Here is a 105,293-nt window from a genome sequence, read left to right on the forward strand (position 1 = left end):
GCAGGGGAGCCACCTTCTGCACGAGAAAAAGAAGAGATTCAGCTCTTCGGTAGATGCAGTTGAGACATGTTTACACTGACAGACGTTTGTATCTTGGTACAGAACATGCACGCACACACACACACACACACACACACACACACACACACACACACACACACACACACACACACACACACACACACACACACACACACACACACACACACACACACACACGCACATACAAACCCAGAGATTGAAGTGGTAATTAAGTAGTTTGAAAAAGTGTTGGGGTCATTACTCAGGAAAACAAATGTATTACTCTAATCTACGCTTTTTTTGTCGTAGTAGTAATGCCTTACTTAACATAATTACTCCCTGTAGGAAGTAATTTGTTACACTACTCATGACATTTCTTTTGCGTTACTCCGCCAAAGATGCTTTTTCAGGTTATTGCCACACAGTTAACGATGTGGCTTTCTGTTTCCCAGCATGCATTGTTTTCAGGCTTTGAGAGCTATGTTATGTCTTTTATTACTAAGTTTAAATTTTAAATTTCCAAGGCAATTGTAATGCATGAAGTGTTGTTAAATTGTAAGTAATCGTTTCTGTTTACATGTACAGTAAGTGTTTTGGGAAACTAAGTACTGAAACCCTGATAGACGTTTTGTTGTTCAAAGATTGAAAGAAGAAGAACAATCTTTATTTGTCACACAGCACACCATACCACACTACAACACATGCTTGTGCGCGCACACACACATGCTTTGGATGGTGGCTGGTGAAATGGATTCTCTGCTTTTAACCCATCCTGGCTTGTCCTTCCTCCGGGGGCACAGCCAGGAGCAGTGGGCAGCATACGTGGACGCGCCCGGGGACCAGGTGATGAGTGTCCATCGCTGGTCAGACGATGATGTGTGCATGTTTTTGGTGGGGGTCCTTACTGACGTGAGGTGGAGGAAACCCCATGTGAGCACGGGGAGAACATGCAAACTCCACACAGAAAGGCTCCCATTTGGGAGACAACCCGCCCGGAGCACGGTGCCAACAGCAACCCAGGCGGGAATCGAACCCAGTACCTTCTTGCTGTGAGGCAGCCACCGTGCCGAGCAAACCCTGTTTCACTTTACTAACTGCTTTAAAACACAGGTGTCCATCCATGCATGCATGAAAATGCAGATCATCTAACTGTAGTGTGATACTGAATTTAGATGCAGTACTGTGTTACATTACTTGCTATGCACAAATGTAATGTGATTACAGTAATGTTTGTAGATGAGGGTAAAATCTATACGCCAGCGTGCAAAGCTTGTTAACACTAATTATTAGCTCTGTGTGTGTGTGTGTGTGTGTGTGTGTGTGTGTGTGTGTGTGTGTGTGTGTGTGTGTGTGTGTGTGTGTGTGTGTGTGTGTGTGACTGAAAGAATGCCAGTGATTTTTGGCCCATCTGTCTGGCACCAGCCAACACTGCGATGACCTGCTGAAAAGAGTGCTGTGTGTATGTGTGTTTGATCGCATGTGTGTTTGAGTAAGTGTGGATGCAAACACATGAGTGTGTGTGTGTGTGTGTGTGTGTGTGTGTGTGTGTGTGTGTGTGTGTGTGTGTGTGTGTGTGTGTGTGTGTGTGTGTGTGTGTGTGTGTGTGTGTGTGTGTGTGTGTGTGTGTGTGTGTGTGTGTGTGTGTGTGTGTCGGGGGGGGGTGGCTGATGGAGGTGGTTATAGAGAGAGGCGAGGAGAGAGAAAGAGAAAGTGTTGACTGAGGAAAATCTGACAGCGGGAGCAAAACTCGGGATTAGAAAAAGAATGTTGTCTCCCTGTAAATCTGGCACATTGATAAAGAAAAAATGTTATTAAATGTAAAATTCATATTGTTTTTCTTTTTTTTCCTTCGGTGGAATGATAAGCCTTCTATTGGTAAAAACGCTGCTCCTCTCTCTAATATTGTATATCCACTCCAACATGTCAAAAGCTTCACAAAGTGAAAAGTGTCATTCCAAAATAGCATAAATCCCTTTGAGTTCAGACAGAATCCCTCCAGGAGGTTCGTCAACTCAAATTTGTATGACAGCCTGTAGTGTCTTGGGTGTTTAAGTGTAATGGCATATAATTATGGCATAAGAGGATTAGGGTCACATCATGAAAAAAATGGTTGGATTATGAGATTAATCTGAAAGGATTGAGATTCCTCTCAGGATTCCTCTCATATTCCTGAGATTAAAGTCAGAATTCTCCGATTAAAGTCAGAGCCATTGCAACTAAAATATATATATATATATATATATATATATATATATTACATTGCAATACTTTTTTATGTGGCCCTAATGCTCTTACCTCTACATAATTAGCTAAGTTTTTTCGAAATTCATCAAGTTTCTCAAATTCACTGATGCTGATTTCTTACACATGCTGTCGTCTGACTCTTTCTATGTTTATTTTACTCACCCCTGGGGATTCTTCCCCTCTTGGAGAATTGATGATGATTGGTTTTTCAGCTGATCAAAACATGGTAAGATCATTCTCCAAACAGGGATCGGTGCGGTCTTGTCTTCCCGCAGGTTGTCCAGAGGACAGCATTATACTGTAAGTGGTTCTTGATGATGAATATAAATTGGCTTTGCATGGTGGGAATTGATACTCCCATTGCAGATGAACTCTGTCTTGGATGCAATGGCATACCCGTTGTTGCATTCACAGCCTGCTGACAGCATAGGTTAAAAAAATAAAATAAAATAAAAGTGCCTGCTAAAAATGATCAAATATGGGATTTCTTACAAAACAATACAAAACAAAATAATAAGTAAATAATTTTACGGATTACCACTTTAAATGACCTTGCAGGAAATACATCAGTGTAAATCAATTTTCATATTAAGCGTGGGAAGCAGGGAACTTCTAATTTGTATTTGCTTTACTGTCACTTTTTGATGTATTCATAATTTTTACAAATTTTCCACAATTGCACATGTGACAAATAATCTCTTGAACTTGAACTTGAACTAAAATATAGGTACACCGATCAGCCACAACATTAAAACCACCACTATTAACCACTAATATGGTGTAGCTCCCCCTCGTGCCACCAAAGCAGCTCGGACCCGTTGAGACATGGACTCCACAAGACCTCTGAAGGTGTCCTGTGGTATCTGGCACCAAGACATTAGCAGCAGATCCTTTAAGTCTTGTAAGTTGTGAGGTGGGTCCCCCGTGGATCAGGCTTGTTGTTCCAGCACATCCCACAGATGCTCCATCGGATCAGACCCTCACAGGCCAGGCCACCTTCTTCCATCGCTCCATGATCCAGTTCTGACTCTCACGTGCCCATTGTAGGCGCTTATGACAGTGGACAGTGGTCAGCATGGGCACTGTGACTGGTCTGCGGCTAAGCAGCTCCATACGCAGCAAACTGTGATGCACTGTGTGTTGTGACACCTTTCTATCATAGCAGCATTAACCTTTTCAGCAATTTGTGCTGCAGTAGCTCATCTGTGGGATCGGACCAGACGGGCTAGCCTTTGCTCCCCACGCACATCAATGAACCTTGGGCGCCCATGACCCTGTCGCCAGACCAATCTTGGTAGCTACTAACCACTGCATTCCTGGAACACCCCACAAAACCTGTCCTTTTTGGAGATGCTCTGACCCAGTTGTCTAGCCATCACAATTTGGCCCTTGTCAAAGTAGCTCAGATCCTTGTGCTTGCCAATTTTTCCTGCTTCCAACACATCAACTTCAAGAACTGACTGTTCACTTGCTGCCTAATATATCCCACCCCTTGACAGGTGTCACTGAAACGAGATGAGCAATGTTATTCCCTTCACCTGTCAGTGGTTTTAGGGTTGTGGCTGATCGATGTAAGTAGCTATGTGTGGTTCCCAAAGGTACATTAAGGATTGGGCAACAGTTTACGGTTGAGATTCTACTTTGGAGCTTGAAAAAGCACAAACCAAGCCAGAAATTTTGGGGTAGTCGTGGACTTGGGCCTAAATTTCAACAGCCACAATAAAACAATGACAAAGTCAGCCTACTATCACCTTAAGAATATATCAAGTATTAAAGGGCTTATGTCTCAGCAGAATTTGGAAAAACCTGTCCATGCATTCATCTTCAGTAGACTTGACTACTATAACAGCGTCTTGACATGTCTCCCTAAAAGAAGGATCAGGCAGCTGCAGTTGATCAAAACGCTGCTGCTTGAGTCCTCACTAAGACCAAGAAAGTGGATCATATCACTCCAGTTCTCAGATCTTTACACTGGCTTCCTGTCCGCCATCATTGGTTTATGAAGCACAGAATGGTTTAGGGCCAAAAGACATTTCTGATCTTCTGCTACGTTATGAACCTTCCAGACCTCTCCGGTCGCCGGGAGGTCTGGGAGGTCAGGTCTGCTCTCTGTCCCCAGAGTCAAAACTAAACATGGAGAAGTAGCGTTCAGTTTATATGCACCACCTATCTGGAACAAACTCCCAGAAAACTGCATCTTTTAAATCAAGGCTGAAGACTTTTCTGTTTGCCGCCGCCTTTTACTCAACCAAATATGCTTTTGATTCATTTCTTGCACTGCACTGTCACTTTTATGAGTTGATTTTATGCATTCTATGAATTCTATTGTTTAACTTTAGAACATGTTCTTTCCTTTTATAATGTGTTTCTTTCACACTTTGTCTTCATGCTTCTGATGTTTTATGTAAAGCACTTTGAATTGCCTGGTTGTTGAAATGTGGCTATACAAATAAACTTGTCTTGCCTTGCCTTGCCTTGAAGTCACATGCTATCAGTTCTATCATCAAAAATGATAAATTACTGACTGAATAAAATGTCTCACTGCTTCATACAAATGCTTGGGCAGAAAAGCATCAGCAGAATACAACATATAGTTAATAGTAACATAGCAGTTATATGCTTTAAATTTGAAAAGCTCTCGTGAAAAATTTGGCTTATTAATAAAATGTATAACATGAATAATACGTCTCAAAAAGCGTCTTGTAACTTGCAGAGAAAGTCTCATGTTTGTGGGTGCGGTCGGATTCTGGCAGCGGCTCCATTTCTACAGACAGATTATTGTAATTGGCTAATCTGTATTCACAAGCGGTAACATACCTAAGGAGGTAAATGTTTGGGGTGGATGGTGGAGGCTGGAGGACGGAGAAGGTGGGAAAAAAACAGAAAGAGCGAGAGAGAAGAGAAGGGGAGAGTACGAGCGGAGGTAGAAAAAGAGCCATAGAAGAAAGACAGACGTTACCATTCGTATTGAGGAGAACCTGACGATGTGAGGCAGACTGAGAAAGGGAAAGAGACACTGGTACAGCAGAGGTGCAGAGAGAGAGAGCGAGAGGAGGGAGAGAGGTAGAGAGACTGCTAGAGCAGAGACGTAGCAAGAGAAAGATTGAGACGGGGAGTGATAGACAAGGGAAGACAGAAAGTGGAGGTGCAGAGAGGAAGTGAGTGAGAGAGTGAGAGGGGATAGAGGGAGGAGGAGATGGAGAAGTGGTAAGTTGCATTCCTGACTACACACACACACACACACACACACACAACCACCCGCACTCACACACACACACACACACACACACACACACACACACACACACACACACACACACACACACACACAAAGAGAGAGAGGGAATAAGAGAGGGGTGGGACTGCAAATACATGTGGGGGGGGGGCGAAAGAGGGAGAGCGAGGGAAGGAGAGAGAGAGAGAGAGAGAGAGAGAGAAAGGAGGTTGATTTGAAATCCAGATGCTTTGAGGAACGACAGACGGTCAAGCTAATGCACACACCTCTCTCTCTCTCTCTCTCACACACACCCACACACTCACACACACACACACACACACACACACACAGACAGAGCGGGACCTCATTGGCTTCACTAGTCAGCGAAACACATCAACTGGCCCTAAACATTCCAAACGGGATACGGGAAAACTTTTTTTTACTCCTTGTCAAACTTTCACCTTCGAATCTGACAGGACTTACCGTGGGGCTTCTGCTGTAAATACTGTAGGCATTTTTTATTATTATTATTATTATTATTATTATTATTATTATTATTATTATTATTATTATTGTTGTGGTTGTTGTTGTTGCTGTTGTTGTTGTTGTTATTATTTTATCATGTTTGTTCCATTCTGGAGGAATATTCCAGGTGAGTCTCTGGTGGTTTCTACACAATAAGGACTTTGTTAAATGCTCCCAGATGTCAAAGTAGCTTTTTATTTCTTTTTCTTAGAGAGTTTTTGCTGATTTTAAGAGGTGTTTAAAAGGTCATTATTTTTTACTGTACACCATTAGGTTAGCTGTGTTGGGGTGTTTTGTTGTCAAAGAGCTCCCAGAGTGGCAGTTTGGAGCGACGTTCGTCTCCTCGGTGTGAAAATCAAAATTTCATACTGAATGTCACGCAATTTGGTGCCACTTCAATCTGTCAGCTTTTCTCCACACTCCACAAAGGAGCTGTTTGGCCATGACTGTAAGCAAATGATGTTTGGGCCATTATTGATGAACCTTTAATATATATATATATATATATATATATTTATTTATTTATTTTATTTTTTTTTCAACTCTTGCAATATTTCTAACTGTTGCTAATGCTGGAAAACAATGTTAACTGCTAAAACATTTTGTGAAATTTCTGTCAATACAGGGGAATTTTTTTGTAAGGTTAATATTAACCCTATGAAATGCTGTGCAATTTAAAATATTTATATGATATATAGATATTACAGAAGGAAAACAAATTACCCTGTTTTTTAATTAACGGGATAAGTTTTCAATGAAAAATAAAAATAAAAATAAAAATAAAAGTAATACAAATATGGTTTATATATAATGTTTTAAAACAAACCCACATACGACACACATACAGTACATCATTTATGTAAATTTTTGTTTTTTTCTCCCATTACCTGTAGAGGGAAAGATCAGCTGAAAAAAGATCTTAGAGGTGGTACAATATAAAAAACAAGTTTGAGAACCACTGATATAGATGGTATTGTTATTAGTTTGGAGACTTTTACAGTTTTGTACACAATCCCTGTCATTTCGGGGCTGATTTCTTCATTTCTGTGGCATCGCTTGGACCCAGTTCGTCTCGGGGCTCGTCCTTCAGCTCCATAGCTCCCTAGCTCCAAAGTAGCAATGGGCGGGCAGCGCGCAGCAGCCTGGGGGACGCTGCACCAAATCCAGGCTCAGAGCAGTGGCTCATGTACTGGTGGTGGATGGACGCATGGAAGAAAGGATGCAAGGATGTAAGGAAGGATGGATGCAAGGATGTATGGAAGGTTGGAAGCAAGGATGTGTGGCCGCAATGATCACAATCCTGCTCTGTTTGGTGGTTTTACTTCATTTCCAACTCGAGTTCTTACTATGCCTTAAGCTGACTTTTGCCTCACGATGGCCAAGCGTGCAGCGCGAGATGCAGGGTGTGTGATGGGGTTTTTGGTGGTGACGCAACACCACCTATGGCTGAACCTGTCTCAGATATCTGAGAAGGAGAAAAACAGGCTCCTGGACGCTCCGGTGAAGGTGTCAGGCCTATTTGGGTTCATTGTGAACACCATGACCCACAAGTTTGAGCGACAGCAAAAGGAGTCATTGGCGTCACTGAGTAATTTCATGCCTCGACGGACCCGATCCCTGAATTGCTAGTCCTGGCCGAACACCGCCTCATCGTGGGAATGGTCGGGATCCAGACGGCCCCCAAGAACGTTGTGGGCCCAGAGTGGACCAGCTGCAGACCAGGGTACATCCCAGCCCCCCCACACTGACAGGATGAGGAGCTGGAACAGGAATCCTTTCCGCTGTCCCCAGGAGCTGCAGGCTTCGGTGGTGAGGGTCAGGAAGTGGCGGAGGACCTGAGGGGATTGGTGCTGCTGGACCATCTGTTCATCCTCGAGTTTGAGCATGAAAAAGATATTTTCCTGGACCAAGTCCCGTGCCAGCGACAAGCCGTGCAGCTAATGTACACAAATTACACACACAGGGGCGATTGGATCGATTGCGGCTGCTATTGGCACCATGGCGCCATCTGTGCTGTCTTAGCATCCAATTCACAAAAGACATTGTGCTAAAGATATGCCATTGCAAACACGGCCAAAAAGTTTTGCTGTTGAGCGAATTTGCCCTTGTTTTGCTGTGTTTTGCGGTGTCTCTGGCACTAGGGGCGTTCCCGTGTTTCTAACTGCAAAATCCCTGTTGCGCGTTACTCATACCCCGTTGGGGCTCTCCCCATGCGTAACTTAATGCGTAACCCCCCCCCATTTTCAAATCTCAATGCTTAACTTGACAGGTATGTATCCTCTGATTGTGCAGGGAGCGGATCGGCACTGCTGCCTTTATTTTTGTCCGTAAATTATCACCAGGTCTCTACAGACAGAAATAGCGTCACTCTAACTGCATGTGGCTAGTATTAGCGCCGGCGTTTGTCATTTGGACGCTATTTGTAACAAGTCTCATTGGCATAGAAAGGGCCCAATTTTGCACCAAATTAATATATATTACCTAATTTAAATATGTGCAAATAGACAAAGACGCTATTTGCGCAGCAGCGCAGTTAGCGGTGCATTTCACCATTTGCAGATGCTTTGTGAATCAGACGCTTGCTTTTTCTGTTATTTGAGACAGTTTAGCGGCCGCAAAAGCCGCGCATTTCTTTTGTGAATTCGCTGTACAGTCTTTATTTCCCCTCCCTTCGTCCAGGTGTTTTCCCAGTGTGTTTATTGAGGTCCCCTGTCCACTCTGAGACATGAGCGTCAGGGCCCAAAACCAAAATATGAGCCCAAAACCTCAGGTGAGGCCAGGACATGTCACCAAACACATAAACACAGGTGTGAGCCTCCCTGCCCAGAGAATGTGGCCAGAGGCTCAATTTGTGGGTGAATGTACGGTGCCATTGCTACCAGAAACCAGAGCATGCCTCTCCGCTTATGTGAGTGTATGGAGACCCACATGCGCAGTTTCTGTCTGGGTAAAGAGGCAATTGGCTCACTCCCACACACAGGGGCTGCTCGACCATGTCCGCAGCTTGGGTTTTCTGGTGAATCCAGCCCAGTGCACTGTGTACTTGGATTTCAATCTGGACTCAAGGTCGATGCCTGTATTGACTCTGACGAGGAGGTTGGTTGTAGTCACTGCAGCTCACATGCTGTCCATGTGCAAAGTTGCCAGGGCACGTCGGGGTATGGTCCTGCTGGGCTTGATGGCGGCTACCTTAGCCGCCGTCTCACTAGGACTGTTCAAGATGAGAGCCCTGCAATGATGGTTTATAAACAGCGGGTGTGTTCATCCAGGGACCTCTACCAGGTACTGACCATTACGCAGGAGTGTGACGGCCTGAGCTTTTTGGCTGACCCCCAGCAACCTCACAAAAGGGGTTTGGCTGGGTCTGGTGATGCTACGTGTGGTGATAAAGAACAATGTGTCCCTGTATGGCTGGAGCGATGTTTGTGAGAGCCAGAAGGTCAGCGTGCATTGGAGGGGGCCCACAAGAACCGGCACATCAATGTGTTGGAGTTGGAGACAGTCCAGTGTGCCCTGTTACACTTTGCTCTGTGGGTGAGGGGATACCATGTCCTGATACATTCCAACAACACCACGACGATTGTTAATATCAATCGTCAGGGTGGCGCCCGCTCCCTAGCCATGCATCAGGTTTTGTCAAGGATTTTGTTGTGGGCCCATTCCCACCTCGTTTGGAGATAACTTATTATCGAGGGGAAGGCCACAATCATCGGATTGGCACATTTATCCGGTCATGGACATGATCTGGCGTTGATCTGGCCGGGCAGAGGTAGATCTCTTCACTTCACGAGACACGGCACATTGTCCTCTATAGTACTCCATAGCCACGATTCCCTGGCTAACTGCTGGTCTCAGGCTTGTCTCTATGCATTCCCTGCCCTCGCACAGCAGGTACTGGACAAGGTGAGGGAATACAAGGTGAATTTGGTTCTGGTGGCCGACAGACTAGGTTCGCAGACCTGAGGTCCCTCATTGTGGGTATGCTGTGGATGCTCCCGTTTCGGTCGGATGTCCTGATGCAGGCAGTGAGGGAAATCTTCCATCCCGCTTCTCCACAAGTGAAAATTGGTCGGCTGGCCCCTGACCTGCTATTAATTAACGGACCCCCATTCAAACCTCTCCAGGAGGTGGGAGTTAAATTTTTGCCGTTGAAGTCAGCACTGCTTCTAGCACTTGTCTCGGCGAAACGTGTGGGAAATCTGGCTGCACTGTCTGTCCGCCAGTCCTGCTTGGTGTTCTCCACGGTTACAATGGACCCCAATGTGGCCTTTCAGCCCAAGATCATAAAAATGGGATTCAAATTGACCATGATTGATCTCTCTTCATATTCTCCTCCTCCCTTTGGGTCACAAGAGGATGAGAGGCTGCATACTCTATGCTCTGTCAAAGTGCTATTGGTTGATGTAGAGCGCAAGCAAGCCGTACACCAGTCTGACCAGCGTTTACTGTATATATGTTGTCATGCATGTTGTAAGCTGTTATGGATCTCAGACAATTGGGAAACCCCTCTCTGAAGATATTCTCTCCCTGGATAGTGGAAGCTATCTTATTGGTCTACTCCTCGGTGGGTCAGGAACCTCCAGAGGGTCTGAAAGCGCATTTACTAGGGGTGCGGCTACCTCATGGGCGTTGTCACGAGGGGTTTCGTTTGAGGAGGTGTTTGGTGCTGCATCCTGGGCTACCCCCACACACGTTCACCCGATTGTACTGCCTCGACACAGCGGCGTCAGCACTAGCGCAGGCTGTTTTGACAGCTGCCAGATGTTGGCCTGCGTACAGAGTTACGCTATGTATGAGAGTGGTTATGGTCAGGTGATAGAAGCTCAGCTGTATGTGGAATCCCCACCATTGAGCATTGTAGTGGGTCTAGAGGATGGTAATAGAATTGAATGAATGGGTTCTTATATGCTGGGATTCATATTTGAGACAGCTTGAGGCATAATAAGAATTTTCGTTCTTCATTGTAAAACCAGGGTTGTAGCACAACCCAAACGTTCTGCCCTGATTTTCCGAATTAACATGATAGGTATCTTGTTAATTCAATCTTGTGAATAAAAAAAAACGGGTATTTATTTTTTCATGAAAACTTACCTTGTTAATTAGGAAAGCAAGGCATTTTTTTCTCATTTCAATGCATTATGTTTCCGTAAAATAGCAATCTTATGGCAGAAAATAAACTGAGCTCTGGTGTAAGCTGAAAAGAACATGCGCTATTAATACCAATTTACTGCTATGTGCATGTAGCAGTATTGGCCTTGAAGTATTTCGCAATGCTTCACATTACTGTACACATTACTTGTGATTCATTTCATTCGCAGGAATATGCTTAATTGCAGCTTAGTGACAAAAGAAACAAAGTGGAAGATTTGCTACCCTGAAGATGTCAGTATCCCCAAATACCAATCCAATTTTCATTACAGTGTAATTCTTAAAAATGTATATAATTAAAAGATTATTTAATTGTGATTTGATACATTTTATTTTTATTTCTAGTTTTTTAATTTTATTTTATTTTATATGAAAATATTCAATGCACGTCATGACATCAAATGGATCATTACATCCAAATAGCAGAGAAGAAATTGAAATAAGAAATGTAATGAAATGAAAACAAACAAAATAAAGTAAAGGAAAAATTGAACTTCAAAGCTTTTTACGAATGTCGCCGAATGTGTGACTGCTGAGAGAAGAGAGGTTTTCATCATACGCTCGACAACACATCAAGTCTGGAAGATTTCTGAGGATATATGGACGACGGTTGATATTAAAGGCACGCACGCACACAGAACATGTGGGAATCATCATTGTAGTAGACTCCCCTGACATGTGTTATCTTGAACAGTGCAGCTGTGACTTGGCCGCCAGTGAGCCTCAGTCATTTTTTCTACCTCACTCTTGATGCTCTAAAGACGCACTATCTCTCTCTCCCTTCTCTCTCTATTTCTATCCTATTTATTTCCTCTCTGCGTTCATCCTCAACAGAGGTCAGAAAGTAAGGGAAGACAACACGGGGGGGGGGGGGGGGGTTGACCAATGCACATCGTCAGTGTGGAGAACGCATGGTGTGTGCAAGCCAACATATGGTGTTGATAAGTGGGGGTGGGCGTACAGTACTGAGGGGGACAGCTGATTTGTTGGGATACAAGCAACTATTTTTCAGATTTGTACTTTTGTACTTCAGAGTAATCTTCAGAGTGTGAAGTATTCATAGTGTGAGGTAATTGATTCAACTACCTACTTTGAAAATAAACAACCGCTAGAGTAGTATAATGTTCTCCAAATTGTATTTCACACCTGCCAATTAGGCTGTTGGGCTCTACTCTTCTAATCTCCAGTGGAGGGATTCAAGCTCATCACTCCTACAGTATATTTCTCGCTCATTAAGCATGCTTATGTTTTCTGTAGAGCCCGGGCGCCAAACCCAAACGACGCAAAATAAATATAGAGCATTTTAAAGTAAATCTAGGAGCTGTCTGTCAGACGCCCTATTTTCTAAAATTGGGATAAAGCATTTTACATAGAGTTGAGGATTATATTTGTTTAATCAGAAAATAATACTCTGCATGGTTTTGAAGAATAGGACCTTTGACTCAATACCTACTACTGGTATCAGCTATGATTAGTGGCAGAGTTTGACAAGTAATGATACATATTTTTGTGTCCTTTTCTTTCCTAATCTTCTCCATTTCTCATCTCATGGCATCACCTGCTCTTTCTCTCTCTTCTTTGTCACCTTCCCCAGCGTCTACTCTTTCCGCTCTTTTCCTCTTCTTCCTTCCGGCCTCCTCCCCTCCAGCCCCTCTTTCTTCTCTGAAACTCTGCTCCATCTGCGTACTGACACAGAAAGATGTTAAACCCATATGTTAGGCAGCGCAGGAGCTGATAGTATTTATACCTGTTGTTGCTCTGGGTTTCTGGGGGGCGAGTGACCCTGTTCCTGTACTCAGTTGGACAGTTGATGGTCGGCTCCTCCAAGGAAAAGATCAGCCGAAGATCTGCCAAATTGTTCCATGTCCTTTTAACACAAAGTACAACAGAGGTCAAAGTCTCTACATTCAGACCAAATATGTAGAATTTTGGCCATTGCCAAAAAAACACAACTAAATTGTAGTTTAGGGATTCATGTGTTACATCAAGGTACTCGTTAATATGTTTCAAAAGCAACCAAGCCTAACCGACCAACCCAAAATGGCACCGCAGATGTGCTTTAATTTCAGTATGAAGTTACAGTATTGTAAATCATTCATGAGAAATACATAAAATCTCAAATTTCTCATCGTTTCCACAACATATTGATGGAAAGAAAACACCAGATAGCAAACTCAGTTATTGGGAAACCTTAAATCACAACAAAGTATAGGCACTTCACCGTGCTTTTGTGTCTGTGTTGACATGTTATTAATGCATCTGTCGCTGCCATCATAACACCACATCAAGATCCAGGTCAAATTGTAAGGTAGTTTTCCTGCTCTTCGGTAGATGCAGTCGAGACACTGACAGACGTTTGTATCTTGGTACAGAACACGCACGCACGCACGCACGCACGCACGCACGCACGCACGCACGCACACACACACACACACACACACACACACACACACACACACACACACACACACACACACACACACACACACACACAGCTGCTAGGTTAATTAGCCTCCCATTGAGGACAGAACACAGAGACAGACATGGAAACCAAACCCCAAACTGGCCTCTAATGGCTTCCAAGGGGGTTGGATGTGTGCATGTTTCTTTCCCCCCTCTTTCCCTATCACATTTTTTTCTCATTCCCGCTCGGAGTGCATTGTCTGCTCCTGTGTGTTCGGCACTCGTAACATACACATACTGCGTGCAGGGACCCGTGTTTGTGTGAGTTTTCCTATGTGTAGTTGGGTGTGATTGTTATTTGAGGTGAATATTTACCCAGATGGCCAACATGCAGTAGTAGTTGCCAAACCAACCTGGGACCTAGCCAGGATGGCAAAGATTGTTACGATAATTTTCCTCGTTGGGCTTTCATTTTCAACAGCACCCTTGGATGAAAAAATACCACCACAACTTCAAGTGACCAAGAAACAACAACTACAAATCAATCAATCCATGAGAAGGTCATGCTTTTGAGAAAAATAATTTGACTGCCTTAGAGTGAAGACAAGGTTAAGCCTGGATGTTGGAAAAAATTTAAAAAACATGTTCAAATGTAATATGACATTTCCAGGAGTGTAATCCACCCAATGCAAACACAACATTTCACAGATTGCCACTTGCTGATGGAATCAAAACTGAAAGGCACTACAGTCTCTTATACTATGTGTATAAGTGCTGTTATTTTTGGTGAATGTTCATCCATATTGACTGTTTACTCAGCACAACTACACGCTGCCTTTTCAAATTTCGCCGCGGCTGCCTTCATTTTAGCACTTGCCTTCCTTGCAAACCCCGCCACCAACAATGGGAGCACATACATAACACAATTACATTCAATGGCTGTTTCTTTAAAAGTGCCAGCTAAATAAAAGTATCAAATATGGGATTTTTAAACAAAATAACCTACAGACTTTAAGCGAACTGCGAACATTTAAAATACACCGCTAATTTGCTGCCTCAACTCTGATTAAATCGTCCAAGTTTATGCACCAAAACCGCCAATGCAGATAAAGAGCCATGTGTCTCCTGATATTAATGAGTTCATAATTGATTAGCTTGTAACGATTGGGATTTGAGCTCTGTGGATTTGTGGAGAAAAGTGGAGGGATTAGGAAGTGTTCAAACATGGCTATTTGGTGTGTTTTACTGCCAAGGCCTTCAGGGCAAATAATTGGGTGGTGGCGCTTTTCTCTCCCTGTAAATATAAAGTCAATGTTTGCTTCCTTCAGGGAGTTTTGTCCTCACCTGCACTCCCTTCCTCCCTCCCTCAAGTGTCAGTACCTCTCTCCCGTCTCTAACTGAGCATGTGCAGGCTTTCCAGCTCCAGCTTGTGATGTTGTCTCTTGTGTGTTCTGTCTTTATTCCTTATGTTTCTCATCCATCTCCCTCGTGTCTTGCAGTTTGTCTCTGTCCCTGTGGATGTCTCCCTCTCTCCCTAGTTCCTGTCTCATCCAGCTGTCGTGAATTTGTAATCACCCCAATGTGTTTTCATTCCCTTCCCTCAGTGTTTCTTGTTTCTAGTTTGTCTCTTACCCCCATGTTTGATGATACCTGGCTCTTCAATTAAAGACTGTTCTCAGTTTACCCCAACCTTGTCTGTTTTGTCTGCATCTGTGTTCCACTACCGTACCTCAAGTTGGCGCTTGACAGTACGAACTAGTCACGCAGCAGACACAGACCATTTTCATAGCACCATTGGTGCCCAGGGGGCCACCATTGGCAGGCACAGCTACGAGCTGCAGCAGCATCCGGACTCCTGGAGAGTGTTCCTGGCTCAGTGCTCCCTGATTTTCGAGTTCTAGCCCTTTTCCTTCCCAATGGACCGCTTCTGTATTGCTTAAGTCATCAATCTGCTGGTGGGTAAAGCATGCACCTGTCATCCCTGTGTGGGAGTGGCAGTCGTCCATCAGCTCTGACTACTCCCGGTTCATTTTGGAGTTCCAAAGAGTGTTTTATCACCCTGTGGGGGCAGAGAAGCAGTGCCCCAGCTGCGAGGTCCGCTCAGCTGTTGTGGAGAGCAGGTGGAACAAGGAAAGCCTGACGTCGCCTTTCCAAGTCTCTCAAGGAGCTTGGGGCCGTGATCCACCTGACAAACTGGAAGCCCTGATTTCGCTCTCAATACAGGTGGATAACCGCCTCCAAGAACAGGAATGAGAGAGAGCCTCCCAGTTCTCTGCCCCACGTCCTTGTTCAGCTCTGACGCCAGTGGCATCTCCACCTCCAAACGGGCAGTCCAGTCCACTCCAGGCGTTCCCTTTGCTCTCTCTCCGCTCCCGGAGGTGCAAGTGACCAGTTAGTCCTCCAACCCGGAGCCTATGCAGATCACCAGGCTAAGATTGACATTACTGTTAAGAAGCTACCCACTTCTTGTCCTAACCTCCATGTTAGAGCTTCTTCAAGGAGCCAGGATGTTTACTAAGCTGGACTTGCAGAACGCCTATCATCTGGTGCGCATCCAGGAGGGGGATGAGTGGAAGACTTTGTTTAACACCCCAAATGGACAATATGAGTATATGGTGATGCAGTTCGGTTCACCAAATGCTCCTTCTGTATTCCAGGGGCTGGTGAATTACATTCTTTGTGACATGCTTAACCGTTTTGTTTTTGGTTATCTTGATGACATTTAGATTTTTCCAAGCTCTATTCAAGAGCACACCCGTCATGTCCACCAGGTTTTCCAAAGGATGCTGGAGAAGCTCTCAGCTGTTTGCGAAAGCAGACACCATCTGTTCCTTGGTTCTCCAATGGGCCAACACTTCCAAGCTCTTCTGGCACCCAGGGGTGAGATGAATCCTCATCATGTAATGACAATGTTTCTGGTGGCCCACTATGGAGACTGACATTGGTTCTTTCATCGCAGCCTGCTCCATCTGTGCCCAGTGCAAGACATCTCATCAACCCACGGCAGGTCTCTTGCATTCATTTCCTGTGCCCCATCACCCCTTGTTCCACATTGCCCTGGACTTTGTTACCGATCTACCGCCCTCTGACGGGAACACGGTGGTCCTTACGGTGGTAGATGGGTTCTCTAAGTCAGCCCACTTAATTCCGCTGCCCAAGCTACCATCTGCTAAGGAGGCAGCTCCAGCACCTAGTCTCCTTATGGTAAGTGAAACTAGCCCTCTCACTTCCTGGGGGCATCAGTAAGCTTGTCCTTTAGTTTCTACCCACAGACCAACGGTCAACCCGAGCGGGCCAACCAGGACCTAGAGAGAGACTGTGCTGCACTGCCTCGTTGCCTCCAACAAATCCACTTGGAGCAGGTGTCTGGTGTGGGTGGAGTATGCCCACAACAGTCTGCCCTCATCAGCCACTGTACTCTGCCTGTTTGAATACGCCGTTGGGTACCAACCAACTGTTTTGAGAGCACGAGGTGGAAGTGGCAGTCCCCTCCACTCAGGAGTTCGTCCGGTGTTGTCGCCAAACCTGGAGGAAAGCTCTGACCACACGGGCCAGTGAACACCACACACCCCCGACCAAAGCCATGGCCAGACGGTGGCCTGCACCAGGGATTCTTCCTTCCGTGTGGAATCCCTGAAAACTCGCTCCCCATCACCAATGTATATCAACCCTGTGTTTGTGAGCCTCCAGCTCCCCCAGTCTCTCCACATCAACCACACATTCCATGTCTCCCGGGTCAAGCCCGTCAAGTCAAGCCCCCTGGTACCTGTCCCTGCTGCTTCACAGCCTCCTCGTCTCTTAGATGGCCACCCTACCTACACTATGCGACGGCTGCTGAGTGCACACCGCCGGGTTTGCGGTGCCCAGTACCTGGTGGACTGGGTGGGTTACAGGTCTGAGAAGAGGATTTGGGTTCATGCCAGAGACATCCTGGACACAGCTCTCATTGTGGATTTCCGCCGGCGCCATCCTGGCAGCGGTCTAAGTCCCTTGTGTGTTCTCTCTTTATTCATTGTGTTTCTTATCCTTCTCCTTCTTGTCTTGCGGTTCATCTCTGTTACTATGGATGACTCCCTCCTGTCACCGTGGTTCCTTTCTCGTCCAGCTGCCATCTATTTGTAATCACCCCAATGTGTATTTATTCCCTCCCCTTGGTTTGTCTTACTAACCATATTTGACATTACCTGGCTCTTCAATTAAAGACTGTTCTCAGTTTACCCCAACCTTGTCTGTCTTGTCTGCATCTGGGTTCCACTATTGTATCTCAAGTCAGAACTTGACAGTCAGATAGATGTGAAAGGGCAAGAGTTGATTGATTGGGAATTTTCATATGTAAAATTTAAAATGGTGAAGATATATTTTAGATTGACAACCTGTGTGGACTTTGACATTGACATAAGAAACGTTAACTTGTATTTTCTAAAAGATATATATGCTATTTATTTGATTGAAATTGTGACTGTTAACCATTTGAACTCTTTGTTCTGGTTGTCTCTACTGTATGTGTAGGTGAATTGATGGCGTGAGCTGCTGGCAGGTCAGCCATCCAGTCATGGCGCTGTGGTGGTTTAAAAGCCTCTTCTGCAGGCCGGCTGCAGTGTGGTCTCCTCTGCTCCTGCTTATCCTGCTTCAGCAAACGGTACTCGCATTTTCCTCCAAATGGAAATTATTATTATTGTTAGAGGTCCAGCCCGTAGAACAATTGTTCTTGTTTTGGGAAAATTCTTGGAGTTTTAAAATCTAAAACTATCTGAAACCCAACATCGGCAGAACATACGAACACGGTTTACGTCTTTTTTAAACTAGTATGTCACAAACACCTCATGGTTCATTAAAATCGATCTAAATACAGAGCACAAATTAGCGTAAAACCGACCAGATTTGATCGATATTACAGACATGGTACAATGCATTTCACGCTGAAATATGTCCAACGGGGTTAAAAGTATCTGGAACACAATAATGACAGAATCTACGAACACAGTTGAAGTGTTGTCTAAACCGGTATGTCACAAGGATCTCGTTGTTTAAATTTCATCCAAATCGATCCACAGCTTTGATATCAAATACTCAGCTGGTCATGCTTAACTGACACATCACTATTCGTAAACAAAATGAACTAGATGAGATGTACAGTAAGACGCTTCATGACGACATCATACTATTGACTATAAATGTACAGATTCTGATTCAGAATGTCCATTGCCACCGGTGTGCGGTGTAGACTCCATCACTGTGTAGTGGTTCGACGTTACCAACAGTCGATTCACGAGTGTATTTATGTACCTTCTTACCTGATAGATGTCAGTAGATCTATTCAATTGATATATTATCTGCATAGTCCCCGTTACTTTGTCAGATTAATGAAAAACATGAAAAAAAGTAGTCCACAAAGATTTGTGACCACGTCGAATCGAATCCACTGAAATGTGTGACTGAGTGATGCGTTCAAGGTCCAGTAACGTGTCAGAAAAATAGAAACCGTGCAACGGTAATTACTCACAAAAGTACCACAACGTTTATGATATTTAATGGAAATGTCAGTTATTGAAAATGTAGTCCAAGGAAAAAAGTCAACAATTAAATAACGTAAATTCGACTGCTATCATAAATTGACGTGAATACGTCATAGTTGACATATACAAGATATAACGTCACCTATCATCACTGAGACTCCAGATGAACTTACATACAAAAAGGTAAGTTATAACAATGAATATATTTAGGTTAAAGTAAAACATAAACAGCTGTCTTTTAATAAACAGCATGCTTAAACATTTTCTGACACCTTAACTTAACAAACTTTAATGAAAAGGGAGAAAGTGTTTGTAGTATAGATAAATTCTTCCATAATAATTCTAATGACAAATTAATGTTAAAGTTCCATAAATCTTGTCTGCATTACAATATAGACAAGTAATCTATTAAACTGTATTTTCCAATTGTAGATTAACAGAAAAATTACAATATAGTAGTAATTACAACTCACATGTATTTATAAATTTATAAAATGAAATGAATGAATTACAAAAGCTGTTTTTGTTATTGTTACAGATGCTGATTGAACAATAACACGTAACACAAATAAACTGGAACCATGTATTGTTAAATGTATTATTATTATTATTATTAGTAGTAGTAGTAGTAGTAGTAGTAGTGGTAGTGGTAGTAGTGATGGTAGTAGTAGTTGTATTAGTAGTATTAGTAGTAGCAGTACTAATTTCTTATACAAATTCTCTACTCCTGTTCTCTGCCATTCTTCTCTCCTCCCCTCTCTTCTCCTCCCCTGACTTCTCCGTTCTTCTTTTCCCATCCTCAATTCTTCTCTGTTCTCCCCCTCCCCTCCCATAATTTCTCCTCCTCCTCTTCACTCCTCCCTCTTCTTCTCCCGTTTTTTTCTCCTCCTCTCCACTGTCCTCCGCTCCTCACCCTCTCTGCTCACCTAATCTCCTCTCCTCCTTATCCTTTCCTCTTTTACCCTCCTCTAATCTTCCGTGCCCCCCTCCTCCTCATCCTTGCTACCTCCACAGATCTCCCCTCTCTCCCTCCTCGTCCATGGCGTCCCTTCCTGCCCGCGGAGCTGTAGCTGTCCTGGCGCTAAAGAGGTCCACTGTACCTTCAGACACCTGGCCGCCATACCAAAGAACCTGCCCAAGGACACAGAGAGGGTGAACTTAGGGTAAGGCGGAAATACACTGCATATGCTACACATACCGTATACCGTTTTCATACCAAAATAAGCGGTCTACCCGCTACTTCAAATTGAAATGTGTTGATTATTCTTTGTTTTATTACTTGAAGACAACATGTGTGAAATAATTGAAAAAAAAACAAAAAACATTCCACGCACCGGTCCTTCGGTGAAGAGGAGCGGCTACCGGCGGGGAGCGTGGTCCCCACACCCACAACATTTCACGGTCCCCCACGCGGAAGAAAAGTCATTAACTTCTGATTTTGGATTCTAAATGGGATATGATATGATAGAATGATACACGGATGTTCCTGTCTATTTATGATGGCCCAGTGTCCGGAACTTCAACGGAGCCAAAACTAACGAGTCGACTCAGGTGTCATGTTTACATCAGCGTCCATTGGAGGTGGAGCCGATTAAAACCCGGGTTTTTCCTTTCCCACTGGCGACTGAAATGCTGGATGTTAGCGGGTGTTGCCGCGTTTTTGGTGCAGTGGGAAAGGGGCAATAGACAAACACAATGAGAAAGGAAAGACACTGAATGGAATAGAAAAAGTACAAGAAAATGAATAAAAGAACAAGTCAGACATTTTTACCAATGTAACATATGTGACGCACCACGTTTGACTTGTTTTTCCCGCATCATTTAAAAGAGGAGAATCAGAGCTTCAAAACAAGGTGTCACATGTGCAAATCAGGCAAAACTTTTTAAAGCTAATGACAAGGGTGTGGCAAACTGTGTTTCTGAGATAATCACCTTGAAAGTTTCGCCCAGACTTGGCTTCATTCAGCCAGCTCCCAGAATGCAAATGGGATGGCCAAAGACACATGGCTTCTTAACATACTGCGGAATGGGCCAATCACTGCTTTGTTCTTGTGTTTTGAGGGAACGTTGAACGTATTTTTGTTTTGAAAAAAGCTTTTATTTAATATTCTGTTTCATAATCACATTAGGGTTGAAATCCAATGTTTGATATGTTCTCCAAGTCCGGAGAAATATTAGATTCAGCGTCGCTGTCGGAGAATTGACTATCATCACGGAAAATGAAGTCCAGTGCGCGCTGCTTAAACTGACATGGATCTATCGCACTGGTCAGACTAAGGTCCGCGCAATGATTTAGATCTTCCTCCATCCGCTTCTCCTAATCAACCAGAGTTTTCACAGACAAATGAAACCGGAGCCTCGTCTTGTTTACGGAAGTGACCGTGACGTCAGTGACATGCCCCCTCCACAACGTTGTCTCCGTGTGTGTATAAAACACATAATATTTAAAGGCTGAACTCTTATCAAAACAGTTTCACATTGTGACTTCACATCACATGGAGTATGGAGGAATTATCTTCACCTGGACTCTCGCTTTAAAGGAAACGATCGATCTGTGTCATTCAGCGTTGTTTACCGTCTCGGTAAGTAAACTGCGTTTCCCCATGTAATCTAACAGGAATATTTAACTCCACGGTTTAACATTTTTCTACTATTTATAAATCCATCTAGGTTTTGAAAATACGTTGAGAGATTAAAAAAACCCACAAAGGAACACGAATCCTTCAACAAAGGCTTTTTCAATTTATTTGGCTGCTCCTGGAGATTTTAGAAATGCGCGAGATGCCGGCTTTTGCTGTGGTGGGTCACATATTCAAAAGTCACAAAAATCACTTTTCAGATAAAGAGTAATCCCATTGTCTTTCTCTAGCCTGGCTAGAAAATGAAAACACATTCTTGCCATAATATGTGAAGAAACCTCAGTGCTTTATGGTTTCAATTAAGAGTGTTTTTAAGCACTCATCCGTCAATCAATGCTCTCATTTGCATTCCTGGATTCCAATATAAGAGATTTAGTCCTGCTGTGATGCCAAGATGCTGAAAATAATTTGCTACAATAGTCTCTTGGGGTGGGGGCAAAGCACTTTTTAAGGGGTGAATGTTCACAGAGGATAGCTTATAGCTTAGTATGTGAGGCCAAAGAGTGTAATTCTCATCATAACAACAAGGAACAGCGCTCCTTGCATTCTCAGTCTTTTTCCTAGAACTCACAGCAGAAACACTGTTAAGTGAAGTGTTTAGCAACACTCAGAGGCAAATCTACAAAGCGATTGCGTGGCTCACTAAACGGGCGCAAATAACAGAAAAAGCAAGCGTGTAATTCAGGGAGCACCTACAAATGGTCAAATGCCCCCCTAACTGTATTTAAATTATGTATTGTGCAAACATTTGGTGCAAAATTGGCCCCTTTCTATGCAAATAAGCCTCGTTGCAAATAACGTCCAATTCACAAACCCCGGTGCTTATAGCCACACTTAGAGTAAAATTATTAGTGTCTGGAGAGAGCTGCTGGTAACTGCACGAGACAAAAAAAAAGAGGCAAATAAAGGCAGTGTTGTAGGATTGTCTTCAGAGAACTGCTGCAATTGAAGCGCATTTAAAAGGGGTGTCATGCCCAGACTTTCCAGTGATCTGTAAATAATTGTATAATTAATATTATTATTTCATATTATAAATATTAATATAAAAATTACTTTATAATTATAATTATTATTTCTGTCACAGCATCCTATAGCCATTCCTTGACAGCAGTGGATATAAAAGGCATTATAAACAGGCACAAAAATGGTTCTGTAATTCCTTTTAAACTCAAAAGATATCGAAAAAACTGTTTTAGGTAATAGAGTGAATAAAGTGGTCAAAACTGGCATTGAACCACAGATGGCATCGAAAAAAGCAGGACCATGGACAACTCCACAGGCCGCGGCCTTCCAGGTGCAGCTCTACCACTCTGTGGTAGAGCAAAATATATTAAATCAACTCATCAGTCAGCCATTATTTCTATATTGTGATATTAAGATTCAGTGAGAACTAGAATTTCTTAAGTAATAATCTAAATATATACATATTTATTCACATTTATCAAAATTTATTAATGCAAAAAATTAACTGTGAGGGAAGAGTATGTTTTATTACAGATTTACTATTTAAATGTTTTATAGTCACTGCTCATAAACCTAAAAATACTATGTAAAACCTGGGGGCCCCCGCCCCCATTGTTATGTGGAGACCCATTGTGCATCACCCCCAATTATTTTCAAATCCCACCATCAGGATTTGGCGTCTGCACCAGCACAGCCCCTCCAAGGATTCCCTTACAATTTTACATTTACACACTTGAAATCAAAATAACTACTGTCCAACAATAATTTTGAGTTTTATATTTATTTAAGACTGATAGTTTGATAGACAGGCAAGTAGAGCAGTGGCGTAATTGCGTAATGATACTCCAATGATGTAATGACAATTAATATTAAACAATACTACCCCCTTGAGGATGACTGGGATAAGGTAATGGATGCTGACGGACCCAAAGATGATAGTGATGACACAAAAAAAACATCCGACACAAAATAGAGCAAAACAGTGAAGCAAATTGTAGCTTCACGTACAATAGATGAAAAAACACTAAAGCATGAAAACAACCAACCAAAGTTCTATTTAAAAGGATATAACATACCATCACTTGTAACTGACTGTCTCCTTGTGTCTGGCTTTCATCTGACAAAACCTCCAACAAGCGTTCACAATTTATCGTGGCTCCCTCTTGATGGCAACATCAGTTTGCCAGTGACAAAATTAAATTTCATCACAGAGAACTGTACAATTGACAATGTGTGATATATATTATACCTTTATCTGGATTATGTACTTTTCTTTGTATTCCCTTCAACTTGGAGGAACAGTTTTTTTCTCTAATAGAGGCTGGTCTATCAAGGATGTCTGCGAGGACAGCTAGCACCCATAGAGGAAATGTGTTCTAGCCCAAAGTCCTCAGACACAGTGATAATTTGTCACACAGATGATTGCGCACCCGCTAGCTAGTGGTACTCAAGCCACCATGTCACATCAGCCACTGCAGACTAAACGTAAAGTACCAGAGAGCTCCAAGACGGCCCCCAGCGTGTTGTTGGAGTACCTTGGAATAGATGACATATGTTGCCCTTTGACTTAATATCAAAGTCCATCAAAGTGACACCAGTTCTACATGGTGAACAGTATGTATCAGTGCCCACAGTATGCATGTGTGCTCTTTTTAAACTTTGCCCAACCGAGTCTACGAAATTGTATCGCGTAAGCTCTGAATTTATGTTTTATCCATGTCCAGAAAATCCCACATGTGGTCAATTTATTTGGGATGTGTTCATCCTGGGATGTTCTGTGCTTTTACGGCCCTTCCTGGATGAGCTCGCTATGGGAAATGCACATGCTGGTGTGCTGGGCCGGTTCATATTGTTGTGCGGCTTGGCTAGCTCTCGCAGGACAATCTGTCATGTCATGTCAGCAGCCCCCCCAACAACACCACACAAAGGACCATGCTCCACTCTGCCCGCCTGGAACTTACTTGCAGAAACATGTATTTGGCCAGGGTCGACACTGTACTTGGCAATCAGTTTGACTGTTGAAAGCCTATTCATGTTTTCAGTGAATGATTGCTTAAGCTTTCTTGTAAGCGAGGGATGAAGACAGGTGTTTGAGAAAGTTTCGATATGAATAGGCATGACCTCATACTTGTGAAATGATTCTACTACATGGGGGTGACACCAGGGCTTACCCACACATACCTTTTTTAGACCACCTTTAGTGATGTTGTTCAACATCTGCTGTTGTCCTGTTTTTCTCTGTGTTTATCTACTTTTGGAGGTAAGGTTAATTGTTCCCCTTAGCGAATTGCTTTAAGGGGAACAGGACTGTATGATTTAAACTGCATTTTTCATTGCTAGGTGTCGGCAAAATGCTAGCTTTCTAGAGTGACTACTGTATCAGAGATGCCTCTTATCAAAGAGACGCAACGGAATCAGAAATTTGTGTGATCTGGGTGTGTGTGTGTGTGTCTGTCTGTCTGTCTATTCATGCATTTGTTTCACAAAATGTGAAGTGCAGAGATTGATGGAATGGGGGAAGTTAAAAGGTCGACTGAGGTCACACCCATCTGTCCATCTCTACTTCCATCTTTTCATCCGTCAGTCCTTCAATCGTGCTTTTTTACCTTTGACTGAAAGGCCGCTTTGTCAATCCCTGTTGCCCTAAGAGTAAGCCTCACACACACACACACACACACACACACACACACACACACACACACACACACAAACACACACACACACACACACACACACACACACACACACACACACACACACACACACACACACGCCCACTCTTACTGACATATTTATTGTGTGATCAAGGCCAATTATCTTCATTAGGAGATAATAAGGTGCAAAGATAATTACCTCAAAGACAAGCTCTGTCAAATAGATGCTGAGGTCAAAGATTGAATAACTCCACTTTCTGTTACTCTTGATATTGGTCTGGCTGGCACAAGGGATAGGTTCTCTAATTTGAAAATGTTGGTGGTTCCCATAATTTATAACTGTTCATAGCACAACCTTATTACTGAGAAACTTACAACTCTATTGCAGCTTCTCACTTGGCTTAAATGCCCAACGAGTAACGTTACTTCAGCAGTAATGGTAAAGTAAAGCAACTCAGGTTCCTGTTTCTAGTCTCTTACCTTAGTGTGGAAAAGCCAATGTACTGATTTGTGGAAGTACAAAACCTTGAAAAACCTTTTTTTGTGCAGTTAAAAATATAAAGACTGTTTATCTACATTGTGAAATTCACAATGTAGATAAAATGTTTTTCTACAACTTAAACATTTGCCCCGTTGGACTGTATTTAAGCACAGGAGAAGCTGCAGCAGAGTGTTTAGTTTCTCAACTGTAAAACCTCCAGCGAGGTTGAGCTAAGAACAGTTATGAATGATGGGAAGCAACATTTTAATAAGGCCTGAGTTGAAAAACGGCAAACCTATCCTTTAACCCTTTTGATCAGCGCTGTTAGACACACGCAACAGTGACCACATTGCACTAAAATGTTGTTCCCCAAAGAGCAACCCATTAAGATAATCTGTTTACGTTCTTTCTCACTTTCTACAACAGTTATAACAGCCTGACAGAGGTAGACGGGGCAGAATTCAGGTCATTACGGCAACTGGAGATGCTAATGTTGCATGGCAATGACATCAGTACAGTTCAACCCGGGGCCTTCTCCAGCTTGAGATCATTACAGGTAAAAATAAACGTGTGTGTGTGAGTTAATGAAGCATATACACCGCTCAGCCACAACATTAAAACCACCTGCCTAATATTGTGTAGGTCCCCCCCGTGCTACCAAAACAGCTCTGATGTTCGGATTATCGTTTGCTGCAGATCCTTTAAGTCCTGTAAGTTGCCAGGTAGGGCATCCATGTATCGGGCTTGTTGTTCCTGCACATCCCACAGACGCTTGACCGGATTGAGATCTGGGGAATTTGGAGGCTAAGTCAACACCGTGGTGGTTGTCCTTCCTTGGACTGCTCCTGGTAGGTACTAACCACTGCATATCGGAAAACACCCAACAAGACCTGCCGTTTTGGAGATGCTCTGACCGAGTCCTCTAGCCATCACAATTTGTCCCCTGTCAAAGTCACTCAGATCATTATGCTTGCCAATTTCTCCTGCTTCCAACACATCAAGAACATTTCGAGAACTGACTGTTCACTTGCTGCTTAATATGATGATCAGTGTTATTCACTTCACATGTCAGTGGTTATAAATGTTGTGGCTGATCGGTGTATTTACACGCTGTTTTGCATAGATAGATCTCCTTGATGTTAAAATATCCATTTGTTAATACATCTATGAAAAAAAATCCTGTTGTCCTGAATTTATGAAATACTGTTTGTGTTTTGCCTTGCATATTTTAGTGAATACCTTGAGATCATATGATCACAAGGTATTCACTTATTTTTATTAAACTTTTTTATAAAACTTTAAATCGTTTGAAAGGTTCCAAGAAGACTCTGAAGCTTACTGTTGTTGTCCATAGTATATACAGTAATATTTGGGCAACTATTTGCTTAATTGCCTGATGCATTTCCCTTCCATTAAATCTTCTTTCACACTATATTTACTCTAAAATACACAAATCTCATCCCTTCCTTATATTCCAGATCTTGAAGCTGAGCTACAACAAGCTAACCATGGTGAGCCCGGGCCTGTTCCAGGGTCTTGTCAGTCTCCTACGCCTGCACCTGGACCACAACTTGATCCAATTCATCGAACCCTACTCCTTCTCGGGTCTCACCTCCCTGAAGCTTCTCCAGCTGGAAGGGAACGTTCTCAAGGACATTCATCCTCACACCTTTGTGACCCTGTCATTGCTGGGAACCTTCTGGTCATCTGGACTCAGGTGAGGAGTCCGGATTAAGTTTTTATATCCCCCCACAAAAGTACATAGTAAAAACTTTAACAAAGCCGTTCAAAATAGTTACTAATACTTAGTAGTCATAGTTAGATTTTGCTTCACTGATGGAGAACAAAATCTGAGAAAGTCAAATCGCGGGGTGAAAGGTCCAATCTTAAAGAGATCTTTTGGAAGACGTGGGTGAACTTCAAGAGCATCTCGGGTTCATGCTATGTTTTAGTAGCAGAATCATCATAGATTAACAATTTTATCTCATGAAGAATAACATAGTGAAGTATTATTGTCAACATTTTCCCAGACACCTGCACCTATCAGACAACTTACTGGAGCAGCTCCCTGCTGCAGTGCTGCAGACCACTCCCAGGTTAGAGCTCCTCTCTCTCTATGGAAACCCCTGGATATGTGACTGTCAACTCCACTGGCTGCTTGAGTGGAACTCCAGGAACGAGGGTAAGAGATAAGACAATACGCTAAAAACAAAGGAAATCCTGATTTTCTTCAAATTTTTTGTCTTTAACAAGAACATTTTAATAATCCCATATGGACAATTGAGTGATTGAAAAAAATACATTACCTGTAATAAAGAAATCTGATTTTTGAACTAACCAGACATTTTCTTATATTATTAATGTTTTTTAATGTTATCTCTCAATGTGCAGAACCTGAGAACTCAGAACATCGTTCCAAGCATAAACAAACTCTTTCTCATCCTGTATATCCCGTTATACAGTTTTTCTAAAACTAAAGGCCTTTATTAGTGCCTAGCTAAGTTTTTGTGTAGCTGCTATAACTAGTTCCATATGTTAGCTTTTTGAATCAGCAGAATTTTTGATTATACATCATTCTGTTTCCTTTGAATACAGAAGGGAAAGGCAAACACATGTGAGTGGGTATATGAACTTCTGATGACCTTAATCTCCAAAGAATAAATAATTTGTTTTTTATTTTTTACAGACTCTCATTCATTTAGTTCCCTGCGTGTTTAAACTGTTTCATCTTTAGATATCGGAACTGTTTGATTACATTTCACTAGATTGTAACTATTTTATTAACTGACCTCAAATGTTATGTTTTTTGTGTTTTTCTCCTTGTTCTTCCATTCCTTCTAACCATGCAAGTTCTTTCCCTCACAAATGATATCCCTCTATCGCTTCCGTTCTTCCTTCTTCTTCCCTTTCTTCCACACTTACCTCTTGTTTTTCTCTCGTCGCCGACCCTTCTCCTCCCACCCAATTCCCATCTGTTTCTCTGCTCCTGTCTTCACTCTCAGGGGTAATAAAGTGCAAGAAGGAGCGTGACTCAGGTTCCGGTGAGACATGCCCCCGGTGCTCCTCCCCTCAGCCCCTTAACGGTAGCCTCCTCTTGGGACTGACCCCCGACAACATCCCCTGCCAGCGCCCGCTCCTCAAGTCCCCCCTAAAAAGGTGGGACAACCCCATGTGGGCTGAGTCGGAGGCCGAGCCCGATCTTCCGTACACTCGCGACCTTGAGAGACCCTTCGGCCACTTGACCTTTGTCCTTTCCGACAGCCACGGAAACAATGCACACGTGGCCTGTAATGTACAGCAGCCCAGTGAGAATTCGCCAATAATGTGGTCAGAGAATCCACGAACGCCAGGGGAGTTGTCGATCAATGTGTCTCTGGTGACCGTCCTTGAGTGCGAGATTGACAGGGAAGCACTGCAAAATCTATGGAGGCTGGTTGCATATTACTATGAAAGTCCTGCCATTTTACAAAGGGCACTTCAAAGGGGGAACACAACCAGAACCACCTATCAGTATGTTCAAGCTGTCAATGAAAATTCCCCGTACTTCACTGACCTGAAGGGTTATTTAGTGGCAGAGCCTGCTTGGCTGCTTCAACCCAAAGTCACTTTGCAGCTCAACAGACGCCAGACAACAAATAAGAAACTTGTAATGGATTTTACTACTATGATCTCCAAGCAGATTAATTATCACAGAAGGCAGGATGAAGACCACAATGACATTTCTTCATCTTGGGCATTGATTCGACGAGGAGCAGCAGGGCGGGTACAGACTGTTCTAGAGGGTTCAAAGGTCCACCTGGAATGTGACATTATTACCTCAGGGTCAGTTGTAAAAGTGGAGTGGATGCTGCCAGATATTTCCATGTTTGAGGGAGTTGGTGACAATATGGAAATTTCTGAGAGAGGGGAACTAGTGATTCTGAATAGCACGCTGTCAGACGCTGGTCTCTATCACTGTATGGTCAGAACTAAAGCCGGGGTTGACCTGGTGCCTGTACGGCTCACTGTCAAAGAACGCTTACTCGGCCCTACTGCTTTCAACGGTGAAAAAATGATAGTTCAGAAGGGACGCCAACTGTTTTTGCCTTGTGAAGTGACCTCAGTGCATCCCAGCCAAACAATATGGTACTTGCCAAAGAATCTGAATCTTCTCCCCACACAAAAGACAAGGCGGGCAGAAGTGTTAGAGAATGGGACTCTGGTGGTAAAGAAGGTGACCCAAGATGATGCAGGGGAGTACAGCTGCATTGCCTCAAATATATACGGAGTTGATATGGTGTCACACCTGGTGGAGGTCAACGAAGACAAGCCCAAAGCCAAAGAACAGACAGTGAGAGGGACAACAATCTTATTAGACAGTGATGAGGAGGGAGAAGGATCAGCGGAAGTTTACCAGGAAATCAAACGCCCTTCAACTACCAGGTCCCCTAAAAGGGTTGTAACACAGCAGAGAAATCCTGGTGGTTTTGTGAAAAGGAAAATTATTAAAGATTCAAAGAGAAAGCCAAATAAATCTGTGAAGGAAATAGATCCAAGTCGCTGGGCAGAAATATTGGCTAAAGCCAATGCTAAAGCAGCTACTGCTTTTACCACTGTGCAATCACTACCATATGCAACTATCAAAATGGTAACTACTGGGCTGACCAAAACTAGTACCTCCAAACCAACCACTAGTGCCATACCTCCTACAACTACTACAGCTACAACTACAATTACTGCCACTAGTCCCACCAATTCTGATGTTATGACTGAAATGCCTAATTCATTTATAGACCTGAGAGCTAAAACTGAATCTCATTCATCCAACAAACGAGTGAACATGTATGCAGAGTCTGACAGAGCAGAAAAGCAGCGAGAGTTTATACAACCTTCCGTTAGACAACCAGTTTTTCAGGCCACCAGAAACAAGGAACCGTCTGTGCACACTCGTGGAAGAATCACAGACATTACAGACTACATCACCATTGCTTCTGTCACTCAAACGTCACTGCCAGACAAACAGTCTGAGACTAAGCTTGATGGAAAGGGGATAAGGACCTCCCAACACTCACCGAGGTGGCCCAACAGAAGGAGGCCACCTTTTAGACATGGAAAACCACCAATAAGAAGAGTTCATCCTTCTGTGAACACCTCCCACCGCTCAACAAAAAAGCCCCAAACCACCACCACAACAACCACACCACCAACAACAACAACCACAACAACCACAACAACAACAACAACAACAACAACAACAACAACAACAACAACAACAACTCCAACAACTTCAAATTCTGACTACCAAACAGAAGACAAAATTGATTACGAAGTTGATTTGGACTATGGTTTCAAGGATAGTAGTGAATTGGATGAAAAGGGAATTAAGTTAACAAGCAAGATCCCTCTGACCAAAGCACCAGAGGCAGACAGTACACCTTATCCCACTGAGATGGCTGTCGAGGAGAGGGGTAAAGTCTCCAGTGAAGGTAGGGATGGGACAGAGGACAAAGGAGGCAAAATAGACCAATTGGAAGCAATGGAAGAGAAAGAAAAAGAAAACAGGGAGAAAGAAAGGGAAAAACATAGAGGCTGGCAAACAATACAAAATAGAGAGCCATCTCGCACTACACCTTCAAGAATTGATACAACACAAATGAGAACTACTCTTTCAAGGGTTATTCCTTCACAGGAAAATATACCAAAACCCTCAAACACAGACCGAGGTGTGATGAGAGAAGAAATCAGACAGGAAAAACAGGAGGGAGACACAGAAAAATCACAAACAAAACCAGAAAGCCCGGCATTCCCAAGAGTGGACCCCTGGCTTCAGGAGCACAACCAGAGAGTTGGACAAACTACAGCTTCCAGGCCCTCTCCAACATATTACGACCAAAATGGAATGCGGAGAAGAGGAGAAGTGAGGGAGGAAGCCAAAATGGTGGCAAAAGTGGGGGAAGAGAAGAATGAAAAGGTTTCTCAGTCTCCCCTAAACCCACCAACCCCTTACTGGCCTTCTTACCATCCCCATCTCCTTGATCCTTCCGGGCCAGGTCAAAGGTCTTCTCATCGTCCAAGGAAAGGTGAGGAAAACCTTTATGTGTAATGTGTGAAATGTTGTTGTGAAAAGACAACATCTGACAACATTCACAGATCACAGTGCACAGGCCATCGTCAGATCTTTTTATTCAACTGGTAAGCCATAATGCTGAAATCCCTTCAAAATACTTGAGGAAGGTTTTAACATTTCTGGCCATGCTTGTCCTCCATTCTTAGGTCCTAGGTTGTTCCCTTTCCCCACCTATCGACCATGGCCTGTGGTCACCAACCGTCCAGAGATCACAGCAGAGACAGTAAAGCCCACAACTCATGCCTCAGGTAACACCAGACTGAAGACAACTGCTTCCCCCTTATCATATCATCAACATCATCATCATCATCATGCCAGTGGTGGGAGTGGGACCCAATCCAGGGATTACTTGCTTTTTTCCAAGCTCAGGAATAGATACAGACAGGTATGTTTGTTAAGAATTTATCTCAAAGTAAAGTATGTATAATGATTTTCAAAAGGCAGTAAAACAGGAGTGCTTAAATATCTGAAAAAAGCTGTTCGGCGGTCTGTCAGGGCTAACCGTCTAAACTGAGGCACGCAGGTCAGCTTTTTTTTCACCCCTTTCCCAGGCTCAGCTCGATCGCATCGCTCAGCTGGGGAGAAGGGTGACACTCCCGTTCACCCCCAAGCCCCAGATAAGGATCCAGCATCCTCCTCCATCCTCCAACACTCCCAAACCCTTCATTCTACCACTACTGAAACCCTACTTTCCCGAACCACCAGTGGCTACAGCTGCAAACACACACAACCTTAAACCTGTGAAATCGGCCATACCTTCCCTCTCCTTTACTACTGGGGTCTTCCCTACCTCCCTACCATGCCCACACCCAACCCCTGGATTCTCGCATGGAAGTTTATGGCCCTTTGGAGGTCGGTCATCAACACAGAAACTGTGTGTTTTGTTTTTTAGTCAAACATTCGTATTCCTCACTTGTAAGTCCTGTAAATTGGTACCATTTTCTAACAGGACGAATGAGTTCACACCATCCCACTGCCTTACCTCCTTTACGGGGAAGGATGGACATGGCCGGTGGCGGAACAAAACCTCGGATCACTACAATAACCACGGCCAGCGTGTCAGTGTTGGCGGAGAGCCATGTGTACCTCCCGTGTGAAGCTTCAGGAAATCCGGCCCCTGGCCTTGCCTGGACCAAAGTCTCCACTGGTAAGGCAGGGAGAGACAATGATTGAGAGAGAGGGAATCGAAACTTAACAAAAAAAGAAAGGAAAGGGTCGGGTTGGAATGTATGTGGAAGAGAGAGAGAGAGAGAGAGAGAGAGAGAGAGAGAGAGAGAGAGAGAGAGAGAGAGAGACAGACCATGTTAGAAATTGTGCTGCGTGAATGTGTGTTTGTGTGTGCCTGTGTTATCTGACATCTGGCTGTCATTTCATGGTAGACAGGGACCAGTAAAACAGGCGTTAATAGAGAACTCCACACACAAAGTTTTATAAGTAAAACTAATCAGGACTCATGGCTTTATTTCCCTCCCCTCGGTGACCAATGATCATTTTTCTATGCGGGTGGCTGTGTGTGTGTGTGTGTGTGGTGCTTGATTATTTGTATGGAATAGTGATCCAGAGAGTTGGTAGGCTGAAAGGTTTACAATGTGACTTCATAGAGCAATTGTAATTGGAAGATCTTTTCATTTTACTGTTTTTAAAAGTGATCTCCTCTCCCTTCCTTTCTTCTTTGCAATCTGCTCCCATCTGTCTTCTACCCTGCCATTCTTTGGCTAGGCGCCACCATCCCTGCCAACACAAAGCATGGACAGCGTTTTGAAGTGTTCAAGAACGGAACCTTTGTCATTAAAAATGTTCAGCTTCAGGATCGAGGACAGTACCTGTGCACCGTGCACAACAGCTTCGGGTCAGACCGCATGGTGATCACTTTGGCGGTCCAGACTCAGGCACCTAAGATCCTCTCCCCCAAAAACGCAGAGGTAGCGGTCTATCTGGGCAAAAGCGTCAGTTTCCATTGCCTTTCTTCTGGGAAGCCCCCCGCCCAGATTTCCTGGATTCTTCCCGACAGGACTTTTATCCGTGACATTGAAGCGGCCCGGACAGTGCTCTCTCAGGTGTCTCTGCTTCCAAATGGGACTCTCCAAATCCAGTCTGCCAATTTCTCCAGCAAAGGAGACTATAAATGCATCGCGAGCAACGCAGCAGGAGCTGACACAGTCACCTATCATCTCCATGTGGCGGCTCTGCCACCGAGTATCAATGAGGATGCATCAGATAGTGTGAGCATTCAACCAGGTATGTTGTAGAGATGTCAGTATCGCACATCAAAACTACACTGAAGAAGATGATAGATTTAAAGTCACAATTTACCCATTCTGTGGCCAAGGGAGAATGTAAAAATGCATAATCTTTTTTTTCCAACCAGGGAGGAGTGTGTATATCCACTGCTCTGCCAAAGGTGAACCGGAACCCTTTCTAAAATGGACCCTTCCAGCAGGGGTCCAGGTTAAGCCATCACAGTTCCTGGGCCGCAGGTTATTTGTATTTCCCAATGGGACCCTGTATGTCAGGAAAGTTTCACCAACTGATGCTGGAAGGTACGTATACGGAAACAAACTGTTTGAAATAAAATAAGATGTTTGGTAGTTTGGTGGAATAAAAATATGGTCATAGTCAGCAAGGCTGAGTCTACATAGTGTCTTTAATCAATGTCACACAGAAAAAAAACTGATAAACATCAAATAATGGTAATTTTTGCATGATATTTCAGCTTTATATCAATTCATTAAATTCATAAATTCCCAATTGAGTACATTGATTCTCATTGAGTACTGAGAGATAGACAAGAAAGAGTAGACACCCTTGTCCCTCTGTTCTGGAGGAATAATGGATATCACTTCCATTTAGGGCAAATCTGTTTTTTTCCAGGACATGGATTCATGTTCATTTGTTCCTTACTATGTATTCCCTCATCATTCCCTTGGTAACCGTCATTATGCCGTTATACAGGTACTCCTCACTCAACGACCTACCTCTTTAACGACCATTCGGACTTAAGACCAGTTCTCCCACCAGTCAGTACTGTTGTTATCGCTGCGTAACGTACCACGTGTGCGTGCGCAGCGTCTCAACATCAAGCATATCATCACGCATCACCGTTCTCAGTCTCAGTCTCATTCCCGCGGTCTGTCAGTATTCACTACACTAGCCTTCACAATCGCCACGCCCCCTTAATGTGAAATAACACCTCCCTCATCGACCAATACATTTAACGACCTGGTCCAAGGAATGGAACTCGGTCATTAAGTGAGGAGTACCTATAATATAATCCATTCAGAAATCTGAAATAATCCATGAGACAAAATGCTAGCAAATAACATTATTTGCTGATGCATCATATTTAGATGACAACCTCACAAGACTGGACTGATTAATCAAATAAAATATTGAAGTGAATATTGGAAAGAAAATATGTAAATTTGAAATTTAACTGCAGTTGAACCTGCAGTTGAACCTGTTGCAATGCTATTAAGGAATTAAAATGACTTGATAGTCTCAAACACAAGCTCGACAAATAGCATGTGATTGTATCTATTATTTATTGATTTCTCAGGTATGAGTGTTCAGCAAACAATGCAGTGGGTGTCGCCAAAAGAACTGTCCATCTTGTAGTCAGAGTCGACCCCCCTGCCTTCCCTCAGCAGCTACCTCCTAAACCGGTGCCCATCCCCCCTTACAACCACCATGAGATTCCGAGGCCATCCCAACAGCACCTGGTCTCTGCTATGTATGGTTCCACTGTCTACCTTCACTGTCCTGAGTCTATTGGGTCAACAAGGGGGACCGTCTGGCAGCTACCCTCCAAGACCATAATAGAGCATCGATACAGGTAAATGGAAACCATATTTTTTACCTCTAATGTTTACTTTCTATATAACTATATACACTGATTAGCATAACATTAAAACCACTTACAGGTGAAGTGAATAACATTGATCATCTCGTTACAATGGCACCTGTCAAGGGTTGGGATATATTAGGCAGCAAATGAACAGTTAGTTCTTGGAGTTGATGTGTGGGGACCAGGAAAAATGGGCAAGTGTAAGGATCTGAGCGATTTTTGACAAGGGCCAAATTAGACTAGACGACTGGTTCAGAGCATCTCCAAAATGTTGTGGGGTGTTCCCGGAATGCAGTGGTTAGTTGAACCAGCGACAGGGCTTATTGATGCTTGTGGGGAGCCCGTCTGGTCTGATCCCACAGAGGAGCTGCTGTTGCACAAATTGCTGAAAAAGTTCATGCTGGCTACAATATAAATGTTTCAGAACACACAGTGATCGCAGCTGGCTGCATGGCTGCCTAGCAGCAAACGGATCAGAATGCCCATGCTGACCCCTGTCCACTGCCGAAAACTCCGATAATGGGCACTTGAGCGTCAGAACTGTACCATGGAGCAATGGAAGATGGTGGCCTGGTCTGATGAATCCCATTTTCTTTTACATCATGTGGATGGCCGGGTGCATGTTTAACTGGGAAAGAGATGGCACCAGGTTGCACTATGGGAAGAAGGCAAGCTGGTGGAGGCAATGTGATGCTCTGGGCAATGTTCTGCTGGGAAACCTTGAATCCTGGCATTCATGTGGATGTTACTTTGACACGTACCTCCTACCTAAACATTGTTGCAGACCAATACACCTCTTCGTGGAAATGGTATTCCCTGATGGTAGTGTCCCCCTTTCAGCAGGATAATGCACCCTGCCTCACTGCAAAGATTGTTCAGGAGTGGTTTGAGGAACATGACAAACAATTCAAGGTGTTGGCTTGGCCTCCAAATTCCCCAGATCTCAATCCGATAGAGCATCTGTGGGATGTGCTAGAACAACAAGCTCGATCCATGGGGGCCCCACCTCGCAACTTATACCTCTTTCCTACTGCACAAAAAAAACAGCAACACCCGCTAATATAGGTCATACGACCTGCAATAGACAGAGGTGTTAATCGACTCCACCTCCAATCGGCTCTGATGTGAACAGGACACCCGAGTCGACCCGCTAATTTGGCCCCTTTACAGGTGCGATGCGATTCGCGTTGAAGTTCCATATGTTGCCGCATAAATCATATTTCATATCCCATTGAGAATCCAAAATTAAAATTAGAAGTTATTGACTTTTTTCTGCATGGGGGACCATGAAATGTTGTGTGGGGATCGCACCGTAGGGAGCACAGGGGAGAACCCCCACGCTCCCGCTGGGCACAGGTGCACGCATGGAGCACCGGCAGCGTGGAGTATCCTCCTTCTACTGTAATGTTGGGTTATTAATGAACAATCCAGTTCTTTTGAACGGCTCAAAATACCTTTTTATTAAGTTTTCCAGTTTTATGCTTTTGTTTGTTTAAGTTGCTGTCTCCTCTACAATTTTGTTCCCAATCAGGCTGGTACCATGGCACGCCCCTTTTCCAACATGTTTGTGACGTCGGACGTGACAGGCAATTGGAAAGGTGTCAATCGGCCATTATCTTTTTTACTAATTTTGTTGTGAAAACGTTATTAGAGTACTTAAAGGATATTCTGCTAACGTCTTGGGGCAGAAACCACAGACCTCGAGACCTCTGAAGGTGTGTGTGTGTGTGAGTGTGTGTGTGTGTGTGTGTGTGTATTTATATTGAATTTATATATATATATATATATATATATATATATATATATACACTGTATATATATATACACACACACACACACACACACACACACACACACACACACACACACACACACACACACAGGACACCTTCAGAGGTCTTATGGAGTCCATGCCTGGACTCAGAGCTGTTTTGGCGGCACGAGGGGGACTTCACAATATTAGGCAGGTGGTTTTAATGTTGTGGCTGATCGGTATGTATATATATATATATATATATATGTGTGTGTGTGTGTGTATACAGAAATTCACCATTAAAATAAGTAAAAATGTACTTTGAGATTAAAAAGCACAAATGCTTCGTCTCTGCTGATTCCCGTTTCTCCAGTCCAGAGAGACCTTTTACAGTGTTTCCTAATGGGACTCTGAGGATCCTACAGCTTACGGAACTAGACGGTGGAAACTATCTGTGTCTCTTCCAGCGCCTTAATGGGGATGACATGGAGCTTTTCCAGGTGAGATTAGTTCAATGGTGGAACATGAGGATTTTGGACAGGTTTGTTTGATTGCAATCAGTGTGTTTACCTGGCTTAAGACTTCTTATAGATAGGAAATCCCTTTCAATTAGCATCATATTGTAAATACATAATTTCAATGCCTTTTCATAAACTACTAAACTTAGTAAACTGAGTTGAGCCAAGCAAAGGGATCAGCAACAATTTGCTTGATCCAGCTGTTACTAACCAAGCTTATGGAATCAAATAATTGCCCTGTAAACACAGAAGCAGTTATATTTTACAAAGTAATTGCAACAATTATTGCAATTGGTAGTAGTGACCAGTGATCCACGTATTGTAAATCTAGTGCAGAGGTGGAATTTGGAATTACATTTTCAGATTGCAGTCCATGGTAGTATGTTTTATTTTATCTTTGTACAGCCTTTGGAACCTCAGGGAACATTTTTATTATTATTAATTATTATTATTATTATTATTATTATTATTATTATTATTATTTAAATTATTTTCTTTGTACTGGAAGCTTTAAAGGGGACCCCACATTATCAGAATTAATATGGGCAAAATAATACCCTCCAAGTTGTTATGTGGTCCATGGAACCAAATCCTACACTTCTCTGTATCCAAGAACAGGGCAGTTAGGTTATTTTAGATGCTGGTCTGTGATGTACCACCAATGCATTCTTTGGCACACCCCCTAGAGAGCCTCTTTGAGATGAATGGATCATCTCAATTTCTTATGAAACAGCGCAATTTGAAGATGAAATGTATGCTTGTTTGATCTTTTCCAGGCACTAATGCTATGTCTTTTATCTCAGAAAATATATGCATATGCAACCATAAACCACCTAGATTTACTGTTGTGGTACTTTTTTCTCATTACTGCACTCTTCGTCCACTGATGAAGTGGGTGGAGGGGGGTGGGGGCTCACCACAGTTTTGACATATATCTTCTGGGGGGGGTTAATACTTTCGGCCAAGTTTATTTTGGCTTTTGTTTATGCGCCTTCATTTTTGTTGTATCAGATTGAGGTGTTGATGACCCCTCCCAGGATTGAGCGTCTAAAAACCGCCCAGACCCAAGTCACCTATGGACAGAACTTCCAGGTATCTGTATGGAGCTATTGCAAAATCCATCAACATTAAGATAAGTATGGTACACTCAGCTGCAAGCAGCAGCCAGTATACTAATTTTGGTATGCTCAAGTTTAAAATCAAGTTAGAAATCATCCTATTGCGACTCATATTAGTCCCACCACTTTCTGTTGTTTGTTGTTGAGGACAACATTTTCAGTAATCGTATTTGGCTGACTCAAGATAGAATTAATTTCAAAAGAATGATACAACCTGTGCTTGAAATAACTTATTTTTCCCTCTGTCTCTGACTTGTATGTTGTGGTGTAGGGGTGGTTTCATTTAAGCAGCTACACCTGCCTTGGGTCTAGTTCATTTGGCCCAGGATCAGGGGTGGCTGTATATCTGTTGTTCATCAGAGCAATTGATGAACACAGGTTAAAATCACCCATCCAGACACACAGGGAGAGCCTTCATCATGACAACATTCAATCTGCTCCTGGCTTTTTACCTCTTGCCACTCTCCAATAAACGTTTATGTCGGCGAGCCCCTAGAAGAGCCACTCAGGTGGCGTGTGGCAGTCGGAACTGCAACATATGTCTTTAGAAAGTGCAAATGAAATAATGACACAATTCAAATCAATATCACATTATTGTATACATTTAAGAACTAATTTAAAACCTTCTCACTCCGTTCTTCATCCCCTTAGGTTGACTGCGTGGCAACAGGCCTCCCAGATCCAGAAGTTTCCTGGAGCCTTCCTGATGGAACCATAATTAATAACGCCCTTCAATCAGATGACAGTGGTGTTCGCAACCGTCGCTACGTCATCTTTGGAAATGGAACCTTAGTCCTGCAGCAGATGGGCAAAAAGGACGAAGGTGACTACACCTGCTATGCCAAGAACAAACTGGGCAAAGATGAGAAAAAAGTGAGCGTCAAAGTAGGACCAGATGCTCCGAGGATTATATCGAAATCACAATTGTTGGTGACAGCAAAGTTGGGGGAATCAGCTAAGTTGAGCTGTCAGGCAACAGGTGAACCCATGCCAAGAATACTATGGATTTCACCTGGTAATGACGTTATATTTGCATCATCAGAAAGATACCAGGTTTTGGAGTTTGGGATGCTACTGGTAAAGAGTGTGACACTAGCCGATCAAGGGAAATATGTGTGCGTGGCCCGAAACCCAGCCGGCGAGGATGTTAAAAATTTCCAACTCGAGGTAGAATCCCAGGAGCCTCATATCAATGGTGTGAAAGGGAAGAGTACAGCAAGGGTTTTGACAGTCTCATACCAAACAACTCAGTTGGATTGCCATTCAGTGGGAAACCCTGAGCCCAGGGTCTCATGGGTCACACCTTATGGCCACACTCTCCCTACACCCTACCTGGGTGGTCGTTTCCAGGTTCACCACAATGGAAGCTTGGAGTTGAGAGGGGTAAGGAAAACCGATGAAGGGAGGTATACATGTCTGGCCAAAAACACCTTAGGTGAAGCCTCGTTTTGGGTTCAACTTGACGTGGCATCACTAGCTGAGAAGCCAAGCTTTGCCGTGCCCAATATTGAAATCTTATCAATCAAACAAGACAGTGGAGAAATAACACTTGAGTGCCCTGCCCGCGGTAAGCCGCACCCTGAGTTTGCTTGGATCTTACCCAATGGAACAGTGTTATCCCCTGGTGTCAGACTCCAACGTTTTGTACATCACCTGGTAAATGGGACTCTCCAGATCTCCCAACCAGCTGCAACTGATAAGGGAGTGTACCGATGTGTAGTGAAAAACGTTGCGGGACAAGTGGAGAAACGCTATGCCCTGGAGACGGGGAGAAAGCCAGTGATCAGAGGATCTACAGGTACAGTAATTTATCACTGACAGTCTTAATGAGAAAATGTTATGCAGCATTGAGACCAAGGTTGACCCTTAGATAATGAATAATGATGTGATATTGAATATGTGATGTGGAAAATATAACACACAACCATTGCTTTTTTCAACCCCTCCAGGTGGTATAAAGATTACATACGGCCACAGCCTGAACCTGCCATGCTCTGTGGATAGCTGGCAGCAGGTGTCAATTCAATGGACTCTACCCAATGGCCTCATTTTGGACAAACCCCAAAGCACTGGTCGGTTATCTCTTTTTGCCAATGGGACACTACAGTTAAAAGAGGTTGCCACATTTGACAAGGGAACGTACATCTGTAAAGCCTCCAACACGTTTGGCTCGTCGACATTGTCTTATCCGGTCACGGTTATGGTCTACCCGCCACATATCACTAATGCACCAGCCTCCATCACGAGAGTCAACAGAGGATCCCCAGTGACAATCAATTGCATTGCAGCCGGTATTCCTAAACCCGAAATTTCATGGACTTTGCCCGGACGTACCACGTTGGTGCCCCACAACCGGTTCACAGTCCAGGGTGGGACCCACATGACGGAGGAGGGGAGTCTGGTTATACAAAACCCAATGCTAACAAACTCTGGCATTTACAAGTGCAACGCAAAGAATGCCCTTGGGACTGATTTTAAATCCACATACTTACAGGTGATCTGAAAAGTAAAATTTCACAGTTTAGGGAATGGCTAGATGAAAATGTTTAATCTGTAAGGATTTCAATACCAAGATTAAAATCGCCAAATTTACAAGTGGTTTAATGGCATGTTGCTGAACAATTTTGATTTTAACGGCACAATTTCCAAACAAGTAAGCAGATTTTGCAGCAAATTATCTGCAAACTTTACTTTACTGTGTATTTTTGCCTTCACAGTGTGGAATGTGTCTCTAATTTGCAGGTCACTTTCGTGATATCGTTGACTATATAATGTATTTACATTTGAAAATACTGCCTCAGCATAACTTTTTTTCCCTTCATATATAATTTAACATTCCTCTTTTAAGTGTCTTCCTACTATGACGCATATGGCCAGTTGTTGTGAAGGTCCTACAATATGCACCAACAAATAACATATAGAATTCATGGCATTTCAAGTTATTAAAGTAAATTTTCCCAGGACAAATACCACCGAATGCCAAATACCAGTTATTTTGATTGTCTTGGGCTTTATAATAAAATGCGTCTTTCTAATTTCATTGGATACATTTCTATCTCTTCATGGTGCTTTTCATTCTCTTCTCTATTAGTTGTCATTAGCTTTTGTAGTAAATTTGACTGCTGCTATGGTCAAAGAAACACTTGATCAAAATTTGCTTGATAACTTCAAAAAGTAAATCGCAAAATATTTTTTTTACCTCGTCATTATCATTTAAAGATAGTGAAAGCGCATTGCTAGGGTCATTATAATGATACTCACTTATGTAGCTACAAGGCAGTATAAAGGGGTTCAATCCATCGGGCTATTTACCAAAATAATTTCCAGAGGAGAGGATGAGAGGCAATGCAAAAGGCTTGTACAAACAGGTAACAGTCCACAGTGAAGAAAAATCTGTTCACGATCATTGATTGTTGAGTCAATATATTTCAAAATAGGGTTAAATAAACTCATATTTTCACTGCTGTTAAGCAGTATTGATATGCTAGGAAAGTGCTATTTGGAGACAGGATGCAGGCTGACATAAGTTATTATTTCTCAAAAAATATTAAATGCTCTTATGAAACCTACAGTAGCTAAGCTGATATATGAATTTGTTACCAGTCATGGTTTATTTTTTCATTTTTAAATTGACTTGAATGAAACCAAACAGAACTTTTAATTCATGTTTCTTGGAAATGCCACATGCCCCTATGTACGATTGCGTTAAGGTCTTGAGTTGTATGCATGTTATTGACCTGACCCATGTTTGCTTGATTCAAAAAAGGGGCTTGTGGTCAGTGGGCAGCTGGTCATTTAGTCACACCCATGCCTGATGAAATCTCTCCATTGATGTATCTGTAAGTGTTTCAGTTGGTGCTGGATAGAGAGACGTTGGCAGAGAGCCACAAAAGACACATTTTAATCACAAGACTGGAGGAGGAAAAGTCCATTTGTGAAGTTGGGTTAGAGGACAGGTTCACCATCTTTCACCACAGGCTGTTTGTTCCCATAAACTGTTCATATCACAAACTCGCTGAGCACTATTGAAGAAATGTACAGATCTCACTGTGCTGAAACACAGTCCAACAGGACTGTTTAAGCCTTGAAAAAAAAATAATGATCATTTGCTTTTTTGTCAGATTTTTTAATCAGGTTTTTTAGGCTTTTATTGACCGTTTTGCGCTTCTGCAAATCATCTTGTTTTGGAATCTTTACAAACGTAAAAGACTAGAAACAGGAAGTTACACCGCTTTAGTGTATTTGTATTGTATTGTAGCTCCTCCCAACATTCCCTATCTTATTCTGATACTCCACGTACAGTATTTGTGTGTGATTTGTGTTATTCTCTGGATTATGAATGCCCCACTGAGGCTTCCTCTCAGACAGATGGGCCTTTGACGGAGGAAGGAGAAGGAGGCTTTGTCAGACACAAATGCTGGAATTGTTCAATCCACAGTGAGTGTATGGATGTTTATGTGTGTCTCTGTGGTGTGGATTTGTGTGACAAATAGAGAAAGAGAGACTGTGTGTGGTGTGTGATAATGTTGTGCATATGCCTCAGAAATAGATGCTGCGCTTGTGTGTGTGTGTGTGTGTGTGTGTGCGTCTTTGGAAAATAGTATTTGTGTGTGTGTGTGTGTGTGTGTGCGTGTGTGTGTGTGTGTGTGTGTGTGATGAGCTGATTAGCATAATACATCACAGCAAGTGTGCGACAGTCTGCAATTGTCTGTGTGTGTGTGTGTGTGTGTGCGTGTGTGTGTGTGCACTTGCGTGTGTGCGTGTAACAGTATGTGTGAGAGGGACCCTATCAGAGAGGAATGCATGTTTTTTGTGCATGTGTGCAGAAGTGTGTGTGTGTGTGTGTGTGTGTGTGTGTGTGTGTGTGTGTGTGTGTGTGTGTGTGTGTGTGTGTGTGTGTGTGTGTGTGTTGATGTATCAGGGTTAGGATTGTCCCGCAGAAAGCTATAATCAAAATGACTATTTTAGGGAAGTGTCCTGTTCTTTGACCCACATCTTGTTCTGTCAACCTGCTGAATCTATTTCAAGAACAGGCTGTAGACTTTGATCTTCTGTCTATATTGTTATGATTAATGTCACTTTTGTCCAGAGCAAGGCTACATGAGGCTACATCAAGCATTTCCAAACTAGGGATGGCTGATATTGACAAAATCAAACATTGTTTGTTGTTCATCACTTATCTTTACAAACACCTTGATATCAATAATTCAAGGATGTTTTGGGTCGACTATCAGTACTTTCATATCATATTGACATACAACAAATATTTTTGAGAAACGATCATTGGTAACGTGGATATTATAACCGTCAGACAACATTTAACCACATCGCTTTTACAATGATCAAAATCCACAAGATATCGCGGTATCGATATTATGTCGACATATCGTCAAGCCCCAATACAAACGTCAATGTTCGGCATGATCAGGCAGAGTAAAAATGTTGTTACCTTTCTCTCATTACTTTTCTTCTTTTTACCTTTTCCACCCCAAGAGTGCAACGTTATCATCGCTCCACCTCTAGTCTCCTCCCTCCTCCTTGCCCACCCTTCCATCCACACATAGATGCATCCTTCAATGGATCCATCCTCCCATCCACCCATCCTCCCATCCTCCCATCCACCCATCCACCCATCCTCCCATCCACCCATCCTCCCATCCTCCCATCCTCCCATCCTCCAGACCCGCCCCCCTCCCTCCCTTCTGACACACAGGGAGAGGGAGAGAGACGAGCCCGGACTTGCGCATCATTCCTCCGGCATAATGACCAACGAGGAGACCCGGGCGGGAGTGGGGCCCAAAAACACGGCGGATCGGCCCAACGACAATGTCACGATCCTCACGTCCTCCGTGGATCTAGCGAGAAGCGCGAGGGGCCGCTCGAGCAGCGGCGACACCGCGTCGCACCTCACGTCCTCGATGGACCTGAGCACGTCGCTCGAGCTCAGCATCCAGACGCGGATCTTCAAGATCATCGTCATCGGAGACTCGAACGTGGGGAAGACCTGCCTGACGTTCCGCTTCACGGGGGGCAGCTTCCCGGACAAAACCGAGGCGACGATCGGCGTGGATTTCAGGGAGAAGGCGGTGGAGCTCGAGGGGGAGACGATCAAGGTAACGGATGGGAGGACCCGTGACAAAGAGCCCTCCGTCGGCTGCCTTTTCTGGGATGTCGGAGGTTTTATTTGCTGGTCTAATAATCCAGTCTCTCGCGGACTGTGATCGATGTGACCCTCCAATGAATTCATTGTTGTTAGTCTTTGTGAATGAATAAGCATTCTCCATCATCAAATTCTTTACAGCCCAGTGCAGGCCCAGTCGGTCTAGACCAGTGGTTCTCAACGTGGGGTCCGGCGACCCCTCAGGGGTCCTTCAAGAGGTTACAGGGGATTGCATGAAAAATGATTAATGGTTCAACCTGCACCTCTATTTCATGTACAGGCGTTTAGAGAAAGTGCGATCAAAACAGCCATTGTTGTACATTATCTAATGGTCCTATTATATTTATGTCTATAGTAAACTTATAGGTATGGAATTTTAGACTAAATCAAACTATTCTCAGTTGGGGGTCCCAGAGACAACATCTTATCGAATGGGGTCCACGGCATATTGCGTATGAAATTGAGGGTCCTTGAAATAAAAAGGTTTTGAATCACAGGTCTAGACGATAGCCAATAGCAGTCTATAGCAATACCTTAGTGACGGTGGAATTGGATGAAAACATTGTTGCTGCAATCTTAATAGAACCAAAATGAAAAAAAAAAAAGATTGATCACAAAGGTTAGACATTGTGTATTCCAAAACCCTACAAACAAGACCGGTTTGTAAGGCTTTCTAATATGCTAAGCTTTCTAATATACAAAATTGCAATGCAAATTGCGACCTAATATTTTTCTTTTTTATATTAGTCTTTTCTTTCTTTTCAAAACCATTACCTCACCCTCTCCAATTTCAGTAAGACAGTCTGTCTGCAACCTCTAACTGCCCCCTAACACAAACACACACACACACACACACACACACACACACACACACACACGCACAAACACACACACACACACACACACACGCGCGCACACACACACACACACTATTTGTAAATTTAGTCAGTCAATTATTTATTGTGAGTCAGTTGCACTTATCACACATGGCTTCACCTAAAAACTAATTTCTGTTACATTGTTGAATTCCCGATATTGTTCCTGCACGAACAGCAATGTCAACTGAGAGCTGCGACTTGTCACCTGGAACAGTAGCATTAACACGGACATAAATAAAGACAACAACACAATGTAGTGTTTTTATTTAAGCTTCAATAGCACAACTACTTCTACTGCAACCAAAATGTATCAGATTTTGTATAGTCTCCAGGGAACACGTTTTTATATCGCTCCTTCTGAGAATCCTTCGTGCAATCACACCGGATTTTTGTTCCATGTCTTCATGGTTTTAAAAAACAATGCAACGGAACTGAAAATAACATTGTTCTACAGAATCGTCGAGATGGACTACACTGTTCATGCCACATCTAACACAATGAAATGCTTTGGGTGTGGAAAAGAGGGTCAGTGGCAATAACCACATCTCATCATTTCAAATGGGATTGGGGTGTGATGTTATGGTCCTTAGCACAAGGGGCTGAGTTAAGGGCTATGGTGATGGGACATGACACGTTTACACAGCAAGTAAGAGAATACATATTGGTATGGTACAGTATGGTAAGGTGAACATTTCACATGTCATACATCATTAAGTGGAAAGGCAAAATATTGCCAAATTTTGACATTAAAGGGATAGGCAGAGAGAAAAAGAGTAAGAGTGAGAGGAGGGGACAAACATCAAATCTATTTAAAATGTTGACAGACTGGATCGAATGCTAAGCTTTTGTGATTTTCTTAATCTTTATGACCCTGGTGAAAATATACACGAGTGGCAGAGTAGACCTACTTCAGTACTATAGAGAGTATGTAGCGAGTTTCCCTTTGGGCTTCAGAGACTGAAGCTCTGTAGACAAACACCTTCCCTAAGCTTCAAATACTTGTTCTTTGAATTCAGAGCGTACAAGAAGGTGTGCCTTCAGCCCGCCGGACAGAAGTACCGCAGTAATAATAGATTAGCTCTGCCTGACAACATGTAAGCCTAATATCTCCACTCACCTTCCTTCGCCTGCCAGCGGCTGGAATATCAACTTTACACCACAGAACACAGATTGCTTCACTTGCAGTTTTTCCTGATAAATGGTATTAACTAACTATGGTATACTATTTTGTGCAATTTTGTTTTCTATATCTGGTAGGTAATACCATGCCCACACGTCCAGATGAAGCCGCAAAACAACAATAATGCGTTCGGCAAAACAATGTTAAATATTATAAACTGTTCTGTATCTCTCTTCTGTCTATGGAACACCCTTTGAGTCAATATTAAATAAATAAATAAATATGTCTATGAAATAAATCCTGAAATAAATAAATAGATAAGGCAATAAATATATAAATACATGTAAATATATAAATTCGTAAATACAGCTTAATAGATAAATATATATATTTTTTATTTTTAAAAGGATGTTTTTTCACAAGACTATTTTTATCAATTTCAGGGGACTTTATTTCATAATTCCACTTTTATTTATTTCATGGCACCTTTATTTCATAATGCCACATTTCTATAAATGCCAATTAATGAGGTGTGGTTATCTCACAGATTCAGAGCCGGGGAACACTGGCGGTCTGGCGCTTCCGTTGCCGCTGTCTACGCAACAGTGGTTGTTGCTCAGAGCTGGTCCTCAGCTCCCGATACCTCCTCAGTTTCCTCCTCGGTTACCTCCTCGGTTTTACCTTTATTTATTTATTTAATATTAAATCAAAGGACGTTCCATAGCTGCCCGCCTGTATTCAAATTCAAGCTGTGGTGGGTACATACGTGAGTGTACTGTATATGTACAATAAGTATGTATATTCACTTTATGAGACACTGGGCAGTGACTGCAACCATGGTCAAAGAGAAAACCCAACACCGACCAAGGATCAACGATCTGTGTCTACCTCTCCAGGTTCAGGTTTGGGATACCGCAGGACAGGAGCGATTCCGTAAATCCATGGTGGAGCACTACTATCGCAATGTCCACGCTGTAGTCTTTGTTTACGACGTCACCAAGATGGCCTCTTTCCGCAACCTACAAACCTGGATTCAGGTGAGCCGTGACCGGCTAGACATGCTGTCAGAACACATTTTAGACCAGTGGGGCGGTTTCCCCTGTCACACGCCATCCGAGTATTGTCGGGGCGCTCCGACACAGAGACACAGGCGATGGAGTTGAAGAGTACCAGTTTTATTGTAACGAGTTTGCAAGGTGAATCAAGCCCGGAGCAGATGGAAAACATGTTATGACAAGGGCTCCTCTCCTGTGTGTGTGTGTGTGTGTGTGTGAGGATGGGGGTTTTACCTGTTGCTCATTGATTACTCTAACGAGCAACAGGCTACAGCCACCCTGATCCTGGGCCCAATTGCTTAGACCCAAAACAGTTGGGCTGCTCAAACCACACCGTCTCCACACCACAAATAGGGCGTACCTAGATGTACAACTTAGAATCAGTAGCAAAGGAAAATTATCGACAAATATCTCCCCCTAATGGAAGGCATAGATACTACATCAACATTGCCAAACGTAATGGTCCTCCTCCACGAGGCTTCTTAAGGCCGGTTTATAGTTGCCGCAAGTCAGTAATGCCACTCATGGCGCACACGCTACCAGAGAGCACAAGCATTTACAGTTGCTATATACTGTAAACACAACCTTCCTTCGCGCCGCGTTCCAGAAAGTGGGGGGGTGCGCGCCCTCACACCAAATCTCCGTGCAACACTGTCGCGAGCACCACAATGATGTCATTCATGGCGCGTGCACTAAACGACACTATGGCTGCAGTGACCATAAAGCAGGCTTTAGGCTTCATAGCAGAGGGGTCTTGCAACGCCAGCTTTTTGGCGCACTTCAGGGTATAGCAATTGTGCAGAGATAGACAGGTCTATATGCAAAAAAGACATCCAACAGAGTATTCAATTTGATTTAATTTGGTCTCGTGGAGAACTTGCTCTAAAAATTTGCTTCCACTATTTTGTGGATTCTAAAGGCATTTGGTGTGAGTGCTGGCACGTCAGACAAACAATGTGAACGGGTTATTGTATCCGTATTTATTTGTTTATCTTATTGGATGAATGATGAAGTATTATTATTATGTGTTAAAATGACTTGAAGACTCTGATCTTTTTTTTTTGGTTTCTTTTTCCTCAGGAGTGTAACGGACATCGAGTCAGTGCATCCGTGCCCCGTGTGCTGGTGGGAAACAAGTGTGACCTTGTAGACCAGATACAGGTGAGGGTGTTCAAATCAAGAACGTCTAGAACAAAGCAAAACAGAACAGAATAGAACTGAATGTCATAAAGGTTTTTACACTTTTTTTTTTTACGCAATCTAAATGTCACCCCACTCGCAGGTCCCTTCCAACATGGCGTTGAAATTCGCCGACTCCCACAACATGCTGCTGTTTGAGACGTCGGCCAAGGACCCACGCGAGAGTCAGAACGTCGACTCCATCTTCATGTCGCTGGCCTGCCGCCTCAAGGCCCAGAAGTCCCTCCTCTACAGGGACGTGGAGCGGGAGGACGGGCGAGTGAGACTTACCCAAGGGACAGAAACAAAGAGCAACTGTCCCTGTTGAAGTCAAATAAAAACAGAATTGGAAGCAGGGGTTAGGAGGCAGACGTGGAGGGGAGTGCCTCGTGCCAGTGCATGTCGCAAAGGAAGGGGCGGAGCATGAAGGGAAGGGGGGAGAAAACTGAGGCTAATACAAGTGAGACTTTTACCGAGTTTGGCTTAGAGATCAGGAACTTGGGAGGGTGAGACTCGAGACACTCGAGAGAGAGATGTTTGTTACAGGAGAAAGGTAATGGCATAATGTCAGTAACAATGTACGGGCTATTTAAAGAGTGAAGAGAAGGGACAGTTTGCTCCCGTTTGAGAAGGAGCAGATGGAGCGAGGACAGTAAGCCGCTCAATAGATTTGACAGTGGAAGTATACATACAGCATATTAACACTTTACTGTTGTGCTCTCTCTCTCTCTCTCTCTCTCTCTCTTTCTCTTTCTCACTGTCTCTCTCCCTCTCTCTCTCCCTTAATACCTTTGTAGATACTCTTGTGATTCGTGAACCTAACAAGCCTATCGAATATTTATTAGGCTGCTGTTCATGAACCAGTTTTGGGATCTTTCAGGAGCCATGATCACAGGCCATGACGCTTTTATGTAATGTTTTGTCTTCACAATTATTTGGACAATTTTACGTACAGTGTTGTTATAGTTTTTTAATAACCACCTTGGCACTTGTCTAATATACATTGGTTCACCTTGCAAACTCCACTTCTACAGAGATGTTGGCAATGGTATTGTCACCCCATTCAATTCTGTCAAGGTGAGAGAGGCAAAATATACAACCTCATCAGATATTTTTAGTTAATTTAGGCAGACTCTGTCCTTGATCTATAGGACCAATAAGGCCCTATTTTAATTTGTCTTACTTTTTGAATACCATACGTCATCAGAATAATAATCTGGAAGCCTGTTACTGTGATGTAAGCCTATAGCCATTGCCTTGGAGCAACGTTGTAACAATATTTAAAGTTTTGATGTTACATGGGCAACTTCCTAAACTTATCTAAATAGGCAGTATTGCTTAAATGAACCTAGAACAGTATGGAACTGTAATGCAGTGATATCGAAGAAGCCCTATGGGAACAATGAGAGGAATAGTCTTCCCCCAAATACACAAGATCCATAGTCAGGCTCTTACAGCGCAATGCAGGATATTGATCTTTGGAAGTGATCTCTCTCTTACCATTATGCACAGCACGGTTCTTCTGTAGGGAGTACCATCATGGCAAGTCTTATTCTGTAAAGTTCACCCCCACAGTCTTCACAGTTTTATTGATCTTAACACCTCCAGGTCATCTTACCCTTGTTTTGTCTTAAATAGTTATTAAAACATCATTATTTCTGGCTATGACTCTATTCTCCATGGGGGCCAGGGAGAATACATAAAAACAACTGTGATAACATCCTTGTACAGATTCTTATATTTTATCAGCATATTTACAGCGAGGGGACTATTATGAAGGTGTGTGTGTAGATTAATTCATCTGTGACAATGAGAATCTTTGGATGATTGGGGCCTCACAAAAATCTGCATGAACATGTATCAATTATTGACTAGAGATATATTTTGCAATTACATATTAAAATCACTGTATTTTAGATAGAGGATCGTGCTGTAGCCAATAGCACCTTCTCGAGATCAGAGCCCTTGAAGCCTTTTGCTCAACTAGGCCTTAATCTAATAATCTGACTGTGATATTCTCCTGCTGCAGTGTGTCTAATTTTTCCCTTTCTTAAAGTTAAAGGGTGATACTGGAGCAGCCTCTCTAGGGCCAAAAGTAGATTGTGGTCCACGCTCACCTGCATTGTTGTCATGGAAGAGTTTTGTAATGGTTGCTGTGGTAACTTTCCCACAGAACCTGAATGTACTGAATGAGTATCATGTATGCATGATCGTTTTTGTTGTTAGGGAGCGTGACTTGAATATCAAATGCTTACAAGGTTTTGTCAGGTAATTTTTTTGGAACCTTTTTTGTATTTCTTTTGTATTACTTCACCATTCCCACCTACAATATTACTCCACATTTTCAGCATTGTTCCCTCTCATGGCCACACAGGCAACATTCTACAGCAATTGTTGGGTCCTTGTGTATCATTTTATTCTATTTGACTTCAAAAAGAGATTTAAATTCACACTTAGTCAAAAGTTAGAGCCACAGGTCAACCCAAGTTGTGGTAATAAAAAAAGGTTTGGTGATACTCAACTGTCTAAATCAAATGGATACATTTCTTGTACTTCTTTTGTGGCTAATTCATCCCCATAATGGGCTGCAATGTGATAGCCTATAATGTGATGTAAGAATACATTTTGGTAAAGAAATGTCTGGATTTCCTCACAATAACAATCAGAAGTGAATAAACATACATTTTAAATTATTTCAAATTATTGTATATGCGTTGACTTCAATTTATGTAAAACTATGCACCTAAAGTTATTTATCATAACGGTTCTCCAATCGCATCTTACATTAACAGTTGATAAAAGGGTCAAATATAAACCATTATAAGGGATGGCTGTAAGGCATAAACCAACTTGTGTGAAGGTCGCTGTCTTGCCTTTCTTTAAAACATGGAAAATAATTAAAAAAACAAAAACCGTGAGGGACCCTTAGGGGCCGCGGACCCCAGATTGTGAACCCTTGGACAGAAATAAAGTCTGTGTCACATGAAGCCTTTCATATTCAAACGTTTGTCACGATTTGATCGTTGTTAAAAAAAAAAAAGTGCTGTTGTTAAAGAGTGTTTACACTTGAAAAAAAAAGTTGTATTACTTTGTAGACGGTCCCTCAATACGCCACACCGCCCCACGGGGAAGCAGCAGCCGCTTGTGCGTTGCGGACGTACATCAGAATATCGGTTGAGTTTCTTTTTAATTAGACAGTCAGACATTGCAAAACGAGAGCACGTCCGTAGATGCTCTAAAACGGTACAGTCTAAAGGTAGAGTCGCGGGAGGCCGCAACTGCTTTCTCTGTCATTACAAAACTGAAAACGAAAGTAAGACGGTGCGTTTGGGTCAAACTCGGAAAATGCGTTAACGTTGCGTTAAAAAAATGTATTGCGTATGTGCTATGGGGCCCCTGGCTGCTTGGGGCCCCAGGCGGTTGTTTACCTTGCCTAAATGGGAACGTCCGCCCTGATAGCAGCTGTTTATGTACCTTAACGTACCTTCGAGGGCAATCTTAAAAAAAAAAAAAGTCTGGCCAAATGTTCTATTTTTGTTGTCCACAAATATTCACAGAGCCATACTGTTGCTTTGGTCGGCACGATTCATCGTTATGCTGAGCTAAGGATTTGGTGGATCCATTCTTCCATATGTCACTCAAATCTATACGATCACACAAATCATTCCAATCAAATCAGGGGGAAACAACACGGCAATGCCCATGGTCAACATAATGATGACCCATGCTGACTAAAGCAGCAACACTATAGTATTAGTACTGTTGTTACTATAGCGACTAATAGTAACATTTGTTTCATTGGGTGAAACGTCATCTTCATCCCATCAACAAAAGCTTCACGTGTTTTTGTTTTTTCCATTTTAGTATGATTATCATACAGTATGATAATTGTAGTATTATTATTAGAATTATGAATGAGAGGAGATTCATTGTTATTGTTTTGCCTTTGTGTTGTATTCTGCTATTTGTTTTCTAAGCCTTGACCCGACGACCATTTGAGAGCAAATAAAAAAAGTGAAGGGGTTCAGGTTTGTATTATTCATTTGACAGCAGGCCTGGCGGTGTAAACCAAGCCTCAGGAGTCGACTCTCTCGGTTTCTCTGCTTCGTTCTATTTCCAGTTCTGTTTTTCTTTTCCTCACATATTGCATTTCTATTTGTTTTCTCTGTGTGTCTGCGTCCGGGGTCCTCCGTTCACTCTGCACATTCTCATAACGCCTTCGTCCTCACTCCCTCTTCCTTTACGACTCCTTTCCATTCGTCCTTTTTGTCTCTTCCTTTTAATCTCTCTATATTTTTCTCTTTTGCGAGTTCTTCTTTTCGTTGGCAGCTCTGATAAATCAATCAAGTACAGGCGCAAGGTATACACCCCAATCCAAGAACGCAGATAAAAACAATAAACATTTAAATATTATAATAATAATAATCAAATGGCCTCCGTACTCTTTATGTGCCACACCCATATTTAATTCAGGAGAGAAAGTAAATATCTCAACAATCTCACGAAGAAACATTTCAAAGGCGTTACTTGAATCATTTTGGAAGGTGGGTGGACACACACACGCACGCACACGCACACACACACACACACACACACACACACACGAATGCATTTCTTTATTGAACTTTAACAAACAGTGGTCAGGCTGATATTGTATATACTGTGGAATCGTGTATGTCAGAATAATATATGTATATAATAAATAGATAGTAGTATATCCCCAGCCTCCCGTGCTGGACGCCTGGTCCCTCCGCGCATCCTCAGCCTCTGGGGTTTGACGGAGGAAGAGAAGCGCCAGACGTCACATGGAGAGCAGGGGAGATGCTGCGCTAGCGCCTCAGCGTCAACACAACCGCTACTTAGCGGCTCATTTAGCAGCTTTTCGAACTGGTCGCTAATCCGGAAGTGCGAGAACGCTCCCCAACCAGACGCTAACGCCTGTGCGGGGTGCAACGCGGTTGAGAAGCATCTCAAAGCCGTCAGTTGTCGTGGCCTATTCCCTCGCATCTTTAGCTGGCACGGCTACACTGGCTAGCTGGTGAACGCACCGTTAGCCCACCGAGCTATTCGCCTTGGCTGGCTAGCTAGCTAGCTACCTTGCTAAAGGCTAACGGTAGTGTAGCTAGCTAGCGAGCCGTGTTCGTCGGCGTCATGGACGAATTAGTCGTGGAGGTGCGAGGAACCAGCGGGGCTTTCTACAAGGTGAGTGGGGAACTATTTGAAGGAGCTCCGCCAACCCGGTGAGCGGAGGGTCGGATTCTCCTGCCTGGCTCGGGGAGCTATCGGAGTGAATAGCAAACATTTAGCACATTGGCCTTGTCGTATATGCAACGATCTCGAACGCAAACCCGAGTCAATTGTTGCGTTTGTCCGCCGTATGCGTTGAATTCGCGATTCAACCCGGGTCATTTAGAATGGCGGGCACGGTTAATGCGTATGCGGTCACAAAAGCGGGATTGGTGACTACGTGATGGTGGACGTAGCGTGAATGGCATGGAGGGTTGATCACCCAACGGGCAGTGGTTGAGTTGACGTCTTCGTGGTATTTCGGCTTTTGAATCCCCGGAGAACGACACCGGGACGGGTCGTGTCGGTCGCGAGTCCGCGGTACAATCGCTTTGGTTTTATTGTCCGGTTCGTCAGACAGGAGCCGAGTCAGGAAGTCAGGCTGGAATCTACTTTGTGGTCAAATTCAGCCGAAATCACCCCCCAAAAATACGGTTTTATATATCACACACACACACACACACACACACACACCATATGGGGGTTGGGCGGGAAATCGTTGACAATGTTTTAGTCTTTCTTTCGTTTTCCCCTAAACCTCCGTTCCACTGATCCAGTATCAGGTCGAGCCGGCGGTCTTGGCACTTACCGCGTCGCGGAGGAAGTCGTTGGTATCGGTCGGCTTCGTCCTATTTCATCACATTTATTAATGATGATAATAATAAATGGAGATTGAAATTCTCCCTCTTTTGAAATAAAAGTACCGTTGGCCATCATAGAGGAATTCCTCTCAAAATGGACAATTTTTATTGTTTTTTTTATCTTCAACAAATTGTTCGACAAGATTAAAAGTTTAATCGATCAACTCTGAGCAAAACTTGACATTTTCTTCACCTTTGGTGTCTGCGCAGGCGTTCATAAAGGATGTTCATGACGGATCTGTAATGGTAGCGTTTGAAAACAAGTAAGTCTCACACACACACACACACACACATACACACGTCTATTAGCTCTCTTAAATTTGGGTTTTAATGTGTATTTATTTCTGTGTGTGCATTTGACTCATCATCCTCGGTCTGTTCCTCCAGCTGGCAGCCCGAGCGTCAGATCCCCTTTCAGGACGTCCGTTTTCCACCTCCAACGGGCTTCTTCAAAGAGATCAACGAGAACGACGAGGTCGAGGTACGATTGTTGTTTTTGCCTTTTTTGCATTTATTATATACATTTTTTCAAGCTTTAACGCCTTGTCCCATGCGGGACGAGCACTTCTTTATTATAGGTGATTTATGAAATGCGGACATCCTGAGTACCCTCGCAGCCCCTTTGCGAGGCGTACGTGTTCTTCACTGACCCAGGGATATTATAGTAAAATGCCATCGTTATTTGACGAATTTGAGGAAATGGCAAGATTATTAGCTGGTTATGTCGTTATGATATCTTTGTCCTTTTAGAAAGTTTGTTTCTGCTTTTATTTATTATAATAGACTAGGGATGCAACGGTACAGTAGGCCCGCGGTTTGGTTTGTATCACTGTTTTTGGGCCACGGTAACGATACGGTTTTGGTATCTTTATATTTAGAGCAGCACTATGTAACTTTTTTACCTTAACATAACAGCCTTAAAGTCATTTTGATGGAACACTGGCTTGACTCGAACGCCTGTTCTTGCACTATGTAACTTTGGTGTTCTGGTACAAAACCGTTGGAAAAAGTAGGTTATTCTTTACGGCATTACGTCTCTTCCTTGATGCTTGGCTCCGGTATTTACCATTTTTTTCTCTGGCAAAATTTATTCAAAATACAAAACGATGAATTACAAACTTGCTGGTGAAAATGTCCGGTAATAATGCTCATACAAAACGTAGCCGCTCCACCTCCCTGACCGCACGGATGAGCCGAGCCAGTGGTGCACCCCCACCTCGGCCAGCGCGTGCAGGCACCCCCTTTACTGAACCACGGCGTTTGTTTGACCCTCTGACTTGCACGTGCGAGCTGATCTGCCAGGCCAAGCACATCTGGTACCTACCGGTAGCAAGGGGCCGATCCCCACGTCCTCTCTCCCCACAGCTCCCCCGGAGCCGCTGGGAGAGTGGCTCCAGAGGGAGCCACAGACTGAGTGCTCGCTGAAGTGCGAAGGTCTGTGCAAGAGGTGCCGTAACCGAGCTGTACATTATATATGCGTTTGAAACATAGACTGTTATTGAAACGTGACCGATTAGGTTCGTCGGTTTGTCCGGTTAAAATAAATGATTTGACACTGGACCGAGTTCTATGACGTTGGTGTGAAAGTGCAATTGCACTCAGAAACTGTAGGGGCGCCGAATACCAAAAGTGACATAGTGCTGCTTTAAGAAAAAATAAAGTAAAAAGGTGTAATAAATGTTTTTAAAGTAGTCTACCATAGATAACTAGTGTAACACTGTGTGTGTCTGTGGGGAAAAGGGAGACGGAGGGTTGTTATAACTTGCATAGGATAGTGGGTAACTGGCCCAGGTGTCTAGGGGGCGGGTCCCCGGGGAGTGTGGAGGAAGCACAAAAGACAGGTCACAATTGTTTTATTGAATTATTGAACAGTTGTCCAATACATCTGGACAAAACAATTAAACTAAAGATCACACCACATGTAATAATTGTGTATTAGCTAAAATGGCAATCTTCAGTAATTTAAAAAAAAATAGGGGAAAAAAAAACCAATTTATAACTTAGGTGAAGTTGTCAAATAAATCAGTGTTTATAAATATTGTGTCATATGTAGCTTAAAACAAGAAGACAAATGTTCTGGAAGCTAATTTCTATAAAGACAGCTTGACATTTGTTATTTATCTATTTATTACTAGTTTTCCCAAAGGTAAATAAAGAAATGATTCACCTTCATGCTCTGTTTTCACCAGTTTTTCAACTTTCCTGATATCAGTCACCATATTGTTGTTGGTGTAGGTGACACGGCAGGGCTCAAGACTGCGGCTATTTTAGTGCTACTACATTTTGAGAGACGAAAGGTTAAAAGCGTAAAACGTATCTGTATTTTTTGTAGACAGTGTAGGGTTCTTTATATTTAGTTGTGAGTATGTGCAAATTGTCAGTGTAAACATTACGAAGAAGTCCCAAGGTATTAAATTAGTCTGAATCTTTGCACAGAGACGGCGCTATCAGCTTCCATGAATTCAACGCCATCTGGTTATTTTTGTGGTCGCATTGATGGATAGTGCAGATTGTACCTGTGGAACTCTTCGCACAACCTTCCTTCGGACGCGTCCATCTTGAATTACCTCAAGCACACGGCGCCGAGTTCCTAAAATTGGGAGGTCCGTGCCCTCAAGCCACGCGCCACTGTCGCAAATGCGCAATTACGTCATTTATGGCGTGCATACTAACCGACACTACGGCTATGAACCAGGCTTAATTCAGTTAAAATGGAAAAATTATGAATGTGTTGTGTTGCATGTCCATTTCAGTGGTGCTCCTAAATTTTGTGCTGGTGCCCCTAAAATTTTCAGTAGGAAAAAGTTAGTCCGGCGCCCCAACCATCGTAAGTCAGAAAGACGCCCGGCGAAAGGCCATAACATACCGTGTAACATTACAATCCCTACTATAGATGAGAACAATTAACTTTAGATTGGACCGGTTTAAACTGTAAAAAAAAAAAGTTTGCCAGAGTATTTAGGCATAATTTGATCCTTTTTCTATATTTTAAAGGAATATTTGTGCATACGTGTGTGTGTTATTAGGTCTACTCCAGGGCCAACGACAAGGAACCGTGTGGGTGGTGGCTGGCCAAGGTTCGCATGGTCAAAGGAGAGGTAAGGTCTGCGGTACAAGACTGTCACAAAGTTTGCCATCGTGCTTGTACATGAAATTATCAATTTTGAAGAGAGTACTTGAACATCATTCTTTGGTGTCATTTCCCGTCGTCCTGGGTGAGAAGTGTACGTGCGCAGAGGCACCGCAGCTTCTTCATTAAAATATAAATTCAAATGACATAGACCCCTGGAAGTTGATCCCAGGTCTTGCCGTGCTGACGGTGCCCCAGAAATTAACCTTTAAAGCAACTCCGATTTTATTGGATTTAATTTTGGACCAACTCTGAGACACATTGGCACCATTTCAATCTGTTGCTCCCTTGCTCTCTTCCCTGCGGTCTTTATTTCTCTCGTGTCCTGCTTCCCTGCTCTGTTCTTCCATAGACCCCATATCCCCCCTTTTGTCCTTGCACAAGACTATGTATTATTTTTAATCGTTCTGAGTCAGAAGTTGACAATGCGCTCCAACTCTTGTCCCCTCTCTCTAGTGTTTAGTGCTGGGTACAATATGCTACACCTAACTAAATGGAAACTTTAAAACATTTTAGATCGGGAAGCAAAACTTGCAATTTACAAAAGCAGGAAAACTACAATACAGAATGATGTAAAGAGTGTGGGCGTTTCTACCCACAGGTACAGGTTTAGGGAGGGAGACAAAGTCTCTCTGGCAGTTGGGTGTCAACATGACGTGAGTTGTGTTAATACTTCAAACAGGCTCGCTAGTCAAAACGGGAACATATGGGCTATCAGGGTTATGCACCACGCAATTCCCACTACAAGACAAAAGAACACTTAGGAAAACTCCCAGCTGGGTCTGACCAATCAGCACTAATGGGGCTGATTAGTCGGACCTGGTACAGCTGCACTGCAGCGGGAAGAACCCAGCGCCATCACCTGCAGCTCGCGGCTTAACCACCTACCCGATGCCCCAGGTCGTCAAGCTACTTGGAAGTGCTACTGGCAGATTCCTTTGTCTCCAGACTCCGAGGAAACATCGGCTTTCTCCACGCCACAGGGGTTGCAAAGTTTGTCACACTTCCTGCAGTTGCAGTTATTAGGGGCCCCAGTCACCATTCAGAGACTCATGGACCACACCGTCACCTGCGGCCCGTGGCTTAACCATGCCCCCTCGTCTGCCACAAAGAGGTTACCCTGTTGTTTGGTGCTCTGATAAGAGCCAGGGTGTGGGCTGATTTTAGGTTTCACTAACTGATTGAGGTGCAGGATTCAAACAACAGTGGTGCTACAAGGACATAATTTGCCCTGTTTAAGAGGGAAATGTGACCTTTTGATTCCTTGGTGTGGTGATCAGTCGATCACAACCGTTCAGCCACAACATTAAAACCACCTGCCTAATAGTGTTTAGTTTTCCCCTTGTGCCACCAAAACAGCCCTGACCCACCTAAACAATGTTTAGGTAGGTTGTGCGTGTCAAAGTAACATCGACATGATTGCCAGGACCCAAGGTTTCCCAGCAGAACATTCCCTGAGCATCACACTACCTCTGCCAGCTTGTTTTCTTTCCATAGTGCATCCTGGTGTGCTCTTCCTCATGTAAACAACGCACATGCATCCACATGTCATATAGCAGTTTACTCCTGGTAATCTGGCATTTCCTGATGCGCTCCTCTGTGCACCCCCTGTTCCTCCAAATAAAAAAAAAATATATATATATATTTATAATGCTATTTTACTCCGTTCCTTATTGAACAAAGCAAAAGAAGCACTGTGCATAATGGTCCATGCGTAAAGGACACTCTTACCCACCCCAATCCTGCACTGACAATATTTGCCACATTACGTTCTCTGGCCGTGACAAGCCCCCCCCCACCCCCCCCCTCCCAGTAAAATTGGCAATTGCTGCCCCCCAGCGATGGCAGATTGGAATTTTGCACGATCACACAAGCCTAATTATGATAACATATCATTTTTATAAATTATTTATTTATTGCTTTTTTCATTGAATTGTCGTCCACTTTGTTTGTGCCACTGGAATCAGTAGCTTCTCTTTCTCTCTCTCTCTCTCTATCCAGTTTTACGTCATAGAATACGCCGCGTGTGATGCCACGCTAAACGAGATTGTGACGCTGGAGCGGCTACGGCCGGTTAACCCGAACAAACCCGCCACCAAAAGCACCTTCCTCAAGATCAGACTGGATGTGCCGGAGGACCTACGGCAGATGTAAGTTCCACACAGGCCGGTGCATGACGATCAATGACGACAGAAGACTGTTGGTTTTTTTTTTTGGTTTTTTTTTGACCAAGGGTTGCTGTTCACAGAAATAAAAAGAGCCTCGCAATTGATGAACTTGTGCATTGTTGGCAGGTGCTCCAAGGAGTCGACACACAAAGACTTTAAGAAGGCCGTGGGAGCGTTCAGCATCACCTACGACTCTGACAAGAAGCAACTGGTCATTCTGGTTGGTCCTATGCTCATTTTCTTTTGTTTTGGTTTTAAGTGGTGGCGGTGGTGTGGGCCCACTTTACTACTGCTTTGTTACTACCCAACCTTAAAATGCCAGTGAGAAGAACAGACTTTTAATTGTTCTTACCTTAGGAAGACATATCCTAACTAAAGAGCAGATTTAAAGGTGAAGTTGTTTGGCTGCAAATGAAGTGAGAATTCTTGACCATTGCTTGTTCTATGGAAGCCCAAGGGTTCCAGATATCACCAATAGGCTGTCTAATGAATCTGAAGTATAGTTGATATAATTTAATACAATAAGTTAAATAATTGGAATGAATTGTTGCGTGTATGTTCAATAATTTAGCTATTGCCAATCTTCCTTGTCACTTGTATGGTAATAAAGGTGCATCTTGAACACCTGCACGGTGTCTGCTGCAACAAGGACTCTATTCAGATTGGCGCCCCCCCATCCAGTCCTTTTGCAGAGATTGTATAAAGCCTGCCGTGATAATACGTGTTGACTTAAAGGGTTGATCTGGTTTGGCAGTCGGTGAATGACATTTCGATGAAGCGGGCCAACATGATGAGCGACATGCACTTCAGGAGCCTTCGCACCAAACTGTCTCTCATGCTAAGGAACGAAGAGGCCAGCAGGCAACTGGAGGTACACACACACACACACACACACACACACACACACACACACACACACACACACACACACACTACTGCAGTGGCTCCTTGTGGATTCATGATAAACTCCCACTGTGCTCCTATGTTTGGCCACATGATTGGTCACAGAGATTGCATGTGGAGTTAAGCACTATTTTACATTTTGTTTTGATTTAGTTGCATGGAACACATGGAAAGAACTAATAAAGTCAAAGAACCGCTCAACTCCAAAAGCAAATAAAAGGATGATGTCATGTCATGATGCAATAGTTATTTATCTGTCCTTTAATGCAGCTGCACAATGAGCCTGAGCTGTTCATCGCTGTGGCAACTTTGTTTTGATTAAGCCCACAATTTAGATGGTAAATGTTTTTTATTTACCAGTGGGCATTAGACATGATATTGCAAAAGGAGGACAAGAACTCTGTGTCTTATCCCCTCATAATATTTGGTCGGTGTAAAATGCTTCCTTGGATGTGAATTCTAGTCTTGGTGTTATATATAGAGTGCCCCCACCTAGTCTGTTACTTGGTTTGTGTGTGTATACTTGTTTCTGTCTTTTTTATTTCCCCATTTGTCTCACACCCTCAACCTCTGTCCTTTGCCCAGAGCTCCAGACAGATGGCGTCCAGGTTCCATGAGCAGTTTGCGGTTCGGGATGACCTCATGGGTCTGGCCATTGGGACGCACGGGGCCAACATCCAACAGGCCCGCAAGGTCCCCGGGGTCACCACCATTGACCTGGACGAGGAGACATGCACCTTCCACATATATGGAGAGGTACAGACGTGGACAAATTTGTTGGTACCCTTACAGCTCATTGAAACAATGCTTCATTCCTCCTGAAAAGTGATGGAATAAAAAGCAACTTTCTCATGTATATCTGCATGCCTTTGGTATGTCATGGAGTAAAGCAAAGAAACTGTGAAAATAGATAAATTATTGCTAAAGAGATAGAGAAATTATATTCTAAAATGGCCTGGACAAGTTTGTTGGTACCCTTAACCTAATATTTTGTTGCACAACCTTTAGAGGCAATCACTGCGATCAAGCGATTTCTGTAACTCTCAATGAGACTTTTGCACCTGTCAACAGGTTGTTTGGCCCACTCTTCCTGAGCAAACTGCTCCAGCTGTCTCAGGTTTGAAGGGTGGCTTCTCCAGACCGCATCTTTCAGCTCTTTCCATAGATGTTCGATAGGATTCAGATCAGGGCTCGTAGAAGGCCAGTTCAGAATAGTCCAATGTTTTGTTCTTATCCATTCTTGGGTGCTTTTAGCTGTGTGTTTTGTGTCATTATCCTGTTGGAGGACGCATGACCTGTGACCGAGACAGAGCTCTCTGACACAGGGCAGTACGTTTTGCTCCAGAATGCCTTGATAGTCTTGAGATATCAATGTGCCCTGCACAGTTTCAAGGCACCCCGTGCCGGACACTGCAAAGCAGCTCCAAAACATTACCAAGCCTTCGTGTTTCACGGTAGGTATCGTGTTCTTTCCTTTGAAAGCTTAATTTTTTCGTCTGTGAAACTGATGTGACTTGCCAAAAAGCTTCAGTTTTGACTCATCTGTCCAAAGGACATTCTCCCAGAACCATTGTGGCTGGTCAACATGCATTTTAGCCAATTCCAGTCTGGCTTTTTTAATGTTTTTCTTTCAAAAGTGGAGTCCTCCTGGGTCTTCTTCCACGGAGCTCACTGTCACTCAAAAAGCGACAGATGGTGCGATCAGACACTGATGTACCTTGACTTTGGAGTTCAGCTTGTACGTCTTTGGAAGTTGTCCTTGGCTCTTATTCTTCCATTCGCACTATCCGTCTGTTCAATCTGGGGATTTTCCTCCTGCAGCCGCGTCCAGGGAGGTTGGCTACAGTCCGATGGACCTGAAACTTCTTGATTACATTTGCAATTGTAGTCCCAGGAACATCAAGCTGCTTCGAGATGGTCTTATAGCCTTTACCTTTAACATGCTTGTCTATCATTTTCTTTCTGATCTCCTCAGACAAACTCGCTCCTTTGCTTTCTCTGGTCCATGTTCAGTGTGGTGCACACGATGATACCAAGCAGCAGAGTGACTATTCTCGATTTATATAGGCTGGATAACTGATTATAAGATTGAAGACGTGTGATACCGATTAAAGAAAACAGTTTGTTTGAAATATCACTATAATCCAATTTTTTATAATCTTTTCTAAGGGGTACCAACAAATCTGTCCAGGCCATTTTAGAATATAATTGATCTCTTTCATTCAATTTTAATATCTGTGTCGGTTGTGGCCCTGTTAATTGTGATGCCGCAATGTCAAAAGTTCTGTCTCTCTCGCTCTCTCTTTATATCTTATAATTTATAAATTTTTGTCCCAGGACCAGGAAGCTGTCCGTAAAGCGAGGAGTTTCTTGGAGTTTTCTGAAGATGTCATCAAAGTTCCCCGGAACTTAGTAGGTAAGGATGGCAATTTCCATAAGGTGTAATGAGCAGGGTTCTTACTGGGTCCTTGAGGTGTTTGAATTGCTTGAATTTTGTCCTCAGAAATGTAAGTACTGGAATACCATGAAAATGGCTCCTTTTTCTGCTGAAGAGCTTGAAACGTGAAAAAAAAAAAAAAGAAAAAAAAAAAAAAAAAAAACCTGTGATATTACCCCCCGGTTTTGTTTTTCAAATCCAACCATTCCAAACCATTCCAGAATCACTTTTTTGACAGATTATGCCAGGGAAATGTAAATTTAATCCAGCAAGGTTGGAAGTAGACACTCATAACAGTAGATGACAATAAGATTAATAATAGGTATGCCACTATAAATAAGACAATGAGACTAAAATATACTTTATATTTTAATCACTTTTAAAATCAAATTACATTTGTTTTGTGTGAAGTCCTTGCAATTGAAAACAAATTTTTATTTTTATTTTTTTAAGTACTTGAAAGTCCTTGAATATGTAAAGTCCTTGAGTATGATAAATGTCCTCGAGTATGATAAATGTAATAATGAAAATAAATGCATCTCGTCTTAAAATAATTTATTTTTCCTCCTGTTCCGCAGGGAAGGTAATTGGCAAGAATGGCAAACTCATCCAGGAGGTGGTTGACAAATCTGGCGTGGTACGGGTTCGTATCGAGCCTGAGAACGACAAAAAGCCAGCAGCGCCGGCTGATGAGGTCAGTACGACAAATGCTGCTCATGTGAACCCTAACCCTATTCAAACCACATAATAAGTAATTGTTAGTTACACTGCCAAATGACAAGTAGCAAGCTTCTTATGATTGAGCTTGAATGCAGTTGTGATTGCAGTACTTGTTTATATCTCAAGCTGTTACTTGGGTTTAAAAACGACTTATCAATTGTGAATCCAAAGTCTGACCTCCATTACAGGGAATGGTGCCATTCGTGTTTGTGGGGACCAAGGAAAGCATCTCTAACGCTAAAGTGCTGCTGGACTACCACCTCAACTACCTTAAGGTCAGTGTGTCCATCGGCCTCATGCCATTTCCGACACAGCGTACCAAATGTCTCCAAATTGAATTGTCGAATCAATTAATAATTAAACGACTGATGTCATTTTGACATATTCTCTACATATTCCACATTCAAATTATTATAATGAATATTTCATGATAACCTTTTTCCACAATGGTACTGCTTTATCTAACGGCTGTGGAATAAATTAATAGTTATGGTATTAATTAGGGCTGTCAATTTACTGCGTTAATTGAGTTAATAAAGCAACGCAATTAATACATTTTGCCCCCTGACCTTGTAAGTCACTGTACTTTGGACTATTTGAACTGCAAAAATCGAGGCGTCATTGCCTGCCTGGTTGATGTGTTTCCAAAGGCAGTCGCAAGTGAGAGATGTAATTACATGATTTAACTATGTTGTCTCCCCACAGGAAGTGGATCAGCTGCGGCTGGAGCGCCTGCAGATTGACGAGCAGCTCCGACAGATAGGAGGTGGAGGCAGTGGCAGCGGAGGGGGGACGGGGCCCCGGAACCCCAAAGACAAAGCCTATGTCTTCGACAACGGAATGGGGCTGGGCAGAGGTGGCGGTGGCGGTGGCAAGCCCTACATGGGCGGGGGAGGGAGAGGCGGCAGGGGGCGACGAGGAGGCGGAGGCGGCGGTGGCGCCCCTTTCACTTCAGGTACCGTTTGCTGCCAGTGGACCTATGACTGAAGTTAACCATGCCGATAACCATCAGTCACATCCACTGGGTCTTATTGAACCCTCTGAAGAAGTGATTTGTATATAATTTGTGTCTTTCAGAAATCGCATACTATTTGGTATTATGTTATCTACTTTAGCTGCATATTTGTAGTTCATATCTCTATCCACACTTTGGTTTTCCCATCTGTCTCCAAGAGATGCTCATAGTTTGATTTTGAGGTGCCATGGTATTCAGGTCAATGAGTCTAATCATCAGTCGGAAACCCGTCGGTTGACTACGATTCTCAAGTCGAGCAGTTGTTTTTTTGTCAGTCAGTGTGGATTACAATAACAGTATAAAACAGATATACGCTTCTAAAAATGCATAGGGATAACATTTCAATGAAGAATTATAAATAAGGGGAATCATAAATATATTTTTAGGTGTGAATCGTCCGCGGATACGGCTCTCCATGCGCCCACTCGTGCATGGGGCACGAGTGGGTATCGTTGTGATTTTAACGGTGCCAATACTGCTTATTGATCCGGTACTTTAATGGGGGGGAGAGGAGAGAGAGCGAGAGAGCGAGCGAGCCCATATATCCTGAAATTCCAATTTGCCAGTCAGTTTGTCAAACTCCACCCTGAGGCGGGCTGAGAGGAGACCAATCGTCATCTGGGCCGGATCTACTGACCCCTGACAGTGTTCTTTCTGCTTTTCCAAATGGCCAGTTTTGCCACTCCTGAAACTGTGTTCACCAGGACATGGACAGATTTGTTTGACAAAGTGTGAACAGGACCAAAGATAAAAAAGTTAAATGAGAAGCTCTCCCCCAGACCCTGAGCCCACCGCTCCAGTAGCCCGAACAGCCCCTGCAGCCTAGGACACAAAACAAACAGGTGCTGCAGCGTCTCCCTCTCAGAGCAGAAGATGCATCCCACCCTGGAGCTGGGATCCAGGTGTGCCAGATACCTGTTTGTGGCCACCGCCCCATACAAAATACTTCCCTGGAGGTTCCCCACCAGAAAAGAGAACGCCAGCAGCCAGTAGGGGATGCTCCTGGGCCAAAGAATTGAATCCACCCCGACAGCTGCACCCCTGCCAGAGAGCATAGGTGTGCCACCTTGATGCAGGTGTAGTAGGCTGCTTACTTGCCACTGCCTCAAACCCCCCCCTGCTTGGGAGTAGCAAAGGTCAGGAGGCTGTCCTGCTCCTCCTCCCCCTGCACATCTGGAGAGACCGTTAGCGAAGGACACACATACTCGTACTCACCGCCCCATTGGTCAGACAGAGTACGGTTCTCCATAAAAGCCCTATACAACACTGGCAGGGAAGCACGGACTTCATCCACCAACCTGTGCAACAGTCTAGAGGATCTAATGCCTGTTATCTCCATGAGCTGCTCCGCAGACACCTTCAGCAGATGACCCAGCTTGACGCACCCAGCCCTGTGCAAGCTGAAGCGTAGGCTGGAGGAGGAAAGGAGGCCGGAGTCCAGCAGTGGGTTCCCAAACAAAGGAACAGCCACATCCCAGGGGCAGTTGTCGTGTCACGGTGGACCTTAACAACCTGTCATGACTGCAGCATTGACTGATAAAAGGTAGTCAGCCCTGTTATGTCCATCCCCTCGGTCTGCAGCAGGAACAGCTGCTTGTCATAAGAGAGGCGCCCCGCCTGCCTCAGCAGCACCTTCACAGCACCAACAGCCTCTGCACCGTTTGGAGGTAGAATGCCGCGACCTTGGATTTAATGTCAATGAGGCCTTGACCCCCCTCCTGGACTGGCAGATAGAGGGATGCTGCTCTAATCCAGTGCTGACTGAACCAAAAGAAGTTGACGCTGGCCCTCTGGATCTCCTCTAGCAGGCTTCTGGGTGGATGCAGAACGGTCAGTCGGTGCCATATGGTCGAAGCGACCAAGTTATTAGCAACCAGTACCCTCCCCCTGTAGGATAACTGGGGAAGTAGCCATTTCCACCTGGACAGTCTGGCACACACCTTCTCCACCACACCATCCCAGTTCTGCATCTGGTACTGCTCCGAGCCTAAAAACACCCCCAAAACCTTCATTCCTCTCTTTTCCCACCTCAGGCCTCCTGGTAACTCAGGAGGCGTTTTCCCCTCCCACCTCTTCACCTGCAAGGCCTTGCTTTTTTCCCCAGTTTACCTCAGCAGACGAGGACGTCTGATTCATTCCTAAGCAAGCCACTAACCCTCGGACGTCATCCTGGTCGGTAACGAAAACATTGACATCGTCTGCTTAAGCAGCCACGACCAGCGACGGCCCCTGTGGTAGCCCTGGTAGTGAGAGCCCGCTCAGCCTGTTTCTTAAAATGTGCAGAAGAGTTTCTATAGCAAGGGAGTAGAGTTGCCCAGAGATGGGACAGCCCTGCCTTATACCTCTCTCTACAGGGAGTGGACGGCTCAACCCCCACACCCACCTTGATCATGCAGGATGCTCCCTTGTAAAGGAGCTGAACATAGTTAATTAACCCTTCCCAGAATCCAAATGCCTTCAAGTTTGAAAATAAAAATCCGTGGTCCACACGATCTAAAGCTTTCTCCTGATCAAGGGATAAGATACCAACATCGATGTTATTGAAATTACACAGGTCAAACAAATCCCTCATTAAAAATAAATTGTCCTTAATAGATCTGCCTGGCACGCAGTAAGACTGGTCCTTTGAAATCAACAGCCCTAAAACCCCTTTCAGCCTATTGGCCAGGACTTTCGAGAAGAGTTTGTAGTCTGCAAAGCAGCGCAATGGGTCTCCCCTAGTTTTTGAGCAAGGCCAAGTCTCCTTTCCTGGGTATGAGAGAACAAGCTCGGCAGCACACCCTCGATCACAGTCCCCGCCCTGAATAGGGGGGTGTAGAAGGCAACCGCATACCCCTCTCATCTCCGCCGGGCTGGTGGTCACCCTGCCAGCCTGGAGACGGAGACAGGCCATCTGTCTGGACTACTAAACAGTCTTCTCCAGGTTGAAGAAATAGGAGCTGGGGGTGTCCATATCCCTGATGCCGAGGTAGCGAGCTCTCACCGTGGCACCCTGTACTCTAGAGAGAGAATTCTGAGAGAATTATTAGGGGTTGATGAACACGCTTGAAGTCTAGTTTGCACCGGAATGTCAAACATCTCGTGGTTCAACTTTAATTAAAACCGATCCACATATGGAGCAGAAATTTGTAAAAAAACCAACCAAATTTGACCCCAAGTATCCAGCTGGTCGTGCGTCGCCGACGCAGCAAAGTTGGAAAACAAGTGGAACGAGAGGAGATTTACAGTGACACTTTGACGTCATCATACTATGTACTATAAATGTGCAGGTTCTGATTCAGAATGTACATTCGCACCGTGTCCAGTGTGTAAATGAGGCTGATTAGACAGACCCAGTACAGCTGGCTGCAATGGGACAAAGCCAGCACAATCAGTCTGCCACAACTGGTAACTGTTTTGCAAATAAATGCAAATAGGATTGCTATCATTGTGGTATGACCAGGCTCACGTTAAACCCTTTGTAAAACATGAACAAATACAGACACTGAATGCCATAGAACTTTATTGTATTATCTAGTTTTACAGTCAGTCATAACTGAAAAAGAAAATAAATAAATGTAGGAATAAATTACAATTTCTTTAAAAATCTGTTAAATTGCAGCCACAATTAAGTAAAATAACATTTAAATAGTACAGTTAAAGTATAAAACAGTATTGCAACATCAAAACTAAGAATAAATAATTAATTTAATAAATTGTTAAATCGCAGCCATCATTTAGTAAAATAAGACATTTAAATACTACAGTATAAAACAGTAGTGCATCACCAACTTAAATGTTCCGCTTTACATTAAGCATCATTGTGACACTAGTGTCTGCTTTATGTGACTGGTTTTCTGTTGTGAAATGTGTTGGTTAAATGGAATAAGCTCTGACTAGCTTCACCTCAAGCTACAGTCGCCATTATTAAACATAACAATCATCACGTGATAAGATATGTGATGTTGGATCGGTGCATAGACTCATGTACTAATCGATATCCAATCCCTGGATGGGTTAAATGCAGAGGCCTCATTTCACCGGCCAATCCACATTTTAGGCTGCATCAGAGGCATATCCAGTATTGGTATTGGAACAACTAATTCAAAATCACTTTTTTCCCCCCAATACTGTATTATATAGTGTGCTGCTGCAGTTGATTTTATTTTAATTTTTTCACCTCAAAACCACAGTACAGAATAAACTGGGACATTTCTGTGACTTGGCTTGTGGGTTCTTTTAGCCCTGCATTAAAATGTCACAAAGTAAGGCCACCCCTGCCTGAATGCACAGGGGACATACACCGATCAGCCACAACATGAAAACCACTGACAGGTGAAGTGAATAACATGGATCATCCCTATCACAATGGCATCTGTCAAGAGGTGGGATACATTAGGCAGCAAGTGAACAGTCAGTTCTTGAAGTTGATGTTTTGGAAGCACGGAAAATTGACAAGCATAAGGTATTGAGAGACTGACAAGGGCCAAGTTGTTATGTCTCTGACATAGTCAGAGCATCTCCAAAATGGCAGGTCTTGTTGGGTGTTCCCGGTATGCAGTGGTTATTACCTACCAAAAGTAGTCCAAGGAAGGACAACTGGTGAACCGACGACAGGGTCATGGGCACCAGAGTTTGTTAGAAAAATTAGTGCAGGTCCACGTGTCCTGCAGGATTTCCATATCCCGGACAAATGGGAGAAATGCCATTTATTTGAGCTTGAAAACAATTGATTAGCAGGCTGTATAAAGAATGAAATCATGAATGCCATGTAGATTTAGGTTTTTTGATTGAATATTTAAAATAAAATAAGTCCCGTCAGTTAAGACCATTTAAAAAAAAATATATATATATATATATATATATATATGTTTTTGTGAAATATTACGGCTTGAAATCTAATTTCGAATATAGATATAGATGGATATAGATAGATATATTTAGAGGGAGAGATTTTGTGTGTGTGTGTGTGTGTGTGTGTGTGTGTGTGTGTGTGTGTGTGTGTGTGTGTGTGTGTGTGTGTGTGTGTGTGTGTGTGTGTGTGTGTGTGTGTGTGTGTGTGTGTGTGTGTGTGTGTGTGTGGAGAGAGATGTATCTATATAAATAGATGTATCTATCTAGAGATGGAGAGATAGGTAGAGAGAGATATATCCCCAAAAACAACCAACTACGGATGTAGGTGTCCCTTTTGTCAACGATACATCATCTTTCTACTTCCCCGAGTTAAGGACGCTGCGGCTCTGTCTCCGCTCCGTGTGTGGGTCTACTGTGTTTACAAGTGCAACCTGCGGGCGGGGCTTAATTCTATATCGAAAAACGTGATTGGTTCGAGGTGAAAGGTCTGCTTTATATCATCGAAACTGATTGGCTTTCGGTTGCGGTAATGAACAGATCTGCAGATTTATTTTTTATCAAAATGATCGAGTCGACTTCATTTCAACACCGAGGAAAAAAAATATTATAATTATCGCTCTTGTTTTATTGCCCAGCACTAATTAAAATTGTGCTTGGAGGGAATTATTTTCATCGGACATTATGACCGGAGAGATTTAAATATGTCTAACATCAACAGATTTTACCGCTCAAAAACCTGCAATTACCGGATAACTGAAACTCCGATGGCCGCCCAAGGCTTATTAATGCGTGTGGGGAGCGAAGGCTAGCCCCTCTGGTCTGATCCCATAGAAAAGCTACTGTTGCACAAATTGCTGGAAAAGTTAATGCTGCTATGATAGAAAGGTGTCAGAACACACAATGCATTGCAGCTTGCTGCGTATGGGGCTGCGTAGCCACAGACCGGTCAGAGTGCCCCTGTCCAGCACCAAAAGTGTCTACAATGGGCACGTGAGCATCAGAACTGGACCATAGAGCAATGGAAGAAGGTGGCCTGGTCTGATGAATCACATTTACATCATGTGCATGGCCGGGTGCATGTAAACGTTGTTTACCTGGGGAAGAGATGGTACCAGGAGGAACTGTGGGAAGAAGGCAAGCTGGTGGAGGCAGTGTGATGCTCTGGGCAATGTTCTGCTGGGAAACCTTGATTCCTGGCATTGATGTGGATGTTACTTTGACATGTACCATCTACCTAAACATTGTTGCAGACCAAGTACACTCCTTCATGTCAACGGTATTCCCTGATGGCAGTGGACTCTTTCAGCAGGATAATGCACCCTGCCACACTGCAAAGATTGTTCAGGAATGGTTTTAGGAGCATGACAAGGAGTTCAAGGTGTTGACTTGGCCTCCAAATTCCCTAGATCTCAGTCCGATCAAGCATTTGTGGGATGTGCTGGAACAACAAGCATGATCCATGGATGCCCCACCTCGCAACTTACAGGACTTAAAGGATCTGCTGCTAATGTATTGGTGCCAAATACCACAGGACACCTTCAGAGGTCTTGTCCATGCCTCGACAGGTCAGAGCTTTTTTGGCGGTACGAGGGGGACCTACAAAATATTAGGCAGGTGGTTTTAATATTGTGGGTGATCAGTGTACACTCACTGAGCACTTTATTGGGAACACTATACTAATACTGGGTAGGACCTCCCTTTGCACTCAAAACAGCCTCAATTTTTCTTGGCATGGATTCCACAAGATGTTGGAAGCATTCCTTTGAGATTCTAGTCCATGTTGACATGATTGCATCACAATTCCTGCAAATATATCAGCTGGACATTAATGCTGCGAATCTCCCGTTCTATCGCATCCCAAAGGTGTCCTTGTGGAATCAGATCCGATGATTGGGAAGACCACTGAACAGCATTGAACTCATTGTCATGTTCATGAAACCAGTTTGAGACGGCTTTTGCTTTGTGACATGGTGCGTTGTCATGCTGGAAGTAGCCATTAGATGTGGGTAAATTGTGGCCATGAAGGCATGCACATGGTCAGGAACAATACTATAGGCTGTGGCATTCAAGCGATCATCAATTGGTATTATCTGACACAAGGCAGGTTAGGTCCATTGATTCATGCTGTTGGCGCCAAATTCTGACCCTATCGTCTGTGTGCCTCAGAAATCAAGATTCATTTGACCAGGCTATCTCCATAAGCCCATCCTCATCAAGGACACCACATCACATCATCACATGTTGTGCATTCTGAGATGTTGTTCTGCTCACCACAATTTTAGTGGTTATTTGAGCCACTGTAGCCTGTCAGCTCAAACCTGTCTGGCTCCGTTGACCTCGCTCATCAACAAGGTGTTTCTGTCCACAGAAATACTCAAAACTGTCTGGCACCAACAATCATGCCATGGTTGAAATCACTGAGATCACTTTTTCCCCATTCTGAGGGTTGATGTGAACATTAGCTGAACTGCTGACCCGTATGTGCATGATTTTATGCATTATCCTGCTGCCATGCGATTGGCTTATTAGATATTTTCATGAATAAGTAGGTGTACAGGTGTTCTTAATAAAGTGCTCAGTGAGTGTATACGTTTCATTGTTAGTTCTAGCTGCATTTCAGCATTGCGCCCACGGGCATACAAAGCTGACTGCTTTGAGCGTAGACCACAACACACAATCAAGTAAAACATTTCCTCAGGGGAGTTTAAACCGTCCCGTTTTCTCCGCCTTCCCCAGGCACGAACTCTGAAGCCTCCAACGCCTCGGAGACTGAGTCCGACCACCGAGACGAGCTCAGTGATTGGTCGTTGGCCCCCACTGATGAACTGATGACGGCGGGCGGGACGCTCCCCAGGCGGTCCGATGGGCGGAAGAGGGCAGGAACAGGGGTGCCACGGGGGCGGGGGGGCAGAGGAGGTAGAGGGGGGTATAAAGGTGCGTATGGTCAGGAGTTCATGTTTTAGCATTTTGCAAATATATCACATTTTGAACATTTTAACATTTAAGACATTTAAGGAATTTCCCATTTGGCAATATTAGTTGTACAGTCCTCGTTGTGGTTATTGTTGCAGACAGGTGAGAATTGTTTCCTAAAACTCTGCTGTTGCACCTTGCACCTTAGGTGAAGAGGTGCAGTGGAATGAGCCGCGACCTCGGCATGTCAGAGACCCCAAAACCAGAGCACAAGAAGACTCTCTACAGGTAATGCACATAACTTTATAAAGCAAACAAATAGGCCGTAATAATTTGCTAATGATGTCCAATGGGGCTGCATGACTGATCATATTTACAATGACAAAGTGGGTGAGAACACACCATTTGTCCCCACTTTCACTGCCTTATTGCTTACTAATTTAACTATGCTTGTTAATTGATTGCAAGTTACAGATCAATGATGGAACTATGGTCAAAAACAGACACATACTTTCCTGGGTTTGTTGGTGTTTTATATAAGGTTCCACATATCAACATTTGATTCAAGAAAAACACGGACATGACAGAACTGACAGGTTCAGTTCTGCATTCCAGAAGTTAATCATTTTCTTTCTTTGGTATTTACCATACTCACCATTTGTTCCAGACACAAAAGGAGGAGGCAACCAACCACTTCCTGTATTTATATGCTTGGTGACATCATCGGTTGTGTAACTGGGTTAGACCAAGTATGGGGAGGTAAATTAGTTTTAAGAAAGTTATTTATGTTGATTGTGATCTGTTTATGTATGGTTGCAATTGTCTGTTATATGATAATGTGACATTTTTTCTGCTTGAAGGTTAGTCAGAATGAACCACTTTATCACTCACTTTGTCAGGAGAGGCAGTGGATTTACCTGTAGAAATGGTGCACCCAAGATTCACTGCTGCTGATGGAAGGGTCTTATTTAAGCAGTTGCTTTTGGCTGTCAGAGAGAGGGGTTGGACGTCATTTTGTAGCTGTGTGCACATGATGAGTTAATTTAAGTTGCATTACAATAGAGTTGAGTTATTTCAGTTAGGCCAAGTTAACTGTTTATTTATTGTTTTTTTTTGTACATCATTTTGGTTACACATGCAGCTTGGTGCCACTTATTTTCAAATAAAACACCTTTGTTATACCTGGACAAATTTATCTCGCGTCTGCCTCCTACCACCTTCCTAGCCACTCTGTCAGGCTTCATCACAGTTGGTGGCAGGGGTGGGATAACTTTCTAGCCCTCCTGGATCCTGAGAACTCTCCACCTAAAGTCCATAACTCTGCTTCTGCTTGAGCCAGATTACCATTGGTTAGCTCCTGAAACTGGTCCAGTTTGTCTCTCACTTTCGGGACATACGAGAGCTCACTGCACTGCTGTTGTGACATAGGAAGCTGCCAGGCCTCCTTCAAGACATCCATTGGACCCCTTAATAAATGTTCATACAGCAGCTGGAAAGCTGAAAACCCGGATGGTTGTGGGACTTCTTTGTATGCAAACAACAAGAATTGAAGCCATTGGTCCCAGTCTGACCCTGAGTCATTCGCAGATTTCTTCACATTGACTTGAGGGTCTTGTGAAAGCGCTCAATGGGGCCACCTGTTTGTGCATGGTAGGGACTGGTCTTCACACATTGAATTCCCAGCATGCTGTACACCTCTTTCAGCAGGCTTGACATGAAGTTGGAGATGATCTCCTTTGGGATGCCGACTCGGAGAAAAGCTGAATGAGGCACTTCACAATCTGGCAGGCTTTGATCTTCAAGGGCAAGGCTTCAGGGTATCTCGCGGCATAATCACAGACTACCAGTATGTACTTGTGTCCTGCGCTACTGTCAGCTGTTAACTGACACTGTGGACAAGACTGACAATATTTTACTGTGTCAGTGTACTGTTGGGGTCAGTAGAAACAGGGAACCATTCTATAAAATGTTTTTGCCTGTCCTAAGTGGCCTGCCCAAGGAGTAAGAGTGGCTCAGGTTATGGATTGTGGGCTTCAAACTCTGGAATGACGAGCACTTCCTCGTTCACAAACGCAAAAGGTAACTCCTCCCACCCCACTGTTGAACTAGCCTGTTCCTGCTTGCTTTTGGACCTTGTGACAGCTAGTAAACGTTGACTGGCACAGCTAGCCCTAGCCTCACGACTTGGCTATCAATTCAGCAAGGATAGGGAGACCACAACCTGATAGGGCGGTTGTTCTAATATCCCTACTAAAAGCAAGTAGAATTTGAGGGGAAGAAACTAACTCATGGTTCTGGCTCTCAACTCATTCCAACCAAGAGGCTTACCCAATGGTGTGGATGGGCAGGACTTGGCTGGGAGGTACTGTTTTGATGGATGGTGGGCAGCCAGGAAAGCTTCTGCCAATTCTGCAGCCTCTTTGGAGGTAATTGGGTTCCGCTCTTTAGTTCAGGTGCAAAGCTCAGGATTCAGCACTTTGAGAAACTGCTCCATGATGATGGTGTCTCCAATTTGCTCCTTTGTCTTTGCTTTGGGAGCCATCCACTTGTCATACAAGTCCTTGAGGTAGACCTGCAGCTCTTGAGGTGTCTCCTCTTCTCCTGCCACACTGGAACGGAACCTCAGTTGGTCCCTGCCCTGATTTCAGACTTTTGCAAAACAGCAGACGGTGTCATCAATGTCCATAGTTATGCAGGGCGGGCTTTACCGGTTAGCAATGGAGCTATGTGAAGAGCCCATTCATCCTGAGGCAACTGACAGGCATGAGCAATTATCTCAAAGGTGATTTAAAATAATGTTCAGTGTCGCAAGGGCTGCATTTTTGGGGTTTTCCAACAAGGAATCCTCACTAGACTGGAATGCTGTCTTCCATTAGGTGACTGAGATTGATCAGCCTGAGGCCTCTCTTGCTGGCGTTGCTGGGATGTGAGGTGACTCGGCTGTACGCTCTATGAACGGGCTGCATGTGGCTCCTGAACCTTCTATCAGTGGCTGACGATCCTAGCGGTCCTGTTGTACCTCATGTTGGAGCTGGGTAAACTGGTGCTGGATTCGCCTCCACTTCTCCTCTACACTCAGGGGCAAATTCATAAAAGGATTGCTCAGCTTTTTCAGCTGCTAAACCGACGTAATTAACAAAAAACGCAAGCGTCTGATTCACAAAGCACCCGCAAACAGTGAAATGCACTGTTGTGCTGCCACACAAATAGCTTCTCTATATAGGATGGGTCAAATGCAGAGGATTAATTTCCCCCAGAGGGATTTATAAAGTATAATAACCAAATAAATAAAAAGTTAAGTAAACAAGCCCCCCTTGACGCACTGATGCGCAAATTATTTACCTTGCCACATGATGGATACTTGCGATAAGACGCAAAACAAGCGCAAATTGCACTCACCTGCAAAACATTATGGGTGTGTTTGCACTGTCATGTCATTGGCGCGATATCTTTTGTGAATCAGATGCTAAGACAACGCAGATAGCAGGCGCAATTGATGTGCAATTCATGTTGCTATTAGCGGCTGCAATCCATTCTTTGTGAATTCACCCCTCAGTTGCTTGATGTTGCTTCTGTCGGCTTGACATTTTCTTCACTGCCTCCTTCTAGCCTGGATTCTGCCACCAACTGTGAGGAAGCCTGACTAGAGTGGCTCGGAAGGTGGTAGGAGGCAGATGCGAGAACATTTGTCCAGGTATAACATAGTCTTTTTTTGTTTGTTTTGTTTTGTTTTTTTATACAAAAAAGTGGCACCATGCTACATATGTAACCAGAAATATGTAAAAACAAAAATAAACGTTAACACGGCCTCACTGAACAAAGTCAACTCATTGTAACGCCACTTAAATTAACTTAATATCACATGCACACAGCTACACACTGACGTCAAACCCCTCTCTCAGACAGCAAAAAGCAACTGCTTAAATAGACCCTTCCATCAGCAGGAGTCTAGCTAGACTGTACCATTCCTACAGGTAAAGGTCCACTGCCTCTCCTGACAATAGGTAAGTGATAAAGTTGTTCATTCTGACTAACCTTCAAGCAGAAACAATTTCACATTACCATATAACAGACACCACACTTGGTCTAACCCAGTGACATCACTTATGCTCCTGTGTATAAATACAGGAAGTGGTTGGGTGCCTCCTCCTTTTGTCTCTGGAACACATGGTGGGTACCTTATGGAATGCAGAACTGAACCAAAAAATAATAAAATAATAACTAAACCTTACAATATGTTTGTATTTTACTTAAACCAGAAATGTTGATGGTATGTGGATTGTAACCAAATATAATGCAAAACACAAACAAACCTGAGATAGTATGTGTCTGAAAATTACAGCTCAGTGATAGAAACATGGCTAAAAGAACAATTGACAACCATGGTTCAATTAGTAAGCAATATGGCAATGATGGTGAAAACGGGGACAAATGGTGTGTTCTTTCCCACTTGTCACATTCACTATCATGATTCATACATCTGTGCGATCTTCTCCTTAGAGACGACGTAGGTTGACGAAACTACCAATGACAAAGCTGCATTAAATCATGTCGCAAATGCGCACAGGAAGAGCGGAGAGGAACAAAATACATGCCAATAAGGTTCTATGAGGACACAAATATTAAGTTTGGATTTGTTTAGTTCAGTCAGTGGTGTGGATAATAAATGTAATGCATGAAGCCTCCGTTTACAACTGTAGCAAACAAAATCACCTTCAGACTGTCCTCAGACACTGAGGACAGTCTGCCCCGGTAGAGTCACATCGCTCTGGGCGGGGACCAGCCCACGTACACTCGGCAGTAATAAAAAAAAAAAACACGAAAGTTGAAGCAAGCTTTTAAATGAGGCCTTGTAGGTGTAATATGAGGGAAGATTCAGAAACTGGTTTGCTTGCTTCTCGCCTCAAATTTGTTCAGAAACAGATTTTGGGGGACCGATAAGCTGAAACCCCATTGGCTAAAGTCGCTTCAGTATTCCTACTGGCGGTGCGAATGAAACCATAAAAAGGTAGGTATTTAGTTCTCGGGGGGGCCTCCCCAGTTCCTCATTCCCCTCGGGGAGGCCCCAGAACTGTTTGGTCAGAAAACCCCTTATTATAGCAAGTGTGTCTGTATATTCAATTTGGGAGCTGTAGGTCACACTCGTGAACACTCCTCCGCCATTCATATTCAGGCAAATCAACGGCTTTTGAAGCTCGCCATGGTAACTGCTCCTTGAGGGGCTTTTGGCTTTCGGTTACAACAACCCTCATACAAACTGTCTTAACAATGGCAACAGGTCCTTACGCACTGATGACTAAGCTGTCCCTTTCTTTGCTGTGTACTTTAAAGCGGCTGCCGGAGCAGCACTAGGGCTCTCACTCTAGTCACTGTACTTGTTTACTTGGCGTCAGTAAATCCAAAGATTCTCTGTCCTGTTAGGTAGGGTTTTGATCATTTCCCGTTGAAATATAAATTGGACAGTCCACTGTTGCCTCGATGGCTGCTGAGACTTCAAAGTTCTCCAAACTGGCAGTCTGCACGGATCTCTCCGTTTGGGATGAAATGGCGTCCTTTTGGCGTCCTCTTGCGCTCCATTTTTGCCGACTGCTTTTACTGCCACAAAAGATTTGACCACCTGCAGCTTTAACTTTGTCATGCACCCCCCTGCCCCGCCCCGCCCACACCCTCTCTCCTCCATTCTGTAGATCCGTGTGGACAGCAACAATGAGCGCAGCGTGCAGCACTCCCCAGCAAACCGAGGGCGAGGCGCGGGGCCTCCCTCCCCCCAGGGCCCCCCACGCCACCACCACCGGCCCCTCAGGGACAGAGTGCTGAAGAAGGACAAACAGGACACTCCCCCGCTGGTGAATGGAGTGTCGTAGACGCGACGCCGGAGAGCGACCCATGTGTGCACACACTACACACACACACACACACACACACACACACACACACACACACACACACACACACACACGACTACTTGTTCCGCTGTAGGGCCTGGTTCTCTCTCTCTCTCTCTCTCTCTCTCTCTCTCTCTCTCTCTTGCTTTTTTTCGTTTTTGTTTTTTCTCTCCCCCTCCCTCTCTCGCTCATACACGCACTCACTCCCCTCGACCTCTCAGTTCACAAGACCATGTACCTTAGAGTTTGTGGGCCCGAGACGGGGATCTAGAATCTCTAATCAGTCCGCTCTTGGTCTCGATTGGTGTCAAGCAGCGGCACGTTCTCATCTAGAAGCTCTTAGAGAAGTAGGCTAGAAAAGGAGGTTGGCCCCAAACCCCACCACCAACAATAAAAGAAATTCAAATACATAAACGTAGCCATCTTCACATTTTCCATTTCCTGTTGGCACACGATGACAAGCTGGACGATTACGTCATTGGTTTACAGACATGACTACAAGTCAGTGATTTTTAAATCACCTCCAGTTTCCCAGAGGCAGTGGTCCATGTGAATTTAAGCGCTTGTAAAAAGTCAAAATGCAGCAACAATGTCGTTGAAGGGCTAGAGGTAGTTTGCCAAAACGGTTCAATGGAGGAATACAAAATACCACCTTTAACCGACTGGGTCAATGGGGGGTTTTATCTGTCCATTTTCAGTTCTTGGCATCCATGATTAAGGTTGAAATATAGTGGACATGTACCAGCATTTTTGTGTTTGTGTAAATTTTTCGGGCGGTCATGTACAAAAGAAATTAGTTGCATCAATTACCTTTTCTTCTCTTTTTCTTTTTTTGTTCTTTCTGTCAAGTCTAAGCCTCTCCCATTGTCTTCATCTGTCAAACCATTTTTATTAAAAAACATTTTTAATTTAAAGAAAATGTTGGGGTTGATCAACCAGATCGCCCCTCCCCAAACCCTTGTCAGGTCAGAAATGATGAATTTTATTGTGTCTTAGTAAACCTCTGTCTTGGAAGAATCTGTCAGACTTTTTGCCAGATCCTCATTTTATATTAAAACTAAAAGTTAGAATCTACCTTCCATTCTAACAAGATGTCAGCACTTCCATCTTCTGTATGCCAGGAGTCTCAACACAGACTTATCGAACTATTAAAAACACTCGGCCAGAGCTGGCCCGTATTTACCCGTACGTACCTGTATTTTCGATTTCCATAGGGGAAAATGAAGGAAACGGAACGTCCTCTTCTTTTTTCGTATCACATCAAGGTATGGGTGTCGCCGTCCCAGGAAGCTGCCATCATTATGCGCCCGATGCCTTACAACCACACATTTATACTGTCGCTGCGCAGTCTTCACCAAAGCCTGTAGCCGCCTGACCTGGTTCAAATAATATGTCATGTTGATTTAGTTGCTTTTTATTTTATACGGTGTATTCATCCCAACCTACTGTCCCCACCGGGTACCAATCTCTGCAAGGTGCAACCGACATCATCTCTTAATCCCTCTTAAAAATCCAGCCTTTACTTTTTCGTCCCAATCCAAAGGCCGAGCAGGACACCCAGGACACCCAGGACACCCTGCTCCTACGTTTGGTTGAATGTAGGAAGAAGTGCAAAACGTGAAGAACGAAAGCTTTTTCAAACGGTCGCTTTCAGTTGAGCCGTGTCCACTGTCGGAGATGAGGGTTCGGGGGGGGGGCGAGGGAATAAATCAATCATGCGTAATAGGTTTAATATTTTTTTTTGTTCTTAGGGTATAGTTGAGTTTCCAGTGTTGTCACATTTTCTTCTTCCGTCAACGGGGAACATCGACTTGCTACTAGATGGTACGTGGGGTTCACTTCTTGATACAGTGCAGAAGGACAGGCCTAGGCTGGGGGTGGTTCAATGGCACAAGCTCACAGACAAAAACCATCGTGTAACAAAGGTGAACGCTGGCCACTTGCGTTGGGACAACCTTCCGAGAAATTGTTATTAAAAGAATACATGCAAGATATGTGGAAAAAAAACCTCAAAACATTATCAATACTTCGCTGCCGATCTGTTGAAACTATCACTTCCACTTCTGTCACAGTTCTCCATCGGAGCCATTGTTTCGTTTTTGTTTGTTTCCCCCAGTACGCATTCACTGCGACGTATCTGGAACCAACAAAATGGCACAAGTGAAAACTAGGAATACAGTCAACAGAACATGACGGGGGTGGGGCGTCACATTGGATTGTATATGATGAAAAAGAGTGGGGTGGGGTTGTTTGCATACTGTATATAATGATGTCATTATTTGTTTAAGGAGGAAAAAAAAATTTGTACTATTGTTCAAATGTGCACTTATCCTGACATTTTTCTTTTTGTGTTTTAATATCGGTAAACTGCTAGAGCTCTTGATAATAAACGTATGTGTGAAATGTAGTATCCTCCACTGGGAACTATTATACCAGAGTTGAACTTGAAGCTCTGAAAGGAAATTCCATTACATGAAAGAATCTGCATACGTTCATTGCTGTTGCTTTTAAAAGCTTGTTCTTGATTCTTTTTTTTTTTTTTTTTCCCCAACTTTGACAACTTCCAATTTTTTTTTGGAACAAAAATGGCGTTACGAGACAACCCGCTTGAGATGTTTTAAAATGGGATATTGTGAAAAGAGCTGTGCTGAACAGGGTTGCCAACAAACAGAAACAGACATGACCGTTTTGGAGTTTTGTCACATGCCGCATTTCTCATCATTAAAAAGCGTTTTCATCAATGAACTCATGCTTTCCCTCGTCCACCAAACTGCCGCAGTGACTTTTGCTGTCTTCGACCATGGACACGTCACCGTTAACTCGCACAGTAATAGCAAATGGGTTTTTTAATCGGTCTTTTATGTTTTGAATGTTTGGGGGTGCGGGTATATATACATTAAGTCAGATGAGATTTGCATGAACTTTCTTACTTTCCCATTGCTATGTCACTTAGGTTTACATGTGTGTGTGTAAATCTGTAATTTTTCTTTTTTTTACAAATATGATCAACTTTGTGTTTGTTGTTATGGTTGGCAACCCTGGTGATGACATGGATACAGGGGATGGACAAAATAACAAACCTCTAACAAACTACTAATAAACTAATGTTCTGGCCTTGATAAGGATAAAGGTTCACTGGCCTTCAGAAGAACTTCAGTCCTCCTTCAAATGCTGTATCAGACGATAACTGCGGGAAGTGTGATATTGGACTATTGTCAGTTAAGAAGGAAAGCTTCCAGTGGAGGTATGAAGGAGGTGGAAATATGCTGTACGACAGAATTTGCCACAGTGGGTTGATGTTGGTTCAATCTGGTGTTCGGTGAAAGACACTTGACCTCATCTAGGTATTGATACTGTTGGAACTTCTGCCGATATAGCATCGAGTGGAGGTGAACGTGAAGCGCGTAGCCCTTTATAAGACCATATAGAGCGGTCATGGGACCAACTGACTCCGATGAGATAGGCACCTATACCATAGAAGCGCCACCGCGTTGTACTCCAAGCCGTCAAGTCTCAACTGAAGGCCTCCTCTAGTTTTCCTCAAATGTAGTCCCACCCAGGTGGAGGAAAAATGTTGAAAGGTGACAAGGGTTGGATCCATTTTGTGATGGTTTTTGAGGTCTCCAACCATCCTGTTGAGGGAAATTTGAGGGATGCCCCCCCCCCCCCCCCCCCCCCCCATGTAACCGAGGCAATTTTTGTGGCGACTATTGCTTTGGAAATCCGCTCCCTAATGTTGCTTTGAAAACGTTTCTCAAAATTGCTGATTGTCAGAAAGCTTATTTTTGCGAACTTACGAGACTAATTGGACTTTATGAAGCTAACCTGAAAAGTGTCCCTTGTAATTGCAATTTGACAACTCAAAATGTATTGTGGTGTTTCCCCTAATTTGTCCATCCCTTGTAGAAACCAGTGGATGTTTTTACTGGCCAGCAGACATTTTCTGGTTCACACCCGTTAGTGCTACAATGAAACAATTACTTAGATTTTAGGGCAAATCATTTCCTACAGATAAGCATCTGCTCTTTGACTTCTCGCTACGGATGGGTGAATTGTTCAGGTTTACAAATATTGAGTCTTTAACTGAAAGAAAAATGTAAGAATGTAATCAGATTGTATGACCTAAATCGTAAACTCTCATTAAAAAAACAAACAAAAAAACCCCTCCAAACTGACTTGAGTTTTGAGGTTAAAAAGCTGAGTTGTTTGCAAGTGCATATTAATTTTTTCTTTTTTAGTGCACTGTGAGGGTAGGTAACTACTAGATTCTTGTTTATATTCACTTCTGTTTCGTTTACCAAACTGTGATTTAAATGCTGTACAATTCCCAGCTTAAACCAGCAGCGCACTGGCCAGAACAATTGTATCTCCTCGAACAAATCTTTCATCTTAACCAGATAAAAAAAGACATAACATCCTTTCAGACTGATACTTGTGCTTTTTTTTTGTTGATGTATTGTAGTTTGAGTTCTAGGTCTTGGAGCAAAGATGTTCACTGGGCTTACGAAGAATAATTTTTAAGCACTGAAACAGAACTTGAACGCTTAAATTCAACTACCGGGGCTTTCACATCGTTATAAGGTGGTATTCTGCCAAATCCAGTTGGAAGGTGATCGACAAAGGCAACATCCTGACTATTCACGGCTGTACTTTAAAATAAGTTACATCTGCCGCACAGGACTTAACTTGTGTGACGTTTTTAAGCAGGAAAGTAATTTAATAAATCCCAAATTCATTAGGGCAATGCTTATAGCCTCTAGTGTGGGGAAAACAATCGATTGAAAAGGTCTATAGTGAACATCAAACAAGTGTTACTGAGGTTTTACGTAAACATTTTCATCCAAGGTGGTACATTTAGATTCTGTGCGACCTTCAACTGTGGGAAAGTTCCTCCTTGTAAAACTTCTTTCCTATCTTTTGAACAAATTTAATTTCTCCTTCCTCTATTCACACGGACTAAATTGTACTTACTGCTCATACCGTCGACAAACCCAGCATTCATTGGGGGGTTACCCATGTCGAATTAGAATCTTTTCATTTCCACTCGACGCCAAATTATCCAAGACGTGGGGATTCCAACCTTGATACCCAACCTTGTCCTTTTTTTTTTTCTTCTTCCCGGTAATCAATCAAATCAACAAGTAATTCAAAACCAACAACCGTACCAGAAACCCGATAGACAACTGTTATTTAAAATATAGATGGAAATATTCAAGGAGAGGAGAGTAGGGTTAGTCGAACGGATCTCAAAAACCTTGTTTGAAGGATTCAATTAGCACGTTTGGATTTTTTAATTTCTTTTTGGTACATAATTGCGGTAAAGATTTGTGGGGCTGTATTGAGATCATAGTGTGATATTTTGTATGCAAGCAGTTTCAATAAATAATAATCAATCTTCCGTTTTGCCTGTCTGAACTTTGAATTCACCATTCACAATAGGGTGAAACTGCTGGATACTTACTACTATGTACCTTTTTTTTTTTAAATATGTAATAAAAAGGTGAACTCCGAGATCTCCACAGCGTACAGTAACTGTCTATTCAGTCAATCAAGCTAAAAAGGTCCTGTTGTGGCATTTTGAAGTCTGTTTTGGTTAGGCCATACAGACGCCCTTGGTCACCTCTTTACTTTGTTGCACAGTCTTTTTGGCTTTTATTGAGTCTTACTTTGAGTAGTTGAGGTGAATGAAGGTTCTTCCTGTCCGAGGTATGAGTTATTGTTGTTTCTTGGGTGTGCGTGTTTGTTTGCTTGCGGTGGCTGGTGCAATAATCATGCTCAAAATCACAACAACAAAAAAAAAATAATGATAAACTGTGTTTTATATTAATACTGAACAAAAAATTAAGCGGTAGAAAAACTGTTTGCCGTTGGCATCCTTCCTGCTCCCTGCACACCTGTCTTAATTTACCGGCTTGCCTTGCAGCTCAGTCAGTTAAACAGTACCCTAACCCCTCACTAGGGGCTGCAATTTACTAATATATAATTTGGCTCCAACACACCGTACCCTATTGTTGTGGGCATAACGATCCCAAAACTAGAAAATCGGAGCCAACACAAATTCAGAAACGAGTCGTGTGTGTATGTGCGAGATCTTGCTGATTAGCTGTTCAAGAGCATTAGTTCAGGTCTGAGGCATCACCCTCCTGACTAGTGATTTTGTGTCGCGCCTACTTTAAAGGATTCAAGCAGTTATCCATGAGCCTCGTGGGGCGCTTGTATCTGCTGCTTATACAATGTCCCCAGGCTCTTCTGATTTTGTTCCATTTGTGTCTTTCTTGTATGAAGGGGGGGTACTTCTTCACCCATCTTGTCCAAAATAGATCCAGATATATACTGTACCTCCATCTGCGTCTCATTATATACATGCATCATTATATATATATATATATTTATATATATATGCATTATCATTATATACATCATCTTGCTTAAAGATCCCAAGTGGAAGGATAGGCTGCACTTTGAGTAACAGAAGGTGTATTAGTGCTTCTAGGCCATTTGGCTCGGTCGTCACTGGGCGACTGTTGAGAATTGATTCGACTTCGCACATGACTGTATTAAGACTTTCATTGTCCTATGTTTTTTGTTTTGTCACTGCCAGCAAGACCCTCTTTAGCAAACACATAAGTCTTTCCCACACTCCAACATGGTGTGCAGCAGCAGGAGGATTGAACGTCCACTTCACTCCTCTCTGTTGTAAAGCCTTTTTTATTTCATCTTGATTCCATGTTTAAAGGCTTCCTTCACCTCTTTCTCTGTTGCAATGAAATCTGTCCCATTGTCTGACCAAAGTTCACTCACTTGGCCTCTCCTGCAGATAAAGTGTCTCGTGCATTGATGTATGATGAATCAGTATCTAGAGAATGAGCCACTTCAAGATGTATTGCTCAACTACAAAGACTTCTTCAGCACTTTAATTCAATGGGGCCAAAGTAATTCACTCCTACTTGAGTAAATGGCAGCATGTGATTCATGGAGAGACTCTGACTTTTGGTAAGTATGCCATCCTCTGTTCTCCTACCTTTGCGCGGAGATTTCGGCATGTCACACAATCAGATGATTTTCCTTGACAATGAATTGGTACAAGGAATCCAAAACCTTTGACGTAAAGCAGACGTAGAATGACACATAATGGTTCTTGGGAAGAATCACAGGATGCTTTGCTTCCTCCGGCACTTTGCTCTACTGCCCACTCTAAGTACTTCCTGGTCCAGGCTTGGGTCAAGTTTTAATAGAGATTTGTCTCTCGATGTTTAAATTCTGGGATTTGCAAGTTCTTCTGGGAAACCTTGCACTTGGCAGTAGCACACAACTGCAGTCTCTACATCTCTTAGGTCACCCAGTGTGAGTTTGCAAACTTGCATCGATTTTTTGAATATTTAATTTCATTTTTTTCAATCAAGCCTAATGCTTGAGCTTCTATTTGGACAGTTATATCCTCTTTCCTCTCTATAATCCTTGTTTTAAGGGTGCTAGTCTTGCCTTTCCCGAGATGAAGGACAGATGTACTTGATCTTCCAGGCTTGTTAATTGCAGGTAGGTTATTATACCGTAGCCCATCTTGTTGCGTCACCAAAGTGGTGATGTTGCGCTGTTTTTACTTCTCCAAAATCCTTTGGTTTGATACATCTATTGATGCTGAAGTTTTCCATCCGTTGTAGTCCGCTAAACCACTTCTGCCATGAATGGTGTTACACCTATGGAATCTTGTCATCCCATCCAGGGTTTCTTTGACGTCACCTTCGTGCCACTACAGGAATTGAAGGAAGTTTGAGTCAGCTGGTGTAACTTTTACCTGGTGGAACTGCCATAATAGCCACCGATACTTGTCGAAAGCGAAAGAGAATGCCAAGCAGTGCGTTTACGAGGTTTGGTCTATGATACAAAATTCTATTTTTATAATTAGTATCCTATATTTTTAGATATTGTATTCTGTTTTTCTTTTCTGTTTTCCTACTTTTATTTTATTTTCTCCCCTGGAAGGCTCTGTCCCCAGTCTGCACATTCTGTGCACGTCGTACCATCTCGTGTTGTCTTTGTCTGTGGCGTTATCTGCAGCTGTTTATGTCCCTGATGTGTATTTTTTCCCCCTCAGCTATTTTCTGACTTAAGAAACTGCTCTCTGAATAATTTGTCAGTCAATCCTGTTTCACCCTTTGGAGTGTGTACTGTATTGTGCTCATTTTACTTCTGCAGAAATAAAATCCTTTAAAATCTCTGAACCAAAATTGCGGAACCAGGTTCACCTCACAATACACGGGGCGTAAAATTCCCCGACAATTTGCAGATGAGGATCTTCGTGATGTGCAATGTGAGGGTCACCGGTCTGTAGTGATTTAGCTCAGCCGGGCAACCTGCTTTGGGTACCGGTACAAGACATGATGTTTTCTACAGAGCCGGGACCCTCCCCATCTGTAGACTCAGGTTGAAGATCCTCTGGAGAGGCTCACTCACTTGGGCAGCGCAGTCTATAAGCATGCTTGGACACACAGCATCTGGGCAGGCTGTCTTCCCAGGGCGCAGTCTCCCAAGCTCTGTCCTCCCCTCATTTGCTTTGAAGGACAGGGGAGGGGGCTCAGCTGTGGCAGGGAGATGTAGCTGCAATGATGGGAGTGTACATGTGTGGAGGAGATGGAGGAGGAGACAGGGAGAGGCTCAAGCAGTGGAGGCTGCTGCAAGGACGGGAAGCTGCTGCTAAAGCGATGAGAGAATGAAAAGGTGGGGCTGAACAGGCGGGGGCAGGGCAGACATTGACCGCAGTATCAAACCAAGAACTGGAAGAGCTCATTGGCCCTGTCCACATCATCTAATATTGCCTGGCTATTTCTTTTTTTTTTGTCACTATGATGGTCCTCATTCCCCTCCACACCTCTCTGTTGCTGCAGTTTACTCTCTACTTTCCATAAACAATCCCCCCTTACCTGCTTTAATCCACTCTTCAGCTCCTGTTGCACCTACTTGAGCCTCTCCCTGTCGCCATCTCTCAAGGCCTACTTTTTCTGGTTGAGGAGTGCCTCGATGTCACTGGTGATCCAGGGTTTGTTTTTGGGCAACAGTGTACAGTCCTTGCTGCTTTAACAGGGTCCATACAGAGGTTAGTGTAGTCAGTGGTACAGTCAACCATTCTGCCAAAGTCAGTGTCCATGCTGTTCTCCTGTGACTCCAGCAGTAAATCCAATCGTGCACTCAAAACAGTCCCTAATACCCCTTTCCCACCAACGCGAACTGAGTGCTGGTTTTGGGCTGGTGCTAGCGCAGGTTCGTAGTTGGTTCAACTTGCGCACCTTCTAAGAACCAGTTTGCTTTCCATAGAAAAAACAGGCCAGAGAGACACATCATTACATTACTGTAGACGTCTGCATACATCTTATCTTCAGGATGGTTGACATTTATGAGGCTATTTTTATTGTTCCGGGAAAATTCTCTGATATTGGAAATCTAAAACAATCTGGAAGACAACATCAGCAGAAGCTACAAACACAGTTTGAGTCTTGTTTGAACCAGTATGTCACCAACACCTCGTGGTTGAAGTTTCATCCAAATCAATCCACATACAGAGCAGAAATGCGTGAAAAACCAACCAAATTTGACCGGAATCACAGACACTTCCAATGCATTTTACGCTGAAATAATATTTCAGTGTATTGGACAGCCGGATTGGACATATGTCTAATGCGGCTAAAACTATCCGGAACACAATAATGACGGAAGCGAACACGGTTAAGGTGTCGTTAAAACCGGTATGTCACAAGCATCTCATGGTTTAAGTTTCATCCAAATCGATCCACATACGGAGCACAAATTAGTGAAAAACTGAACAACTTTGACCCCAAATATTCAGCTGGTCCCATGCCACTATTCTAAAAGAAAATTAATAAGATGAGATTTACCGTAAGACGCTTTATGGCGTCATCATACAATTTACTATTAATGTGCAGATTCCGATTCAGAATGTTTTATGTTCCTTCTTACCTGGTAGATGTCTGTAGATCTTTTAGATTCATATTCTCTCTGCGGTCCCCGTTACTTTGCCAGATTAATGAAAATACGAAAAAAAGGAGTCCACAAAAACCTGTGACCATTCAAATCTACTGAAATGTGTAACTGAGTGATGTGTTCAAGATCCAGCAAGGCATCGGAAATATAGAGCCTGTGAAATGGTATTTATTCACAGAAATACCACAACATTTTTCATATTTCATGGTAGGGTTGGGCGACAAAACGATCTTGATCATTTTCACACTAAAATCTTTCATGATAGTGATGATAAATTGATGAGATTTATTTATTATGAGAGTCTGTTTTCCGCTACCTACAGCGACACAATATGAACAGCCAATCGTACATAGCAGAGAAACAAACAGCCAATCTTACAACAGGAGCGCCGGTGCTTCGTCCGCTCTCTGGTTGGCAGCGCGCAGCGGAGATGAGGCCCCCTATAGCTGATGCACCGGATCTTCCTCAAACAACAACTAGAACTTGAACTCGCACTCGATTACAGAGAGAAGCAGTGATTTTCATTTTGATGTCTGGTCTGACACGGTCAGAAAGAGTCGCCTTGGTGCTCTCCAAACGTCCCGGCATATAACCACAGAGCATATGATCACAATTACATACAACAAGGTTAGTTGACACAATGACAAAGTTTGGTTTAAATGTAAAAATAAACGGCTGTTTGAAAGAAATGAAAGAAAATCAAAGACAATAAAGATGTTAGGCCCACGGCCTCCCAGCGCCACGAGAGGCCGCCCTTGCCCCATCTGCAGCTCCCTACTCAAGCCCAATTGTACACACCTGGGATCAATTACCTGCACAGTATTTAGCCCCAGCTTCCTAGTCATTCCTTGCCAGACCTTGAACTAGCTTTCCCCGAGTTGTATCGCTATTGACTCCCTTCCAAGTTCCTATTCCTAGTTTATGTCTCGTTGTCTCGTCTTCCCCTTACCTGCTTGTCTCCTCTCGTCGACCCAGTCTGTCTCTCCAAGTCCAGCCAGCCCTGTTTGCCTGCCTGTCTCCGCTCGTCGACCCAGTCTGTCCGTCCATCTCCATCCAGCCTGGTTCCCCGTCTCTCCACCCGGATCCTGGACCCCATCTCCTGGTCATCATCATCCCTGCCCTGCCCTGCTCCATCCCCACCCGACCGGGTCCCCCCGGCCAGCTCCACCGTCCCGGTTAATAAACATCCCTTGCCTGCCTCCCGTCTCCCTGTGTCGTGCGTTTGGGTCCCTCCCAGTTCTGGTCGTGACAAAAGAAGCCATTGTTCAAAAACCAAGTCCTCAAGGTCACTCACAATATTAAAAAAAAAATGTACTATGGCAGTTACTCACAGCGTAACTCCACGATGTTTGATATTTGGAACTTATGATGTACTAACCCCAGTTCTAATGAAGTTGGGACGTTGTGTAAAATGTAAATAAAAACAGGATAAAATGTTTGCAAATCATTTTCCACCTATATCCAATTGGATACACTACAAAGAGAATATATTTAATGTTCAAAGTGATAAACACTTTTGTTTTTTTGCAAATATTCACTCATTTGAATTTGATGCCTGCAAGACGTTCCAAAAAAACTGGGACAGGGGCAACAAAAGAATGGGAAAGTTGAGGAATGCTCAAAAAACACCTGTTTGGAACATCCACAGGTTAATTGGAAACAGGTGAGTGTCATGACTGGGTATAAAAGCAGCATCCCAAAAGGCTCAGTTGTTCACAAGCAAGGATGGGGCGAGGTTCACCACTTTGTGAACAACTGTGTGAGCAAATAGTGCAACAGTTTAGGAATAACGTTTCTCAACGTACAATTGGAAGGAATTTAGGGATATCATCAAAAGATTCAGAGAATCTGGAGAAATCTCTGCTCATAAGCAGCAAGGCTGAAAACCAACATTGAATGCCCCTGACCTTCGATCCCTCGGGCGGCACTGCATTAAAAACCGACAAAATTCTGTAAAGGATATTACCACGTGGGCTCAGGAGAACTTCTGAAAACCATCGTCAGTTCACATAGTTTGCCACTACATCTACAAGTGCAAGTTAAAACTCCACCATGCAAAGCGAAAGCCATATACAGTATCAACAACACCCAGAAACGCCGCCGGCTTCTCTGGGCCCGAGCTCATTTGAAATGGACTGATGCAAAGTGGAAAAGTGTGCTGCGGTCTGACGAGTCCACATTTCAAATTGTTCTTGGAAATCATGGACATGGTGTCCTCGGGGCCAAAGAGGAAAAGAACCGTCCAGATTGTTATCAGCGCAAAGTTCAAAAGCCAGCATCTGTGATGTACGGGGGTGTGTCGGTGCCCATGGTATGGGTAACTTGCACATCTGTGAAGGCACCATTAATGCTGAAAGGTACATACAGGTTTTGGAGCAACATATGCTGCCATCCAAGCAACGACTTTTTCAGGGACGTCCCTGCTTATGTCAGCAAGACAATGCCAAGCCACATTCTGCATGCGTTACAACAGCATAGCTTTGTAGTAAAAGAGTACAAGTACTAGACTGGCCTGCCTGCACTCCAGACCTGTCTCCCATTGAAAATGTGTGGCGCATTATGAAGCGCAAAATACAACAACGGAGACCCCAGACTGTTGAGCAACTGAAGTCTTTCATCAAGAAAGAATTCCATCTCCAGAGCTTCAACAATTAGTGTCTTCAGATCCCAAATGCTTATTGAGTGTTGTTAAAAGGAAAGGTGATGTAACACAGTGGTAAACATCCCCCTGTCCCAGCTTTTTTAGAACGTGTTGCAGGCATCAAATTCAAAACGAGTGAATATTTGCAAAAATTTTATCGGTTTGAACATTAAATGTCTCATCTTTGTAGTGTATTCAATTGAATACAAGTTGAAAAGGATTTGCAAATCATTGTATTCTGTTTTCGTTTTATTTGTTTTTATTTGTCCCAACTTTATTGGAATTGGGGTTTGTATTTCACAAAACTCAAGAAACTGTAATACTTACCTAAAACAAATAAACTGGACCTTGTGTATTGCTGGCTGCAGCTATATTTATTATTATTATTATTATTATTATTATTATTATTATTATTATCATTATTATAATTATTAGGATCGCCTATTGATACTGTTCCGGAAAAATTCTCTGAATTTTGAAATGAAAACAGCAGAAGCAACGGTTTACGTCTTGTTTGAACCGGTATGTCACAAACATCCCCGGATTGAAGTTTAATCCAAATCGATCCCCATACGGAGCGAACTCGGTCCGGAGCCTCCGGCAGTGAATTCTGGTGTCCACATCCTGAATGGTTGCGGGCAGCCTCAGTACACAGGGTTTGTAGCAAGGTTGGAGAAACACCAGATTGTGGTCTGACCTGCCAAGTGGTGGTTGAGCTGAAGAACTTCAAGCCTCCTTAACGATGGCATACAACAGATCAATTGTCTTATTTTCCCTAGCAGGACAGTCAACAAACTGTGTAAAGCCGGTCAGGTGGGAGGTGATCTTGCAATGAACGCATTTATGTGTTGGGTCTGTGTCCTCCTGACAGCCTCATGGATGATGTCACATGCCAATGCAGCCCCTGCACACAGTAAACAATCTCTCCATCCTGACAGCAGACCTTCTCCTTCCTTGTGAGGTGACCGAGGTCACAGCATCTATTGTTTACAAAGAAAACAAGTCCCCCACCTCAGTTCTTTCCACTCAGTCACGCATTCCTGTCTACTCCATCTTAGAGAAGCCGAGTGGACCACATGGGAGCGGGGGATGTTGTTGTTTAACCAGGTCTCAGTAAAATACATGAGACTATACACACAGTATGTTTTCTGGTTCTTCAGGAGTGCTTCAAGCTCCTCGCTTTGGCTGGGGAAAGAGTTAGCATTCCCCATGAGGATCGGTGGTAGATCTCCATCTCCTGGCCCTACATCCGCGGTATCGCTTCTTCAACTCAGCCGGGATGGGGTGTTTGACTTCGGATCTGTTCCATTGCAGCACAAGGAGGTCCACCCTTGTTTAAACTCTTTTCCCTGCCATCCACCGATGGTTGGATTACTCACAAAGATAAAACTAATAATGGAGAGAGATGAGATGATGGAGAGAGACGCAGGTTTGGCTGGAGGTTTTCCGGCGCACCGGGTTTCATGGGACAGTTCAACATCTGCAGTGCACACACTGCAGTGTGGCGGTAATAAATGATAAAATAAAGCAGACACAGAAACGTCCGAGTCTTGTCTCGGTGGAAGTTGTGGAACGCTCGGTTCAGGAGCTCGCCCTCATGATCCCGTGGGTCTCCCTCGCTGTAAGACAGACACATTAAAAAAACTTCCCAGCTGATGTGAATGGCCAGTCAGCTCAACTAGACACAGCTGATACTGAAGCAGGCAGCGTGAAGTCAGCGTGGTGGACGCCCGCCTCCCCCTGAAGTCTGCCACAATAATAAATAATACTTATTAGTTTAAATAGAACAAATATTTAACATTTCCAAACGTTTTGGAATAAATCAACTAAGTGTTTATTTTTACAGTGCTAAACAATGTAGGCTATGTTAAAACGAAATAAGACCTAATTGCCTGTCCTGTCTTTCTGACTTTGACGGTTGAATTAAGTCAAATGAAATAAAATAGGCTTTCTTAATATTCTTAGATTCTATAAAATGTTAAATTTGATTTTCAGTTAACTTTGTTGAGGTTCTGTGCCAAGAACACGAGTATGTGCACCTTCTCCGGTTTGAGGCACGAGCGGGGGGGGGGGGGGGGGTGGGAGGTGTGTAGTTTCCAGCAGTCCTAAAAACCTGTTTGGATGCATTATTGTTATACATATTATTAGGGATCCAGCCCACATGGTCTGGATCACTATGTTATTGCTGGCATTTTTTTTTTTTTTTATTGTCCAAAGAAGTGAGATGAGTACTGGAGGTAAGTTATGGTGAAGTTTCAATTAGGAGGATTTAGATGTATATTTAATAAGACACAGACAATTAATTCTATTATATAATTATAGAACCCAGAATCGCGATTGTGGCGCCGCCCCTTGCGGCCGCCTGCGTGAGCGCCGCGTGTCGATTACGCACATTTGAATATTTTTCGAGCTAATAGAGCTTATTGTGCATAATCACCGGTGTCATGACATTTCACTGCATATATGTATGATGGTATGTGTATGTATGTGACAAATAATCTCTTGAACTTGAACTTGAACTTGAAGAAGAAAAAGCATGTTGGCGTTTCTCGTGCTTTAAGTATGTGTTCCGCCCCCTCCAGTCTGTACCGTGACATCATAGCATTGTGATGATAGTATGACATCGGGACTTAGGCATATATACTTATACTGCTGGTTGAGACAGCAGACCGTGTCTCGTGGAGGTTTTTTTCTCGTTTTTGTTCAAGATGTGCATGCTTTGAATGACGCCGTTCATCACAGAGCACCTGTTGTTCCTAAATCCCACTACCATTTTGTCTCAAGTCCCGGGTACATCAAAATGTTTAACTGTTTTTTTGGCCTTGCTAATGTTTTCTTTAGCATTCCTGTTGACAAGAGACTGGATCATGGTCATGGCTTATTTTCACCTTGAAAGAGACAGAAAACGATGGACTCACATGCCAGAGTATGTAGTCTCCGGCAGTGTTTTCTGCCGCATGAGGAGAAAATTTAGCTGGTTTTAAAGGTAGCACATGAATCCAATATGTAAATGATTTATTGATCTGCTCGCCAGATGAGGAGTCATGTGTCGCAGATACAGAGGCTCTCTTCGCTCAAAATGGTCACAAAGTTAAAAAAGAAAAATAAACCTTAGCAGGCATTGAAAAGAACTTTCACTATTTCAAGTTCAAGTTCAAGAGATTATTTGTCATATACATATAAAAACGTACATACGGTCATACATACACTACTTACAAAAAGTTAGGGATATTTGGCTTTCGGGTGAAATTTATGGAAAATGTAAAAAGTTCACGCTACAGTGATATTATATCATGAAAGTAGGGCATTTAAGTAGAAGCATACAATGGTGATTTCCTCATCTCAAACAACTGATTGAAACAAAAGCCAACAACAGTGGTGGGTTCACCACAACAAAAAATGTCAATGTCTCAATAACTTGTCATGTGCACTTGAGCATCAATTACAGCTTGACAACGACATCTCATGCTGTTCATAAGTCGACTTATTGTCTGCTGAGGCCTGGCCCCCCACTCTTCTTGAAGGGCGGCCCTTAGGTCATTGAGGTTCTGGGGTACAGAGTTACGAGCCTCTACACGGCGACTCAGCTGATCCCATAGGTTTTCTATGGGATTCAGGTCTGGAGAAAGTGCAGGCCACTCCATTTGAGGTACCCCAGTCTCCAGCAGCCGTTCCCTAATGATGCGACCTGGATGAGCTGGAGCATTGTCATCCATGAAGATGAAATTAGGCCTGTGTTGTTCATGCAGGGGCACAATGACTGGATTAATGATGTTATTCAGGTAGTATGGGCTTGTCACTGCACCATTCACAAAGTGTAGGGCAGTTCTGTATTGACTAGACACACCTGCCCACACTGTAACACCACCACCACCAAAGGCTCGTTTGGTGACAAAAGTGGCTGATGCATAGCGCTCTCCTTGACGTCTCTAACATCATTGGCGGCCATCATTTCTGCTCAACTTGAATCGACTTTCACGTTTTCATTGCACTGTTCACAATGAAGCGCTCATCAGTGTGGGATGTGGCCAAAGGACGTCCACTTCTTTGCCTTTCTGTGACTCTTCCAGTCTCTCTGTATCTCTGTTGCAACCTGCTGATGACACTCTGTGACACTCTAAGCTCAGTGGCCACTTCCCTCTGAGAACATCCTGTTTGAAGCCTCGCAATGGCGAGGTACTGTTGATCAGTTGATATGTGTCGTCTTGGTCTCATGATGTCAAAATGTGAACAGCATGATGAAGAGGACTGTTTCGATACCAATTTTAATTGAACCAGGAAATGTATTGATCGATTCATGGATCAAACACTTGTTGTGAATTTTGCCGTTCAGCTCCTTGTTAGAGAACAGCAAGTTGTGCAAAAAGTACTGAAACATTGAACAGTTGGACATGTGCATTCAAAAGTTTAGAGAAGGTCAAATTAAGTTCACCTGTAAAGATTACAGCGCATTTTAGGTTCACCCTGAAATTTCTCCGGAAAGCCGAATATCCCTAACTTTTTGTGAGTAGTGTATATGCAGTGAAATGTCATGACACCCGGTGATTACGCACAAAAACTTCTATAGGCTCTTAAAATACTAAAATATGCTTTATCGACACGAGCTGCTCGCACAGGCTGGATTATGACATTTATTCATTTCCTTTTCCTTATTTTTCAGGGTCGCTCTCTGGGCAGTACTAGAGTTGCCGCCATTTTGGATATGCTTCGGCTAAAGACTAAAATACAAGTGATGTTTTGTTTTTTTGGCTGCAGTATATGGAACCTTTAGTACTCTAGTACTCGTCGGAGACCCCGTCCATCTCCACGTCCTCCGCTAAATGGGCCACGTGATCATCATCGGAGTAGTTGGAGACCCCGTCCATCTCCTCGTCCTCCGCTAAATGGGCCATGTCCTCATCGGAGCAGGGACCCCCAGAGTCGACATCCTCCGCCTCTGAAACATGGCTGGAGGACGCAGACAATAGAGGTGGTGGGGTCTGCGGTCGGGAGGGTTGACCCGGTCTGGAGGGCTGGTCAGGATGGCGCTGATGGAACTTCCTGATGAGGGTGTGGTCCAGAATGTGCCTCGCAGGGACCCAGGACCTCTCCTCCGGGCCGTAACCCTCCCACTCCACCAGGTACTGCAGGCCTCTCCCACGCCGGCGGGAACGTAGGAGACGGTGGTCAGAGAAGGCAGGACCCCCGTCAATGAAGCGCGGAGGAGGCAGGGGAGGCGCCAAGGGGACCAGAGCACTCTCTTGGACTGGCTTGACCTTGGACACGTGGAAGGTGGGTTGGACGCGCATGGACCTGGAGAGCTTGAGCCGCACTGCCACCTTGACGACCTTCTCGATCTTGAATGGGCCGATGAACCGAGAAGCCAGCTTCTTAGAGTCCACCTTCAGGGGGAGGTCCCGGGTGGAGAGCCAGACCTTCTGGCCCGGCTGGTACTCCGGGGCCTGGGAGTGGCGACGGTTGGCAGCAAAGACGCTGCGACCAGCGACTCGGAGGAGGGCGGCCCGGGCCCGCGTCCAGGTCCTGCGACAGCGGCGAATGAAGGCCTGGACGGACGGGCAGGAAGCCTCCCTCTCAAGGGCCGGGAACAGAGGTTGGAAGGTTGGAAGCCGTATGCGCACTGGAAGGGGGAGAGGCCTGTGGCCGAACTGGTCAGGGTGTTGTGGGCATATTCCACCCACGAAAGCTGCTCAGACCAGGACGACGGGTGTTGAGACGTCATGCAGCGCAGGGCCGTCTCCATCTCCTGGTTCTTCCGCTCCATTTGGCCGTTGGACTGGGGGTGGTACCCTGAGGACAGGCTGACGGTGGCCCCCAGAAGCGAACAGAACTCCCTCCAGAAGACCGAGGCGAACTGGGGACCGAAGGCTGATGAGATGAGGGGCAGGGGGTAGCGGTTCTTGACCGTAATGTCGTTGAGACCGCGATAGTCAATACAGGGGCGAAAGCGACTTGTCCTTCTTCTCCAAGAAGAAGAAGCCAGCCCCCGCTGGGGATGAGGAGGGACGCATGATGCCTGCCGCCAGGGCATCGTTAATATAGGTGTCCATGGCCTCTCTCTCCGGGGCGGACAGGGAGTACAGGCGGCCTCTGGGGGGGGTGGAGCCGGGCTGGAGGTCGATGGCAATATCGTATAGCCTGTGCGGAGGAAGGGATGTCGCCTTGCTGAAGACCTCCCTGAAGTCGAGGTACTCGGCGGGGACCCCCAACATGTCAGGTGCGGAGCTGGAGCTGGCGGGTGGCTGAGGTGCGGCGGCTTGCTTCAGGCAGACCTGATGGCACACAGGACTCCATCTCAGAATAGCCCCTGTGGTCCAGTCGAGGTGTGGGTTGTGACGCCGGAGCCAGGGGAACCCCAGAGGAGAGGGTGACGAGGTGAGTGCAGGATGCAAAACTGTATCATCTCGTGGTGGTTGCGGGACAGGAGCATGCGGATGGGCACTGTCTCATGGGTGACTGTCCCCAGGAGTCGGCCATCCAGGGCAGTGGCAGGAACCACAGAAGGCAGGAGAACTCAACCAACACCCAGCTGCCGTGCTAGGTTATCGTCGATGATGTTAACATAGGAACCAGAGTGGAGGTGGGTCCGGGGAAGCGGGCGGCGAGATGAACTGACTGAGAGCGATGGTGAGCTGCTGGACCTGGGCGGCTAGCGTGGCGAGCCCTTGCTCCTGGCTAGCTGCTGCTAGCCGAGTGTCCGCTGAGGTGGACACTAGGACAGGCTAGGACAGCCTCCTGGTGTTGGGGCTGTGACTCCACCCTTCCCAGGCGTGCCAGCAACTCGGGGTTGTGTGCTGGGACCATTGTTGGCCAGATTGTACTGTAACGGGTGTGGTTAGGACCCAATTGCAGCACAAAGACAGGCAGGGATATTTGGTAGTGTCTTTTATTTGTAGAGCAGACAGAAGACAGGCAGGGGGCAGGCAGGATACGTCGTCAGGGACAGGCAGGTTCGATAACGAGGAGTACAGACAGAAGACAGGCGGGGGGGCAGGCAGGGTATGTGGTCGGAGTGAGGCAGAGTCGGTAGCGGGGAATCAGTCCGGAGAACGCTGGAGAGTCTGGTGCAAGCATCGAAGACAATCTGGCAATGGGTGACTGGTGAGAGAGGCATATATAGTGGTTAGATTACAGATCGGGAACAGCTGTGTGCGCAGGTGATTGGAGTTGGACTAATGGGACAGGTAAGGAGAGGGAGGGGAGAGTAGAAGAAGGCGGAGATCATGACATTTTTTAGTGGATGTGTCTGCACAAAGGTGACCTGCTTTTGGCATACATGTGTTGTTTTGATACTCTACCACAGCGGCTCCAAACCTTTTCGGACTTACGGCCCACTTGAAAATCTCAAAGTGTTCACGGCCCACATCCGACCAGAAGTAATACAGGAGCCAAACAGTGCTTCTCAGAGGACGTATATTTTAACAATCATATGCATTCTCATACATACAGTGCAGTAGTGGTAAAACAAAAATGAGGTGGGTTAAAAATAACCTTATATCTATGGATCCTTCGCATAACGTTCCTAATGTAAAATTAACAATAACTGGAGCACATTAATATTGACTCATCAGAAGGCTGATGTTGCATGGCAGACACCAAATGCTTGATGTCTGGCTTAAGGGACGATATTGTCAGTCGAAGATCTGGCTCAACATTCAGTTCATTCCTGTATTTCGTTTTCAATGCCACAAGCGCCGAAAAGCCAGTCTCACAGAGATACGTTGTCCGGAAGGCATCAGAAATTGCACAGCTCTATTAGACAGATCAGGATTTGCGTTCTCGGTGTCCATACGTGACGTTTCAATGACTTTCTTCTTTCCCTAATACTCCTTCAGTTTATTATCGAAAAAATTCAAGCAACTTGGACATGTCCTGTTCGTGTGTTGTCTCTAGGGGACGGCGCAGTTTAGATGGCTTCAGAGCTTTGTTTGATAAAATCTCGGAACACATCACGCACAGTGGTAACGGTTCGTCTTCCTTGCCTGTCCAAAAACATCCCAATGATAAATATTCAGCGCTATACTTTCAATGGCTTCTTTCCTTTTCAGTGTGCCTGATGCTACCCAACTATCCATTATGATTATCACCTCAAGTTCAAAAATGTACAGGTGCACATCGATCATGGTCCGGCTTGGACGTAGTACGCCCTAACATAAGTTCCTATCATTGATGAGCATTTTTGAAGGTTTTAGATAAAAGAATATCATGAAATTATTTTTATTTATTTTTTTACATTTTAAAACGTTTTTGTAATAAATAATTTGAAATTTATTTTTTCAATTAAATCAATGCGTTTTTCCCTATGATTTGGCGGCCCCACTTGCAATACCCTCTGGTGGGCTGCGGCCCATAGGTTGGGAATCGCTGCTTTACCAGACTCCCTGGGCACTTTTCCGCCCAGGCTTCTGAATGGTTTGTGTTAATTCATACTTGTATTCTCTCCGAGATTGGAGGTTCATTTATTAAATTAGTAACAGGATGGCAAACTTCTCCAGCGTCTTCCAGGAAATATCCACGGGGTTCACCGTTGACTATAATTCATAGTAATTCAGGGAATTCTCTCGGTACCAAACTACTGAGAGACCCGCCTCAAGGCGGAACTGAACGGAGGGAATGAGAACAATGCTATCCTAACAAACCAGGTGAAAATTCAACCAAGGTGATTTAAACTTATTAGTAACTATGAGGGGGTATTCGTCATTGTCTGTTTGATCGTCATTTGTCTTTGTTCTGGCAGTGTCTGTTTAGTGCAACCAGTTTTGTTTTGTGTGTATTGTTGTGACCTGTCTTTCGGAATAGGTACAGACCAATCTGATACGGTGTAGTGAGACTGACAAATAGGACATATGGAATATCTACTTAACGTTATAATGCTATAACCCTCCCATCTCGATTTCTGATTTGTGAAGGTGCTGCTTACACTAATGCCTCTGACCCCATCGCTGAAGGAAACGCCAACACAGCCGCCAAAGCCACCGCTGTATCTGCCATTGCTCATGTTCTAAGAATAGAAAATGACCGTCAGTGCTCTCCTACGAACGCGATGCACTCGTGGATATAAAACATTTCCCTGAAAGAACAACTTTGGGCCTTTTTATCCGTGGATCCAGAGTAGCCGCCAGAGATTTTACGCGCCAACGCTCTCAACAACAACAGCAACAACAACAATGGAGCCGCTGTTCCTTGGGTGGGCCCAAGGAGGAAGCACCGTGGTAAACGAGGCGGCATTCGGGTCAGAATGAGGACGCAACCTTACCGTCTACCTCTGCCAAGCATCCTTCTTGCCAATGTCCAGTCCCTGGAGAACAAGATGGATGACCTTCAAGCGAGGATTACATTCAAACGGAATACGAGAAACGGAGACATGGTTGAACCTGCCGGTTCCAAACCACACCATACCAGCCAAGTCTTCTTTGTTTTCCGCGCCGACAGGTCGGAGGAGAAATCCAAGGGTGGAGGTGTCTGCCTCATGATAAACAGCCGCTGGTGTAACCCCAACAACACCAAGACTCTCTCCCGCACCTGCTCGCTGAACCTGGAACAGCTGACTATCTCATGCCATCCATTCTACCTCCCTCGGGAATTCAGCACAGTCATCATCACAGCTGTTTATATTCACCGCAAGTGAACACCTACACAGCACTATCGGACTTCAGAATGAACATCCCGACACGGCTGTGGATTTAACAGGGCGAACCTTAAAAAAGTTCTGCCAAATTCAACACATCATGTGCGCTACCAGGGGAGAAAGAACTTTGGGTCACTGCTACACACTGTAAAAAAACGAATACAAGACCATCTCGCTCCCTGCTTTTGGGAAATCAGATCACTCCGCTATTTCGCTTGTTCCTGTTTACAAGCCGTGCATCAAGCGTGAACCAGTGGTGACAATGGACGTAGCTGTGAGCTTCATAGCTAAGTTAGTGGACAGCATAATTTTCACGGTGAAAGTTGGGATATTTCCGAACCAGAAACGTGGGTCGATAAATCCATCCGTGGCGCTCTGAATGCTCGCAAGGCGCTTACAACAACGGTCTTGTATCCGAAAACATGGACACTTACAAAGCGGCATCGTACAATCTGCGTCCTCAGCCCCCTACCGTACTCACACACATGACTGTGTGGCCATGTCCAGCTCCAACACCGTCATCAAGTTTGCTGACGACACCATCGTGGTGGGCCTGATCAACTATGGCGATGAGAAGGCCTACTGTGAGGAGGTGGCTGACCTGTCACTCTGGTGCCAGGACAACAGCCTCCACCTGAACCTCAGCAAAACTAAGGAGCTGATTGTGGACTTCAGGAGAGGATTACAACTGAGGACCAATGCGCTGCTGGTGATTAATGGGACTTCTGTCGACAGGAAGCTTCAAGTACCTGGGAGACCACATCACAGACTCCTAGGTCATCACATATATACACAGACACTCTGGTGAGAAAGGCGAGGCAGCGTCTTTACCACCAGGCAGCTAAAGAAATTCCGGGTCTCGGTGAGGATCCTCAAGTCCTTCTATTCTGGAGAAGTGTAGAGCAGCCTGACAGGCAGCATCGTTGCCTGGTTTGCGAACTGTACTGCTCAGGACGGGCAGAGGGCCCTGCAGAGGGTGGTGCGTTCAGCTAAACATACCACTGGAACTACCCTCCCCTCCCTGCAGGACTTATATACCAGGAGGTGTAGTAGCAGAGCCCGCAGGAACATGAAGGATCCTCATCACCCCAACAACGGACTGTTCCAGCTGTTGCGGTCGGGCAAGCGCCTGCATGTCCTCCCTCACCACATGCATAAACCTTCTCTTTGGCCTTCCACTTTTCCTCTTGCCTGGCAGCTCCATCCTCAGCATCCTTCTCCCAATGTAACTCTCATCTCTCCTACACACGTGTCCAAACCATCTCAATCTCGCCTCTTTCACTTTTCCACCAAACTGTCCAACCTGAGTTGTCCCTCTAATCTTAATCCTGTCCATCCTTGTTACTCCCAATGAAAATCTCAACATCCTCAACTCTGCCACCTCCACTTCAGCCACCTGCCTTTTTGTCAGTGCCACCGCCTCTAAACCGTACAACGTAGCTGGTCTCACTACCGTCCTGTAGACCTTCCCCTTCACTCTTGCTGGAACCCTTCTGTCACAGATCACTCCGGACACTCTTCTCCACCCACTCCACCCTGCCTGTACTCTCTTCTTCAACTCTCTCCCGCACTCTCTGCTGCTTTGGATGGTTGACCCCAAGTACTTGAACTCATCTGCCTTCTCCACCTCCACTCCTTGCATTCTCAGCTTTTTGCTGCCCTCCCTCCCATTCAGGCACATGTATTCTGTCTTACTCCTGCTGACTTTCATTCTTCTTCTCTCTAATACATGCCTCCATTTCTCCAGGCTCTCCTCAACCTGCTCCCTACTCTCACTACAGATCACAATGTCATCCTTGCTAATTTGCTGCACTTCTTGATCCACTATCCCCACATCATCCAGTCTTCTCTCCCTCTCATTTTCTTCATTCATCAACTCCTCAAAGTACTCCTTCCAACTTCTCAACACACTCTCCTCACTAGTCAGCACATTCCCATCATTATCCTTCATCACCCTAACCTGCTGTACATCCTTCCCAGCTTGGTCTCTTTGTCTTGCCAATCTGTACAATTCCTTTTCTCCTTCCTTACTATCTCTCATACAACTTGTCGTATGCCTTTTTCTTTGCCTTTGCCACTTCACTTTTTGCCTTGCACCGCATAAGCTTGTACTTCTGTCTACTTTCTTCCTCTCTCTGACCATCCCATTTCCTCTTCACCAACCTATTCTGCTCTATGCTCTCCTGAACTTCCTCATTCCACCACCAAGAGTCCTTGTCTTACTTCCTTCCCGCATGATACGCGGAGTACCTTCTTGGCCGTCTCCCTCACCACTTCTGTAGTTGTTTCCCAGTCATCTGGTAACTGTTCATTCCCACCTATTGCCTGCTCTTCTCTAAATTGCATGCAACACTCCTCCTTTTTCAACTTCCACCATTTTATCTTTGGCTCTTCTTTAACTCTCTTCCTCTTCTTGGCCTCCAGAGTCATCCTGCAGACCACCATCCATGCTGCCTAGCAACACACTCCCCTATCACCACTTTGCAGTCACTAATCTCTTTCAGATTGCACCTCCTGCATAAGATGTAGTCCACCTGTGTGCACCTTCCTCCACTCTTGTATGTCACCCTATGTTCCTCCCTCTTCTTGAAATACGTATTCACGAAAGCCAATCTGTATATACATAATAGCCTATCCCATATACACAAGTCTTGTCCCTTATTTTATATTTTGTACCCCCACTCTGTATTTCTTTTGAGTTATTTAATTTTATTTAATTGTATTCTATATTATTCTATTTACTTACTGCATAACATTTTAGGAATCAGTTAGGTTTAGTTAGTTAGTCAAGTAGAAATTAGGGAGCTATTGTATTCAGTCGAGAACATATTGTGCATAATCACGGAGTGCCTTGCATTGACATTTCACTGCATATACAGTATGTATGGAAGTATGTATATCTATGTGACGAATAAATCTCTTGAATCTTGAATCTTGATTGTCTCCCTCACAGATGAGGAGGATGGGGACGCGATATCTCCCCTGCCAGCTTTTTCTCTTGCTTTGCTTTGTTTGACTCATGCTAGTGACCAGGTGTCAAAGGGGAGGATGGTTAGAGAATCAAGTAAACATTGCGAGATCCCAGGCTTGGCAGTTTTTGCTAAATGTTTTAGATATAATGTGTTATTTGTGCTCAGAACAATGCAGGGAGAGGAGAACTACCACCTGCTCCTCCAATCCTACTCTGTGTGCTCCCTTCGAGCACCTCATGATGGACTTCTCAAGCTGATGGGAAGCATGGGAAAGGGGCCCTAATGGTGGCTGCAGCCCCTGTATCTTTCACTCTGCAACAAACCTTAAACTTACTCTTACTTTGAGTAGTTGAGGTGAATGAAGGTTCTTCCTGTCCGAGGTATGAATTATTGTTGTTTCTTGTGTGTGCGTGTTTGTTTGCTTGTGGTGGCTGGGGCAATAAACAATAAATAACGATAAACTGCGTTCTACATTTATACTAAACAAAAAACAAAGTGGTACAAAGTGGAACGGTAGAAAAACTGTTTGCCAGTGACGTCCTTCCTGCTACCCGCATACCTGTCTTTATTTACCAGCTTGCCTTGC

General features: G+C 43.9%; 3 protein-coding genes across 3 annotated transcripts; all 3 read left to right on the top strand.

Moving 5' to 3' along the window:
- The first annotated feature begins 5,461 nt into the window (after nucleotides 1-5,461).
- Nucleotides 5,462-42,172, top strand: LOC307235560 (matrix-remodeling-associated protein 5). The gene is made up of 17 exons (XM_080007687.1): nucleotides 5,462-5,472; nucleotides 18,068-18,197; nucleotides 20,089-20,237; nucleotides 26,238-26,367; nucleotides 27,290-27,528; nucleotides 27,842-27,993; nucleotides 28,814-31,870; nucleotides 32,064-32,302; nucleotides 32,469-32,769; nucleotides 32,867-33,064; nucleotides 33,637-34,155; nucleotides 34,286-34,457; nucleotides 35,474-35,749; nucleotides 37,888-38,014; nucleotides 39,044-39,124; nucleotides 39,802-40,948; nucleotides 41,100-42,172. The coding sequence occupies exons 2-17, from the start codon at nucleotides 18,111-18,113 to the stop codon at nucleotides 41,651-41,653; spliced, it is 7,428 nt and encodes a 2,475-aa protein (XP_079863813.1). The 5' UTR covers nucleotides 5,462-5,472; nucleotides 18,068-18,110; the 3' UTR covers nucleotides 41,654-42,172.
- Nucleotides 42,173-44,912: 2,740 nt separating this feature from the next.
- Nucleotides 44,913-49,870, top strand: rab33a (RAB33A, member RAS oncogene family; the record flags this gene model as incomplete). The annotated part of the gene is made up of 4 exons (XM_080008015.1): nucleotides 44,913-45,263; nucleotides 48,205-48,345; nucleotides 49,444-49,524; nucleotides 49,646-49,870. 4 exons carry the CDS (start codon nucleotides 44,913-44,915, stop codon nucleotides 49,868-49,870), a joined length of 798 nt encoding a protein of 265 aa, XP_079864141.1.
- A 4,501-nt stretch (nucleotides 49,871-54,371) lies between these two features.
- fmr1 (fragile X messenger ribonucleoprotein 1) lies at nucleotides 54,372-84,865 on the top strand. Its single transcript, XM_080008529.1, has 15 exons — nucleotides 54,372-54,744; nucleotides 55,680-55,732; nucleotides 55,857-55,950; nucleotides 58,496-58,567; nucleotides 60,601-60,749; nucleotides 60,894-60,987; nucleotides 61,522-61,638; nucleotides 62,256-62,426; nucleotides 64,008-64,086; nucleotides 64,686-64,801; nucleotides 65,016-65,102; nucleotides 65,533-65,782; nucleotides 73,412-73,609; nucleotides 73,797-73,876; nucleotides 79,276-84,865. Exons 1-15 carry the CDS (start codon nucleotides 54,694-54,696, stop codon nucleotides 79,450-79,452), a joined length of 1,788 nt encoding a protein of 595 aa, XP_079864655.1. The 5' UTR covers nucleotides 54,372-54,693; the 3' UTR covers nucleotides 79,453-84,865.
- The last annotated feature ends 20,428 nt before the right edge of the window (nucleotides 84,866-105,293 follow it).

The sequence above is a fragment of the Zeus faber genome, assembly GCF_960531495.2.
Source record: "Zeus faber genome assembly, chromosome: 10".
Taxonomy (NCBI): domain Eukaryota; kingdom Metazoa; phylum Chordata; class Actinopteri; order Zeiformes; family Zeidae; genus Zeus; species Zeus faber.

Coding starts and splice junctions, on each gene's coding strand:
- LOC307235560 (XM_080007687.1), top strand. CDS start 18,111: ATGGCGCTGTGGTGGTTTAAAAGCCTCTTCTGCAGGCCGGCTGCAGTG. Junction 27,529..27,841: donor TTCTGGTCATCTGGACTCAG/GTGAGGAGTCCG, acceptor ACATTTTCCCAG/ACACCTGCACCTATCAGACA. Junction 35,750..37,887: donor ATAATAGAGCATCGATACAG/GTAAATGGAAAC, acceptor CCGTTTCTCCAG/TCCAGAGAGACCTTTTACAG.
- fmr1 (XM_080008529.1), top strand. CDS start 54,694: ATGGACGAATTAGTCGTGGAGGTGCGAGGAACCAGCGGGGCTTTCTAC. Junction 54,745..55,679: donor CCAGCGGGGCTTTCTACAAG/GTGAGTGGGGAA, acceptor GTGTCTGCGCAG/GCGTTCATAAAGGATGTTCA. Junction 64,087..64,685: donor AGTTCCCCGGAACTTAGTAG/GTAAGGATGGCA, acceptor CCTGTTCCGCAG/GGAAGGTAATTGGCAAGAAT.